General features: G+C 50.5%; 3 protein-coding genes across 9 annotated transcripts; all 3 read right to left on the minus strand.

Moving 5' to 3' along the window:
- Positions 1-14,543: 14,543 nt before the first annotated feature.
- On the minus strand, positions 14,544-19,153 carry MRPS23 (mitochondrial ribosomal protein S23). 2 transcript variants are annotated; one of them, XM_053657481.1, is made up of 5 exons: positions 19,010-19,153; positions 18,310-18,480; positions 16,217-16,294; positions 15,887-16,013; positions 14,544-15,463 (listed from the first exon to the last, which is right to left on the minus strand). In XM_053657481.1, the coding sequence occupies exons 1-5, from the start codon at positions 19,051-19,053 to the stop codon at positions 15,317-15,319; spliced, it is 567 nt and encodes a 188-aa protein (XP_053513456.1). In that variant the 5' UTR covers positions 19,054-19,153; the 3' UTR covers positions 14,544-15,316. The 2 variants fall into 2 exon arrangements, with proteins under 2 accessions (XP_053513456.1, XP_037019639.2); XM_037163744.2 differs by having other exon boundaries at positions 14,544-15,469; positions 19,010-19,119.
- An 8,132-nt stretch (positions 19,154-27,285) lies between these two features.
- CUEDC1 (CUE domain containing 1) lies at positions 27,286-103,798 on the minus strand. Of its 2 annotated transcripts, none has more exons than XM_037163727.2 (11): positions 103,690-103,798; positions 46,986-47,604; positions 42,724-42,851; positions 37,342-37,468; positions 36,448-36,640; positions 35,441-35,524; positions 33,615-33,686; positions 32,707-32,800; positions 31,912-31,970; positions 31,108-31,178; positions 27,286-28,762 (listed from the first exon to the last, which is right to left on the minus strand). In XM_037163727.2, the coding sequence occupies exons 2-10, from the start codon at positions 47,322-47,324 to the stop codon at positions 31,111-31,113; spliced, it is 1,164 nt and encodes a 387-aa protein (XP_037019622.2). In that variant the 5' UTR covers positions 47,325-47,604; positions 103,690-103,798; the 3' UTR covers positions 27,286-28,762; positions 31,108-31,110. The 2 variants fall into 2 exon arrangements, with proteins under 2 accessions (XP_037019622.2, XP_037019623.2); XM_037163728.2 differs by lacking the exon at positions 27,286-28,762 and adding an exon at positions 29,643-30,055.
- Positions 103,799-117,043: 13,245 nt separating this feature from the next.
- On the minus strand, positions 117,044-132,876 carry VEZF1 (vascular endothelial zinc finger 1). 5 transcript variants are annotated; one of them, XM_037163655.2, is made up of 7 exons: positions 132,621-132,876; positions 129,813-130,033; positions 127,039-127,733; positions 126,210-126,273; positions 124,934-125,135; positions 123,568-123,708; positions 117,044-120,369 (listed from the first exon to the last, which is right to left on the minus strand). In XM_037163655.2, the coding sequence occupies exons 2-7, from the start codon at positions 129,816-129,818 to the stop codon at positions 119,942-119,944; spliced, it is 1,536 nt and encodes a 511-aa protein (XP_037019550.1). In that variant the 5' UTR covers positions 129,819-130,033; positions 132,621-132,876; the 3' UTR covers positions 117,044-119,941. The 5 variants fall into 5 exon arrangements, with proteins under 5 accessions (XP_037019550.1, XP_037019546.1, XP_037019548.1 ...); XM_037163651.2 differs by lacking the exon at positions 129,813-130,033 and having other exon boundaries at positions 132,621-132,875; XM_037163653.2 differs by lacking the exon at positions 129,813-130,033 and having other exon boundaries at positions 124,934-125,117; positions 132,621-132,863.
- Between the last annotated feature and the right edge of the window lie 8,814 nt (positions 132,877-141,690).

Consider the following 141,690-nt stretch of genomic DNA (forward strand, 5'->3'; position numbering starts at 1 on the left):
ATTTATAGCCTGCTTCATTCAAAAGAAACAGGAGGGTGAATGGACAAAAGAATGTTAACAGAAGTATACGATGAGGTCTGTCCGGGAAAAGGCCAGCCATTGTTAATGTAATGAGAACAGTTTATGGGACATGGATGTAACCTGGCAGCCAAGAAGAGTGGACTGGAATGCGCATGTGTGAACAGTGATGACTTCACTGTACTAGTCAGTGGGGACAGTAGACACTGTTGAGTGAGCATGTGGATTGTGTGGTCATCATATTCAAAGTGACTGAGCAAGTAGAGCAACAAATTTGCATCAGATTTTGAGTTACACTTGAACATTCTTCTGCAAAACTATACAGATGCACCCTGGCTGGTATGGCTCAGTGGACTGAGTGAACCAAAGGGACACAAGTTTGATTCCTGGTTGGGGCACATGCCTGGCTTGTAGGGGGCACGTGAGAGGTAATCACACATTAATGTTTCTCTCCCTCTCTATCTCCCTTGCTTCCCCTCTCTGGAAGTAAATAAATAAAATCTTAAAAAAAATATTCAGGTGACTCAGAAGGCCACAGCTATGGGCAACTGGTGATTGGCAGCTTCATCACAACAACGCACCTGCTCACATATCACATCTTGTGCAGAGTTTTTTGGTGAAACATCAAATCACCCAGTTGTCTCAGCCACTCTACAGCCCAGAGTTTGACACCCTGTAACTTCTGGCCCTTCCCAAAATTAAAATCACCTTGGAAAAGGAAGCGATTTCAGACCATTGATGGGATTCAGGAAAATATGAATTCAGGGCAGCTGACAGCGACTGGGAAAACTGTGTGAGGTCCCAAGGTGCCTATTTGAAGGGGACTGAGGTATCACTGTCCAATGTACAATGTTTCTCATATCTTGTATCTTCTTCAATAAATATCTCTATTTTTCATATTACATGGCTGGATACCTTCTCAACAGACCTCCTATATTGGGATAAAAAAAATAAGTAGCAGGGGCCCTGGTTGGTGTGGCTCAGTGGATTGAGTGCCAGCCTGTGAACCAAAGGGTCATCAGTTCAATTCCCAGTTAGGACACATGCCTGGGTTGCAGGCCAGGTCCCCAGTAGGGGGCGCATGAAAGGCAACCACACAGTGATGTTTCCCTCCCTCTCTCCCTCTCTTTCTCTCTCTCTAAATGAATAGATAAAATATTTTTAAAAAATAAGTAGCAGGAGACATTGGGGCAAAAGGAGAGAAAGATTAAACAAAGTGGTGTCCAAAAACAACACCAAGAGCCCTCTCCAGGTAGCTCAGCTGGTGAGAGAGTCGCCCCAACACACCCAACACCGCGGGTTCAATCCCCAGTCAGGGCACCCACAAGAATCAACCAATGAATGCATAAACAAGTGGAACAACAAACTGATGTTTCTCTCTCTCTTGCTCTCTCTCTCCCTCTTTCTTCCTCTCTCTCTCTAAAACCAATCAATACAATTTCTTTAAAAAGCATACCAAAAACAGACCCGGGTGGGAACAATGGGCACACTCATGCACAACCATTCTACAGAGCATCTTGGCATCGCCCAGAAACCCAAGGGTGGGCACCCAAACAGCCCTGCAATTCCACTCCGCGGTGTGTGCCCTGACTCAGGAGCTCTGTCTTACACACCTGCATAGAGAAACAGGTAGAACAGTGTTCCCTGTGCACAACATCCTGGAGACAGCGGAAAAAAAAAAAAAAACGGGAACAGATGCTCACCAACAGGGGAAATACACAGCCACGATAGCCAGCTCTTCAATAGCATACATAACGCACCAGACATATTTTAAATGCCTTATGGCTATTAAACTATTTAATCTTCCCATCAGCTCTGTGAGGTAGGTGCTATCATTAGCCCTGTTTGGGAGATGAGGAAACTGAGGCAGAGAGAGGTTAAGTCATTTGCCCAGCATCACAGAACTAGTAGTAAGTGGCAGAGCTAGAGTTTGAACCCTAGCAGTCTTCACCCAGGGCCACGCTCTTAAATGCTACCTAGTTTTTTAATCTAGTCTTACAGTAGAATACTATACAGCAGTGAAAACGGATTGGCTAGAGCTACATGTATCAACACAGGTTCATTTCAAAGTAAAATTCTTGAGTAAAGAGAACAAATTACAGAGGGATACATATAGAATGAAACCATTTACATAATGTTTTGAAATATGCAAGAAAATACTGTGTGTCTGTTATAGATGCATACATTTGGAGAAAACTTACTGTTTTTTTTTTAAATGGGAAGTAGAAACACCAAGTCCAGGCAGCCATTTACCACGGCGGTGGGGGAGGGAGAATGGGTACACAGAGGACTTCATTAATATTAAATTTTGCCTCTGAAGCTGGGTGGTGAGCAGGTAGATGTTGATTATATACTGTCTATAATTCTTGTGAGCCTGAAGTAGTTCATAATAATCAAAGCCAGTGCCACCATAATCTCCTCTAACAGCACTGAACGTGACTGTAAATTTAACTGTGAGCTTCCTCACAGCCAAAGCTGAAAGGGAAATTAAGACACCAAATTTGCCTCACACATCTCTTCCATCTGGATGTTCATGTAGATCTTTGTAACATCCTTTCATAAACTGGTAAGTGCAAGCGTTTCCCTGAATTCTGTGAGCCACTCTAGCAAATTAACGGAACCCATACAGGAAGTCGCTGGAGCCTCTGATCTGTAGGCAGTCGGTCAGAGGTGCCAGTGATACCCTGGGCTTGCAACTGGCATCCAAAGCGTGTCTGTGTGTATCTGGAGGGAGGTCATCTAGTGGGGCTGAGCCCTTGACCTGCAGGATCTCTGGGTAGATGGTGCCAGAATTGAAGTCAATTATAGGACACCCAGTGGGTGCCACAGAGAACTGCTCGTTGTGGGGCAGAGAAGATCCCACCTACTTGGTGATTGAAAGGAAAGTGTTTTATGTGAGTTATGAAGGAGACTCGCAGGAAAGAAACACACGGGAGGGAGAACTGAATTTTTCCTACATTAAGAAGGCAGAAAACCGAGTGTTTCCATTGTAGCAATGCTGTAAAGGCAGAGGAACCGTGTGAGCATCTGGGGGCTGCCATGACCAATTGCCACAAACTGAGTGGCTTAGAACAACAGTGATTTGCTCTTTCACAGCGCCAGAGGCCAGAAGTCTGGAGTCCCCATGATCAGACTCCCTGCCGGGATCGCAGTGCGTGTGTTCAGGTCACCCTCATTTCCCTTCATAACACCGCACTCACACAACTGTTATTATACTATCGTTGTTCTCTTTCATCATGAGTAGCTGTTGTTAATCTCTTAATGTGCCTAAATCATGAGTTAAACTTTGCCAGAGGCCTGTATATGTAAGAAAACACACGGCATATATAGGGTCGAATGCTAACCGTGGTTTCAGGCATCCACCGGGGATCTTGGACCATGTCCCGGGGATAAGGAGGGACTGCTGTGGTCAGATGGCTACGGTGTCACCTCTGGCTTCACATGGCTGTCTTCTGTCACTGTGTGTGTCTGTTCCCAATCTCTTTCTTTTTTAAAAAAAAATATATTTTATTGATTATGCTACTACTGTTGTCCCATTTCCCCCCTTCATTCCCCTCCACCCTGCACACCCCCTCCCACCCATTCCCCCCCTTTAGTTCATATCCATGTGTCATAAGTTCTTTAGCTTCTACATTTCCTATACTATGCTTGCCCTCCCCCTATTTTCTACCTACCGTCTATGCTACTTAGTCTGTACCTTTTCCCCCTCTCTCCTCCTCCCACTCCCCTGTTGCTAACCCAGTGTGATCTCCAGTTCTGTGGTCCTGTTCCTGTTCTAGTTGTTTGCTTTTGTTTTAGGTGTGGTTGTTAATAGCTGTGAGTTTGCTGTCTTTTTACTCTTCATATTTTTTATCTTCATTTTCTTAGATAAGTCCCCTTAACATTTCATATAATAAGGGCTTGGTGATGATGAACTCCTTTAACTTGACCTTTGAGAAGCACTTTATCTGTTCTTCCATTCTAAATGAAAGCTTTGCTGGATAGAGCAATCTTGGATGTAGGTCCTTGCCTTTCATGACTTGGAATACTTCTTTTCATCCCCTTCTTGCCTTTAAGGTCTCTTTTGAGGAGTCAGCTAACAGTCTGATGGGAACTCCTTTGTAGGTGACTGTCCCCTTATCTCTTGCTACTTCTAGGATTCTCTCATTCATTTTAATCTTGATTAATATAATTATGATGTGCCTTGGTGTGTTCCTCCTTGGGTCCAACTTCTTTGGGACTCTCTGAGCTTCCTGGACTTCCTGGAAGTCTATTTCCTTCGCCAGATTGGGAAAGTTCTCCTTTACTATTTGTTCACATAAGTTCTCCACTTGTTGTTCTTCCTCTTCCCCTTTTGGTACCCCTATAATTTGAATGTTGGAATGTTTAAAGATGTCCTGGAGGTTCCCACCCCTCTCCTCATTTTTTTGAATTCTTGTTTCTTCATTCTTTTCTGTTTGGTTGTTTCTTTCTTCTTTCTGGTCCACTCCACTGATTTGAGTCCCAGTTTTCTGCCCATCACTATTGGTTCCCTGTGCATTTTGCTTCATTTCACTTAGCCTAGCCTTTATTTTTTCATCTGATTTGCAACTGAAGTCAACTAATGCTTTTAGCATCCTGATCACCAGTGCTCTGAACTGTGCATCTGATAGGTTGGCTATCTCTTGGTCACTTAGATATATTGGCTTCTGGGGCTTTGACCTGTTCTCCCATTTGAGTCTCTCTCTCTTTTTTTTTTTTGGTCTGGTCACGCCTGTTATGTATGAGGGGTGGATGGAGCCTTAGATGTTCACCAGGGCGGGGCAACCCAGTCACTAGATTGTGACTCTATATGCGGGGGCGGGGTCAGAGAGGGAATAGTGGCACTTGTTCCACTCTCAGATTTCAGTCCCCTCTGCTGCTTCCCACAAGCAAATTGGGCCCTTCTGGTGCTGGTTCCTGTGTGGGTGGGCTTGTGTACTCTCCAGGACCCCTTGGGTCTCTCCAACAAACTCTCCTGTGAGGCCGAGAGTCTCTCCTAGCACCTCACCCCCCACAAGTGTTTTCAATCGGTGCATTTAGGCTTTATTTCCCAGTGCTGGGGGCCCTGGATTTCGTGGTCTGTCTCGCTACCCATTTTTGTCTGGTTTATCTGCACACAAATATGTGACCACCTGCTCAGCCAGCCGCCTTGTGCACCTCACTAGGTCTGCTTATTGCCTCCCGGAACCTGGGGTCTGCCAGCTGCTGCTTGTGCACCCGGATCTGCCAGCCACCGCTTTTTCCTGCCACAACCCCTCTCCACCAGCTGCCAACTCTGCCCCTCTTATCCAGGTCTGGATGAATGGTTGTTGGACTTCCATACAGTTCAATTTTCTGTCAGTTCTGGTTGGGTTTTTTTGTTTCTAAATTTTTGTTGTTCTTAATTTTGGTTGTGCGAGGAGGTACAGTGTGTCTACCTATGCTTCCATCTTGGCCGGAAATCTCTCTCTCTTTCTAAGGCCTCCAGTCATTGAATTCTGGGCCCAGGCTAATCCAGTATGACCTCATTTTAACTTGATTATATCAGCAAAGACCCTGTTGCCTCGTAAGGTCACAGTCACAGGCACCAGCAATTAGAACTTCAGCACTGTCTTTTGAGGAGGACACAACTGAACCCAAAACAGAACCTTAGTGTGTATTACGTTGCAGAGGAACTAAAGCAGAAGGAAGGCAGAATCTATATTCACTAAATCCTCATCTACCAGAGCAGAAAGCCAGGAGACCAGGACTGCAGCTGGGAAACAAGTAGTGGTGACCTGTGTGCAGGTCACCACCAGAAGCATGAAAAACACAAACAGTGAACAGTGCTTGGCCCCAGGGACAGGCCTGTGGGAGGAGGAGGTGGAGAGCCTCGTTAGGGCACTCTGGGGAAATTGGATATGGGCTGGTTACTAGGTGATATTAAATAACCACAGTTAATTACCCCTTTGTTAGGCTAATGGTATCGTGTTGAAGAAAGGAAAGCAAGATGAAGCCTTGGGTGAGAAGTCACATCTGGATTTGCTTTGAAACCCTTCAGAAAAAAATATAGAGGAGTAAATATGGCAAAATCATAAGTGTGGTTAAATCTACATGATGGACATCTGGAGGAGCATTCTATTCTACTTTCAGGAGTGTTTCCACAATCAAAATTCAAAAAGCAAAAAGATTTTAAATAAGTATAAAATAAGTCTTGAAATGTGCATGCTCTCTACAGCTTTTCACTGTTCTTGAACCCACAGACTTAAAGAATAGGACTTCTGAGGAGTTCTAAGACAGAGGCTTCGCTTCCTCACACAACCAAAAGAAGGATAACAACCAATTTAAAAACAATAAACAACCAGCACTGCAAAAATAGCAAACTGCATGGAACTCTGACAACCAAGGAGTTAAAGAATCATTCATTCACTCAGACTGGTGTGCCAAGACAAAGAAATATGGCCCAAATGAAAGAACAGATCAAAACTCCAGAAAAAGAGCTAAGCAACAAGGAGCTAGACAACCTATCTGATGCAGAGTTCAAAACACTGGTAATCAGGATGCTCACAGAACTCACTGAGCTCAGTCACAAAAATGAAGGAAGAAATGAAGGCCATATATAGTGAAATAAAGGAAAATATACAGGGAACCAACAGTTAAGAGAAGGAAACCAAGACTCAAATCAACAATTGGGAACAAAAGGAAGAAATAAACATCCAACTGGAACAGAATGAAGAAACAAGAATTCAAAAAAAATGAAGAGAGGCTTAGGACTCTCTGGGACAACTTTAAGTGTGCCAACATCCAAATCATAGGGCTGCCAGAAGGAGAAGAGGAACTTATTTGAACAAATAATGAAGGAAAATTTCCCAATCTGGCAAAGGAAATAGACTTCCAGGAAGTCCAGGAAGCCCAGAGTATCCAAAAAAAAAAAAAAAAAAAATGGACCCAAAGAGGAACACATCAAGACATATCATAATTAAATTACCCAAGATTAAAGATAAGGAATCTTAAAAGCAACAAGAGGAAAAGAGACAGTCACCTACAAAGGAGTGCCCATAAGACTATCTGTTGATTTCTCAAAAGAAACCTTATTGGCAAAAAGGGGCTGGAAAGTATTTGAAGTCATGAAAGGCAAGGACCTACACTTCAAGATTACTCTATCTAGCCAAGCTATCATTTAGAATGGAAGGTCAGATAAAGTGCTTCTCAGATAAGATCAAATTCAAGGAGTTCATCATCACCAAGCCCTTATTATATGAAATGTCAAAGGGACTTATCTAAGAAATAGAAGATCAAAAACTATGAACAATAAAATGACAACAAGCTCTTACCTATCAACAACTGAACCTAAAAAACAAAAACTAAGCAAACAACTAGAGTAGGAACAGAATCACAGAAATGGAGATCACATAGAGAGGGTTATCAGTGTGGAGGAGGAGGGGGAGAATGGGCAGAGGAGGTACAGGGAATAAGTAGCATAATTGTTAGGCATAAAATAGATAGGGGTAGGTTAAGAATAGTATAGGAAATAGAGAAGCTAAAGAACTTATATGTACAATCCATGGACATGAACTAAGGGGGGTGGGGAATGACGGAGGGTTGGAGTAGGGGGGGGTAAAGGGGAGAAAAAAACTGGGGCAACTGTAATAGCATAATCAATAAAATACACTTTTTAAAAGAAGAATAGTGCTTCTGAGGTCTTGTAGTTTAACTATCTTATGTAACAAATGGCTAGAAAGGTCTAATGACATCCCCAGTCACAGCCAATCAGCAGATAAGCTGGGGCCAGCCAACATCTGCAGGAACCTCATCTAGTTCTCCATCTGCTGCCCATGCCAACGTCTGCCTCAGTTGGGGACTAAAAGAACTATTTTTAGCCTCACCTGAGGACATGTTTTTTCATTGCTTGTAAAGAGAGAGGAAGGGAGAGAGGATTTGGAGAGAAGGGAAGGAAGAAAGAGAGGGAAAGAAACATCATTGGTTGCCTTTCACACACACCTCTACCCTTGACCGAGACAGAGCCCGCAACCCAGGCATGTTGTCCTGACCGAGAACTGAACTGGTGACCTTTTGTTTGTGGGATGATACCCAACCAACGAAGCCACACTGGCCAGGGCCTAAAGGAGCTATTTTTAAATGTCAGTAAGCAATGGTGGTACACTCAGTTCTTTTTTCTTTAAATGCAGACATTCCCTATGGGTCATTGAGTTCTCATGTACAAAATATCTTGATTATACCCTGAAAGTTTCATTCTCTTCAACGTGAGCGTAAAGTACATCTGAGTCCTTTAGATCTTAAATTAACCACTTTGGGGCTTAGCAATGTATGTGCCAGCTGAGCAATAAGCATCTGTCATCTATGTTTCATTAATATTCATCATGAGTGGCCAACAGCTCAGGGGAACTAAATCCTGCAGATGAGATTTTCCCTAAATTTGAACTTCTTGACTTTACAGGTATTCATAGGGGTTCTTTTGGGAAGCCTGTTTAGGCACTTCGATCATCAAAGGGGAAGGAATACACAGTTGCAATCTTGAGAACGATCATCAGAAGGGAAGGAATACACAGTTGCAATCTTGAGAACACGCTGCGTTGCAGGTTAACTGGTTGCCCAGAAAGCCTGAGACACGGCTAGAACACTGCAGGACTGTGGAACATTCTGGGGCCCTTTACTGGCCTGTAGCTCAGGTTAACAGGCCACTCCCCCCATCTGGACTGTCTCCCCTCTCTTCTCTCACCTCCCAAAGTAGGAAGGTTAGGGTTTCAACAGGGCTGCCAAAGATAAGCTCTGCGTTAGGATTTAAATAGGAATTTCCTGGGACTACACCGGCTGCTCCCGGTTCTAACGAGAGGCAGGATATGAGGGCTGGGCAGGGAAACTGGGAGACAGGGCTCGGGCACACTCCTTGAGCTGAGCCAGACACTGGGCACCGAGCCCTCCCTTTCCCTGTTCTGAAAAGGGGAACCTACCAGTGCTGTAAGGACCCTGCAGCAGTGGTAACAATGCCATTATCCCTGGAATTATAGCCTTAGGGGACTAGAAGCCTTGAAGAACCACAGTGACTTCCACGCCAGGGCAGGGCAGGTGAAGAGCTCCAGAAGGGTGGGGAGGCCTTGAGCCCTGGCTGAGATGGAGCAGGGACATTTCACCTCACAGGGCAGGAGTGGGGTGGGGGGTGGGGAAGCTAGTGATCAAGTTCAGGATCATCCTCTCTCCGTGTTTAATATTCAAAAGATAATCCTGAGCACACTTAGGGTTTAAATTTAGCACCCCAGGAAGTGGTTTGAAGAACAAGCCAGCATTTCCCGCAGAATTCTGTAGCAGGCAGAGACCAGACCAGTCATCCTCGCGGGCCACTCTCCCGAAGCCCTAATTCCAGGCTCCGCTCTCCCTCCAGGGGAAGCTCGGCACCAGCAGCTCCGTGCATTTTCTTCACCGTTGCATCTTTATTTCGCGGAGCTGTAGAAGGGTCGATGGAGACCTCACAAAGTGTTTTTTTAAGTGTTTTCTTTCTGTTTTTAATTTATTGATTTATTTGAGAGAGAGGAGAGACAGACAGAAACATCAACTGATTTGTTGTTCCACTTATTTACGAATTCGTTGGTTGCTTCTTGCATCTACTCTGGCCGGAGTTGGAACTCACAACCTTAGCAGATCAGGACGACACTCTAACCAACTGAGCTACCCAACCAGGGCCTAAGGAGCTATTTAAACACTTCTTGTGACTTCAAAATGAGTTTTACAACTTTCCCCCCACGTTTTGCATATAAAAGTGCTGCTTTTTCTTGTGCTGTCACTGTGAGAGCTGTCCAAAATGTATTTATTTTTGTCATCGCAATAAGTGGGAGACTGCTTGGAGGGAGGGGTTGAGAGAAGTGGCTACACAAGGGACTGGTGAAAGGTACACAACGCCGTTTTTTTTTGTTTCTTCTTCATTATAATCTAATGCACTTTCGTCTCCACCCCTTGGGAATCAACAGTTTCTGAGCGTCTTCCAAGCACTGAGAGCAAAGACTGATTCCGTGCCAAGAATTTTTTTGTTCTTGTTCTCATTAAATCCATATAACAACTCGACGAGGGAAACGTTCGTGTTCCGGTTTTACAGATAAGGAAATTAAGGCTCAAGTTATTCACTAAGTCACCTAATGTCACAAGACAAAGCAATCGATGAGGGTTTCAAACCCAGGTCTGATTCTCCAGAGCCTGGGATTTTCCCACTCCTCGGCGCTGCGTCCCAGCCCCCCGCCTGCCCTCTCCCTCTGTCCAGCACAGCAAACTCACAGATGTGTCAGTGACTGGAGAAGGTAAGAAAACACAGCTCAGGGCAGAGCCTCCAGGGGCTCAGCACAGTTAGCTCCTTCCTCTCCCGTTCCTATTATGGTGCAAACGGCGCAGCTTCCTGCCCTCCTCCACCCCCAGGCCTTAGTCATTTGTCCTACAGCCGAACCTCTCCCATCTCTACCCTATCCCACACACTCCAGGACCTCAGCTTCCTAAATCTCAGCCAGAACGTTATTTTACAAGGACACTCACCAACCTTGAAAGGCAAGGTACCCTGAGGCAAAGAAATAAAATTAGCGTAGTTGAGCAGCATGAGAGTGTGGCGCCACCTAGTGGCGCTGGGGAGCAAAAGTCCAGGCCCTGACATTTTCGAACAATCAATAACTCATTATTAACCATAATCACAACCTGGTGTTTACTTTTGGAGAAATGTTCAGTAGCAAGGTATGCACACGGACTTTTCTGCATGTTTCAGACGCCTGCGATCCTAAATGCCACCGTGACTATTAAATAGTGTCCTGCCCACGAGCAAACAAACAGGAGGGAGCAGGGATTGACTGTGTATCTTTTTCATCGGAGCTGCTCACCAAAAAAACAAAGCACCCGTTGAAGCCCCTGACCTTTCACTAACAGCTGGAAGGAAAATGCTTGATAAATAATAAAGCGACCACTACTGGATGTTGCTTAGAACCGTCTTTTAATTAAAAGAACTGAGCCACTGGAAGGTCAGGTGACTGACATTTAAGTTCCAGTCCAGGAAATGCATCCATCGAGGGTAAAACCAGACCCAAAAGGTAATGTCAGCTGACACTGTCAGCTAGCAATCTGCAAAAATCCCCTCTCTGTAATCCACACAGACAGAGGGGCCAGTGGCAGCTACATTTTTGTAGGGGACACAATAACTTCCCGCCTCCTTTGCCTTCCCCTAGCAACCTCTTCATCTCCGAGCTGCAATAACCACTTGTCTGGCTCAGCATCGCCAGTGCTGGGCTCATCCAATCAGACACCCGCCTGCCACAGTGAGCGCTACCCTAGGAGTGACAGGCAAGCCATTTCCTGTCATTTCCACGGGAGAGCAGGCGCCCTCCCTCCACCAGCCAAGGTGACCTAGACCAAGTTGCTCACTGCACCTGCTCGAGTGTCCCCTTGCTGAGCACCCTTGAACTAGCCAGTCACTCCTCCACCTTTTGGCTGTTCGGAAATGGAGCTCAGGAGCCCAGGGACTAGGAACAACGTACAGTGGTAATAACCTCACCTCCCACCCCCACACACGATTCGCCTTTCCTTGTTCCTAGCTCTACAGCTAGCTCTACCTTAACTATCAGAGCCATGATATGCCGCATACCCCTAACTCCTCTTAGTGGGAAAACTACCGGCCCAATTCTGAGTCAGGCTTGGCCAGAGCTGCCAGCCGAGAAGGGGAGACGAGGCCCCACACTCTCAGGAGCCTCAGCCGGATGCCCAGGAGCAGAGGAAGGCACCAGTGCTAGCTAGCCTCAGAGAAAATCTTATCATCACACTGGAATGGCTTCCTATTAAAAAAAAAAAAAAATCCACCGAACGTTTTTAAGTGGCGAGTCATTATTTATTTAGAGAAAGGTATCATTTTAACAAAATTAGGAAGCCCCTGGCAGCACAGACTTTTCTGTAATAACATTTTCATTATCTGAGAACATGACACTAAGTCTTATACAAAATTACAAAAAGAACTGGGCTTGCCTTTTTAAGGGCACACAAATCAAGGATCAGCAAAAGAAAGAAAGGACTCTATAAAACCTGGTGAATCCGGGACCACTTCAACAGGCTTTGCTATTTAGGTGATGGAAGATGTGGAACCCAATTTTTAAAAATATTTTATTTATTTTTAGAGAGAGGGGAAGGAAGAGAGGGAAACATCCATGTGAGAGACATCAATCAGCTGCCTCTAGTATGTGTCCCAACGGGGGGGACCGACCTGCGACCTAGGCACGTGCCCTGACCAGGAATCCAACCCAGCCACACTGGTGGTGAGGGGTGAGGGGCGGGGGAGGCAGGCACTGGTTTCTTCGCTGGCTTTCTCCTTCCTCCTCCAGTCCTTCAACTGAGAGCATTCACCTGGCTTGGCCCCCAACATCCGCCCCTCCCCACTCCCCTTGGACAGCTCATTTTTTCCCCCTGGCTCCAGTGCTTCCTTCCCTTCTCCGACACCAGACTGGCACCTGTCTGCCACTTGAGCATGGCACCATCGCCTCTTCCCACCTGTTTGTCAGTGATGCTATTGCTCTAGTCACTCAGGCTTGTAACCTTAGACGTGGTCTCCATTTGGAACGGCTACTCTGAGAACGAAGTCTCTCTGTCACGTCTCCCACTCCCGCCCTCACTGCCCACTCCCCCAACCACATCCTTTATTTCACACCTGGGCAAATCTTCCTGTGACCTGACACTGCTTTTCACAACATCCCTGATACCCAGCCGAGCTCTTCTGTGTGGTTATGGAGGCACCGTGAGCAAGCCCCGCCTCACCTGTTCAAATCTGCAGCTCTCCCGCAAGGCTGTGTTCAATGCTTCAGTGGGTACCAACAAGAATTCCCACCCTTGTTCACACTGGGAAGTGATGGAGAACAGTCGCCTCTCTGGAACAGGAGACCAGGGAAGGGCAGGCAGGAGCACAAACAGTGGGCCTGTGCGCCCAGTGCAGCGAAGGGCGGGCAGCCCGGAAGGAGCTCGATTAAGGTTTCTGAAGACAGTGGTGGGAGGGGCCGGGGGTTCTCCTGGCAGAAGCAGCAGCATGCACTTCGGACCAAGTGCCACCCCCCCTTTGAGATTCCCCACGGGGCGTTTCCGCACCAGTCCGCAGCCGATCTTGCTCCCTGACTCTGCTCATCTTTTTTTTTCTTTTGATATCTACTTACTTTTAGAGAGAGGGGAAGGGAGGGAGAGGGAGAGAAACATCAGTGTGTGGTTGCCTCTTGCGCACCCCCTACTGGTGACCTGGCCCACAACCCAGGCATGTGTTCTGACTGGGGATCAAACCGGCGACCCTCTGGTTCGTGGGCCAGCGCGCAATCCACTGAGCTACACCAGCCAGGGCTCATCTCATTACTCTGAAAGTCGCTCTGGTCTTCCCCATTAGATTTTAAGCTCCCCTGGCAAGGATGAGGTTCCACCTCCATTCTCTCCAAACAGGGTCCAAGACCTGGTGGCTTCTGCCCACCCCACCGGTGGGAAGAGTTTCAAACCTTTCACTAGGCTCCGATCACTGACATTCGACCCATGAGTTTGCTATATATACTGGAGTCTCCCTGCTTCTACCAGGCTTGGGCCTTCCTCATGAGAGCCCCAGTCTGGTTCCACAAGGCGGGGATGTACTGGGGAGGGTGTGGGCACTCTCACACACTGCTGGTGGGCAGGTAAGTGAGCAGTTTCCACGGAGGACAGTAACTGGCGACGAGCTGGTCCTCGACCCAGCACCACCACTGCTGAGAACGCGCCCCACGGCTATGCTGGCCTCCGTGCCACACAAGACACAGAAACGACGCTTTCGTCAACGGGGCACTGATTAAGTCCCTACACACCCCCACTAAGGATCTGTGAGACGCAGCAGGCGGAGAAACAAGGTACAGAACAGTATGCAGTGTCCCCGTGGGCAGGCCCAAAATAGTTCTGGAAGGAAATGGTGATGGCAATGGCCTTAGGGGAAGAAACATGGGGGATGGGGTGGAAGGGAGGCTTCTCATTTTTAAATTCTGAACCATGTGCGCGTATAATTTTCTTAATAATTATGCAACAAATAGCTTTTTAAAAAAATCTCTTCATCACTATGGGAAAGAAACTGCCCTTTAAACCCCAGAAATACAAAGTTTAGAGAAGTCATGAGGGACCGCAACTGTCCTTCTGAGGACAGAACTGTCCCTCCACTTGGCCTCCTCCAAGGCCTGGCCTGCACTCGGAATCCAGTGGTTGCCGGATGCTGCTGAATGGGTGAAATGTACTCCCCCTGAAAGTACAGCACCCCCAAACAAGAGGAAATGCAAAGAGCAATAAAGGTGTGTGCGGGAGGGGGGCGTGGAGCAGCACCACAGCTGAGAACTGCTTTTGCCTCACGTGCTCCTTCGCCTTCATCACCTGGGGACCCACGCGCAAGGACGCACACTGGCTGTGAGGTGGGCGCCCCACCCAGTCCACCAGAGACTGAAACTGTGGGCGAAGAACACAGGGTAGAAACGCTCTGCGGGTGTTAAGCTAAGGAATTTCTGAAGCAGCTGAAAACCACCGGCTTGATCACAAACACAAAGGTGACGATCTCAGAGGGGTATTTCATTTATTTAATAAAAGCAAGACAGTTGGTGAGGACTTGTGAGCACATCTCGCACCAGCGGGGCAGGTGGGTGCTGATGGAGAACATCCTCTAAACTGGCTGCCCCTACTGGCAACCTGAGAGCTGTCTTCCGGATTCAGTGTTCAGCTGGATGCAACCATTCATTCGCTCAGCAAAGCCGGGGCTCGCAGGCCCACGCAAACTGTCTCCAGCACGGCCAATGCATGAATGAGGTTAAAGGGATAATTCTGGCCTCTGGCTGTGTTCAATGACAGGTCCTCACTCTTACCGCCAAGCACAATGCAGCCGGGCCTCTAAAGTCGGAGGTCAGTATTTCCATAGCAAAAAGGATGTAGATTATCTGCACGTATCAGATCATCCGATGTGTGTAAGTGAAAGTCTCATGGGCCAGCCCACACTCGCACACCAAAATCCAAGCACACCTACTCAAGATGAGTCCCAGTCAATCGATACTTATAAAGGTTTCCTTGTGCTATTTACAATGTAAAAGAGAATTTACTTTACAAGCACTAGGGAATTCTTTATTTAACACTGCTCTAACGTGAAAGTTCACATAACTGCTTCCTTCAAACCGTGACACCGAGCCGTGCAACAACCTGGAAACCAGAATTAGAAGATGAGGAACACAATGCCTGCGAGATCCGGAAATGTTCATGGAGCCCAACTGTTACACATTGTTTAACATGCATCCAGTGAGCACCGTCTGGATGTCACACACACACACGGCACGTGTATTCTTCAGGGAGGTGAGGGACCTTTCGATGGCTCTTCAGGTGCCTCCGAATGCTGGTCCCGTCGAACTTCTTCCAGGAGCTGTTTTTTTTCCAACTCAGTTTGGGGTTTGACACCCATGGGTTCAGATTTCCAGGAGCTGTGGCTCCCGTCCTGTTGCTTAGGAGACCAGACATAACTGCGTCACACAGATGTTGTCACTTGCACTCGAGTAGCCGGCTGAAGCTATACGACTTAGGCACCTTCTATCACTGAGTCAAAAATGTAATGTTAATATTTTCTATCAAATTCCATTGTTAACAACCCACGTGATAAAAATCTCTATAGAGGCACAATTTCAAAAACCCCAGTAACAGCTCACTCATTCCAAGCCTCGGTCACAAGCACAAAAGCCCAGCATGTCCCATCTAAAAGTACTTGACTTGGGGTTCTCCTAAGGAACATGAGCCAAGGCCGGGGAAAGAAAACCAAGTCTTCTCACAAGTACCACTTCCCAGCCTCTGAAAAACATCACGCAAAACCTCCGACAAATAGACGACTAATCCCAACAATAATTTTGCGAATAAAAATACTCACGGCCCTTGCTCCTCCTACTCGTCTTAAAATGACTCCTTCTGCCAATAAAGCCTTCCCTGTTTCCACAAATAATTTCTCTTCGTCTGCCTCTCCAAGTCTCTGCAGCTCAATGTACTTCTCCACGAACCTGGAATTCCAACCAGCAGTCACGCCTTAGGTTGGTGCATTGAGTTATCAAGACCCGCAGTTACTCGGCATGACGCACCCCCCGAGGACCTTCCCACCGCAACACGGTTTCCTCTAGCGCAACGCAACATGGCTCCTGGAACTGATAGCTAAATTCTTCAAAATAAAAATAGAAAGTCACCCCGAGTTTACAAAATAACTTACTGTTGACAGGTGGACTTGAAGTTTGGATTGAACAGATCAAAGGCTTTTTGACCAGATCCGTAGGCTGAATAAAATTTCCTGGGGAATACAAACAACATGAAATAAATCTCCAGTTATAGATCACGGCCAAGAATAGACCGAGAGGTAACTGCTAGGCCCTGAGGAGTTAGGTGTCACATGAGCTACACAGCCTGAGCTTGGCAGTTTTAGGGGGTTTTGTCTTTAAACGAGTGATGCATGCTCATGGCAGATCCGCCAAATGTTACCCAAAGGTATCCAGTGAAAAGTAACACTCCTCCTCACCTGTACACCCCAATTCCCCAGCTGCCTTCCCAGAAGGCACACTAACCAGTTTCTTGTACATCCACCCAGGACTGGCCTCCTCACATGCAAGCACATAGGCATCTACACCTCAAGGACAGTAAGCACGATTCTACATCTTGCCTTTTTGTACCTGGTTATTTCTTAGAAATCATTTCCAATCAGCGCCTGCAGACTGTTTGCAGTCCTTTGCTACTCTAAGCAGTACTGCAGTGATTACCTTTATCTCTATTTCTTAGGGCACTGTGCACATAAGTCTGTGGAATAAATTCATAAAAATGGTATTACTGGGTCAAGGAATGTGAACTTGTAACTTGGCCTGCCCAGTCGCCAAAATGCTTTCCAAACAGTTGTGCCAATTTACACTCACGAGCAACACATGACAGTGCCTATCTCCCCATATCCTGACCAAATTACATCTTCTAAACTTCATGGTCTTTGTCAATTTGGCAGGTGAAAAATGGTAACTCATGGTAGTCTTGGCTTTTCTCACAAGGCAAACTGAGCATCTTGTCATGTTTAAAAGCAAACTGAATTTCCTTTTCTGTGACCTGTCCATCTGATTTTTCCATTTGGTGGTCTTCTTACTGACTTATGAGCAAACTTGATAGCAGTGAAAAAAGGAAATTGGCCCTTTGTCATGCATGCTGCAAATTTTTTTCCCAGCATGTTGGCTGAGTTTTGATTTTGCTTATGGTACTTTTTTGTGCAGAATATTTTTCCTTTCTAGTTCTGGGTTTTATGTCACTCTTAAAAAGGCCTCTATCACTCAGGCTATACTTAAAGCTCTCCCATGTTATTTCCTAGTACTTTTGTGATTTCACTTTTTTACACTTAGTTTTGATACACCTAAAATGTATTTTGTTATAAGGTCTTAAAAATATAAAACACAACCCCCCAAAAGAAACCACAAAGATAAATGTTCAAAAAACTACTTAGTAAAAGGTGTTATTATTTTGGTATTGCCAGCAATAAAAGAGAGAGCTATAAAATATTCCACACTGTCCAATGCACTGTAACCCAGTTCCAACAGCCATCCACAGCAGAAGTACAAATGATTTTAATGTATAAATGAACCTGGAAAGCATGCTGACTACGTGCATCCAATGGACCTGAGCAATAAAGTCTTAAAAAGGCACTTAATGCCCCAAAGAACCTGTGTCCTACCTGAAAATGTCCAAGTAGAGCAGAAATCTATGTTTTCCTACCTCAAAGGAGTGTTAAGGGGTGGGTGGTATTCTCGAGTGAAAGGTGCCTGGACCTCAACAGAAAATAAACTAACTTTATAGATTCTGTTTTCTTACACCCAGGAATGGGGTAAGGATAATGGATATGTGTTAACTTCAATGAGGCACAGTCTCTGATCTTAACATTAAAGAGAAAAGAAACCATACAAATTCCAAATACTAAAACTAACTGACAAGTATTTGGGGAAAAGGGCTCTGCCAGTGAACTTTCAGTCTGCTGACCTCCTTCAGCCTTAGAGGCCACATGGCTAACATGGAGAGAAGGATAGTTAAATGAGATAATGTTGCTTAAGTGCTTAGCATCGTGCCTGCTGCAAAACACATGTGCAGAAACACGTAGCTGTAATTGCTGGGCTCCATGTTCTACTTCTCAGAACTTCTCTTTCTCTCACATGGGGGTGGGCACTGATTCCCTAATTCTGCTCAATTTACATACCTTTCTCCATCGGGCTAGCCCTGACTGGATTCCTATTCAAGTATCAGACTGCTAGCTAAACCCTCCCTTCTGCGTCCCATCGCACTCACGCCCGAATCAGATCCTCGTGGTAGAAGATGTCCTGGATGGGAGCTTTGGCTTTGCCATATCGCAAGCGGGGCCTTCGGAAGACCGGCTCCCTCAGCGGCGGAAAGGCCTTATATATGTCGAACCAGAGGGGCTTCTCCTTCAATACCCCAGCCCGCATGAGGTCCCGAGTCCTTAAGGAAGGAAAAGAACGAAGGTCAGTAGGTCACAACTGCCTGTCTAAACCCTGAGTCGGTCTAACCACAGTCAGAGACATCAGCGGGATCACCGAGGCCGCAGCACAGAACCGGAAGGAGGGGTGCTCCCCGCCTACAGGTGAGAGATTTCCATATTCCAAACCAAGCTAGCCAAGCTCGGGGAGTGAGGTCCTTCTATCTCCGTGCCTGCGTCCCACCCCCTCGCCCCATTCCCTTCACGTCAAATGCAAAGGCCCAGCCAGGCCCATCAGCCTCCTCCTCCCTTCCTCTCTCTAGACCTTCAAGCGGGGCAGGAAGAGGTGCAATCTTGAGCGTGAAAGACAAGAAATTCCAGGAGCGACGTCGTCCAGCACAACTCGGGAGCAGGAGAGAGATCAGATGAGCCTCCCCGCGCTCAGACACCGCACCCCGGAAAAGGCCTCGCGCTGCTCGCACCCGCCCACCCAAGCTGAGAGCCCCCGCCCGGGGGAGGCACCCGCGGCCCGCCACAGTTCGGAGCACGCACCGCGAGAAAATGCTGCCCACGGTTTCCAGCCGGCTCCCCGCCATGGCCGGGCCTCTCACAGTGTGGATAGTGGCTACCGGAAGCGGAAGTGCCAGCGGCAGGCGAAGGAGGCGGAAGCGGCAAGCCGAGCGGAGGATCTTCGGGTTTGCACCACGGCTCCGGAGGGAGACCGGAGCCAGGCAGAAGCAAAGGATGTGCCGAACTAGCGCGCTTCTCGGCTACTGGCCAGCTTCAGACGGGAGCACTCGATGGCCGAGCCGAAAGGGAAGGAGCGAACCAGCCAAAGCTGGGCAGATGCAAGAAACGACCGATCGCGGGGAGGGGTTAATTCTGGTGGTTGCTTTACCCTTTCTGGCCTCACTGAGCTAACTCGCAGGTGAAGCCGCGCGGTAGGAAGATGGCGAGGAGGCAGGTGAAGGTGCAGCCCATGTCATAGGAGAGCCAACTAGAATGTCACCGGCACTAGGCCCCAACTGCGCTTTACCTTGGTTGGAGTCACGGAAAACGCAGACGGAAGCCGAGGTCCGGGCAGGGGCAGTCACCTGCCCGCGGTAACACTGGAGCCCTAGCTGCGGTCCTCCGTCTCCTGACCTGCTCTTTAGCCTCTCCCACCTCCCACTAAACCCTCTGGCCTTGGAGCGCCACCTGCATCGTTCTAATGGGGATGTCTCGGCCAACTCGTGTTTTTTCTCCCCGTGATGCGTCGCTGCCTAACTCCTTCTTGGAGCTTGGAAAGTTAAGAGTATCTGGAACAAACAAATTCCGAGGGGGGAAAAAAAACTAAAAAATCTGGGGGAAGTAACCTCTCAGGGTTACCTTTTGGCCTAATAATTATACTTCGGGCAAAGTACCTCCACAGCAATTACAGCACAATTTCAAGGGAATATTTGTGCGGGGGTCATCATTGCAGCATTGTTTGTGGTGGCAAAACAATAATATGGCTAATGGGAAATGGCTGGGAAATTACGGTACATATATTCTATGGAATCCTGCGCAGCTATTTAAGTAAACGAGCTAGCTCCCTGTGTATTTACCTAGATGAATACCCATGACATAGTTAAATGAAAAAGGGAGTTTCGGAGAAACGCCTTTAGCGGGACCCTAACATGTTAAAGGAAAAAAGGGGACACTTTAGAGTGTGTGTGTTTGTGTGAGGATGAAAACTCGTGGAAGGATACAGGCTGTGAACATTCTGTCCAGTAAAACTGCTGAAGGGGAAGGGGGAATTTTTTTTTCTTTATCCCTCAGAGTTTGACTTATAAAGAGTTTGTATATATATTTGAACTTTTAATCCAGTGAAACCTTTGGAATCATGTACACACACAACGTCTCCCAGAAGCCCATTCATTATCTTTGTCAGCAAGAAAGAGCCTCTAGTCACCCCAGACCCCTCCTGCTCCGGGGGATGCTGGAGAGGAGGAGGAAAGGAATGTGTGATGAGCAATTACCGCGTGCTTGTGTTATCTCACTAGCCACACACCTACGCACAGGTGGCTATTATTATCTTCTTTATAGATTAGAAAGTGAGGCCTCAGGGAGTTAAGTAACTTGTCTGTTGGGTAACTGACACAGCCAGGCTTCCCGCCCAGCCTGGACCCTTTCCAGATCTCCACAGTGACTCCTTAGCTATGCTTCAAGGTGGAGACTGGGTAACGGAGGAGGTCAGACGACACTGGCCCTGGGAGCAGAGGACAGGGTGATTTGAGGCCAGGGCTAAGCTTGGAGGTGGGTGTCACTGCTGCCTCAGCGCCCTTTGGAGCAGAAAAGAAAGAACAGAGCTCTGGCTGCGGGGCTAACCTAAGTGTGGAGGCTCTCCCAGCCCTAGGAAGGTCGGGAAGACTTTGCTGGAGGGAGAACAATCACACTCCCAGCTAAATATAGTCTCCCCAGGCCTCATAACAAGTTTCTAATTCTGTCCAAGTCAGAGCTAGTTGTCAGCCCAGACCACAAACACACTTCCTTTCTCCCACTCAGGCCTGCCCCCATAGGCCACTGCAGTTACCACTGCTGAGGACTTAGAAGGGTTTATTCCAAGTTCAGGGAGGGAACACAAAGACCCAACCCCTTAACAGGGGAGGAATGGCAAGGCAAGAATTTTCTCCAGATCTTCTTGGAGAAGTCCCTTCCTCTTCTGAGCCTTTCGATTTTCCCCTCCAGCATCATATCTAATCTTTTGGTGACCAAGGAGCAGAATGTTGGCAGGTAGAGTAAGGGGGCCGTGGAGATACGGTGGCAGGCTAGATTGGGAACCCTCTGAATGTACAACAGGAAGTGTGCACCCCAGGGTGCATTCATTCATAATATAGGAGGAAGCTGTCAGGCTTGCTTTCTTCTCACCACAGCCTCTCAAGGCTTCCAGGGGCTGATGTGCTCCTGCCATGCACCACACCAGGAATCAGGAGTATCACATTCCGTCGTTCAACCACCCATTGCCATAGGCAATGTTCTGGCAATCTTACGGATGAGGAAAGAGAGCCAATGAACTCTCCAAAAGGTCCTATTCCTTTCCCTATTCGCTCAGCCCCAATTTAGTCCCACCAAATCACACTGTGGATGTGCCCACTAGTGGGGTCACTGTGGGTAACTTCCATGACTTTTCAAGCCTGTTTCCCAATATGTTAAAATGTGGATGGTGGCATCAACTATCTTACCTGCATGGCTTGTGCAAGAGTAAAAGCGGTCATTCTCACAAAACGCTCATCACAGCCACACGTGGCGAGTGATCATGATTAACAAGTCCGATTGCTGTCAGCATCGCCACGGCTGTGGTGTCCTGTGAACCACGGACTGCCACCTGGGGCTGCATCACTATGATGATATGTTATAGGTTGCCTTATTGTTTTATTTTCTTGTCAAGTGTCCCACTCTTCCCGAAAACATTTAAGCATCTCCCTGACCTTGTGCTGAGTCCTAGAGACACTGACTCCAGTGGGTGAAATAGAGGCAAATTCACAACTGATAACTCGCGCGCTGCGGAGCTCGTTGGTTGTAAAAGCTTGCTAGGACTGCCATAACAAAACACTACAGGCTGGGTGGCTTACACAAGAGAAGTTTATTTTCTCACAATGCTGGAGGCTGGAAGCCTCTAGATCAAGGCTTTGGCAGGTCGGTTTTTTTCTGTGGCCTCTCTCTAAAGACTGTCCCCAAATACATTCACATCCTGAGGTACTAGGGGCTGGGACTTCAACATACAAATTTTGGAGGGACACCATTCAGCCCATAACATTGGTAAGTACTTGTGCTGAATAGTGTTTATTGGCCCATCTAGAGCAGCAGGCACTCTGTGCCCCAGGAGGCGGACTTGCGTGGACTGCACTACCCGCCCCCTACCCAGCCCCTCACCCTCTGCTTCCAGTTGTGTTCCAGTTGGTACTCTGATGGGAGGCGCTGGCAGGGCACTGGGAGGAAGGAGGAGAGTGAAGTGAGTCTCCGCTCCCCTGGCTGCCTCCCTGCACAGCCGGAGCGTTGGGTCCCAGCTCCCACCAGGAGGCCTCCTCCCACAGCTCTCCCCAGGTTCCAGTCACTGTTCTCCCCTCGTCCCTTCAGACTCAGACACAGCAAACCGTACCCCTCCAGTACTAGCCGTGGGGTGTAGGCCATCCCTGTGGCTTCCCTCCCCTCTGCCCACATCTTTGTAAATAGCTCCCCGGAGTTTATCAGACAAAAAGTGGAAGGGCATCCCCAACAGCAAAACAGCTTTGCAAGTGGAAATCCCAGCATATTGACGAAGTCATTAATAGTGCTACTCACCTTTGGCAGAAAGCCAGGGGCAGGGGAAATCACAGCTGCTTTCAAAGGGAGAAAAGCAACAGTACAAGGAGAGGGGGACAGAGACCTAGAAGAGCAGGGGCTGGGGAGGAGGTGCTGTACCTCACCTCCAGGCTGTTTCTGTGGGCACACTCCAGACAGGGTGAGCGGGTCCCCGCGAGACCTGCTCCCCCTCCCTCAGCTTATCGCTCTCGCAGTTCCGTGTTGTAACTCTGTTTCTGTGTCTGAGTCTGTCTAACCGGGACTCTCCGAGGGCAGGAACTAGGGCTCTTATCTCCCTGTCACACCCATCCTGCTGCGTGGCCGGAGCTGGCTGTTAGAAAGGGTTTTCTAGTGAACAGCACGGATGAATAAAGCAAAGTTAGGACAAGCGAGGGTGCAACCGGCTCAGCTCCCCCTTGCCGTGTGCCTTCCCCTGATACATCCGTAGGGAGAAAGCTGTGGCTGAATGGCAATAACCCTCCACCCCACCGTGGACCTGGTCATTTCCAGTTCCAGCTGTCCTTGGTGCCTCACTGATGCATAGATCCCTTTACAAACCTCTAGGCCTCAGTGTTATCATCTGTAAAATGGGCATAACCATAGCACCCACCACACAGCCTTGTTGTGAGGCGTCAGTGGGTGAATAACCTGCTGAGTGTTTAGAATAGTGCCTGCTGGGCAGTAACTGCTCAGTTAATAGGAGTGATAATAACATTTCTGACCATTCCATGCTTAAGAGCTATAAAGCACACTTTTTTGAATTACACCTACAATTAAATCACACCTAGCAATTCGCAAGGCGTTTTCACACGGCTGCCCGTTCATTTCTTCAGCAAACAGCAGCTCTGCCCCCAAGGAGAATGGGAGTTCAGGCACAGGAGAGAGAAGCACTGGATGCTTACACCCACCCTGGGAGGTCTGAATTGTTGTGGCTCCTTTCGTAGCCAAGGAAACAGGAGCCAGCTGGGCCTGGAGCAACACTCTCTGGCCTGTTATTATTGGAATCAGTCTATTGAAGTTTTCCCAGCAGGGATGAGACCCTTGAAGGCAGACATTTCTGGGCTCGTACGGGCTCTTCTTTTCCTGTGGAAGGCACAGCAGCTCAATCTTCAATGGGCACCTGAACCTCCTGGGATTCTTGGGAAATGCAGATTCTGACCCAGGAGGGCTGGAGTCAGGCCTGAAACTCTGCCTTTCTGACCAGCTTCCAGGTTGGTGTCAGTGGCAACCCCATCTGCAGACCACACTATAAACAGCAAGGGCACCACGAGGCAGGCCTGTGCTGAGCCTGTACTGGGTTCCACAGCTCCTTACATCAGAGTCCCTGGAATAATCCTTTTGACCTGATAAGAACTAGTGGCTTTCTACTCTCTAGAATGACCAGCAGGGAAAATGCTGGTTGAGTGAGGCCGGAAGCTTGTATAATCGTAGTGGCTCTTTTACGGGGAAAAAAAACTACAAACGTTTTTGTTTTGAAAGTTTCACAAACTACAAGACATGTGACCAGAGTAAAGTCCCTTTGTTTGGCCTCCGGCCAAACAGGTAGTCAGCTCTTCCTTCTGGGAAAATGGTATTTGGCCTCTCAGTGGCCAGCGACTGCCACTCCTGAGATGACCACCAGGTGGCAGCAGATTTGCACAGTACCGGTCAACGGCCTCTCCCCGTCCCATTCATCAGAAATTTCCAAATCTTCCTCAAGCTGGCCAACAAAATTAATCTATGCTGTGGTATGGGCAAAAGGAGTTCATATGCTTCTCTCTCAGGAGCATATATGTCACTTAATGTAAATACTAAGATTGTTTTTTAACCAGTTAAAGAGTACTATAGAAGAGTTCCAGGCATACTGTTGGATCACGGACCACTATGGAGATGCCTTTAAGCAGGTGGGCCTTTCTGTGCTCCACAAACTACATCTATGCAGGAGTTCTAGGTCTTACCATCTATTCCTCCACCCCAATATATAGCTTAGTATTTAAGCGCCAATTCTAGAGTTCAGCTGCCAGGGTTCAAATCCAGGTACCACCACTTACTAAGGGTGATGTTCGGTAAGGAAGGGCCTTAACATTTCTGTGGCTCAGTTTTTGGATCTGTGAAGTGGGAGTAATAATACTGATTTTATGTCGTTGTGGGGATTCAGTGAAATAAGATGTAAAGCACCTCCGAAAAGAGGTTAGCATACAGTAAGCACTCATAACCATCTATAATCCTCCTTGTCCCACATCTTGCCTGCCCTCTGCCTTCTGCAAGCCAAGTTCTTCTCCTCTCTTTCCTCCAACCTCACCCGCCATCTGGTGCCTCTAAAAACAGGGAGGTTTGAGACCCCAGCCTGGTAACAAACAGGCCAGTTCTTCTGGGCACACTGTTCTCCTGACTCCATGACTTCCTCTCAGGTTGGGGTTGAGCCCTGGGGACAGCAAAGCATCCAAGTGAGGAGGGAGACTCAGCATTTTTGCCGGAGACAGATCTGTATCACCTCGTGCATACCAGGAGCCTGGGATTTGCAGATGAGCACGGTGCGTGAGGGCAGATGGCTGGGGGGGTCATCTGTCCCGGCCCAGCTCCTCCCCGGGATCTACAGAAACTGCCCATCTACACTCTTCTGCACTCCTGCTGGACACATAAGCTTTAAAGAAAGCTTCTTTCCCCATGCCCTCCTCTCTGGTTCCAATCACCCTCCATCCCATCTACACTAATAGGCAACATAGTGCATGGTTCTCAAACTATGATACATATTCGAATCACAGGAGCTTTTTACAATCTGATTCCCAGGCTAACTCCCAAACCAAATTGAACTAGAATCTCTGAGGATGGGATCCAAGCATCAGAGAATCAGTGTTCTAGAACAGTGTTTCTCAAGTCTTAAAGTACATACAAGTCACGTAATGAATTTTTTGTTGAAACGCACATTTTGGTTCAGTAGGGCTCAGGTAGAGTTCGAGCCCCGGATGATTGATACCGCTGGTCTGAAGACCAAACCTGGAGCAGCAAGGCTGTAGAATCACGGTCCTCAGGCGGGAGCTTGTATCAGCCCCCTCTGGAGGGCCTGTGAAAACACAGCTCAGGTTCAGGTTCAGGTTCAGGACCTCCTCTGGAGGAGGACCCAAGCACATGCATTCTAACAGGCTCCCAGGTGGTATCAGGGCGCCGGTCCACAGACCACACTCTGAGCAGCAGCGAAGCAGAGGAAGGAACGCAGGTTTAGGACCCGAGCAGCCCGGCCCTGTTTCCTGGCTTCGCACCTCGCTAGCTCTGTGATGTGAATAAGTTATTTAATCTTTCTGAACCATCATGACCTTGTCTGTAAAGGGTCCATTTATTGGGCAAGATTAATAGGGCTAGCATGAAACACCTGACAGCTTGGTGCACTGGTTCTCAAATTTCACTGCAAACTTGAATTACCAGAGGAGTTTTAAAAGAAAACAACCCATGGATGTTAATTTAATTGGTCTGGGGTACTGAGCAACAGGATTTTTTTTTTTTAAAGCTACTCACGTAACTCTACTGTGAAGCCAGAACTAGGTCCTGGCCTGACAGCATGGCCCCCAAATGTGAGTGAACATCTGAATCACAGGTTTGCTGGGCTGCACTCCCAGAGTTGCTGACCCAGTAGGGCCCGGGTGAGGCCGAGAAGCGTCATTTCCAGCAAGGTCCCAGGCTTCTGGGATGACCCTGGTCCACAGCCACCAGTAAAGAGTGCACAGAGCTGGGCTGAGAGGATCATCTTGGCTGGCCCAGGTCCAAACAGCAAGTCCGGCGCATCAGCAGTTGTCCCGGGTTTGCCTGTGCACACGCACGCCCACCTCGGTCTAACAGGGGTGGGAAGAGAACGACTTTGTAGGGAGGGCAGGAGCCTGCATGGTCTGTCCTCAAGGAGAGGGTAGGACCACTGAGCTCAAACATGGCATCAGGGGAACAGTGGTGGCTTTGGCCTGGGTGACCTGGGACCCAGAAAGGAGATGGGTAGGTGGAAGTCACGAGGCGGCCTTTGGGCTCTCAACACAGGAAGAACTTTTTAACCTTGCGAACTGCCCCGTCTGGAAAGGGCGCCAGCGTCCTCTTCCGGCAGTGAGTTTCCTGGAGCGGGAGGTAGCCCAGCCGAGCTGGAAAGCTAGATATTTGAACTGGAAGATGTCTGTGGGCCCTTTGAAGTCTGGGATCGAACACCCTTCCAGCCTCCAGTCTGCCTTTTCTCCAGAGCTTTCTGTTTATTTAGGAAGGTGTCAAGCTGGAGCTTTTGCCAGAAGCTGGCTTTCCTATCAGTAAGTGATTTGCTTTCCCAGGGTAAACAGGAAGGCGACCTCGCACAGCACAGCCAGCAGCAGGTCGGGAAAGAGGCGGCAGGTGCCACCTCGTAAGTGCATTGCCCAGAAGTCTGAGCCCTCTGGACCTGACAGACGCTCAGGCTCAATGGGGGGCGGGGATGGGAAGCAACGCAGGTGGCCCACGCGGTGACGCCGGGCTCCCGGGGTCAAACCGTGCTGGGGCGGGAGAGAGACGAGAGGGTTCAGCCCACGCTGCTGGCCACATCAGAGCACCAAGAGAACACCAAGTCTTTATTACAGGAATTCCTGTGAAACAGCCCCAAGAGAAAACCCACACAGAGAAGGGGTGGGGGGGGGGGGGAGAAAAAAACCACTTACAGCAACACACACACACTTGGGGCTGGGGCTTCCCCGAGGTGCGCCGGATTCTAGAGCAGAGGAGCCCCGGCCACAATCAGAGGCATCCCTCAGCCCCTCGGGGTCAGGCCGGGCTGTAGCGCGGGCTGAGGGCCACATCCCCGCCGCCAGATGCGGTGGAGGGCGGGCAGGCGGCCCCTCCTGGGCAGGGCCGGCCCCGCGCACTTCCAAACTTGGTCAAGCGGCGCGGGCGGAATGAGGTGCGCTGGCGGTGTCGCCTCCGCCTGCGGTCCTGAGCGCCCGCCATGCCCTCATTTTCTCCGGGTGACTGGGGGCCACCCGGGGCCCTGCAAAGGCTTGGCTCCCACTGCCAGCCCTGCGGGGCTGGGCTGCTTGCACACTCGGTGGGTGGGGTGGCTGAAACCTCGGGCTGCCCAGGACTCCCGGGTCTCCCAAGAGGTCAGCGCGTTCCCACCCCGATGGTGGCGCCAGGGAGCCGGGCGGTCTCCCTCCCATTGGCAGTGGTTGATGCCAGGTAAGGTTGATAGAACCGGAGTTTTCATCCTCAGATCATTCACCTTCTCGCTCTTGGCAAGGGGCACCCAGCAAGCCTTCCTACCCCAGGTGCACCTACCCAGACTGACAACCTCTTCACTGCTCTTGACTACTCCTGCCTAACCAGAGTCCTCCAGCTCCAGGGTGGCCACCCTCCCCATCCCTGCTGGGGGCCGTGCCAGCCCCTAAGAGAGGTGCCGGGGCCCAGGCAGGGCAGTCAGCAGATACCCTCTTCCATGGCCCATCACTCCTCCAGGAAGCCAAGTGGCTGCCCAGGGCTCTCCCACCTGGAGCTCTGTGCAGGGGCTGTGCCCAGTGTGAGCAGCCCCCCTGGAAAGGCTGAGATGCAGAAGACAGTGGCAATAAAGGGCTCAAAGTGCCCAGGAGGGAGCAGGGGATGGGACAGGGGATCAGGCATTGTCCCTGGTCCAGAAGGTCGGGAAGCATGAGAGGTACGGGCTCCACCTTCAGGCCAAAGAGCCTCCAACCTTTGCCTGTTTCTGGATATTTTTTTTTTCTTTAAAGAAGGGGTTTGGATCCTGCTTTTCCATCATTGCTCATAGAACAGCCAGGCTACAAAGGAGCCCTGGTTGGCCTGCACACCCCCCTCCCCCAGATCCTTTCTCCAATCACGGCATGCAACTCCAAAGTTCTAAGTCCCATGGAAAGTGGCAGTGTCTGGGCTGGACGGCGGCCAGAGAATCGCCGGGCCTCGGCAGTCAGCACCATCTGTCCAGCTGCAGCCAGGCTCTTCGACGGGGCGCTGGTGCTGCTCTCTGGCCGCCTCCACCGTGTCAGGTCGTCTCCAGCGAGGAGGAACCACTGTCATCTAGTGAGGGAAAGGGAGGTGAGAGTGCTTGTCAATGAAGCGTCACTGGTTCTTGGAGAGATGGTTTTGGGCAGCAGCTCCCAAGGACAAGAACCCTCTCCTTCCCCCAGGGACTCTATGTCAGCCTTGGAACTCTTCCTGGGATCTCTCTCTCTCATACACACACACACACACACACACACACACACACACACACTCCAAGCTCCTAGAAATGGTCCAACTTGCAGAACACCGGAGCCTCCGGCAGCTAGAGATGGAGAGGGCACTGGAGTTCTGGTGGAAACCGCTGCATGGGAAGGGCTGAGAGGGGGAAGTGCCCAGCCCATTGTCCTCCAGCAGTAGCTCCCATGAGCCAGACTAAGGGCACCTGCGGTGGTGGCAAAGTAAATTGGGGTCAGAATTTAGTGGGCCCCACGCCCCAGCCGGAGGAGTTCATAAGCCTTCAGTACTCAGGAGACCCCCTCAGAGATCAAGGATGAATGGAACTCGAGTGTTCTGGCGACGCGGCGAACAGAGTAGGGGCAGTGAAGAGACCCATGGCTGCTGACTGGGTGACGAGAAGGAAAGAAGGAAGGAAGAGAAGCGAAATGGGGAAGTCAGGGGGAGAGAGTGGCCTTCGGGGAGTTATCTGGAGCTAGAAAGACGATTGTGGGCACAGCTGGGGTTACGAAGCAGGTTGGGCACAGACAGAGCCAGTACTGCTGATCCCGTAAACGAGGGCGGTGACCGGGCCGCGCTGTGGGAGCAAGGTGATTTCGAGGGCCGAGCTACCAGGAGACCTGGGGTTGAGCAAGTGGGAGGAGTAATGGGGGACCGAAAGGACCCTGAGAATAGAGTTCGGAGGAAGCGGGCGCAGGATCTGGGGCCCCGGGAGCCAAGGGAGAGCAGTTCCAAGAAAGACAATGGGCACGAGTGAGTAAGAGAACACGAGGACTCGGCACAGACAAGGGGCTGAAATGGGCAGGGGTCCGCCTGGGGCTGGTGGGAGGGGCTGCTGGGCTGCCAGCCAGCAAGGAGTGAAGGGCAATGCCACTTGTTTTGCAAGTTGGGTGATTTATTTTCAGACGGAGGGGAAGGGAGAAAGAGTGGGAGGGAAACATCCATGTGTGGTTGGCTCTCACACATCCCCTGCCAGGGACCTGGCCTGCAACCCAGCCAAGTGCCCTGATGGGAAATTGAACCGGCAGCCTTTGTTTGCAGCCTGGCACTCAATCCACTCAGCCACATCAGTCAGGGCGCAAGTTGGGTGATTGTTATGATGGGGAAGAGGAGGATGTAGACTTGAAGAAGGAGCTGGAAAGGGAAAAGATGGAAGACTCAGGAGAGAAAGAAATGGTGGGCAAGGTCCTGATGCAGGGGTGGCTTTGAATTAGACAGGTTTTTCCCGGGACCCATGGGAAGGAGACAGCAGCGACACCAAGTGCTCGGCCTTTCCTGTGGCTTTACGTGTACCTTCTGGAGAAGTGAGAAGTGTGGGTGCGGCTCCACGAGTGAGAAAAACCTAACAGAACAAGCAGGTCTGAAAATGCGCAGCAGAGGACGGGGTGGGGAGGTGACAGGAAGGCCGGCGCCACCCAGGCTGCAGGCAGAGGGCACTGGCTGGTGTTCCTGGCTGTGTCCTCTGCGTGCTGACAACCTCAGCCTCACGACAGCTATCCTGAGGGCAGCAATACTTCTGCACAATCTGAACCCGGGCCATAACTGCCACACCTTCAGCGCAAGAAAGTCTTGCAGCTGCTAGCCCCTGGGACCAAGACAGCAGCAGGGGGAAGGGCTGGAAGAGTGACAGATGCTACTGAGTCCTGGAGGAGATGTTGCCACTGGGTTTTCTCCCAGAGGGGTGCACAGGAAGAGAGGGGGAAAGGAGCCTGGGGGCGGGGCTCCAGCCAGAAACAGGGCTGCGCCGGAGAGGGGCTGTCTGCTCGCTTGGCTGTGTCAGATGCCAGGCACCCAGCCCGGACAGCCAGGGGGAGAGTTCTGTGTGAGGCCCCCGTTTTTCTTGCATGGTCCTCCCGGGGTGCCATGTGTCAGGAACTGCTCTCTCAACTAGGCTATAAACTAGTTGAGATCAACTAGTTTCGAGATCAAAACTATTTTTTCCTGTTCTCAGCATCTGTCGCCGGAGGAATGATTATCTTTCATCCAATGAATAAATAAATAGAAGAAATGCAAAAGACTAGCTTCCAGGCAGAAGCCCACTGCAATGATGAGCAAAGAAGTGCAGAGCCGCACTACCTGCTTTCCTGAGTCTGGTGCCTCTGGACTCCTGGGGAGACACTTAAGACGTGGGCTGTGGCGGCCCTGGCCTTGGGCAGTCCCTGGGCAGCTGTGGCTCCAGGCCTTACCTCTTACTGTCCTTCCCTTAGGGCTTCCTCCACCTTGGGCACCTCCTGTCGCCTTCCCCGGAAGTCTTCATCTGAAAAGCAGGGGGAGGCCGCCTTATCCCCAGCCGGCCGGTGCTTGCTCGGGCACGCTCCCGGGCTGAGCACAGGCTGAGTCCTGGGGGAGCCTGTGGGTCTGGTGAGAAGGCAGCGGGGCACAAAGCAGATCTGGACCTCTCTCTGCTCGCCTGGCTCCCTCACTGAGCTCCAGGACCTTGGACAAGATCGTCCCTCAGTTTCCCGTTTATGAAGTGAGACAGGGAAGTAGGACTTTCCAGATGACCTCCGAGACCCTTCACTCCCTTGTTTCTGGATGTTTCCTGGCCACCAACGGTCCCTCTCGCTGAAGCACAGGGATCAGGGCTTGGCTGTGGGCCTGGTAGGATCTGAGGCAGCATCTTCTGTCCCTGGGGCCTTTGGGAGGGGCTGTTTGAAAGCTGAACGGCCTCTGGGCCCAGAGACTGAGCCTGCCCAGAGCTTGGTTCTCAAGTCGAAGCCTGTCTGTCCCTCACACCCCAGAGAATATTCCTGAGAAACAGCACCTGGTGCTTTGTGCTCCAGGTAGAGGTTTGACTGGAGGTGTGGCTGGGGCTCCCGTGCAGGGGTGGAAGGAAGGAAGGAAGAGGAACTACAGTCCAAGTGGGAGGACCCGTTTCTTCGGGGCACCTGCCCGCCCGTCCTTGATATGTCACCCAGGTTGGGTCCTGGGCACAGATCACAGGCAAATGAGAAATCAAGCTCCCGCCCCCCCCCCCGCCCGTGCCTCACCGTATGTGTGGCCTTCCACATCGTCCAGGAGATTGGCTGTTGACGCAGCAGCCCCCAGCCTGCCCGGCCATTCAGGAAAACAGTCCCAGCGATGAGTGGGCACTGCCACAGTACTCCAGCTCTCTGCCCTGAGTCCTCCACCACCCACTGCCCACTCAGGAGGCTTCCACCACACCAGCCCTGTCCCCCCAATCTCCCCAGTGCCTCCCCCAGGCTCCTTGGAGTCAGCTGAGCAGCCAAGCCCTGCGCCTCACCCAGCTCCCATCCCGGGAGCGGAGAAGCGGCTTTCTCTCTCTGTTCCCTTTGAGCTGTTGGGCTACTCATATCCTGGGCCTTGTTTGACAAGCATGGATAGGAGCCTCAGTTAAAATGTGGAAAATCTTATCTTCACTTGAGGAACTGAAAGTGAGAGGGCAGGGCCGACATGCTTGAAATGAGGCAGAGAAAGCTGAGGACCAGTCAACTGGAGAAATCAGGAAAGGGCTGCCGATCTCAGGGGAAGAACCAAGTTCTCTCCCAAGATGGAGTTCGCTCCAGACAAAAGGTAAAAAAGCTGCAGGACAACTTCTGAGCCTCCAGAAGGAAGGTGGGGGGTGGGAGGGGCTGGCCCTCTCCCCAAGCCTGGTCATGGAAGCTGAGATTGGCTCAGAGAAACAGGGCAGCAGGCTGGCCCAAGGGGGTGGGGGGCTGCTTACGGAGAGGGGGGGGCCGTGCGCAGCCTTGGGAGCCCAGCCTGAAATCAGGGTCTTGGTGCCCTTGGAACTCACCCACCCCACCCAGTGCCAGAAAGGATACGACTGATGCTTCAACAAGTGTTTCCTCTTTGACTTCCTCATCTTGGTCTTCTCTGAGAAGGCCCTGGCCAGTTCAAACAGCTTCCTCTGAGTGGCTGGGAGCAGAGAGACCCGTGAGCCAGCAGCCAGATGACCAAGTAACTGCCCTCCAGGGCTGGAGGCCCAGGAGCCCAGGGAGCTGGGGAAGTGATGCCCCAGGGGTGTGAGGCTGCCATCCTGGGGCGGCCTGCAGGGGCAGCAGAGGCTACCAGTAGCTGGACCAGGGGCCGCTGGCAGCCCGAGATCTAGTATTCCTCCTCAGCTTGAATAACAGCAATCAATGCATCTTGGCTTTCTCTCCCGCCGCCTACCCCCACCCCTCACCACCTCCAGAGTTGGACTGGGATTTCCGTAACTAATCCCAGATTTTCCCTGAAATGAAGCCTGAAAGGATGGCAGCCTCATTCACACATGGTTGTGTGTCTGTGGGGCGGGGAGGGGCGGAGAGGGGCAGGGGAAGGCGAGTCCTGGCTGGCAGGGCTTTGTGGGAAGAGGTCACGAACCCCGAAAGCCTCCCACCCGCAGAAAGTGGGTTTAGCGAAGACCTCTCCCCACTCAGGCCCAGCTAAGCCCCCTCAAGCCACAGGGAAGGTGAACACGAAAACTTTCTGGGGGAGGGGGGAACGCAGCACATTATTTTTCTGCAGACAGCTGGCTCAAGAGGATTTAAAACTTAATTTGTATCCAGACTCAACGGCAAAGGGAAATGAGGCAAGAAGGCTGAGGGAGCCAGCCTGCGATTAAAATGTCACTTCGGTTCACTACAGGTCAGCTGCATTAAAGATTCCGGGTGGCTCCCTCCCTCCCATGAGGCCACAGGGCCTGTCTGGAAGGGAGAGGACCTGGGAGCGGGACATGGGCTGGACTCACATTTGCCCATGTGTTTCAACTTGTCCCTGAATAAGGCATCTTCAGACACAGCAGGGTTGGCGTCACTGGTTCCTGGAAGGGGGAGACACCTCTGAAGGCCAGCTGGAGAGGGACAGTGGCTGCCCCAGGCCCCAGGGACATGGGTCGGGGCTTCCCCGAAGGACAGGGGTTCAGCCCAACTCTGCTATTTGAGGAAGGAAGCAAAGAGCAGGACGGACACATGGGCTTTGAGGAGCACCTCCTTCCCCACCCGAGCGTTGCTTTCCCCTTCTGTAAGAGGGACGGTGCCATGGTCTGCTGTGCGTGCGGAGAAATGGCTCCCTTGGACTCCCAACCGCCTGCCTCTCTGACCAACCCCGTGTCCCTGAAGTCACGCTGGCAGCCTGAAATCAGCCACGGTAGGAGTTTTTTACACCATGCAGGTCACCATACACTGCCCACTCGGCCTTCCCCTGCACCCCAACTGGCAATTAAACATTCACCGGCACGTGACAGGCCTGCCTGCACCCCACAGAGTGTGAGAGCTAATGAGGCAACAGAGGAAAGTACCCCGGTCTCCTCCCCTCCAGGGTCAGCCCACTCCGTCACCCCTGCACCCAGACACGGAGTCTCTGACGGGGAGACGATGATGAGTGGCAACGAGAACGGGGCTGGTCCCAATGTCAGAGCCCAGGTGGCCAACCAGGGTCCCTCCCTCGCTCCGCACCCACTTGCGTCTTACTGCCCTTTTAAAGCCCGTGCTCTCTACCCTGCAACTCGGCTAATCCAAGTCACCTTGTTTGCTAAGTCCCCCGTCAGCCACTGTGATCCATCTCAGCAGCCCTGGTGTCTGTAGTTAATTCAGGATCAAGGACAGAAGCGGCCGTTAAAACCCTCGGATGCACATCTGGTGGGGCCTGAGCTCCCAGCCTGTTGCTTATGAATCGGTTCCACAGGATTTTCTTTTTGGAGCCAGGATCGGCTGAGCCTCGGTGCCTCGGCTCCCTGCCCCCACCCCACTGCACCTTGTAAGGTCTGCGGACTCTGTCTGTGAGGAGGGCTATGGCTGGCGAGGGTTCACCATGCACATATATAGGCAAAGTCCAGGTGCTGAGTGTGGAACGGGGTTCTCTGGGCCTCTTTGCCCCAGGTTCCCATCTTGACCTTCATCTGTGCATCCCCACAGGCTGCTGCCCACCCCTGGCCCTCCCTCCTCCAGCCGCTTAAGGTTCCTGGGGAGAGCGGGTCCTCTCGGGGCAATTCTTGCTTCTCACCACCTTCTGTTGTACGTGAAGCTCAAGGTTCTCTCCCTGCAGTATGAGAGCTGGGCCCAGCCCACAGCAGATCGTCCCCAACTACTGCACAAACGAATGCGTGACCCCTTCCCAGACTGAGCCTAGCTGTCGCCTCCCAATGCATTTGCTATAATCAGCAGCGTGTCCTCAGCTTTGCTGGTTTGTTCTACCCATTTCTTGGCTGTATCTCTGTAAGCTCCCCTCCCCCAGAGCAAAGACCAAGGCTTGTAAGTCTCTGAGTCCTTCTTGTCCTTCCTCCCCACCTGGGGTATTCTGTGGTGTGGCATGTCCGGTTCTTGCCCATGTTCCAGACACCTCTGGGGGGTTTGGCCAGCCTGCTCGCCAGCCCCAGCGGTGGACTCCAGCAGCCCTTGGCCTGTGAAAACTCAGGCTGCTAAGTGGAGGGGACATCTCACTGCACAGTGAGTGCGGGAGGGGGACAGAACCCTCCCCGCCAGCCCACGTCCTCCCCTGAACTCCAAATATGCAAAGCGCGGCTGGGGTGTGAGTCCCTGTGTCCTCTATGCCTCTCTCCCAGGAAGGCGAGGTTACCTGGGGCAGGAGAGGGAAAGCCGAAGTCATTCCCCACAGCGGTGCTGCTGGACTTGGATTTCTGGGACTCGTATTTCAGCCGATCTGGAAAAGGACCACATTCCAATCAGGGAAGTTAGTACCTGGGCGGAGACCTAGGCGGTGGTTGGAGGCCAAACCCCCAGACTCACTCACAAGCACACACAAAATATGGGCACACACAACGTCTGCCGGCTGTCAAAGACCGGCGGCATCCTGGAAACCGCTGCCCTGCCCAGTACTGGGACAGCGAAACCTGAGAACCAGGAGGACCCTGAGAGATCGTGCAGTCCAACCCCTTCACCTAAAATGCTCATAGACCCCCCCCCCCCAGCTCCTGTTGCTACAGAGCTGGGGCCGGCCTTGGGGCTCTGCCTCAGCCCACCCTTCTCCCCAGACACCTCATCCTTCCCCTGTGACATGCCGTTAGTCACACAGGCTCTGCCACTATGACCCCCACAGGACAGACCTCTCATACCCCTCTCTCTGCACTGCCCCTGCAAACACTCTCACCCTGAAGGGGAAAGGCAGCCAGGCTGGAGAGCAAGGTCCCCGAGCCAAAGAGAACGCACATACCCCCCAAACTTGAGAAGCCCTGCTCTCACATCCTCCCCTGGGGAGGCTCCTGCTGCGGTGCCCGTGGTCTGGTCGCTCTGTTCCCGGGGCTCCAAACACATCACGCCAAGGCCAGCCAAGGCCAGTGCCTGGCACAGCCCAGATGTGTGGGCGGGAGGAGAGGGCCTACGAGGGCACACCTCTCCTCTGTTGACTACGGAGGAGGGAAAGGGGGTAGCATGTGACAGCTCCCCATTTGGCAAGGATTCCGGGGCTCCCACAAGGGTCATGTGGTGGGGGCCATGCCTCAACCTTTCAGATGCTACCCTTGGCCTCCAGCCCCCTGCCTCCCCTGAGCCCCAAGGCGGCCATCAACATCGCCACAGAGAAGCGGCTGCAGAGAAGCGGCCGCAGGACCCCCACCCGGGCACCACCTCTCTCCAGCGCCAGGAGGAAGTCTCTGTTGCGCTGCAGCTCCTTCATGAATTCCTCGTTCTGCAGGAAGAGCGCGATCCTCTCGTCCTCCAGGTACTGCTTCCAGAGGCTCTCCTGGTCTCGCGTCCCAGGCCCAGCCGTAGGGGGCAGACCTCCCTCTCTGCTCACGGGCTTGGAGCCCCCGGGGTTGCCCTGAGGAGGGGAGAGAGCACGTTGAATGCCTATTCACAAGGGCACATGTTGCACAGACACCCGTGCACATCTGGGTGCACACACATGTCCTTTCCCAGGATCTTCCGGCCACACCCTTAGGGCCTGTACGTCCTTTCAGGGTCTAGTCACACGCCTGACTCCACTGCAGGGGCCAGAGTCCTCTCTGCTGAGGAAGCAGCAAGGGCCAAAAAAGGTCTTTTCCTCCCCCTTAGACCACCCCATCTCTACCCATAACCTGAACGGTCCCGAAAAGCGATCTGCGAACTGCTCAGTAGCCTACGCATGATTCCAACTCTCTCTGCACCAGCTGTGTTGAGATGACACCCACTCTACCGGAGCCCCTTGGACATGCCAACCTCTAGGGAGAGGCGGCTTCTGGCCCTTTCCCAAGACAGGGAAAGCGGGTGCTCTGGTCCCCTGCCATTGGCTGTCCCATTGCCCACCTCCCTCATCCCTGGAGTGGTGGCTATAGTCAGAGTCTGCTCGGGGCTGTCACCTTCCCTGGGTGGAACAGGAAACCTCCAGGCCCAGACAGGAAATGAGGCTTTCATTCTCTCCCTGTAAACCCAGGGCAACAGAAATAGCTCAGCCGGGGCTCAAACATCAGAAAGTGAAACTGGCGGGCCCAACTGTGTGGGCGAGCAGAGACACCACACAGCCGGCAGGGGCACCCCCTGTACCTGTACGCTGTCCAGCTGCTGGGGCAGGATGCGGAGAAAGTCATCCGGGAGGTTGCCCAACAGTGGTGGATTCCAGTTCCAGTAGTGCCTCTGGCTGGAGAGGGGCGCGGAGCCCAGCACATCGATGCTGGAGGGCGAGAGGGGACAATGAGAAAGGAAGGGTCAGGCCCAGACACGGGTGTCCTGGCCCATCACACCAGGACCCTGTGCAAAATGGCACACCCGCTCCCCACGGCCTCTGCAGCTTCCTTCACAAAGGCCCAGCGCTCTAGCTCCTCTTCTCAACCAGGCCTTGGCTGACCCCTGACCTCTGGCCCAGGCCTGGGTTCCTGCTGCTCCGAAGGTTCACTGCTCTCCAACCACAGTGCCTTCAAGGCCTCAGCCTGTGGAGCTCCTGTTCCTGTGCTTGTGCTGGCCCCCGAGGGTTTAGACGGAGGTGTCTGTGAACATCCTCCAATGACAGCAGGACATGGCCTTTTATGCTTCTACCACTGGCACCTGACACAGTGCAAGTTTATGGCTCCTGAGCAACAGGTGTGCTCCACATGAACAGACAGATAAGCCACCAAGAGCCCAGCGGCCTGAATGTCAGTATGCAGGGGTGGGGGGATGTGGGGACCCCAGGGTTGCTAGGGAGTAGAGCAAACCCCAGATCCAATTCTGGCACAGCCACGAGCCAGCAGCATGGTGGAGGGGGGAGACCTGCTCCCCTCTGGGACTCGCTTCCCTCCTCTAGAAACTGCCTCCCTGCCAGAGCAGGCGGGAGCCCCTCACCAGACTGTTTGGAACAAGATCTGAAAAGGCACATTGAGACGGGGGAGCAGAAGGGTTCTTGCTCCAGGGTCCGCTCGGGGGCGCTCCTCACGGGCAAGGGCCTGGCAGGAGGTCTGCGCCACGGCAGAGGCCAGCTGCCAGGTGGGAAGGAGAGAAAGAAAGGCAGTAGCCTGTGCCCTCCCTGCTCCCCAGGCTCCCGCCCCGCCGCCCTGGGCCCCGAGGGCGGCCTGGGGCCCCGCCAGGCGCTCCCCACAGCTCTTCGGTGGCCAGCAGCGTGGCAACCGCAGGACACGTGTTCTGCTGGATCAGGGAAGTGACACACACAGAAGGCAGCTTGGGCTGGGGCGGAGGGGGCCCCTCTGGCTCTGGGGCCTGGCTTTGATTTGGTCTCCAGCTCCAGGAATCCCTCGGCCCCCTCCCTGGAGGGGAGCTTTTCCGGCTGGGCTGCCGCTGCCTGTGGAAATCACTTCCTTTCCTTTTCTATTCTGGGCGGGTGGCCGGGTGGGGGCCTGAGGGAGGGGCGGGGGCGGCAGCAGACGGGATAACAAGCTGCTAAGTGCGGGGTGGGAGCAGCACAGGCAGACTGGAGCCAAGGGGGAACCCCAGCGGGCCTGGTCCACCCCCTCACTGCACAGATGCGGGGCTGGTCTGCAGACGAGTCTGCTTCACAACCCTGGACCGATTCCTAGGCAGCTTCCTCTCTGCATCACTCTGCTGCCTTCTGTTGCTGTTGGAAGCTTCAATTTTCCCGAGGGCCTGAGAGGCAGCGGAGGGGATGTCCCATCGCCCAGGGATTTGAAGACCACCTTTGATCATTCCCAGCCCATTCCCACCTTCTTCTGCAGGCTTACCACATTTCCTTGAGCTTCACTGTCTGTAGCTGGGACGTGGGTGCCCATCCTAACTTGGCCACACCTAGAGTCACCCAGGAAAACTGCAGAAGGGGAGCCCTGGGGTCACATTTGGCTCCTCTAGACATTTTACCGAGAACCCGATTGGAGGGGCATGAGGAGCAGTAGCCCTGTCCTCAGCTGAGTCTCCTTGCTGCTGGGCCCGAGGTCCTGGAGGAAAGGCAGACCCAGCCCCCACAGGGCCCCTTGCCCTGGCACCGGTGGAGATGAGGTCAGCCTTAGCTGTGAGAGACAGGGGGGCCCTGAGCCCAGGCAGCCCAGGCAACTCCATTGTGGTCAGAAAGGAATGTCAGAAATGAGCCGAGAGGCAAATAAAAAACTTCCAAGGCTGTCGTTTCTAGGGGAAAACAGCAGGTGGCCTGTGTGGAGGGGTGCCTCCGGGTTTCAGAGCCCGTCTTTTATTCGCAAGCTGGAGGAAAGGACCAGCTGGGGGAGGGGAAGGAGAGAGAAGGCTGGGGAGGCTCCCCTGGCCCTGAGCCTGCCCTTGGACCCCAAAGTTAGAACTGCACCGGCAGTCAGACCTCCGGGTTTCCCCATGGAACAGCAGACCCCAGAAGGATGCAGAGTCGAACCTCTGGGCAGGGTTTTTGATGAAGCCTGGACTCTGAGGCCCAGATGGGTCAGCACCCACCCCCCCAACCCCAGGGGACCCAGACCGCTCAGGCAGAGCTGGGCCCAGGGTCCTGGTATTCCAGGCACACACCTCTGGGCGCCAGGCCGCCCCCCCACCTCCCTGTCCGGGCAGGATAAACTCCCAAGCCCCGCCCCACCCTCAGTCTCTCAGTAACTCAGTGACTGTAGGTGACAGACACGTGTGGGGGCCATTCCTCCCCCAACCTCCTACTCAAGTCTGACCTCCATCAGCAGCCAGAGGGAGAGTCTAACACACTCACCTGGGCACGGCAACCTGAGCTTACATGCACTGGCTGCAGGACAAGGCACAGCCCCTCCGAGGACCCACCAGCACCTCAAGACCCGCTTGCTGCCTCTCAAGCCTCAACCAGCCACCCCATACTCCCCAGAGTTCCCCCGAGGGTTCCTTCCTTCCGGCCTCCAGGCCTCTGCACATGCTGTTTCCTTTGCCTGGAATGCCCTCCTCTTCTCTGCTCCGCCAGGTCGCAGCTTGGACATCAGCTCCTCTGGGCAACCTTTGCTGCACCCCTGCCCCCAGGTCTGTTCCTCTCCTTTAGTCTGATCTGCTTGGGGGTGGGGGGGGCAGAGGGGAGGGAGTCGAGACAGTGCCGTATTCTTTGCTGCATCACACACCTGGTTCGGCACCTACATTCTGCAGGTGACTCAATAAATGCTGGAAATGGCCCCGGCTGGTGTGGCTCAGTGGACTGAGTGTCAGCCTGAGAACTAAAGGGTTGCCTGTGGGATTCCCAGTCAGGGCACATGCCTGGGTTGTGGGCCAGGTCCCCAGTAGGGGGCGTGTGAGAGGCAACCAAATGTTGATGTTTCTCTCCCTCTCTCTTTTTTTTTTTTTTAAAGATTTTCTTTATTTATCTTTAGAGGGGAAGGGAAGGAGAGAGGGAGAGAAACATCGATGTGTGGTTGCCTTTTGTGCGTCCCCTGCTGGGAACTGGCCTGCAGGGAACCGGACTGCAACCCCGGTATGTGCCCTGACTTCTCCCTCTCTTTTCCCTTCCTTCCCCTCTCTCTAAAGAGAAATCAATAAATAAATAAGTTTTAAAAAATAAAAACGAATGTCCGGGATGGAGAGACTGGAAATGGCCTCGGCACGGGTCTGGGCCCAGCCGCGCCATCCTGGTGTCCTGGCGCACAAGCGCACAGGCTCAGAGGCCGGCGCTGCCTTTCCTGAGCACCGGCCTCTGAAGGAAGCCTCGCCGCTCTTCCCGGTGTCCCTGCCGAGGCAGAATTACCACTCCCGTTTCACAGACGAGGCGCACAAAGCTCTTACCCGTTAGGTAGTGAGCCAAAGGCCACACAGCGAAGGCACCTGAAGAATCAGAGGCTAGGCAGCTGCAGGGAGCGGGTAGAGAGAGCACTCTGCTGCTGGCTGATGCCACAGCTCAAGTTCTTGTCCCTGTATCCATGCCCAGCCCAGTAAAGCCTCGACTTCTGGGTCAGAGACTTGTCCAAAGTCACAGGGTTGGAACGAGAACTCCTGAGTCTTGGTCTAGTGCTCAGGTCCACATGCCCCCAATTGGAGCTCCCGTCACTGGGCAGCCCCACCCCTGCCCCGCCTGCCACAACTGAACACCCAGCCAGCATAGGGGTGGGAGAGGACACGGGCAAGATACCCACACCAGGTTTACACTGGGACCCAGTCTCTCATGGCCTCAATTTTCCCTTCTGAAAAATGGGCAGAACCACTCTGCTTGACAGCAGCTGAACCATTTGCAAAAATATGTTACTTTAAAACTTTCTCAAAAGAGAAATCATGTATCCCCATTCCAGGCTGAAAGTCCTGCCAAGGTCATACCCTGCCCCCCACCTCAGTACAGCCTCCAGGGACCTCTGTGATGAATGGAGCCCAGTTTGCTGTTGTCCACGCCTCAAAAACTGCTACCACCGCCGCCACCTCCCCCCTCCACACACACATCCACTTCTAGGCCTCTGTCCGCTCCCCGAGCGTCAACCACAGAGAATTTCCTCATCTGGGAGGCGACAAGACACAGCGCTACAGAGCGGTGGTTTTGGAGTTAAAATGACCTGGGTTCAAATCCCAGCTCTGTAGTCTGGGGGCAGTTATGAAACCTCTCTTAGGCTCAGTCCCCTCATCTGTAAAACAGGGGTGACAACAGTGCCTACCTCAGAAGTTGCTAGAAAATCTGACTGGTTTCCAGTGCTTTGTGAATGGTAGCTGTTTGTCTGTACCTGTAGGGTACCAGAGTCCTCCACCATCTCTGAGGCTCCCAAGATCCAGTAGAACAAGTCCCCCGCCCCATGGCTTCCCCCACCCTTCATTCAACCCCTCCAGGCCTCAGTCATTCCAAGGAACAGCAGCTTTGGGACAAAGAGACACCTGGGCTCCAGCAAGCCCTACCACAAACATGAGGCCCAGGAAAACAAGCACTTCAGAGACCCAGGGGACCCAGCTGGCAGCACCCTTTAGTGTTAAATCCCCAAATTACAGAGTCCCTGACCTGGGAGAAGTCTCCAAGGACCTAGCGGTCTATTCCCCTGCCTCCAGTTATTAAACCACCCCAGGAAAAGAGACTTACTTGCTCCCATTACTTTACAAATCCCCCACACATTCTTAGACCGGGCAGGGCAAATACATATCCCTCCCATCAATTACTGATGACCATCTGGGAGTGCGGTGCTGAGGAAGATCCTCACGTTCTGTCTCAACGGAGCAGGACAGAGCACCGATCAATCAGTAACGTTTGCCACAGGCGCGGGAGGGGAGATGTCAGTTCCCAGTCCACATGTTTGTCATTCCTGCTCTGCGTGTCCCCCTTAACTATCGGCTCCCAGAGAGCAGAGGCTGAGCTTGACTCCGTGTCCCATGTCCTGTATGGTGTTCAGCATGGCACCTGGTCTCGAGTAGGGATTTAGTGAATGTTTGCTCTTGGACGTTCTCCTTGGTATCTAACTGAAATGTTCTTGCTACAGTAGAAGCCTGTTCCTGCTGAGGGGTTCAGCCAAGATCCCCTCCGGGTCGGTACTCAGCCCCCACCTCCGGCCCCTCCCCCACTGCCCGGAGCTCTGGGAGCAGCTGGCGTCTCACCGGGGAGGTGGAGTGGGCGGGGCCAGCGGGTAAGGCCTGTCGAACACGTGCATGTGGTAGGCTGGCGGGGAGTACACAGGCGGGGGCTCTTCATCGGAGCTATCAGGTTCCAAAGTCCTTTCCAAGATCTATAGCGGGGAGAATAAAGAAACAAATGTTAACGACCCTTCCTCTTCCTTGAATTTGAATAACATTTCTGCAAAGTCCAGCGTGGGGGAGGATGTGTGCAGGCAGGGAACTCTGTTGCCGTTGCTGGTAGGAACGTAAAATGTTACAACCAACATGTTGCAAAAAGAAGTACGGCTTTATATACTGAAGCTAAATGCATGGCTACCCCTGACCCTACAATTCCAATAGGCTCAACAGACAGGAAAGCGCACGTGTCCACAAGACAAGGTTCGCAGCAGCATTATTCACCCCGGTAAGGTTCAAAAGCAAGCCAAACACATCCCCGGGAGAGAAGTCAGAGCGGTGTGAACACTGTGAGGGTGGGAGGCCAAGGCGGGGCACAAGGGGGCTTCCAGGTCCCATTTATGTTTCTTATCTGGGTGCTTGAGAACATCGCTGAGCAGCTCACTTGCGATTCGTGGGCTCTTCCGGACTCGCGTTATTGTTGATAACTAACCTCAACATCATTCACTGCCTCTCTCCAAGTACTTCCACATGGATTATCTCACTTTAACCTCATACAACGTAGCAAGGTCGGATATGGATTGCTACCCCATTTTACAGATGAGAAAACTGAGGCCCAGGCTGACTAAGTGCCATGGCAAAAGCCACACAGTGTTTGTAGAACTGAATCTCAACTTGGACTTGCTCTCCATAGCAAGGGTCCCTCCTTCAGCCACGATGCCTGCACTCTGGGTGTGGATTCTCTGGGCGGACAGGGGCAAGGGGATACTCGGGTGCCTTTTCCTCTCAGGCTCCTTACTTTGTCCAGGAGCCAGAAAGAGGGACAGGGAGAGGGCAAGGGCTGGACAAAGGCCGGGGTTCCTGCTACATGGACTAACCTGGACCATTCCCTGAGGTCCTCACTGAGTCTGAGGCAGAAGGCTGCACATCCCAGTTCACACAACCCCAACCAGCCTGTACCTTAGCCTCCCACTCTCCTCTCCTCCCCAGCTCTGTTCTCATCTCTTTAGAGTCCGAAGAACATGGGAAGGGCTCTGATGCCATCCATCAGTCCCAGAGTCCCCCGGGCCGCACATTTTAAACTCAAGTAAATTTGCAGAAGTCACTGCTAAACCGACTCCGCTCTGCCTCGGTAAGCCTGGGCTGGGCTGCACTACACCGGCCCATCCCTGCCTGAGCCCAGCTGTGCCCAGGCACCGGGAGTCTCTCGGGGACACCTGGCAGGTAGACGGGCAGGTGGTGAGTGAGTACTGAGTACACACGCACATGCACGGCCAGGCTCTGTGCATGCACAACCGGCCTGACCCAAGGAGGCCCCCACCCTGGAATGCACTGACGTTCTTTCCTTTGAGGCGGAAAGTATTTAAACAGATGCTTTTGCAGAAAAAGAAGAACATTACTGCTCTGCAGGCCACTGCTCTGCCTGTCTCAAATTTCCACAAGAAGTAAAACAGAGAAAGAGAGAGACCACTGAGCTCCATTCCTGTCACGGGCGGACGTCTGGCGGCTGGCACAGGACAGCCGCTCGGCAACCACCTGGCACGCCCAGAGCCCGCGCCGCCGCTGTCCCCCAGCCCACATTCCTCGTGCCCAGACCCCGCTGCTCTGAAGGACGGGGGGCCAAGAGGGGCCTGGAGGCCAACTTTTGGAGGCTGAGCCTCTCCTCCCTCAGGGGCTGGCCTGGTCTGTCCCCATCGAGGTTGGTCCCCATGAGACGGGTGAGGCAGGGAGAAATCAGTGGGAACTGTTCCGGAAGGAAGCTGCTTGGGGTTTCCCATGGCTGGCCTGGCAGCTGGCCCCTCGGACCGAGGGAGTTCAGGCCTCCACAACTGCACCAGGAGGATCCCCTTGTTGCCCAGCCACTCCTGCGCCTCAGGGCAGCCCCCTGGGGCTGCGAGAACCAGACCTTTATCGGAGAAGCTCCTGGAGCAGAATGAGGGACCCCCAGAGAGGTGGGCACCCAGCCAGGCACGCCCCGGGAAAGCAGACCCCCAGTCTCCAGGGAGAGTCACCCCAGCCACGTTTCTGGCCTACCCGGGCCTCTCTCCCCACAACCCCGCCAGCCACAATGAGCCTGATCTTCTGGCTCTAGAAGGTGTTGAAGTTTTCGGCTCTATGGCCTCCTGGCTTAATTCAGTGTGGGTGATGGATGCCTACCAGGTGCTCCGAGGGTCAGGGTCTGGCCATTTATCTGACAGAAGATGTTTCTCTGTGGCAAGGGTACCCCTCGGGCCAGCTCACCATCCATCACCCCCCAGAGAGGGGCTTTTTCCAGTCAGCAGTTATTGTCATTCCAGCTGCTGCTCATAAATTTCCGAAGCACTTTCCGCTGGCTCAGGCAGGGCTCCAAACGTGGGGGGCTGGGGAAACAGCCCAGGAGGGGTGCTGAGGAGGGACGCAATCTGGAAAGCAAGGTTCTTAGGAAAACAGAAGCACACGCAGTGCGGGACTGTCCAGGGGACGCCGAAGCCTCGCGGAGGCTCACTGTGGGCGCAGTGCACACGGGAGGACACGGCATCTTCCCTGCCGGACTGTCAGCACAAATGGAACTGCAGAAGGGTCAGAGCGTGCAGAGAACCTTCCTTCTGGCTCACACCTGAAGGGTGTAACTGCAGACACACACTCCCACATACCCTCACCCATTCCCCTCTTTTTCACAAAGAAAACCTTGGTTTTCCAACACTCCCTCCGCTTGCTAATCCAGGCAGGTCAGAGGAATGGTCTCCAGGAGAAAGAGACTGTACAAAGGCGGTAGCAACATTTCGCCCTCTAACGATAGTCCCTGAGTGCCTGCTATGTGCCAGGACCATCCCAGGTGCTGCAGGTGACATGGGGATGAGCCAGATGTCACCGCCCACAGAGCTCCCCTCCTACCTGGAGAGAGAAACCCCAAGCAGCACTCGGGAAGGGCGGAGAGCAAGAGGGCGCTGCCCTGCAGTGCGACTCTGACTGATGGGCAGTGGGCTGTGCTGAATAGGACCCTGAGGCCATATCTGGGTCTAGGTTTTCTCATTGTAAACGAGGGTGATAATAATGCCTCCTCACAAATTTGGGAAAGACTAGGAGAGACGATACATCTAAAGCAGGAGGGGGGCACCAGGGATTAAGGAAGAGCAGGGTTAAATCCCACCTGCTGAGTCCTTCTGTCCATGACTGCCATGTCCCACATGCCCTGCACACAGTGACCTTCTCGCTGAAAGACCATGTGCCCATCTGCCCCCAGCGCTGCAGGTCCTATAGAGACTTGGGGGCCAAACGTACACTGAGCTCTTGGATGGGGCCAAAGAGGATTAGCCACACCCAGCAGGGGGGCCCTGGTGCAGTGGGGTGGTCGCATCTCCCCCCATCCCCTTCCCTGGAGGAGGAGAGAAGGGCTCGGGCATCACTCACTGCCACCTCCATCACGCCTCGTCAGAGGAAGTCTGATGTCACTCCTCTGGCTCCCTGTGCTCCTGGGACACAGCCCCACTCTCCTCCTCAACCTCCCGGTCTCCGCTCATTCTGGGATCCTGACAGATGGTCCTGCCCTCAGTTCCCCGGCAACGCATGCTCCATTTCGCCTCTGAGCTGTTCCCTCTGCCTGCACACCTTTGCCCTCGCTCTTCTTTTGGGTCTCGGCTCAGCCATCCCACCTCTGGGAAGCCACGCCCTCCTCTCTTGCTTCCGGTTCTCGGGACAGAGCACTTACCACTCCCCGCGGTCACTGCCTGACTCTGGTCCCTATTCTCCGCTGCACCGGGAACTCTGTGAGGGCAGAAACTTTCTCTGACTTGAGCAACATGGATACTCAGAGGTCCAAGAGTACCATTTCTTGAAAAATGCAGACCAGAGGGCTCCAGCCTGGACTGACATTCACTGGGCTGGATGGGTCCAGGTGTCTGCATTTTCACCCAGCTCCCCGATTCTGAGCACCCCTGACCCAGAGTCTAGTACCATGCCTGGCATACCACTGAGTAGGTGCTCAGTGCTTATTGAACGACTGCATGATTTCTGCCCTTAAAACAAGGTGCAATTTCCCTAGGAGAAATGAGGCTGCTTGCTAGTTAGAACCCAGGCAGGGGTATAACCCAAATCCTCTAAGGTTCAAACGGTGCTGGAGCTCCCCTGCATTACCAGGGCCACGTCCCTACCTCCGGGGGGATGCTGTCCTCCGAGTCGGAGCTGTCTTCATAGACGCTGCCACCAGCCCCGTCCAGGTTCATCTGCAGCAGCTGGTCGATGGTGGCGTCCACAGCCCCGCTGTTGGCGCGCAGCACGCACTCGATGATATCATAATCCATGTTGGGGAACATGGTCTTGAAGTCGTCCATGGCCTGGTTGAACTCGAGGCGGCGCACCTGCCGCGCAGGCCGGCTGTTGTTGAGCTCCTGCGAGGAGGCCGTCGCACTGCCCCCCGCCCCGCGCGCCCCCGCGGAGCCGCCCCCGCCGCCACCTCCGCCACTGCTGCTCCTGCGGAACAGGCTGGTCATTTTGCCGAGCCGTTGAGCGAAGGTGCTGCCCTCCGGGGCCAAGTCCCTTCCTCCCGGGCCCTGCGCCGTGGCGCACGTGCTTGGCGGGGAAACTACTCCTGCGCCTTCCCTGGCCCCTGAGCAGCCAGGTGGGGACCGAATGGGCAGGGTCCCTGTGTCAAGAAACTAGGGCGCGGGGCCACCAGCGGCTCTCAGGCAGCGACATCGGCCCAGGACCCTGGAACCAGCCGTCATCCACACCCCCAGGGCATCCTGGGGCAGGCTCCAAAGATGGTCGCACCTGAAACGGAGGGGCACAGAGTCAAGAGCAGAATGCAACAAACTGTAGCTCAGGGTGATGGCCAAGGGCATTAGGGAGACCCCTGCCACGCCTACGGGAGACTGCTTCCTTCCCCTTTCTCCAGCTGCAATAATGACACAGCCCCAGGTGCTCAGTAACATAGGAGGGCTATGCCAGTTGGCAAGAAAGGGCTTACTCTGTGCCAGGCGGTCCTCAGTGCTGTGTCGGCTAACTCAAGTCACCACTCTGAGGCAGGCATTCGTGTCCCCATTTTCGAGATGGGAAAACTGAGGCATGGACACTAAGAAAGCAGAGGAGCTGGGATTTGAACCCAGGACTATGACCTCTTAGCCCCTGGTCTCAACCACAACACACACTGCCAGACACCCATGAGGATCTGACTGGGGCAGGAGGGGCTCTGCACAGGCAATGTCCCGCCTCCCCCCTCTCTACCCCCATCCAGCCCTGCTTTCTCTGTCTTCCCACACCAGGGCCCCACTGTCCTGGCCTACATCACAGCGTCCCATCTGTGCAGACAGCTCCTCTAAACCTGTGGCCAAGAACCACGACCCCACCCAGACCCTGGCAGGTAAACCACCGCCCAGGTCCGTGTCTGCCAGTGCAGTCCGTCGAGAGTCGAACGTGCCTAAAATCATCAAGTTCTGACCTCCCCACACTTATCCCAAGTTTTTACAGTAATTTTGCTAATTGGAGAAATGTGGCAGCTTTATTTTAAGGGACTGTTCTATCGAAGGATATTCTTAAGTTTGATGAAACAGGTGTAAACCCGCTCTCCCTTTTTTAGGACTCAGGTCCATCTCTGAACAGCTGATACCGAAATGTCTGTGTGAGCAAACCAGTGTGACGCTCTCCCTTATCACGGTCTCGAGAGTCAACGACGCAAGGAAGACGAGACCAGAGGGCCGAGGAAGTTTCCGCGTCCCTCCCTCACCCTGGGGTCAGCACGCCCATCACGACCACTGATGTTCTTTGTCCCAACAGGTTGGTCACCTCACAGGTAAGACAGGACTTCATGCCTCCCAGAGCCACCATGCTGAGAGTCTAACCCCCACCTCCTTGGAAGGACATGGGAATTGTCCAGAGCGCCTGTTCCGGGGCTTGCTGGGTGGGCGCCTGCCTAGTTGCAGGGAGGTGGGCTGGATTCAGGAACGGAAAGCTAGAAGCACAGAGTCCCCGTACGGCTGCCCCTCCCCAGGTTACAGTTCTGTGACACCACAGTTTTCTCCCACTTCTGGAGAAAACCAGTTAACATTCTTTCTTTTTTTAAATGATACCTCTTCTATGCATTTACTACCAAATGTATAAATTTACTTTACTGAAATGTGATCAAACCATAAATTCTACTTTGCAACTTGTATTTTCCACTTAACAATTTATTATAGTCAGCTGCCCATGCCAGAGCACGCCGATCTACTTCATCACTTTTCGTGCCTGCATAGTATTCTGTTCACTGGGTGAGGGGTGATTTATCTATTATTCAACCTCCTCCTCCCCATCCCTTCCCAGATGAGCAAGTCACAGCTCAGAGACACCCAGCCATTTCCTAAGGAGACACAGAGGGAGGACCTCCGATGATCAGTCCCAGAGTTCTGTTATGAGAATGAACAAGGAAGGTAGCGGAGGATGAGCTGGCCTCCCCCCGCTGGCCCTAGACACCACGCCACCCCACCCTGACACCTCGCTCCACCCCTGGCACACGGGATGTTGGAGGATGCACTCTGACTGCCGAATGAGTGCCCTCCACGACGGGGCTCCACCCTGGTGGCCACCTCAGTCCTGGGCTCTGAAGCCTTCCCTGGGGCCTCTAACAAGGACATCAGGGCCAGGAGGCCCCAGAAACCAGTGCCCTGGGTTGCCACCTGCTGTCCCGACGTCATCACACACAGGGGTCAGTGCCAAGTGCTAAAGCCCTCTGGCACCACCATCTCCCCAATTCAGTAAGAGAGCAACCACAAAGTTTGATATGGCCCCCAGTGAAAATGAGTTTGACACCCCTGCCTTAGAGAAAGAAGCCAGGACCTCACCCACCCCTGGTGGAATGAACAGGAAAATGGTGGGGCCCCCACTTGCCCCATTAGGAGTCCTCTGGACCCGCCCTCCTGGGCCTCGCTGAGTGTCAGGCAGCCCCGGAGAGACATTCTCGCAGGGCCACCCCTGGCAGTCAGTGCACTGGTTCAGACCCAGGCTGCAATTCCTGTTGTCACTCACTCCCTGGCTGCGGGACCTCGCACAAGCCTCCTCTCCTCTCTGTGCCCCGTGCCCTCCCCCATGTGTCCGAGGCTTCAATGGGAGCTGAACAAGATAATCCTCAGCCCCGTGCCTGGAACGTGGTTAGCTCTGTGATCACTGTTGCCGCTGCCTCAGAAGGCTCTCGGAGAGCCAGGAGCAGCCGGTACGCTGGCCACACTGCCACCCACAGTAAATGAGGTGGGGCATTTTAAGGGCTGCTCCCCCCTCCATCAGGATGTCAACCTCTGGAATTCCCTCCAGAAGGAGAAGCCGGTCCTCAGAGCCCCAGGGGAGCCTGGCTGGCGTGGACAACTGCAACAGGACAGGTTAAGATGCCTCACACGTTTACCGCAGGTGCACAGCCTTGCAAAGGTATTTGGTGTGTGCCATGACAAGTAAGCGGCTGACAACTCTAAGCCAGCCCCACCCCCTGCTCCACAATACGGATGAAGAGACGAGACGCAAGACCAGGAGGGAGTTGCCCAGGGACGCAGAGCCAGTTGTGGCAAAGCCCAGACTTTTCCATCAAAGGGCGGCTCTGTGCGTGAGGAGAAAGTGGCTCAGACTCAGTAATGGGAAATGCAAGGGGAAAGGATCTGACATGCAGAAATGCCATTTCCAAAGGGCTCTGCAAGGCCTCTGAGACGCCTAGCCAGACTGCCTAAAATTAGCACCAGGTGGGGCTGGAAGCCCCCCTCCCATCCCCCCGATTCTCAGAAGGCCATCCCCCTGCCCCTCTCAAGAAACTCAAGTGCAATCTGAGGCCAGGGCTGAGGTGTGGTATTGAGACTGGGACAGACAGAAGGACTGTACTCAGGGTCAAGGTCATCTCTGTCCAGGCTGCCCTTTGCAGCCAGCACTGCTCAAATGAAAAGCCATTTAAACTCGGGGAAGAACTAAGGCAGGAGATTTAGGCTGATGAGCTGTGCTGCTGGGTGCTTTCACATTTAATCCTTTTTACAACTCCAGAGATAGACCTCTTCATTTCACAGCTGTGGGGCCCAGTTCAGAGAAGTTAGGTAACTGGGGCAAAGTCACACAGCCAGTGCATAGAGAGGCCAGAGTTAGGAACCTACTACCAAAAGTGCCTAGTCAGGCTTGCAGGGCCAAGAGCCAAGGAGCCTCAGAAAGCCAGCCATGTGTGCCCCAGGCTCAAGAGCCGGGGCCCAGCCCGGCTGACATTCTAGCAGAGGAAATGTGACCCAGACAGCACTGAGGGAGGGAGGGGCGATGGGTGTCTCTTGGCTGTGCCCCAAAGCTGGCTCTGTGACCTTGGGGAAACCACTTCACCTCTCTGAACCTCAGGTGCTGGGCACTGGCAGGGAAGCAGATAACCCCGACTGGCTCCCGAAAAAGGAAGTGAACCGAAACCACTGAGCCCATTAGACATCTTGAAGGCTGACTCAAAGGTTCTCCTGAACTCACAGCTGTCGGTGACTCGGGGGCTGGAAAGCAGAAACCCCACACCTGTCCTCCCCCAGGCCCCAGGGAGCCAGGCCTTTCACTTCCCAGTACAGGAATCCAGGCAAAGGGCCAAGCTTCACTCCAAGCCTGAGGAGGCAGCCAAGGCCTGAGTCACTCCCTCCTGGCCAGGAGTGGAGGGCAAGCTGCTCCAGAGCTGTGCTTTTGACCTTGTCCAAAGTCGTCCCGGCCGGTCTCCTGCAGGGCCAGTAGGGTCCACCAAGGGGGATGTGAGAGCCCTGGGGCCAGAGTTGCAGGTTGTACTCTGACTGAGCCTAATAAGATTATGTGACTTGGAGAAATCATTTCCCTTCTCTGAACCTCAGCTGCTTCGTTTGCAAAAATAGAGATAATACCTACCTGGCAGGGGTGTTGTGATGAAACGTGTAGGGTACAAGATCATAGTAAGCACCCAGTGAGATAGGCTGGCCTGAGGTCACCCCAGCCTCAGGCATTAGCTTTTGCCCTGGCCCACACGCACACCCAGAGCCACGTTATCCCGTCTCCACCCTGAATGCAGGCCCTCAAATGCTCAGGCCTTGAGGTCTCTTGGAGCACACCATTCAACTCTGCACTTCGCCACCCCCTGCTGCCTCCCCTTGGGTGTTCAGTTGCAGCTCCAGCAGAGCAGGCCGCCCACCAGTGGTGGTATCTCCCACCCCAGCCGGCTCCTCCTGGCCTTCCCCATCTCTGTTCACGGCAACTGCAGGTGGTGCAGGCCAAACACTTGGGAGTCCTTCCCGAGTGCTCACATTCTCTGACACCCGCCCCGCCCCCAATGGCCAGCACTTCCCCGCCCCACCCCCACTCGGGCATCTGAAAGTGGGTGGGACTGCCGGAGGCCATCTGCGTCCCTACACCCCCTGGGCTTCCTTCTCTGAAAATCCCCCAAGGGACAGGAACGAGGGGCAGATATTCACCTGACATCGCTTTCATCACAGCCTGCAGAGGGACTCACTGTCTCTTCTCTCAGACCTGGGCCCAGGCCAGTGCCACCACGCCAGGCCACCAGGTGGTGTCCCAGGGCGCAGGCCATGGCTGCTGCTAAGGAAAGGACCAGCAGAGCCTCTTCTCCCTTGGAACCCAAGAACCTGTCCCACCCTGCCCTTGGCCTGACTAAAAGGGAAAGGAGCCACCCAGCCTCCCCAGGGGTCTTAGAAACCAAGATTCGAGAGTTTCAAAATAATCTATTCCCGAAGTAGGACATACAAGGCATGCATGCCGTCGATTCCCATCCCGTGTCCTTGGCAGACATCACTAATCCATCCAGGTATTAATGCCCTCAGAGCTGGTTTTTAGCAAAGGGCTCTGGGTAAGCCACTACCAAGTGGTTAGAACTGGCAAGAGAGGCTCGTCCTGCTCGCCAGCCCTTTCATTTCCCGTACGAGAAGAGCAGGCCCCGGCTAACTCTGTCTCATCAGAAATCCAGGCTGCAAACGCCAGCAGGGCCAGAATGAGGTCATATGACCCCCGGGACGCTTGTGTAACCATGGTTAAGTTCTGGGGAAACCTCAAGTGGGGAATGGCGTCATTAACGGAGAGGCTGCTGGGCCCTTGCCCGAGTGCCACCTCAGACGCCACGGGAGTGGGGTGCAGGGATGTCTGCTGAGCTCCTTGGCTTCTGCGCTGGAGAGGCCCCAAAACGGGGAGAAATGAAGGGACAGTGGGGCAGAGACAGAGAGAGGCTCTCAGGGTCTGTGTGTGTGTGCGTGCATGTGTGTGAGCGTCCAGCGGGGAGGAGGAGGGGACAGCCCTGACACAGGCATCTTGTCCGCCTGCCTCTGCACAGGCTTGTTTTCTTCCCAAGCTATTAATGTCACTGCAGCTTCAAAAGCTGGGTGACCTTTCAATGCAGAGCCTCCTCCTCCTGCCCAAGGCGCGGAAATGGCCTAATGGGAACTCCACCGGCCACAGCTGCCGAGGCCGCCACAAAGCCACCCTCTTTCCCTAGGTGCCTGGAGCGTCTGGGCAGCCACACCTGTGCCCACCCCCAGGGTGGGGCTGTGAGTCAGGAAGGGCAGAGGACCCTTGGGCACAGCAGTTGGGGAAAGGAGGCCTGGTTGGACCTGAGAGGAGGGGGCGAGGGACAGACAGACTCAGCTTTGCCAGGCCCTGCTGTGTGATGTTGGATTAGCCATTGACCTCTCTGAGCCACCCCCCATCATTTAGTTTAAAGTAAGGGGCGGGGGCGGGGGGATCTTCCTCCCCTGAAAAAAAATCCTTTAAAATTCTATAGAAAGAAAAAAGGGGGAACGCCCTGGCCAGCTGGCTCAGTTGGTTGGAGCATCATCCCACGAAGCAAAAGAATGCAGGTTCAATCCCAGGTCAGCGCATATACGGGAAACAACCAATCAGTGTTTCTCTCTCTCTTTTTATTTTTAAAGATTTTTAAAGACTTTAGAATAAAACCTTTTTATTCTAAAGATTTTATTTTAAAGATTATTTTATTTATTTATTTTTAGAGAGAGGGGAAAGGAAGGAGAAAGAGAGGGAGAGAAACATCAGTGTGTGGTTGCCTCTCACATGCCCCCTACCAGGGACCTGGCCCGCAACTCAGGGATGTGCCCTGACTGGGAATCAAACTGGTGACCCTTTGGTTTGCAGCCTGTGCTCAATCCACTGAGCCACACCAGCCAGGGAGTCTCATATCAATTTATATCAATGTTTCTCTCTCTCTCTCCCCCACATTCTCTTTCTCTAAAATCAGTAAACATATCCTCGGGCAAGGGTTAAAAAAAAACAGAAAAAAGGAAAAAAAGACATTTTCTCTCCTAATTTTTTTTCTTCCTCGCCCCGACTTCTGTGGCCAGGTCTGTAGCCCATGGGGGTGGTCTAAAGCAAGAGGTGGCAAAGGAAGGTAATAAAATCATTCAAATGTGAAAGGACTGGCCCCCAAGCCTCAGTCTTGGGGACACCATCGCTCACATCTGCTCCCGGGGCCCACACATCAGGCTCGGCTGCGTAAAAGGCACAATCAAGAATCCCAACTCTGCCTTCCAGTTGAAAAGATCCCAGATCCAGATGAAGCTCCTCAGGCCTGAGGACCATGTAATTTGTTTGGCTCATCCTGGTAGCTAATGATGGTAATAATGATGATAATAATAATAACAATAACAACATAACCTAATTCCTGCTTCTTGATGTGCCAACAGGTATTCCAAGTGCATTCTGCATGTTCCCTCTTTGCATCTTCCCTACAGCCCTGCAAGGTACTTATTACCACTGCTATTTCCTCTTTATAGGTAGAAAAATGAGGCACAGAAGAGTCCAGTAACTTAAGGTCACATAGTTAAGTGCCAAGCTGACAATTGAGCCCAGAAGTCTGACTCCAGCATCAGCACTCTTAATCTACGGGTTTGACCATCCCTCCGAGGTCCCCGGAGTGGAGCGGAGAACTAGGCACACGGCAAACACTCAGTAACTGTGAACTGAAGTGAGTCCCTAACTGGGCACAGTGGCCCCTGGAGAGGGTAGGGGAGTCTTCACACAAAGCCTCAGGAAGTAAGAACCCTGGTCATTTCCTTACAAATCTGTTTCCCACCCCACCAAGGTTATCAAGTTGCCGGGACTGTTTTCCACCTCTGCCTGAGACCTTGGGACTATTTCCACAACAATCCCTCTCTCCATTCACAAACACCACCAGCTCGGCCAAGACGCTCAACCCAGATGCCTGGGTGGAGATCAAACCTCACTGCCTCACCTGGAAGCCCCAGGTCTGAGCAGGCCCTCTGGGCTGGCCCGGATTGGGTCTAAACTGGAGAAGGGGACCACTGGCAACTCAGGTGCACGGCAGTGGGACTGGACTGGATCCGGGCAGGAGCTCATGCTGGCCCAGGTCCAGCCCCCTCGGAAAGAGGAGCCAGCTGCCCCTCCCCCGGCCTCTCCTTTAGGTAATTAGGGTGCATGCCCCCACACAGGGGAGGCCTGCATGGTCTGGGGCTGAGCCCTGACTCTGGACAGTGCCAGGAGATGTCTCTGGGCCCCGGGGACAGGTGGTCAGTTGACGATCCCACGTTTAGTCTTTATGGTAATTTAGCATCTGAGCATGCCCAGAGAACCCAGGCCAAGGAACTGAGATTAGGGATAGGCGCTCAGGGTGAGCAGGGGAGTGTCCTGGGAACAGAAGTCCCCACTCCTGCTCCCTCCACACCACCGCCCGCACTAACACACACTTTTTTGCTCCTGCCCACCAGTCCTAATTCCATTTCCATGGAATTCAGATAATGTACGTAACAGAACACTGTACAACGGTAAACAAAAACGAGGCACCTCAGTATGTCTCTATGCCCAAAACTCATTTGCCAAGGGGAACGATGCAAGACGCAAACCCAAGTATAGTCCCCGCAGGCACACCTCAGAGCTACTGCGGGTTCGGTTCCAGACCGCTGTGATACAGTGACTGTCGTGATTAAGTGAGTGGTGATCTTTTCCCTGGTGGAGGGTCTTGCCTTCCCTTTGTAAACAATGCAACATCCGTGAAGGGCAATAAAGTGACACGCAATGAAACAAGCTCTGCCCGTGCTCTGTGGTGCAGGCGGTCTGTGTGTGTCTGTAGGTGTGCGGGGGGCCGGAGCGGGGGGCGAGCACTCTGAAAAGGGCCAGAAGAAGCCAGTAACGCAGGCTGCTGCTGGGGAGCATTAGGTCACGAGGGAAACTTTTCTCTGTAAACCCTTGTATCTCTTTTAAATTTGCTTCATGTTTATTTATTAATTTTAAAACAAAACCAGCAAATAACCTGTAAAGAATATCAAAGTGACAGCTTTGCCAGTGGGCTTTTTTTTTTAATGCTCTTTTTGCATGATCTGCAATGGACGTGAATTACTTTTTAACAGTAATTGTAGCAAATGTCTATGGGCACGTGCTGCGTGGCATGTGCTTTGCAAGCACTCGGCAGGTACAATCTCATGAAGGCCCCACAAGAATGAACTGTTATACCCACTTTGCAGAATGGAAAACAGGCTTGGAGAATTGAAGTAACTCATGTAGGGTCACGTAGTCAGGAACAGACAAAATCTGAATCCCAACAGTCTCCCCCCAAAACCCATAGTCCGTGCTCTTCCTAACCTCCACCTTATACTGTCTCTTTAATTAAAAAATAAAATAAAACCCAAACAAAAACTGAATGACTATAAAAAAATATCTTTAGAAAAAAGTGAACCATACAGCCTCCAGGGCTTTAAAACTTTTATAATCCCAAGAACCTCAACGCCGTCCTTCCTGCCTGCCTATCACAGGAGGCCTCCTCCAGTCCTGGCTCAGTGGGAACCAGCCCTGGCTCCTGCCCTGGCGCACCGCATCCCTCATCCCGCATCTCTCCTGGTCAGACACCCGTCCACTTCCGGCGGGGGCTGCCAGGGAGAATATGGCCCAGTGGGCAAAATGACGGCCAGGGCCACAGCTCTTTCAGAGGTCGGACCACAGCATGGAGGGCCCATGGGGCAGAGCAGGGTTGGGTCTGGCCAGGAAGCACCTCGTGGAGGAGGAACCACGAGTTGGTTTTTACTGGGGCTGAGTCTGGAGTAAGAGGCCACAGAGCATAGTGGTTAAAGTAGGGCCAAGCTCCTCAGGGGGTGCGGGGTGTGGGTTGGTGAGAGACCTTCTGCAAGTGAGTTGTCATCTGTAGAATGGGATCTGCACTCCTCAGAGGGCTCCTGCGGGGAGCTCAAGTGATGGGCACACCCAGGCTCCACACCTGGATACGGGGCCTAAGGCCACATGGGCCTTCGGGGCTGAGTCTACAGGGCCCAGGAGTCAGGCCTGGGGTCACATCCTGACTCCAGCCCTGAAGGGGGGAGTGTGCAGCACAAAGGCCTCCCCTCAGGGGCCTCCAGGACCACAGGCTGCGGAGCTCTGTGGCTCCGGAGTGTAGCAGGGAGCTGGGCCGACAGCCCCATTCTTGCCTCTACTCTGCCCCTAGAGAAGCTTCCCAGGGAAAGAGAAGTGAAGTGAAGTGACTGGAATATTCCACAGGCCCTGGGTTGCCCAGGCCTCCCACTCCTGCTGAGGCTGGAGGATAGGGGGTGGCCTGACCCCTTAGAGACAGGCTCCCGTGCCCTGGGCAGCAGGGGTACGTGTACAAGGCATACAGGCAGAGTGACCGCAGAAGTGCTTGCTGCCTGGGGCAACTGAGGAATGCAAGCCCAGGGCTGGGAGCAGGGGCTGGGGGAGGGGGTGGTCGGCCCTGAGCTTGAAAAGAGTCCTGGTCATAGGAAAGGAAACCAACTGACATTTCCCTCCCTCCCTTCCCCTCTCTCTAAAAATAAATAAATAAAGTCTTTATATAAACTTAAAAATTTTTAAAAAGAAAAAAGAACAAGAGGCAGCTGCGGTTGGGAGGGCCATCACCCCCGACGCAGGTGGCCAGGACACCATCAGAAATTCCACCCCAGAGAGAAGGTCCCAAAGGGCCCAGCCCAGACAGCCAATGAGGTTGTTACAGAGCCGCTTACCAGGCCAGCTTCTTCCTCCAACCACAGACCACAGACTGCTGCCTCCTCCTCGCCGCTGCCCCTTCTGCCCCTGCTCCACCTGTGCAGCAGCAAAGCTCCCCCTCCACAGCTGCCGGCCTCCTCCACCCACCTGAAGGCCTCCCTCATCCACGTGGCCTCGCCTCTGCATACCCACGCGCCCACACATGCCCTCTGGAGAGGCCGTGGTCAGGAAGGCAGGAAGGAGCCGCATGTTCTCACTTCCAGGTGGCGCATGTTGCCAGAGGTCACAGAACTCAAATAGACACAGAACCGGGCTTTGAACCCCGCTCCCGAGACTCCCGGGCCAGTGCTCTCTCCCTGTGCGGGCGCACACACCTGCACGCTCCAAACCAGCGCGGGGGGCCTGTGGGTGTCTCGCACACCAGCTCACTCAAACCCATTTACACATGCACAGTGCCACAGGCTGGACTCAGGCCCTCAGCCACGGGACACAGGCACCCGCGTGAGATTTCTCCTGAACTCTCCCATCCAGTCCAGGCACTCAATCCGCTTCCCTCTCCACCCAACTCTGAAGCTGTGTTTTTAAAACTACAGCCAGTCTCCTAAACCCACATTACTGTGCACTAACAGCACCCTCACCCTGCCACAGCCCACCCTGCAAGCCGCTCCCTTCTCTCTGCTGACGGCAGGGCCAGATGTGGCCGAGGACCCCTGTCTCTTCCCCCTCTTTGCCCAGAATGATTTTCACAGCATCTGGTACAGCAACAGTGAGGTTGGGCTGACCGGACCTGCAGCAAAACCAGCCAGAACTGGGAAGTGGTGCACCCTGGCCAAGGCATCGGCTTCCTGGTTGCCTGCAGGACCGGCTCCTGGAAGGGAAAGGAGGGAAGGGCCTCCAGCCAGCGGGACTGGGGCTGGTGGGCCTAGCCCTCCAGTCTGACAGTCACAGGGAGGAGGTAGGAGCTCCTAGGGGGTCCCATAACCTGCCTTCTTTGCCTCCAGGGGGCCTCAGTCTCCACCTCTAGAAAATGGAGAGATACAGTCCCTACCCAGGCTGACCTTTCCCATCACTGAGACCTCCCTCCCAGGGATGCAGGGACATGGGTAGGGGTGGGAAGACAGATCAGGGTCAGAGAAAGGCACCGCTGCACTAGGTACAAACCCTGGTGACGCCTCTGCCACAGGAGGGGGCTGCGTCCCAGTCCCCCACGGCTGGAAGGCCCTGTGCCCTTTGTTTAGCTCCAGAACCAGAGCCCTTTTCTGAAACGAAACCCTCAGCAGAGGCCTGCCCTCACCCCTTCCTGCAGCAATTATGTGTAATCAGAGAACCTGCCGTTTCCTAAGCGCCAGTCCGTGTTCCCGGTGCATGACGTCAGGTAATGCTCAGGATAACCCAGGGCTGTAGACTACCGTCTTCTATCTTTATCCAAGCCATTTCACAGGTAGGGACACTGAGTTTTGTGTGACCTGGAGGCTGTCCAAGATTGTGCCACATCCAAAGTGCCTGGCTGCGCAGGGCAGAGACCAGGACACCTGACACAGCAGGTACTTGTAAAGCGTGGTAAGGCCTGGGTTTAGCCCCTGTGCTCTCATCTCCACACTGCTGCCACGCTGCTCTTCTGGAGGTGAAAGTGGACTTCTCTAGCAGTCTCAGAAGCAAATGCTTTTTGCGCTGCAGCCTTGGTAACATGGGAACCTGCATGTTACCAGGCTCCCAGAGTTTGTCTGACGCCCAGGAAAGTGTGAGGACCGTTACCTTACATGGCGATGGAGTTCAGAGCCCTGGGTTCTGGTTTTAGCTCTACCACAAACCAGCCAACTGACCTTAGGCAAGTCATTTTTCCTCCTGGAGGCAACTTCAGGTGCCCATCTGAAAAACGGGCAGGGAGCACAGTACAATCTCCAAGACCCCATTCACCCCTGACATCCTCTGGGTCTGACCTGATCCCCAGATGGCCCGTAGCTGAATGAACTGAGCTGTATGAATCTCAACTCATGGACTATTCAGTCCCTGCCGCAGCCAATGAGCACCATAGGCACACACTGAAAACGAGTTCCTAGCTGTTTGATTTAGGAAGATCTGCAAAAATACCTTGCCCCTGGCTGCAAGCCCTAAACAAATGCCTTTTGGATTACCCATGACACCTCCCTGCTCCCATGAATATCTATTTTCTCCATTCCAGACTGAGCCAGCCCAATTCTGTAAACATTGGGTCCCACACCTGAGCTTAGTCAACAGCCATCAAACAAAGGCACTGCCAAGTCACCCTACATGCCCAAACTCATCCAGCTCTGTCATGGGGAAGCAGCAGCCTGGGACGAGGGGACCCTGTCCCTTCTGCCCACCACAGAATGGGAGTGAGGGGCAGGTCAGAGAGAGGGTGTGGCCCAAACAGCTCCAGCCTAGACACAGATTACTAGGTTATCCATACTTAAGGAGTATGAGGTATGGCCTGGGAAGTACCCAGCAGTAAACACAACCTTCCAAAAGCAACTAAACATCCTTCATTTCCTTGGCTCCTTTATAGTACCATTAAAACATGCATTCAGCCCTGGCTGGTGTAGCTCAGTAGATTGAGTGCAGACCTGTGAACCAAAAGGTTGCCAGTTCAATTCCCAGTCAGGGCACATGCCTGGGTTGCGGGCCAGTTCCCAGTTAGGGGCACATGAGAGGCAAACAATTGACATATCTCTCACACATTGATGTTTTCTCCCTCCCTTTCTCCTTCCCTTCCCTTGTCTCTAATAAATAAATAAGTTTCAAAACACGTGTTTAGCTAGCACTCAAGCATTGCCTGGTAGTGGCAAATATATGGCCCCCTCATCTTTTAAGCTCTATGAATCCTTCAGTCTGATAATCCAGAGCCCATGGACACGAGGTAAATACTCGTTGGTGCTATCTTTGTGTGTGGCCAACCTGTGCGTGCTCGTGCCCATGCACAAAACAACCAAAGGGGAGGGCGGACAGTGGCAAACAGCTGTGAATTGTACCCAGCGCCTGCTGATCCTGGTTATTTAAGAATCCTGCAATAGATCATCCTCTCACCATGAGCATGCCGGCTGCCCCGGGTGACTGTGTTTTATGTGTGCACAGCACTTCACAGTTTACTGTCCACGAGCCCTTTCCATTCATTCAGCCGGGCTCCAGCATGGGCACACACCCCATTCAGCAGGGCACTCACCCTGGCACCGTGTGAAGATCATCACTATGTGGAACCCTCACAACAGAACTGCAAGGAAGGAAGTGCTCTTTTGCAATGAGGAAATTGAGGCACAGAGGAATTTAAATAACTTGCCCAAAGTCTCAGCCAGGAAGTGGTAGAGCCGGGATTCCACCCCAAAGCCCACACTCCCAACCGCTCACCGCACTGTCACCCCATTTACAGCGGTGAGCCTCTACAGCTTTGCATGGGGCCAAGAGAGAAACCGAGGCTCCAAAAGGGCGGGGAACACTGGGGCAGCCTGGCAATGGTCCCACCTCCAGGCAGCCTGGAGCAGGAGAGAAGCCGCTGTGTGGAGCAGGCCCAGCAGCAGGGAGATGGAAAAAATGTGGGTGCACCCAGCTGAGAGCTGGGCAGGCCAGCCCCACCACTTGCCTCCTGAGCACAGCTGCCCCAGGCCGGGAGGGGACCGCTCTGGGCTCCCCCCCTCTCACCCCAGCAGGGCCTCCCTGTCCCAGTCTGGGCTCTGGTCAAGTTGTGTTTCCATCCCAACCACACCGGCAACAGCCTGAGTGAGTCAAGGCCTGGCAGGAGGAAGTGGCCACACTTGAAAATCATTAACATGCTGGCCGAGTTTGGGGCCTTTGTTCCTGAGCATGGACTGCAGCGTTTCACTTTCAGGAAGGAGCTGGGAGGGTGGGGCGGGCCCAGAATTGCACAACCAAAGGCACCGGCTCAGACACACGCAGGTCCCACTTGGAAACCATGGAAATCGGTTGAAAGGGCCCCTGAGGGAAAACACCCGCAGACCCGTGGCCCTCACACCCAGGGGTCCACACAGAGAGAAGCCCGGCCAAGCTCACCCCACTGCTTCTCAAGTCAGAGAGGCCTTCCGGCCAGGTCAGGGAAGCCAAGTGAGGGAAGGAAGCAGAAAGGCACCAGAGGAAGAGTGGGGGGAGCTCAGCCCCCATACCACAAGCATGGTGGGAGGTCCAGGTCCCAGAGATGAATGACGCCCCCACATCTGGCTGGGAGGGGCAACCCCAGCTCTGGGAAGACTGCCTTCCTGCACAGACCCCCCTTCTCAAAACACGGGGTCCCTCTCCCAATTACATAGGTGTCACGTGTCCCCGGTGTCACCCAGGTGCAGACAAGAACAGCAAACAGCACTCACGGGCACCCCCTGTGGCCCAGAAACACTGTCCAGGGCAACGTATTTGAAGGAGACAAGTCAGTCATCAAGGAAAAAGTCTGTTTTTAAAAACGTAATACAAATAACAAGAATCGAACAGGCTTTGAGCACGCCACACAAGCCCTGGGAAGCATCTGGGGAATGGGCCTTGCTCCCCTCCCTGCCTCGCAGGGGTCAGTCCGAGGCTAAGGTTTCACTCTGCTCCCTCATGCTCCTCATTAGAGCTTAACCTCCAGGCCCTTGAGGAAATTGGGAGAAATAGGACTCTTGTCGTTTGTCAATTACAAAGTAAACAGCTCTCCGGGGGACTGCCCTCTTTGTGGGGGGGTCTTCCCATAGTCTCAGACCCCTCCTTCCCCCCCTCCCCTAGGCTCCGCTGTACGAGGCAGCCTGCTTAGGGAAGCTGCTGCCCTTTCCGTCCGTATTGTGGGACCTCTGCCTGGCAGGGGCAGGCCACCCACCAGGTCCCACGCACCCCCCTCAAAGCCTCTCTGTCTGTAAAGGGCTTTCAGGGACAGGAAGCAATAAACAGAGTCAGGTGGCCAAGATGCAGTGGCTGATTATGTAGTTTGTGGATTTTCAAGGCCTCTGTGTACTCTCGCAGCAGCTGCCTGGGGCTCTGGGGAGAAAGGTGCTGGCGGAAGACAGGCTGGTCTTTGGCGTGAAAGGTGGTCTTTTGACAGGCCCAAGCTGGGTCTTTCCCAGCATATTTGAGGGGCCTGCAGGCCTCGATGGCTCCACATGTACCTTCTCAGAGGCTCAAAGAGGAACCCCCGTAACCGGCCCACAACTTTCTCTCTCCGGCCCCTGCTCGCCTCTCTACTCAGCTCTGAATTACTTCCCTACTTCCCCGAGGAGACTCCCAGAGGGGAGGGTGTGCCTGGCCAAGCCGCCAGCTTGCTCAGGCAGGTGGGGGGCCCACCTGGGCCAAGAAGCCCACAGCTCGGCTTAGTTTAGCTGCCCTGGGAGTGGAGAGCAACCTGGGAAACGTTGAGACTGGTAGGGAAGGTGCTGCTGGGTGGCCCAGCCTCCCCAGTGCGCAGCTCACATTCCCCAAAGGGGCTGCGAGCTGGGGAAATGGTGGGCCACAGATGCAAAGCCGTGAATGTACACTGCTTTGTGGCAGCAAAAAAATAGGAACATTCCTTCTTGTCCCTCAATAGCCAGTAACCAGTAAATAACTCAGGGCACATCCACAAAATGGAAAGAAAGGCATGCAGCTAAGACCTTGGCACGTAGCGCCCACTTAGAATGACACGCAAAACCAAGCTGCAGAGCCACGTGTACACGGCAATTTTGTTCAAGTGTCCTTGTGGATTTGGACACGCACAGGAAGCGAGGATGTTGGAGTGGAAGCACCCCAAATACGAAGTGGCAGTTATCTAAGGAGTAGGGTTGCATGCTGTTTACTTCCTGCACCCCCTGCATCCTTTGAAGTTTCTACAACAAACATGCATTATATTTCTGTAGCTTAAAATTAAGAATTAAAAAAAGAAGTTTCGCTGCTGGTGGGGATGTGAGATGATACAGCTGCTGTGGAAAAGCTGGGTGGTTCCTCAAAACATTAAGCCTAGAATTAACCCCTGATCCAGCACTTCCACTCGCAGATCCGTACTCAGAAGAACTGAACGCCGGGCTTCAAACAGACGCTTGTGCACTCACGTTCATAGCAGCATTACTCAACACAGCCCAAGCGTCGGTCAACAGGTGGGTGGATAAGCAAAGTGTGGTATGTATCTGTGATGGAATATTATGCAGCCATAAAAAGGGACTGCAATTCTGGTATATGCTACAACATGGAAGAACCGTGAAAACGTGCTAAATGATGTAAGTTGGCCACAAAAGGACAGATGCTGCGCGACTCCACTTTTATGAAGCACCCACAGTAGGCAAATTCACGGAGGCGGAAACCGAAAGAGAGGTGGGCAGGGGCTGAGGGGACGAGGGCACGGAGAGTTTTGTTTAACGGGCACAGGCTTTCGGTTTGGGATGATGGACAAGTTCGAGAAATGAACAGCGGTGACGACTGTACAACATTGTAAGTACAACGACGCCACTGGCCTGCCACTTAAAAATGGTTCACACGGTCAGTTTTGCATTATAGCTATTTTATCACAATAAAAATAAAGGTAGAGTATGGGAAATATAGAATCTAAAGAACTTGAGACACATGGTCATAAACTAAAGGGGGGGAATGGTGGGGGAGGGGGGAACAGGGTGAAGGGGAATGAAGGGGGGGAATAGAAAAACTATAATGGCATAATCAATAAAAACTAAAGAAAAAAAAATAAAGGTAGAGGTGTCAGGCAGGACGAGGCTCTGGGCTGCAGGAGGGACTGTGAATCCCTGGGCAGAAGGGGGCACACAGGAAATCCTGCCGGCACAGAGCAGCTCTGTCCCCATCTGCATGGAGTGGGCCAGGGGACAATGGCATCCCTGTTGATGAGGACTGTTCACATGGTCTGCAGAGTCACACGGGCCACAGGGCTGGGGGCAGATGGCGGTGCAGGGATTCTTTCCGAGACATTCAGAATTGCTGGGCTATGATGCATTAGGAAAGGTTAGTGCTAGAACCTGAGGTCTGCCCTGGAGAGCCTTGGGCAGGAGGGGATAGACGCTCTGCTTGTACTTCCGGGGGATAGGAAGGGAAGGTCAGGAGAGAGCGAGGGAGAATAAGCGGAGGTCTGTCCTAGAGGGTGCCCCGGCAGGCGGAAATCTCACTCCTTCATCAACCACTCAATAAACATCGCAGGACACTCCCAGGTGCTAGGCAGTGGGAAAGCGGGGATGGGGGGGATAGGAGGACCCACTCATCTTGCAAATACCCAAGTGTACTTTCAGTCCCACCACCCACCTTGCTCAAAAAGAAATACACATACAAAGAGAAACCAAAAGCTGCACCCACCTCCACATTCTCGCAGAAAGTGAAAACCCCTCTTACTCAAGACCAAGCATTTCCACCCAGAAGAGGAAATACGATCAAAACTGCCAGCGTGGGCTGGCCTCCCTGGTAACTGGACCTTATCCGCACAGGCATAGCCTGTCCACCAGTCACCAGACATCGGCGGATACACCAGGTTCTTTCTTCCCAAAGGAGAAAAGCAAAGACAGGGGCGTGGGCACGGCGGGCTGGGACACCAGGTTTGGAGGCTGGGACCGCAGAACGCAGACTCCTCGGGTCCACGGTTTCCTGAGTTCTCACCCTGCTTATCTCCAGTTGCACAAGGACATAGGGGCTGTGGGGGGCGGGGGGCACATCTGTGGTTAATAGCAGCTCTGCCCCACTGGAGATAAAACTGTGTAAACAGAGGGCTTCGCTGTGAAAGGGCACCGCATCCAGGGCCTTCCTGGCACGTGTGATGTGTGTGTGCGCACTGGCAGAGGAGGCGGGCGGCTCGGAAATGTCTCCACTCAGCATCCACTTAGGGCCTTTCCCAGGGACCCACTCGGAAAACTGCATTGTCCACTAAGGCAGCTGCTAGTCACACGTGGCGATATACATTGAAATTGTAGCGGGTGAAAAGCAAATCAGTGTGCAACTTTGATCCGCAGTCGCATCGCCACATTTCGAGTGCTCACAGCCACCCAGGCTCACGGCCACCCCGCTGACAGTCCGTTTCCCACACCGCAGGAAACTCTATCGGCACTGTTCCAGAACCCAAAGGGGAGCCCCCCTCCTGAACAGTATGACGGTCGGAGGGCTTTATTACAATCATTTGGGCGACTCCAAGGGCTGTGGACTCCGACCCGCAAAAGAGGAGTCCTTTTACGTCCTTCTGGGAAGGGTGGGCACACACAGAGACCCCTTCTCCGGGGCAGGCAGAGCTCCGGTGAGCACTAGGTCCTCCTCATCCATGGCCCAGGCTTTGGCCCGGTTCCTGTGAAACCTGACACACAACCGAGGCAGAAGAAGCAGAAGTCCTGTTAGGAGCCCAAGTTCTGGCTGCAACGTGTGCAGGACTCGAGGTCCTCCCATGGGCTTTGCCAGGAGGAAGGGGCTGCTGAGCCATGTCAGGGCTCATCCACTGTCCTCACTCCGGGGCGTGCCCCACGGTGGCCCTGGCACTGCCTCCTTGGGCCTCTCTGGAACGATGGGAAGGAGTCAGAGGAAAAGGGCAGCCAAGGCAGGGGCGTGTGTAGGTGGCGGGGCAGGGTGTGGGGTCTCAGGTAGGCAGTGATTATTAAAGAAAAAAACATCATTTCAAGGAACCTGACGGGTCAGTCTAAGGAAATGAATGTAAAGGGGTTCTGAGAATGCAAATGATGGCTGGGTGTTTGTGCCGGAATCTCTGAACTGACTGGAGAGAGAAAAATTGGTCCAGCGCCCCTGTCACACCCACCAATATGATGACATGAAATGGCTGAGACACCTTCACTCTTATCAAATCTCCTAAAGAGTTTCCCCATTTGAGTCAAAGGGGCATCACCATTCCCCTCTTTTAGTTGTCTCAGCTTAGCCCTGAAGGTCAACCTAAACGAGCTATAAATCTGCAGTGTTTCCGGCAAACCCCAGACCCGGGGCTGGGCGGGGAGTGAGCCAACGGACTGCCTACCAGGCGTGGGAACCGTGGGAAATGAAAACGGAGAAATGGGGACCCTGGGCTCTGGTCCTGCTCTGCCACAGGGAGCCAGTTCCTTTTTCCTTTTAACCTTTTTAGAGATAATAATAAAAAAAGTAAAACAGATAACAGAAAACTGCACAAAACAAATGTCAACTTAATGAATGAATTTAATGAGTACGGCACACACCTTCGTAGCCACTCATGTCCGAAAACGAGATCCTGGCTGGCCCCTCCAAAGCCCTCTCCACATGCCACCAGCTGATTTTTGTAGTCGTCACTGCCTTGCATTTTTTTTTGTCACTCAAATGTATATCCCTGGACACGACAGTCAATTTTTATCTACAGATTCTCCCTTTATCCCCCTTTTTCCGTATAATTTATGAGTTGAACAACCCAGGCCATTTGACTACAGACTTCCCAGCTGCCTGAAGTTCATAGATTCCTCTTCTCTCTGACCCTTGGTGACTTCCTCTCGACCGGCGCTGTCCTGCCCAGGTTACGGGGCTCCCATGACAATAAAAGAGACAGCCCGGAAGCTCATCAGGAAACACGTAATTGTGTTAAGCAAAGAATGCAGGATGCAAATGCATATGTACGATGTGCTTTCAATGTCATGAAGCAAAAATGCAGAGGAAAGAGGACCAGAAGGAGACAGGCTAACGTACCAACAGCTGTACCGACGGTGGAATTCTGTGTGTGCCCCTTTTTCCTTTCTGAAAATTTCCCATAATTGGCATAGAACAGTGTGATAGGGGATAGGCCATTTTTAAACATTTTAAAGAAAACAGTGCTCTTAAAAGTGTGGCATGAGGTCAATGTGCCACCAAGCTTGTTCTCTCTCCCTTCACAGGACCACCTGGCTTGTCCCCACGGCCGCCACCCATCCAGCTGACCCCCTCAGCACCCCAGGCCTGCTTCCTCTGATGCTGCCTAGCTTGTCTTCCCGTCCTCCTCCTGTCCCCCATCCGAGGCGCCAATGGACACTTAAAACAAGCCAGGTCATTTGCAGCTTCCCCATCTCTCGCAGAAGGATCGGACCCCTTTCTTTTCCTGCATCAGTGGTCACCACACTCCAGGAGCATCGGGGTGTCCTGTGAGGGCTCATCAGACACACATTGTGGGGCTCTACCTCCAAAGCTCCTGGCTCCCTAGGTCTGGGGTGGGGCCCCAAATTTTGCACATCCAGCCGGTTTCTCGGGTGATGCCGATGCCTCTCGGTCAGGGGCCACACCAGAACACCGACTCGCACTGCTCCTCTGTCCCCCTGAGCCAGCCTCGTCCAGCTTTCAAGACCTGGCTAAGTCCCTCCTCTCCATGAGGGGGTCTCTGGAAACTTCAGCTGGTGTTGATCTCTCTCTGCTCGTCCAGACCACCTCTAGCACTGAAAGTGTTCTTCTGGTGGTCTGAAAGAGGGGACAGGGCACTCAGTGGCCTCCGTGAGGGCCAATGTGGCACTTCGTCACCTTCTGTCTCCCTCCATCACACCAGGCCTTAAAGGCAGAGGCACATTTCAGGGGCCCCGCGGTGCCCAGGAGGCATTCTGCGTGTCCCAGGTGAACCAAAGCTGCTTCTTTTGCAGGCATCCCAGTGACACCCACTCATTCATTCACGGTCAGTCAAAACCACTTAGTGAGCACATACTGTATACCAGAGTGTACATGATAAAAACCTCTTTTCTTCAGAGGCTAAGAGTGAATTACAACAGAAGCGTGCAGAAGGGGCTCTGGGAGGGACCCTTCGAACTGCAGCCAAACTCGGCCCCCTCTCCAGCCCCAGAGACTGCTGCCTTGCGTGTGTACACACACACAACTTGGCTGAGGCTCAGGGGCCAGTGCCCGCCAGCACGCACACTCAGTTGTGGTCACACCCTGGTGTAGCCATGGTGACAGCTTGGCTGCCAGTTGCAGACTTCATTGTTCCCAGGGAAGCCACCCTGTACTCGGGGACAGGATTTATGGGCAGATATTGTCAGAAGAACAGATGTCCAGGCAAGAAATCAGAGCAGCAGGAACAGTGGTTGCGACTGTGCAGGCCTGGACCCCCCCGGAGGGAGACAAAAGACGCTGCCTCCTCGTGACAAGGCGGTGAGTGTGAGGAGCAGACCCCCTGCCCCGTCCCTCAAACCTGTGGGGCTCCGAACACTCAGACCTCTGCACGACATTTGCAGCCAGCTTCTCGGGGACCTGGGGCAACTTTTACTTCTGTGTGTCCCAGTTCCACTGTCCAAGCCGAAGAACAAGGTGATAGAGATCCCTTTTGGCAGGACACAAGGTGAGAAGAAAGAACACTCATGCCAATAAAAAAAACTAAGAGCAATAATGCCACTCTGCAAAAGCAAAGGGAAGGAACTGAAAAGAGCTGGGTAAGGAAGACCCGTCTACTCCTGCTGCGGAAGTCCAGGAGGTGCACAGGCTCCCAGGAGCAGGGACCTCAGCTGGAGGGCACAGCAGGGTCTCTGGGGAGCTTTGGAAAGACAAAGGCCTGGGCCTCCCCTGAATCAGCATCCCCTGGGGCACACGATCCCCATCCTCCAAGCCCAAGCACGTTGGAAGAGGTTCGAGTATTCTGGGTCACTCCCACTTAAGAGACACTAGTGAATCACCATCTGAGAGGGGAGAAGGGCGAGGCAGTGGACACAGGGGCTGTAAAGCGCCACTGGTGCCCAGAGACTAGGTGGGGAGGGGAAGGACATCCACATGGACGGTTCCATCCCGGTGTGCTCCTCCCTGTGGCCACCAACCCACCCCAGCACATCTCCCTGGGCCTGCACCCTAATGCCTTGGCCCCAGCAGCTGCTCCCTGACCAATGGTGGCTCTTTCTTTCAGGATTTAGTCTTCAGACCTTCTCCTCCAGGAACTCTTGCCAGATTCACTCCTTGGCTCACCGGCATACGGCCTCAGCCTGTTAGATTCTTACTCCTCCTGCACAATCAACATGGCAGCCCTAAGCACATGATATTACAATCACTAGGGTGACAGTTGGTAGCCCCAACAAACAGAAACCACCTGGAGGGCAGGGCTTTTATTTTATTTTTCATCCATTGAGATCTCTGTCCCCAACACCTAGCTCAGAGCCCAGCACTATGTAGATTTATGCTGATCAGGAGAAAGGGAGAGGGGGAAATTTTAAGCCAAACAGCTCCACCAGGCCACTTCTTCAGAACGCTAAGAGAATTATAGCAAACACTTTTTAGAGCACTTCCTAAGTGCCACAGAGAAGCGTGAGACACAGGGAGGCGCGCATGCCCACAGTGGCAGGGCTGGGCAAGAGCTGGGCAGTTTGGCTGCACGGCCCCTGTGCTCAACCACTAGGCTCTGGTATCTGTGGTTCAAGGAGGGAAAGATTCTTTTAGTCTAGGGAAAAAAAGCTACCTCTGAAGTCCTTGCTTTCTGTGGCTTTGGAGTCACAGCGGCTCCATACGTCACCCTTGGGACAAAGCACCGACCCAGGTGGCTGTCCACAGGGGCAAGAGCAGGTTGTCTCCGCCACAGGTTCCTCTCGCGGAGGTATCAAGGACATTGCTGCACCCATCTGGGAGAGCCAGGGAGTCCCTGGTCCCCGGGCAAGAATTCTTGGAAGCCAATCCAGAAACAGGGACACGATAAATGCTTCTAGGGCCTTGGCTGAAAAGGCCGTTCACTTCCGTGCGCAAGTCTCTTGGTCCACTGGTTAGGGAGCAACAGAGGGGTGCTGCTGGCACCTCCCTCTGGCCCGGGGGGCTTTACTCAGCAGAAGCTGTGAAGAAAAATAGAAACCCAGAGTAGTGCAAAAGTAGGTGGGAAATAAAATGTATTCTGAGTCAGCTAGAGTAACTGAAAATGAACCATATGCCAGGCACTTGGCAAAGTACATCCCCACAGTCTTTATTTAATTTTCACACCGGCCAGTGAGGCAGCTACCCTTCTCCTTGTCTTACCAACAGGAAAGTTGGGCACTGTTCTGCTGGAAGCAGAGAAAGGGAGGAGGCAACCTCAAAGACTGGAGGTGTCTGGCCGAGGTTGAGAAGAGAGTTCAGGGTTTCTGAGTCAAGCCTTGAAGATAATTGCTCTTTGTCCTCTTTCTTAAAGACAGACCAAATAAAACGGGATTTAGGTTGGATTCCAGAACAAACCTCTTGACTGGGAAGAGGTGTCACAGAGCTCACTTCCTGGGATAGATTCCCCAGAAAGGGCAGCTCCATCTAACTGCCAGTTCTGCAGGTGGAAGACCGGACAACCTGACCTTTACCACCATGAGAGCATCACCTAACACGCGCTCAGGTTTCCTCGGGCAGCCCGGCTTCGGCTCTGGCTCCAGTCTCCAGGGAGGCTTTTAATGCAAAATCTGAGGCTAAACACATCCTTTGCTAAATTTAACAAGCAGATGTGCCCAGAGAGTTCAGATATCAAAATGAGGGGTTCGGATATTCAAATGAAGTGTGGAGTTCGTGGATTTAATCTATGAGGTTAACATGACTGAGTTAAAAGTTAGCAGGAGTGAGGTGTTGCTGAAAGTCTACTGTCTCCCTGCTGGATGACGCAGTTTTCGAGCCAGCAGCGGCAGAGACAGCTGCGGGAAGCGCGGCAGGCAAACAGCTCAGGCAGAAAACTGCGGTCTGGGCTCCGGAAACCCCGCCCTGCATGGGGCACCCTCGCCCACTTGCTGCTGAAACACTGGGGAGGCCGTGAGGATGCAGGGCAGATCCGGGCTGCCCCTGGCTGCTCCGGCCTGGAACAGAGGCTCCCCAAACGGGCTGTGGTTGGCGTGGAATGTAGAACACCCCAGGCAGAAGGTGGGGGGACCTGTGGGGGCCAGATTGTGAGCAAGATGCTCAGTCTAAAGAGAAGTTCCCCTTTCTGAATGTTTCACTTCAAACCAGGCTTCGCTGGTCTGAATCAGACACGGGACCGACTATGCGTCGTAAAACAATCGCACGCCCACAACTTCGAGGCGTTGACCCAGATGTGGGGTTTCCTTAAGGTAAAAGGAGTTGTGTTATCACTGAGGTTCAAGGCCTCTCAACCCCCCCAGGAGAAACCAAGGCCCAGAAAGGTTAAAGGCCTCACCCTCAAGGTCCCACTGAAAAATCAGAGCTGGAGCCCCGCTCTCCCACCCAGCATCCCACCGCAGGTGGCCAGCAGTCTCCTTAATGAGGAGAACCCAGGGGGACGAAGAGTATCTACCAACCACCTCGTGCTTCGCTCCATCTGATGGCCTCATGGGGCACACTAGGTGTGACCACACAGGGCAGGCCAGGCCAGGAGCCACACCACGGGGTCCCATCCCTGGCTGGAGCTGACCATAGCTCCCCACCCAGGGCACTGCGGGCCCCTCCACCACCTCCTGTCAATCCCTGCACGGCCCCCACCTCCTCCTTTGATCCCCAGAAGGGGCAGGGGGCTGGAGAGTAAAGAATAACCTTCACTGGGCATCGATTTGCCCAGAGCAAAGGCAACACAAAAGCTGCACCTGTTTCCATGGAGACGCGAGTGGCTAAGCAGAGGAACAGGGAGAAACACAAGCCTGTCACCACCTTCCGGGCCAGAGTGATGGATGTTGGCGAGCCAGAGGCCTGACAGGAAGACAGTGGGAAGATTAAAGGTAATCAGAAGATCTAGAAGCCTTACCAGGAGTCCTTTCAGTTAGTAGAGGGGGTGGCCCCCATTCTTGAGAAAGATCCTGCACGACAACAAAAAATCCCAAAGAGAAATCCAAAGTGAGTGATTTATTCACCTTACAAATGAATTCTTTGCTTGACAAAGGGATTCCTTGAAACAATGAAACTTCTCGGAGCCTTGGAATGCTTGTTTTGTTTCACTGTTTGCTCCTCGGAGACTGAGGAGAACAAGAAGCCAGTAACTTCCACTTGGAAGTTTGTAAGAGAAGACGACAAAATTCCTAAGGGGGAGGGAGGAGAGGTGGAGGCAAGACATCTGTTTACAAGACATCGGTTGAGAGCGGCCCACTCGAAACTGAGACAGGGTGGCTTCAGAACAGAAGGGGGCCCGAGCAGAGCACCTGGGTCTAGTCACACCAAGGGCACGGGGGCCTAGAGTGTGCCGAGGAGGCGGGGTAGCCCCAGGTTTCCAACAGGCCTCCCAGAGCACAGCACTCTCTAAGCCATCAGGTAAGAGCAAGCGTGGGGAGCAGCAGCAGGCAGCCTTCATCCCTCTGTGGCATCAGGAAGGCCAGAGGCTGGAAGCACTGCTGGATGAAGGCCTGAGGAAGCCGCCAGCAGCAGGCTCAGCAGGCGGCTGGGGCTCAAGGGCTGTAACAGGAGCCTCCTGGCTTGTTCTCGCCATTCAACAAGGGACACGTATTAAGCGCCTCTCCGCACATGTTGTCACCCTGGGAACAATGCCACACACCCGCATGGCCTTGCCCTCGGGGAGTCTACCCAGGCCTGCACTCCACTCGGTCTTTTTCTGACTATAATTCCTACAGAGGACAAAAAACAAGCGTGACAAGAACACTGTGTACTGCGCATGTCGTGTGGGTCAGACACTAAACAGTGATTGTCTCATGTATCCTCTCAATCACCCCATGAGAGAGAGAGAGGATTCTCATCGCCACTTACCGACAGGGGAGACAGGCACGGGGAGGTAAGTCATTCGCCCAAAGTCCAGCAGCTGGTACACAAACACAGCGGCCCAACCTCAAAGCCAGTGGACCCCAGGCTCCACGCCTGTCACATCAGCCCACTTCACAGAGAGAGACGCGGAGGGCGACAGAATGCAAACAACTTGCACTGAGAGGCTGGGGCCTGACTCTGAAGACCTGCTCTCCTGACCCACCCAAGGCGTTTTTGTGTTGCGATGCCTGCCCTGGGAAGGCCGGCCGGCTTTCTTGGTGGGAATGTGAACTACTCTGTGGCTCCTGTTCTGGACTCATTTTTCTGTAACAAGGAGGCATTATTACAGTGCGAGCCCCCACCATCCCACTGAAGAAGAGGAGCCGGGGAGACACATAAGACATGCGTCCAAGGTGTCACCAGGGAGGTCACGGGAGAAACAGGCTCAGTCCTAGTTCTAGACAAAGATCCCCAAAGCTCCACGAGTTCTGGAGCGAGCCACAGCAAAAGTGAGCATCATCTCCTGGGGGCATCGGGTTCAGTGGTCTTCCCACCCACCGGGGTACACGTGCGACCCCTGGGGGCTCCCTGGGGGCCGTCTGACACAGCTGGCTTTCAGGAACTGTTTCCAAAATCTCCACTTCCATGTAGAGCCCTTCTTCAAACCGAGGCGCTGGGAACTATCTGGCCTACCTGTTCTCCTCCCATAATGGGTCTCCCAAATCCCTCCCAAAGGAAAGGACCACCCCTCGCCACCCCAAATGTCCCCTCGTGATCTTCCCTGGGGCGTAAAGCCACCAAACAAAGAGATACCTGGAGAATGCAGCCCGTCTGGGAGGAGAGTGGAGCCTTATCTATCTTATCTCCCGATCTGTTTATTTTAGGATTAAATGAGGAAGTAAGGAAGCTGCCACGGGGACACCTGTTTAACTCATTTATTGGAATCAAAAAGAGGAGTTTGGACTTTTTCAGACCGAAAACATGATCTGGCTGACGGCTCTGACAATGAGGTCCAGCCTGGCCGATTGAGAGTGATGGCCGGCAACTCCCATAACCGCATGGGCTGAGTTTGCCATTCTAAGGCTATGACAAACATGTGCTAAGCAAGTATATGACATGCAATGAGCCTAGACGTGCACTCTACTTAAAGTTATGATAAAAAAATTTATATGTGAGTTTTTAAATGTGTTAGGGGATACATTTTTTTCAAAATCCTTTTAACAGGTATGGAAGCAAAAAAGTTTGAAGTCTGTTAAGTCACTTCCCTGGGGCCATGTTCAAAAACAGTAACTTCCGCGCCACTGACAGACCCTCCGGGCCAGACACGCAGGAGGTTCTCAGGAGGAGGCACCACAGTGTCCGTGACCAGCACTAGACCTGGAACTTGGGTGTGAGTGTGTTTCTGCTGCTTCTCAGCTGTGTGGGTCTGGTTAAGTCACCAAACTCTGTGAGCTTCAATTTCCCCCCAAGTAAATGGGAGTAATACCATAGAAGGCATATTAAAAATCTCAATGATGGCCCTGGCTGGTGTAGCTCAGTGGACTGAGCACAGACCTGTGAAGCAAAAGGTCACTGGTTCAATTCCCAGTCAGGGCACATGCCTGGGTTGCAGCCCAGGTCCTCAGTTGGGGACACATGAGAAGCAACCATACACAGATGTTTCTCTCCCTCTCTTTCTCCTTCCCTTCCCTTCTCTCTAAAAATAAATAAAACCTTTAAAAAATTCTGATGATGATATTAAATGAATAATAGAGAAATGCATCAGTATAAACAGCTCCAAAGAGTAGCTAACCAGCACGCATCTTCTGTTGGGCTTGAACACGGTATTTTTTTCTAGATGATCCTAATGCCTGATATTTATTGAGCATTCACTAGGTGCCAGGCACAGGTCTAAGTGCTTCACAGGCCCCCACTCATTTGTTCTCATAACAATCCTATGGGTGTGGTATCATTCTTATCCCCGATTTATAAGGACAGAAAACTTGTGTGCTTGCCCAGCTCAGTCGGCTGGCAACAAAAAGCCCAGGGGGTCTGTTTCATTCCAGAGCCTGTGCTCGAAACCCTTCCTACTCAAAGTGTGGCCTGCAACCAGCAGCATCTGCACCACCTGGGACCTTATTAGAAATGCAGGGTCATGGACCTGCCCGGGTAGCGCCATTGGTTAGAGCACTGTCCCCACACACCGAGGTCATGGGTTCAATCCTTGGTTAGGGCACATACAAGAATCAGCCAATGAATGCATAAATAAGTGGAACAACAAATTGTTGTCTCTGTCTTCCTCTCTAAAATCAGTTTTTAAAAAAGGAAATGCAGGGTCCTAGGGTCCATTCCAAACCTACTGACTCGGAATCTGCATTTTCATTTATGGGTGATTTCTATGCACCTCCAAGCTGGGAGAGTCACTACTCCGACCCACCAGTCTGGCGGGTTTACCGTCCTGGTGTCATTTTGCTGAAGGTAACATTAGAATGTTTGCTTTCTCCTCGCAAACACACAGCTGGCAATTAAAGCTAGCAAGATGGTTGGGGATTACAATAATCCATCACTAACACACACAGAAAAAGCATTTTGTTAAAAGGCTGGGAAGATTCACATCAAACTGTCATCAAAGGTTCCCTCTGAGGAGTGGGATGGGATTGGGAGAGAAGGTACTCAGAGGGGCTTCTATTTGTATTACTTGAAATGTTTAATAGAAATAAAGTAGTTGTCTGTTGGTTATGTAATTAAAAAGGAAAGCATGTTTTAAAGTACAAGTTCAGGTCACTGGAAATTGACTGCATGTTATGAGCTACAACTGTCCAAGGCTACTGACGATTCCCCGCTCCGGGCTCAGCAAGGTCAGGTGGGGAGAGGGAGTCAGCAGGGAAGCGCTGATGGAATGAAAAGAGCAAGGGCGCTGTGCCTGCAGTCAGAGGCCCAGGTTGAAGCTCTGCCCCTAATCCCCTGAGGGACCTCAAGGCTCTCCCTCAGCACGGGTGGCCTGTGTCTCCTCCGCTGTAAAATGGGGGTCACCATGCATTTCACTGCATGGAAGAGTGTGTGACCCCCTTCCAGCCCCCTAGATTTGGCACAGGGCCTAATCACACAGTGAAATGTAGTAAAGGCCCCTATGAAGTGCAAGGTGCTGTGCAACGCGAGGGCCAAGTGTTTTCTCAAACAGAAAAGCAATGAAAAAAAGCAGTGAAACATTCACTCACTCATTCCATTCCCTAAACACAGATGGTCCATGACTTTATAAGGAAGCTATACAGAGCAACCTGGATTTAGATTCTGTGAGCCTCAGTCTGACTTTCAAATCCTTATTCGAACTTAAAAGTTCAGTTTGGACGTGGTTCAAAACAGGAGAAGAAAGGGCTATTTTTCTGTCTGGCCCATTTTCTCTGGGCTTGTCACCGGCTTTCTCTGCAGGCTCCCAGCTCCCTGGAGGTACTTCTGCGCAGGGGCCTGTGGACTTCCTGTTTGGGCACAGCGGCTGCGCTCTCCTGAGCCGTCTATCACTCACGGGCAACCATCCCCAGTGTGGCTCCCAGCGGCTCTCAGCACAAAAGACTTGGGGTTCACCGTTTGGCTCACTTCTCGCCAATGCCTTAGGTTTCCCCTGATTGTATCTTCCAGCTCGGATTTGCAGAACTGGAAAGAGCAGCAAGAGTCACCCCTCGCTCCTCTGGGGAGTGTGGAATGTGGGTACAAAGAGATATAAAGTGACTTGCTCAAACTCACGTAGTTACTTCAAAATAAACAGGGCTGGGCCAGGTCTCTATGACCTTTGGAAATACGGCCTTTCCTTACGATTCCTCTGTCATTCGTTTGCAACTTGTCTGTCACTGACCTTGCCTTCTGTCTCTTCATTCTAGGACACAGAGGAACCCAAGGACTAAAAGCCACTGTGATTTTCATTACGCTGAATGATCCTAAAACCACACAATCTGAAAGTATCCTTGAAACTGAGCCAGAAAAGAATCCCTTAAAAAAAAAAAAAAAAAAAAAGAATCCCCTGCCAGATTTCCCAAAGAGACCCAGGTCGTTCTAAACATCATGAGCTTCAGTTACAGCAAAATAATGGTGAAAGTCATCCCAGGCCAGAGAGGTCCAGCCCCATTGCTTACGGGTAAAATAGGGAGAGCCCTACCACCTGTCAGGCTTGGAAAGAAAATTCCAGATAAGAACAGAGCTCTGCATGCAGAGCTGGAGCTCAAACAGCAACTGTTACCATCATGATCTTCCTCCCAAAGACAGGAGTCTAAATCTGCCCTACGTTAGAATCGCCTAGGAAAGTGTTTCCTCTGTCTGATGCTAATGCCGAGATTTATCCTCAGGGATTCCGATTCAGTAGTCTGGGGTGAGTCTTAGAAAATCAGCACCTTTTTTCTTTCTAAAATACTGTTTTACTGGGATGAAATTCACATACCATATAATTCAGTCATTTAAAGTATATAATTCAGCCCTGGCTGGTATAGCTCAGTGGATTGAGCGCGGGCCTGCCAACCAAAGGATCATTGGTTCAATTCCCAGTCAGGGCACATGCCTGGGTTGTGAGCCAGGTCCCCAGTAGGGGACACATGAGAGGCAACCACATATTGATGTTACTCTCCCTCTCTTTTGCCCTCTCTTCCCTTCTCTCTAATAAACAAATAAAATATTTTTTTAAAAAGTATATAATTCAATGTTTCTTAGTACATTAGTACATTCGCAGATATGTGCGACCATCACCACAACCAATTTTAGAATATTTTCATAAAAGGGAAGGAAGGAAGGAAGGAAGGAAGGAAGGAAGGAAGGAAGGAAGGAAGGAAGGAAGGAAGGAAGGGAGGGAGGGAGGGAGGGAGGGAGGGAGGGAGGAAGGGAAGGCCTATTAGCTATCACCCATCTTACTGTAGTTTATCTTTTAAAATCCTACCAATTCTTAGTTTGTGATATTTTTATCATGATATCACGGTTTTATCTTTCTAATATATTAACATGCTTATGGTGCTTTTAACCTATAGAGATGGGAAATGATGCTGACAAATTTTTATACTACTGGACAAACACGGTTTGGGTATGAAGTTCTATCGTATACACAAGTGGATTTGATTTTCTAAGCACTTTATTTTACATTGCCTCTACCTTCACAAGCCAACAGGTAAGGTGCCTACTGGGTGTCGGGCAGTGCTCAGGCACTCAGGACGGTCAGGGACGCAGCAAAGACCCTGCCCCTGCAGCCGTGTTCTGCTCTGCATTTTGCTTTCTGCACACTGTCACTGCCTGGCTGTGGTTTCAGGTCTATTGTTAATAGCTCTCTAGGTGATTCTAATGTGAGCCTCTGGCTGAGAACTGTGCTCTAAATCAATGCTTCCCTTCCTGATGGGGCGGGACACTTGGTTGGCTGGGCATCATCCCATAAAACAAAAGGTGGCCAGTTTAACTCCCAGTCAGGGCACATACCCAGGTGTGGGTTCAGTCCCCAGTTGGGACACAAGTAAGAGACAACCAATCAATGTTTCTCTCTCACATCAATGTTTCTTTCCCTCTCTTTCTCCCTCTTTCCCCTTCTCTCTAAAAATAAATAAATAAAATCTTTAAATCGATGCTTCTTGACCTTTAGCATGCATACAAGTCTCCTAAGGATCCTGCTAAAATCCAAGTTCTGACTCAGTAGGTTTGGTGTGAGGTCCGAGATTCTGCATTTCCAACTAGTTCCCAGGGGAGGAGGCCAATGTAGCTGATCCATGGCCTCGGGAGGAATGGCACCCAAAACTCAAGGTCTTGGGACAGATGTCTGGAAAGTTTATAAGATTCTTACAAAGGCAGTCTCAAAGGCCAGCTCTGTCTGGCCAAGCTAGAGTCCACTGCCTCCTGGAAGCAGACAGCCAAAGGTATGACCTCAGACCAGGGCACCAGGACCCAGAACCAAAGCCTGTCCTCGGATGACTCTCTCTTTGGCTTCCTGTTGGCTTTCTGCGTTCTAGCAAGAGCCTGCAGACAAGTGCGCCTGCAAAGACTCACTAGCAAATTAATCACGACACCACACCCTGCATTCACATGGAGCTGCCTTCTCAACACCATCCAAGGGAAAAGCCAGAAGGAAAGGGGCCTAGTTACTTTCACTTGGATGAGCGGGGTGCAGGAGAACATGGCCTGACTTGGCAGGAGGTCCCAGCCAGAAGGAGCTGCAAACAATAGCAACTCTCATCGGCCAGACTCCTGTGATCAGCCAAGCACGAAAGCTTCCTGCCTGGAGCTGGCTGGGTAAGTGCACGGTTGAAGGGACTCCAGGTAACACAAGCAGGGAAGAGGCTGGCGGGCAAGTCCCTTCTGGCTCCGAGATTGGTGCATTCTGGGACCCTGCACAACATCACAGAACAGCACTGACCGGGCGCCTACTGTGTACCAGGGAATTTTATGGAAATACTTTCAAGGGATCCTCACAGCAACTTTGTAACCCAGGCAGCGATGCTTTCATTGGATAGAGGAGAAAACTGAGGCTCAGCGCTTAAGTGACAACAGAACTTATGGAGAACAGGGGCAGGACTGGAACCCAAACCCCACCAATCCTTCCCGCTTCCTTACATGCTGCTCAAAACGCCCGCATCTCTCAGGCCTCCACTTCCCCTCTCACCAGGACAGGGAAGGAAGCAAAGAGGCTGAAAAAGGAACTGAACTGAAAAAGGCTTTGGGTCTCCAAGAAGAAAGGAAAATGCTGATTATCCTTATACTAATTATTAATCATTATTGTCATTGGAAGTGTAATTAAGAGACGCTGGGAGAAAAGCTTGGTGTCTCTGACATTTAGGGTGGCTCAGCAAGGCGCTGGCCCCGGGCAGTTTCTAGCAGTCCAGGTGGCTGCAGTCCCCAGTCCCTCTGAGAGAGGGCGAATGGCACCTGCTGACTCCAGGGTGACTACCCAGGAGCCTTTGGGGGAAGGCTCTGTCTATGGGAGACAGTGACTCCAAAATCCAACGCTCAAGGAAGGAGACCCAGTTGGGTCACAGCGGCGTGTGCCTGGCACCTGGGTCAGCACGCCGGGCCCAAGGCTGAAACTGAGATTCAACCAATGGGTCAGTGAGCCCTGAGGACGAACCTGAATCAGCTTCCCAGTGGCTCACCCCTGCAGGAGCCACAGGAAGTTTCTTGAAGCCACCAAAGGCCATTCCAAATGAGTGTTGCACTTTCAGGACTAGGGACTCGAGAAATGAAGACACCACACCAACAGCCCCAGACCTAAAGCCCAGCCAGGTAGGGTAAGCAATGCTGGAGCCAATACCTCACTGGACAAAAGAGCAGACAGCCATTTAAAGTGGTTTAAAACCAAACCATTTCATTAAAAATGCTCATTAGGTAGCATTACATGAAAACGCTATATACAAAAGGACATAATCAGTAAGAGCACAGCTACTTTTGTTAAATCTATGTACATAAAAAAGGACAGAAGAAAATACAACCCAATGTTACCCGTGGCAACTTTTAAATGATCAGAATAATCACTTCGCGTTGGAAGTTAAGCATCTTCCTTTTTCTGCAATGAACATGTAAACTACACAGGGGCAAGAGGAACACGGAGACGAGACTCCGTGTGGGGGGCAGGCGGGGTGAGGGCCTGCTCTGACGGTGCACACCCCGCCCCACGCCGGCAGCCCACAGCCGTGATATGGAACACACACAGCTATGATCCGGGAGCCTTAGGGCAAGTAAGCCAATGGGGCACCCTTTCCAAGGGGCTGAAATTCTCCAGGGAACATAACAAAAAGCCCATTAGCCCTTAAAATGCTCTTAAGGATTTGGGGGAAAGATGCCAAAGTGCAACTCTCTGCCTGGGGCAGGTGCTCTGCCCCAGGCAGAGAGGCAGAAGACAGCTGCCACTATGGGGGCCGATGTCCCTCCGAGACCCCGAGCAGATGAGGATTCCTGCTCACTATACCTCCCCCCACGCCTGCACAAGGGATATAAAATAGACAAACTTCACCATATGGGGCTCAGGGGCCTCTTGGGAATGTCAGTGGGAGGGAGAATGGCAGGTCCCTAAGCCGTGTGCAAATATGAGTAAGGACGGGGGTTTAAAGAGCAGGAACTGCACCAGCTGTCTCTAAAAGAAACTAATTGCAGGGGCTGCTCTGCCTGAACAAGACCTCGTGCTGAGGCAAAGATCCTCCCAGAGGCCCAGCAGCCACCCAGCCACCTGTGCGTGACGGCTGGCCCAGAGGCTGCCACAGGAATCCAGCTGGGGCTAAAGGCCTGCGGCCGCCCCTGGCTGGACAGGGGAGCCCAGGTCCACAAAGCAGCCTCCTGAGAAGCCTGCAGCATAAGGTCCCGAGGCCTGTGCCCTGTGCCGGACTGGGAGACTAGACTAGCAATTTCTTTCTCTGGAAATTCTAAAGGCCAGCCCTGGCTGGTGTAGCTCAGTGGATTGAGCACTGGCCTGTGAACCAGAGGATCGCAGTTCTATTCCCAGTCGGGGCACATGCCTGGGTTGCAGGCCAGTTCCCAGCAGGGGGATGCATGAGAGGCAACCATACATTGATATTTCTCTCCCTCTCTCCTTCCTTTCCCCTCTAAAGATAAATAAATAAATTTTATTTAAAAAAGCATCTAGAAACATTGAAATGTTGAACTGCTAGGTGCAGGGAGTAATGTCCTCATTTCTTAAACCTGGGGAGGGGGCCGAGTCAAATAAGAGACATTAAAAATGCAAGTTCTCAGGGGTCCCTCACTCAGGACTCAGGGCGAGGAGCTCAAGTTCACCATCACTGACAGGGCAGGGCCCTCTTAGATGTCCTCCTGCTGCTAGCATCCCTGCTGAGACCCTGTGGAGAAGTGAAAAGGCCCACACGCAGGAAGCCCAGGAGGCAGGGAGTCAGATGGGGTCTCATGCCTGTTTTGCAGTTTCCTAGCTGGGGGGGGGGGGGTTGGGGGCAAGTCCCTCACTCCCTGAATGAGGTGCAAGTGATATCCACCCTGGCTGCTGCATGAAAGACATTTGCAGAGAAAATGTATGGGACAGTCCCTCTAAAAACCATACAACTCTAAACAAATGGAAGGTGTCATTATGATAAGTGGGGTGTCATTATAAAGTGGGAGCACTTTGCTTCCCTTTCATGACAACATGCAAATGAGAAGCAAAATCGGACAAGCCCATTAATATTTTTCAGACCATTCACTGATCTGCTCTAAAACAGGATCGGAGAGGGCTGCCTCGGGAACACAGGAAACAGGGCTCAGGGGCTGCTGCGGGCCACACGGGGCCTCGGGAATCAGCGGGAGAGGAATGGCTCAGGGAGAAAGGGGGAAAAAAGGGGTACACCGATGAAACTGGGGAAGAAGTAAAAAGGTCAGCACTGAGATTCCTCCCTCCTGGGAATGAGCTTCATCCCTGAGAAAGAGGCCCAGATGAAAGGGAGGCGCAGCTGGGGGAAATAGGCTGTGAGAACAGAAGGGCGATTGTTCCCCAGGACAGACCGGGCCCTGCACCCGAGCAGCCAGCCTGCACTGCTGCTTTGTGCCCTAATGTAATTAAGGGCCCAGTGGGGGCCAATGTTTGGAATCCTTTAACTCCTCGTCATTCTCACACAACAGCTGAGCCAGAGTGTGCAGGGGTAACTGCGGGCGGGCGGCTCTGGGTTTCTGAGCAGCTCAGCTAAAAGGGGGCATCACGGGGCAGGCAGGCCAGGGCAGCAGGAGGCGAAGCCTTCATTCAGGGCTGGTGAGGCACTTCCTCCTCCTCAGCACTGTCCCCAGGAGTTCCCTGAAGCCCTGCCACTGCCCTGACCCCAGTTAACACGCCCACTAATTGCCAGGGTTGCGGAGAATCTGAAAGCTGGAGGAGCAAAAGAGTCAGAGTTAATTAAGGAGAGAAAAAAAAGCCTGCTTCTCAGTTTTTCATTTCCCTCCTCCCCACACGCTCTGGGTTGGGCATCCAGTTTCAGGGAAGCTCCAGAGGCAGGGATCTCCACGCTGGGAGCCAAAACCAACAACAGCACATTGAAATTACTGAGCAGGAGCAGCTGTGATTAGAGGGCTCCTAGGACCCTAGCTGCACAGCTCTCCAACCCTGCAAACTTCCCAGAGGTATGGTCAAGGGGTCCACTCCCCTCCCATCCAAAGGAAAGCCTCCCGTTCCCAAAGGGTAATGGGACACTCTGTAGGCTAAACCACAATAATGCAACGTAAGCATCTGACCAATGTTACCTTGTCTAATCTCACAGCTACCCTTTGAGGTAGTTTACTATTCTTATCCCCACTTTACAGACCGGGAGACTGAGGCTTACATGCGACAAGTGCTTACCCAAGGTCAGCAAGCTAGCAAGTAGCAGAGGACTGATTCCACTGTCGCCTGGCACCCTGGCTCCAAAGCCTGCGCATTTAACCCCTACCGTGCTGAGGGCCACTCAGATATGCTAGTACACCAGAAGGAAGCCTTAGGGAGCTTACTGCCTGAGAGAAGGTTCTTAGCCAAGGGCCCTTCGGGTTTTGATGAGACTCCTGGACCCCTCCCTCCCCTGAGATCAAACGCACAATCGAAGGTGTTTGTGTGTGCATGCACTTCTCAGGTTGGAAGAGGATGTCAAAGTTCTCTTTCGGTTGGTTATCCAAGGGGTCTGGGACCCAAAAAGAGGTTAAGAACTGTGGCCATCAGGTTTGCCAAGTTGACTCTAGAACACAGAACTTCTGATTTGAGTCCTCTACTATTTCACTTCACCTCTTTGCTTTGAAGAAGAGCCAAGAGGGCAGCCCATACGTCTCCAGAAAGGGAGGAAAGGCCGCTCAGAATTTGGCAACTTGGCACTAAAAACTCACCCAGCCTGCTTAAGAGAGGGAACCGGGAGACACACCATGGGGGAGGGGAGGGAAAGGGTGACGGCTGGGCCCTGCAGGATGAAAGGGGTTTCCCACAAGGTGTTTATTACTTCTTTCCATCAACTTACAAACAATTTCCATCATCGTCCTAATTCAGATCCTGGATTTTGCTTGGACCTACATAAAGGAAAATACATTACCGGAAGCTCCAAACCATCGAAAATTAGCAGGGGGGAAATTTTCTATTCCAAATTAATTTGTTATGGTTTTAAGACCACTGTCTGTCTTGAAACAAAAGCATCCCTTAACTGAGGCCACTGCCCTCCTTTTCAGATGCTCCGAGACAGCAAATGATAGCAATGCCGCCACTCACGACAGCCAGCATCAGTGAGGGCGCATTCCGTGCGGTGGCTCCATGCTTTCCCCATGTTTATCTCATTTAATCCTCACCTCAGCCCTCGGAGGCAGGGCCATTCTTATCTCTGACTTCCAGAGGACAAAATTAAGGCTCAGAGAAGTTAAACAGCTGCCCAAGAACACACAGCAAGTAAGCAACAGAGCCAGGATGCAAGCCCAGGTCGACGTGACCCGAAGAGATGGGGCTCTAGACCAGGGCCACTGAGAGTGAGACTACAGACCATCTGCACACTACTAGTTATAGGTCCTTTAAGTACAGGGAGGAAAAAGTAAGGATTTAGAGACATTTCTAAGTATTAGACATCGCCATAGCCTCGGAGCATGTGACCATGGACTTCCTCTTCAGACAGGTTACACACAGACAAGTCACTGTCACCCTTGTGCAGACTGCTCCTCCTCACTGGGACCCCATATGAGAATGCGTGCCCGAACGAATGAAAACAACCACCTGTCTTCCACTTCGGGTAGTATGAAAAGCGCAGTTCCAAAGAACGCTGCAAAGGCAGGGGTGTGTAGGGCACTCACACAAGGTCCCAGCATGTAAAGGTTTCCGGCACAGCGCTTCTCAGACCTGAATGTGCACACAACCCCCCCCCCACACACACACACACACCGGATCTTGTTAGAATACAGACTGCCTTTGGCCTGACACCCTCTATTTCTAACCTGGTGAGGCTGGTATGGCAGGTCTGGGACCAGACTTTGAGCAGCAAAGCTCTGATTGGACAGATGCACTGGGGCCAATGAGGCTGGTGCACGAAACTCCACTGGGTTCAGTTCATAGACAGCCCTTCCCACACACCTTTTCCCACTGCGGCCTGAGACCAGGATGCCCAAGGGCCCTTTCTGCCTGAGCTGCAGAAACTGGAAGCCCTGTCTGTCCTGAGGGCTCCACAGAAGGCAGAGAAAAGCAGCTCAGAAGCATCTGCAAACATTCAGAGGAATCCACCTGTAACCGTACCCGAGGTGCTCCGAGAAAACTGTTCCAGCTTGACCCTGCTCGTGACGGACCACAGTGGGGTGTCAGACAGCGATGCCCCGGGAGGATAACTACCCACACGTGTTGGGACAGCACTCTTCACTTCTTAAAAAAGAAGTGAGCCCTGGCTGGTGTAGCTCAGTGGATTGAGTGCTGGCCTGTGAACCAAAGGATTGAGGTTCGATTCCCAGTCAGGGCGCATGCTGGGGTTGCAGGCCAGTTCCCAGCAGGGTATGCATGAGAGGCAACCATACATTGATATTTCTCTCCCTCTCTCCTTTCCTTCCCCTCTAAAGATAAATAAATAAAATCTTTAAAAAAAAAAAGTGAGTGCCAAGAAACCTAACTAAGAGCTAGAAACCTTAGCTCTTAGTAAGCCCCTTGAGGAAGGGGCGCAATGTGGGTCACTCCAGGAGGGCAGAAATGGCCCCTTGGTGGCCCCTCCTGCAGCCGGAAAGGGCCATAAGCAAACTACCTTGAAAAGGAGACAGTCCCTACTTCCCGCAGGTAACCTTCAGGTTACCTGTCCTGTTTCCTGGGAATTTGAGCGGTAGAGGAGATCTTCCTCCTTAGTAGCAATCTCAGTTTCTCCTAATTCAACTTCTCTGCACAAGGACTAAAGGACGATGGACTCATTAAAGAGGCAAATACCAGTAAAAGCCCCAGATCTCCTTTTCATTCAGGGGGTTCACTCATCCATTCCCGTATGGAGCAACTGCCACGTGCCAGGCACCTTCAGGAAGTGGGCCTACAGTGTGGATTCAGAAGCCCGGGGCCCTCTCCCCCGCTTCCCTAAGAACCGGGGAATCCACGACAGAAGAGGCCACAGTGTGTTAACTAAGGCAAAGGGCACCGCCCGCTCCTGGAGCTAAATGGAAAGTGAGCTCAGAAACCCACTGCCTCAGGGAAACCTGGCCTGCGGGAGGGACTGGGCATTTGAAGTTGGTGGCACTAGAGGGGGCTCCTGCACTTGACTCACACAAGGTGAAGCAAGGCCTGAGGGTCACTGATATACACAGCAACCAGTCAGAGGGGCTTGATGTCCCAGCCAAAAATGTCTGCACGAGATGCCAGCCCAACTCCAGAGAGCACTGGGCTGAAAACCTCCTCTGGATCTCAGGTGGCTCCCGTGAAACCACAAAGCTCTTCCTCCTTTGCAAACACCAGATCGCACTCTCCTAGTTCCCAACTCTGCCAGGGGCTAGTTTTCTACCTGAGGACTCCATCCTGCTCCTCTCCACCCAAACATGCCCTTTCATTCCCTCCCTCAGAATTAAAACTAACCTCCAGGCACTAAAGCAGGGTTTCTCAACCTAGGGCACCACTGATACTTGGCGCCAGGTAATTCTCTGTTTGGGGGATAGTCCTGTCTATTGGAAAATGTTTAGCACCATCATCCCTGGCCTGTACCCACAAATGCCAGGAGCACCACCACCCCCAGCTATGACAACCAGAAAGATCTCCAGACACTACCAGTGTCTCCAGGGGGACGAAATCATATCCCAGCTGCACCTGAGAAACACCTGGGAAGCTTATGAAACTCACCCAGTGCCTGCGCCTCACCCACACACATTTTGGTTCTGGTCTCAACTCCACAAGTAAACAAGAATGTCTGTCACTTGAGAAGTCCTTAACATTCTCTTAAGGTGCTGGCTGGGTCATCCACAATCTCTCCAGAAGCACGAACTAGATCTTCTTTCTTTCCTCTCTCCACAAAGTTCTAGGCAGTGCTCCTCGAGGCTCCTCCTATTTTATGCTAATCAGAAAACTTGAGAAGTTATTGAGCCTCCTTCACCCCTGCTTCAGATGAAGAAGCCACTTTAAGTAGCCCAAGTTCAACAGCATATGACAAGGGAGAGTTTACAAACGTCCAAATTTCAAAGGGCAGGGGGGAGGTGACAGAGGAGACAGGGGGCCAGGAGAACCTAGCCATCTGATATGGTTCTGGTGCCAACCCCTGAACGAGGAGGCCCCTTCAGGTTCCCTCTCGGGTGCAACTGCTGCATGGCCGGGGTGCCCGCTGCCTATTCTTAAGTTCATTGAGCCCCACACCTCCTGACCAGAATGGAAGGCATGAGGCTGGGGGTCCGCAACCGTGGATGAAACTCCAGTCTACCAGGCAGGAGGACACTGCTGGTTTCCCGGGGCTGACAGCGATGGGAGAATACATGCACGCAGACCCGGAATCCGCTCCCTCCTGCCCCCGAAGTCCAGGTCCTTTTCCCACACCTCCCTTAAGCATCCCCAGGAGGATCTGGAGAGTTGACCGAGAGGGGCCTGGCCAGCGTGAACAGATGAAGTCAGGTCTGTGTCCTGCCTCCCCTCTTCCCCACACCTGAGGCTGCCCCCACTTGCCACCTCTTCAGACAAAAAACAAAGGAATGCAGTGTTAGTAACCCCTCTCTTCCCTAAGAACTGGAAATGCATTCATCACGCACTCATTCGGTAACAAATACGGAGAGAGTACCTTGTAAGTGACCTAAGCGCTTAGAGAGCAGACATGCATCCTTCCTGACCTTTCTACTTGAGTCAGAGCGAAGACAAACCAATGGGAGGGGACTCCAGGGACCCAGCTCCCTCCCTTGAAGACAGCAAAGGTTGTCAAGCTCTCACGTCAACTTTCTTGCCACAATTCGCTGGCTAATACATGAGAATACACACTGACAATGAGGTTACACTACATTTAATGAATGATTTAGAGTTTTTTTCTGAGATTATACTTGTTTGATCTTCATTGCCAACAGGATGAGCCAGCCTTCATGATCTGCTCCAGGTGGCCCTGGCTGGCCAGCTTGTTGAATCAGTCTAGGTGCCCAGTGGGATGGCAACTTTTTTCAAGCTTCCTTCCCTCCCTCGGTTACCCCCCCACACACACCGTTGCCTAGAGACGGAACACATTCCTGACGCTTATGCTTCTTTTCATTCTCCACAAGCTGGAGCTTTGGAAACCAGGCCTCCAGGAAACATGCCCGAAGCAGAAGCAGGGGTGAAGAGGAGAACCCGGAGTGACATTTCCTCACAACAGGCCCGCCCCTCCCACCGCAGCCCTCCCTTTTCTCCCCAGGGTTGAAAGCCCCAGCAGGCTGGCACTGAAGGGCTCCCACAAGGAACAAGGCCCCTTTTGAGAGCTGTGTTTACCCCAGTCCGGGGCTAGGGTTGCCATGGCCACCAGCCACCTTGGAAGCCCAGAGCCAGCCTCAGGCCAGGAACTAGCCCTGACCTCCTTCTAGGGGACACTACGGCCCCCCAACACTCCTCTCCCGAGCCCCTGCAACTGCTGGAAATGCTGGTTTTCTTTTTTTCTTTCCTATTTCATTTCCTTTATTTTATTTTTAAAATTTATTTATTGAATGTACTGGGCTGACATAAAACGATAAAGGTTTCAGGTGACCATTCTATGATACATCATCTCATCTGTACACTGTCTTGTTGGAAACACTGATGTTCATCAAGTACTCTCGCTGAAAACATAATCCTGGAGGGAATCAAAGAGGATTAAAGCTCCTCCCAGAGCCGTCCTCACAGGCTCCCCAGAGAAAGGCCAGCGACTTGACCTGCCTGCTGCCTGCTAAGGGCAGAGACCTGGGGGCCGAGCTGAGAGAGGTGACTGGCCAGCGACACCAGCCTCCCCCTCAGCCCTGCCTCCTTGCCCAAGCCCGTGCGGCTGCTAATGGCGATGACTTATTTAGGTAATTCATTATCGCCATGCCCAGGAGCCACACAGGGCCCAGTGAGACCTGAGCAGCAGAGGGAGGGCAAGGTGGAGGGCCAGGCCTGTGTCTCTCAGCCCAGGAATTCAGCCCTCGCTGGCCCCACACTCCTCCCTTGTCCTTTTCCCCAGGAGGAGCCAGAGGGAGCCGAGCCTCTAAATAATTCAGCCCTCAAATTGCTCTGTGGTCAGGAGGGTTCCTTCATTTATTTTTTAACTCTCCGGGCTCTGCAGTTTCACAGCAGGAAGCACTTGAATCCCAAACCTGGACCTGGCTTTCGAGCCAGGACTGAGGTGAAGGAGCCACTCAACTTCTAAGTTTCTCCAGTCATCTGGAATTCAGCAAATTGCTGGGCCCCAGCCACAGTGGCTGGGAAGCAGATGGGGCGGCGGGAGGAGGGGCCACGGGCACTCGGGGCTGTGTCTGCACTGCACTACGAGGTGCAGCGCCGGCAGCCTGCTAGGCTGGCCTCCCTGTCAGCAGTCTCCCCGACCTCCAGCCTCTCTCAGGCGTCTCCCTGCACCCCCTCCCAACAACCGCTATCCAGCTCTCACGGCCGCTCCAAGTCCCACAGGGCAGGGGCACGGCATTACCACACAGCTGCAGGGCCCTAGAACTGGCCATCTTGGCCTTTTATTAATAATCTGATTGTTAATTAGCTGCTATTAATTGAACACACATGTCATGTAATCCCCACAGTCACCATATGAGACAGGACTACAAATATCCTCATTTCACAAGTGCGTAAACCGAGACGGAAGGAAGTGAAGAAATACCCTCAGGTCATTCCGCTAGCAGATGAAGAGCAAGAATTCAGGCCCAGCTGTCGAATTCCAGACCCCATGCCTCCATCCCCACATTACACAGACACTGCAGATGTACACATGCAGAATCTGCAAAGAGCAGAACTGAGCCCAGAGAGGCGAAGTAACTTGCCTGTAGTCACACAGCCAGCAGGGGCGGCTGGTTGGACAAGTGCCATAATCAGGGCAAACATCCTTCCACATCACGGTTTCAGCCTCAGAAGCCTCCATATTTATCCAAGTGACAGCGGACTCCGGTGCTTCTCTCTTTTACCATGTAATGGTCTAGCGGCCTGTAAACCTAGCTGGACCACTGGCCGTGCCCTGGGCTAGTGCTGCCCACTCCCTCAGGCCCTTGCTCCCCCACCCTCCAAACAGCTGCCCTGCCTCCGCCAAGAGTTTTCAATTCTCTCACAGAGCATTACAATCTTTCCCACCTCCCTGTAGGAAAGTGCAACAACTTCCAAGATTCCTAAGAAGAAACCCCACACCACCATGCCAGCGTGCAGTTATGCAGTTTTCTTACAGATATTATCTAATCAGTGTGAGGTGAGCTTGGGTACCTTTTTGAGGACTGCTCCTGGCCCCACTCACGGGGGAAGGCTCCCAAAGCCCTGGTGGTGCTATAGGCGATAGCCTCCAGGCTACAGTTGATTGGACCAATGGGAGACAGCTGACACAAATGGGCCAATCAGATTCTTTCCCTGGGAATTTGAATCAAGGTTCTGAGAGTCTGTTCTGTCCAGGATGCGGTGGCTGTCGTTGGGAGCTGACCGCCATGCCGTCTGGCGCATGGAGCAGCGGTGGCGCCCTGCGGCTCCAGGCCCTTCTGAGGTCAGTCACAGTTCCTGCCTTGGTTCTTCCATTCCCCTGTGGCTTCCCATAGCTCAGGCTGGTTTCTGTTACTTGCAGTCAGTAGAATCAGAACTAAAAGATGGGCTGGATTTATTATCCGCCTTTTATTGTTGAGGAAAGAGGCTCACGGGGGCGAAGGGACTAAATGAGGGTCACATGACCAACATGTCATACAGGAGAGCTTCAGTCCCTGCCTGCTATGTGACTCCTTCAGTGCCGTCCCATGCCTGCTTCCCTGACTAAAGGAAGTGACAGGTGTTCCCTTCTGGTAAGTGTGAAAACAGGCCAACTGAGGATGAGTGATTAGCCAGAGGCACTCCACGGATGAAAGCCAGGGACCAGAAATACAAAATCCTCTCCTTGAAACCGTCAAGACAGCCCTCTGCCCCTCTACATTTCCATGTCCCTGGCAGCTAGGTTGGAGTGGAGTGACTAGTTCTGGCCGATGAAACAGAGATGGAAGAGGTATCAGTTCCTTGCCGAGGCCGCCCAAAGCCAGGGGCTGCCTCCATCTCCCTCGTCCTCTCCTGTGGTGTCACCTTGAAGGCCCCATATTTCGCCAGGCGCAGCTCTAGGGGGAGGAAGACGGCCCTGGCCCGCATCGGACTTCCCGTGAGCACAGAGTTAATCTAGACTGTGCCAAGCCACTGGGATGTCCAGACCTGATTATTAACACAGCACAGTCTAGCCTCTCCTGGCTGAAGCGGACCAATTACTCACCCTGGGCCCTTCAGCACACTGCTCTGGTCTGCAGGATGCTACAGTTGTTTGTTTAACACCACTCATTGAACAATATTTCTAGAGCACCAATGCCAGATGGTGTAATGGGTACCGCTTCCCCGTAAGATCCCCTTCTGACGACACCCAGGCCCGACTTTGGGACTAAAAGAAACAGTTGTATAGGTGTGAAAGCAGGACCTCCCACCCTGCCCCTGGCTAAACTGAGCCTGCGGAAAAGGTAAGCTGCCAGGAGACAAAGACAGCTTGTCCCAGCGACTCTGGGCGGGGGGGTGGCAGCCAAGAGTGAATTCATACCAGGCTTTCACACCCTGGGCTCTACCCGCTCACCTCCTGCCAGCCTCATGGCCACACACAGTGCTTCCCTCACCCAGGGCACAGAACAGAGGAGAGAGGGCATCAAGCAGGAGTCATCAAGAGAGCAGGTGGCGGGTAGAAAACAGAAGTAGTGAAAGGCACAGCTCGGCTGACCTCACCCTTCTCTACAACACAAGTCTCTCCTCTGGAACTCATCGCCCCCCTGCTTAATTTATTTTAGCCCCCAATCCCCCAAGAACTGAGCTTTTCTCCCCTTACCCCACACAGTTAAGGACCAAACAGAGAAATCATCAGTCCGTCAGGAACTGCCATCCCACGCCACTCCGTTTTACGCCAAATGCTAGATGCAAGTTAAGCTGGCAGGGTTGCCATGTACAGTTGTGTGGGCGGTGCCCGTGCAAAGGGGGCAGCGGGGCTGGAATCCGGCCTGCGTTCTGCTTACCCAGCTATGTACCAGGGAAAGAAGTCCCTTCTCGTTCACAAAAGCTGTCTGCTATAAGCTGTAGCCATACAAGCACTGGAGCTGGGGGTCTTCCCAGGAGTGAAGAGGGGCTCTTCCATAAGGAGTGAAGTTTGGGGGTGGGTGAGTGGAAATTCACTACACTAGTCTCTCTACTTTTGTGTATATTTGAAAATTTCACAACAAAAGGTTAAAACAGAAAACAAACAAACAAAAAAATCTCACCCAGGAAGGTGGCTGTTATTCAGACAAGTTATAGGCGGTCCTCCAATAACATGGTCGTTTTGTTCAAGGTCATTTCGTAACAAGGTTGACGAGATGCTGGAAAAACTCACCTCTTGTTTATATCCATTGGTCTAGTTATCTGTTATTTTGCCACAATTCCAAGAACCTGCGGATGATGTTAAGTGAAGACTGACTGCACTTTACCCCTTAGCCCTCGGGCTCACCTCCCATATCTCAATGACCATAATTCCAGGCTCACAGTGTTGGTACAAAGACTCAATTAAATTAAGTGAAGAGTCCGTCCTCTTACAAATGGGAGCTGTTGACAGTAGCTGCTGCAGATGACTCAGGGCAGGAAGGAAACTGAGGCAGAAGCGGGGCACAAGGGCATTGCCGAGAAAAGCAAACGCCCTGAGACATGTGTGCCAAGAAGCTGTCGAGAGTCTGGAAGCACAACCACCCTATTAACACGCCTATGTCGGGCTGCCAGGGGGCTGGTGAGATGCAGGGAGTTTTCTCGCCACCCCTTCCTCTGCGGGAATCTTTACATTCCTGAGGGGACCCCAGCCTCAGCTCTGGATCCAAATTAAGGTCCACAGAAAGGTCAGAAAGAGGAGCTCAGAAACGATGTGCTGCCCAGCTTCCAGGCAAACTCGGAGCACAGAGCAGCTGGTGGGTGGGGCTCGGTGGGCAGGAAGCCCCTGCTCCTGGAAGACTCCTTTCCTGAGTCCCAGAAGAGAACCAGAGGTCCCCCAAACGTCCCAGGGGTCGAGCACCAGCCACAGGGAGGGCCCCTGCCAGTTTTACTGGTCGGAGCATGAGTAGCCAGCCATTCACATCTCTGAAGGTCAAAGGCTACTTTTGAATTGTCTACTTTTATGTAATACATTTTCGCATTAGTGTCTTCTGAATTATCACTGCTGTGTGTGACTTTCCCCAGGGGTTTGTTAGTAGAAAATGACACACTGCTATCCATTTTCCCTGAAGGTCCATGCCCCAAACCTCACAGGGATGGAGAGGGCTGAGGGTGGCAGTGACAGGAAGCTGGGACTCCTTCCCAAAGGCCCTGGAGGGGCCTCACCCTTGGCTCCAATCGCCAAGGGCCTGTGTGTCGGCCTGGACTCTACCCCGGGAGGCCGACACCGGAGGCTTCTGGTTTCAGTCAAATGCCACCTCGCTAGCTCACTGTCTCATTTCTTTTTTTCTTTCCCAGCATGAAAGCTAATAGGATGATTCATTCTCTTATTAAGTCGAACTCATGAGAAAAAGGGAAGTTACCCAAGTTCCCGGTCCTCTCTCTGTTGAACACAGGCCTCTGCCTGGCTCATCCCCATGTGCCCTTCATAGAAATGCAACGACAGAAATTCCACTAATAAAGCCCACCCTTCCCCTCTCCTTTCATGTCCCAAGAATTCCCTGCACTTGGTGGTTTTCTAAGTTTCCAAAGCTGTCACAGCTGAGGGCTGCGTGGGGATTTAAAGACGGGCTTCCAAATAAAATGGACGGGAGAGGAAAGAGACGCACGGCCCTCGCGATGACTGATGTGCACACATGCAGGTGTGCACAATGCTGGGAAACAGACAGCGCAGGCCCTCAGGGCAGACAGCGAACCCCCTCCCAGGAAGACGTCCCTCTCTGTCCCCGCTGGCTCTCCGAGGTCAGTCCCAAACTTAGAAACAGCTGCTTCCCTAGAACTCCAAAAAAAGCTCTCGTATGCGCCATCTCCTCACTCTTTCCAACACTGCGATCTGTACACTTAATCTACCTCCAGGCTCGGCTTCCCCTCCCTCGGCCGGAGTAAGAGGAGGAGCACTCACAGAAGCAGCAGCGCAGGCTGGAACTGGGAAACGCCTCCTGTAAACACACCGTCCGGGCTCAGCAGCCTGGCTGTCTGAGTGCTTCGGTCGCAGCTCCATCACTCACCGTGTGGCCTCAGTGTCCTCATATGTAAAGTGTTGATACTGCCTTTGTAGGTTTGAGTAAGTTAATACTCTTAAAATCCTTAGAAAGGTTCCTAGCATGCAGTACGCATGTAATGAGTGCTAGTTATTATCATTAGACGTCCACCACCGTCCTGTGCGCAGGGGGTGATTATTACCAGCTCTGTTTAACTGATATGTTCAATAGCCACTTCTTATTGTGCATATAATAATAGATGAAGCGCAAGAAAAGTACAAATTAAGAAGTTACCCTGGCTGGTGGAGCTCAGTGGATTGAGCTTGGGCTGTGAACCAGAAGGTCACTGGTTTGATTCTCAGTCAGGGCACATGCCTGGGTTGCAGGCTGGGTCCCCAGTGGGGGCCACATGACAGTCAACCACACACTGATGTTTCTCTCCCTCTCTTTCTCCCTCCTTTCCCCTCTCTCTGAAAATAAATAAATAAATAAATAAAAAGAAAGGAGTTAAGTAATCTGTTCAGAATAACAGTGCCATACATTTCTGAGCTGAGACAGGATCCCTGGTCTTTTATTTTAAATGTTTTTCAATTTATTGATTGGTTTTTTGGAGAGAGGAAGGGCGACAGAGAGAAACATAAATTCGCTGTTCCACTTATTTATGCATTCATTGATTCTTGTATGTGCTCTGACCTGGGATCGAACCCACAGTTTTGGGGTATTGGGATGATGTGCTAACCACCCGAGCCACCCAGCCAGGGCTTGGATCTCTGCCCTTGAACTCCACACTGCACACACACACACACACACACACACACACACATTTCACCCTTTCAAACTCCCCCTTCCTCAGGCAGGGGAAATTTGAGAAGTCTGGTGAATCCGTATCAAAAACAGATTTCAGTGCTGTAACGCCCAAAGAGTGGCAATCTCTCAAGAGAATACTACAGGATTTGCCAAACAAAATTAATTTCCATTTGTTTTCAGAGCCCTCCTACAGGAGTGGGTGCCACCCACCCAAGGTGTCAAAAGCCCCCACAAGGCTGAGCATCACAGTGGCCTCCACAATGTTTCAGCTAAAAGGGCTCCCTGGGGAGGCTCCTACTCCCTGGGCTGTCAACGATTTGCAAAAAAGGTCAGTGCAAACCGTTTGGGAATGCATCACACAAGCACGGCCTAAGACATGTGGACTTCTGCCAAGCCCACATTTTTTTTAAAAACATGCACTGTCTTCACCCTTGATAAATAGCAGCCAGGCTACAGAAATATTTCCATTATGTCCAAAAGCCTGCGTGCCCCAACAGCTCACTGAGGGGGCCGTTTCCAATTCAAACGTTTCCTCAATAAAAACATCTCAGATCACCCCAACCTTTCCCGCAGAGGTAACACGTTGAACGTTCTAAACACTCGTAAATGATATTTGTGGAAATAAATGATGTAAACACACGCGACCTCGTGCCCAAAGTTTAATTGCCTCTGATAGATGGAACTGATAAATGGAATTAAGCTCACTGTCTAGTTCCATTATGAACATTCATTAGATTTCTACACAAGCACCTTTCGTAAATGTTCTTCATGTATTTCAAGGCTGTGATGAAACCACCTCGTGGCCATGCTGGAGAGAACTAGGAATAAAAAGAGTCTAGCATTGCAGCCCTGGCTGTCCCAATAACTAGCCCTGTGATTACCTGAAATGACAAGAACGACAACAGTAATAATAACAGCAGCAGCACTTAACATTTATTGAGGACTTACCATACGCCAAAACTTGTGCTCAGGGCTTTACAAGTATTGAATCCTCAGTAGCAACCACTAGGGACTATTATTCCCCCCATTGCGTGGGTCAGGGAAGTCAGACTCAGAGAGACTGAGTAACTTGCCCCAAGAGCACAGCAGTGACTAGCGGATGCTGGATTTAGAGAAGGGTAGTCTGACTTGGTGTTCTTAACCACATATCATCCGTCTTTTCAAGGTGCTTAACGACCCAGGACCACAAATTCCTCTAGGGGCCATCTGGATGATCTTCGAAATCCTTTCCAGCTTTAAGATTCAACGATTCTCTCTTTTAGAAATCAAATGAATTTACGACTATGAGAAATAAAACCCGGGGATGCTCTAGCACTGCTGAAGTGGAATGAAAGGTCTGTGTGTGCCCCACCCAGACCCAGTCGGCTGCTTTTCTAGGATAATGATGCCCTGTGAAACGAGGGACTGGCCCCAGACCGCTCCTGGAAAACGACAGTGCAAGGCTTATAGGATGCACCAAGTGCAAAGGTCTGCAAGTTCTCAACTATCATCAGCTCTCAAACCTTAATTGGACCTTTTTTTTTTCCCCTTTAAGGAAAGTCCAATGCAAGAAAATACCGCACAGTAGGGGTGAGTGTAGTTCTTGCGGCATACTTAATTAACCCCTTGCTTGCCTCTCAGGTCTACACCCACCCATGGAGAACCTACCTCATCCAGGTAATTTGTGCTCTATGGTTTCCCCCATGTCCTCCTAGGCCTGTAACTGCACAGGGCTTTGTCCCGTGCACACCTGCTGATATCCTGATACGCTCCCTCCCTCTCCACCCAGCCCAGTCTGCGGACACACGCTCAGTGGGCAGCCTTCCCGAGTCCACCTCTGATTGATCTTCTTCCTCTCCCTGCCCAGTACTGGAGTTCCCTGCCCCCCCGCCCCACCAAGCCAGGAGTTGACACAGCCAATGGTGAAACATTCTCCCAGCTCACCCCCCTCTTGCTCTCCGCAGCTTACTCTCTCAGCTCCTGGTACAGCCTGAAACCAAACTGAATCTCAAATCTGAACGAAATGAAATCATCTCCTATGCTGGATCATCGGACGTGACCACAGAGAATCTTCTCCTCAAAAGAGCTCCAAACCCAGCTTGCTGGTCACCCAAAGAAGCTGACCCCTAGAAGCACCCAAAGAAGCTGTAACCCCCTAGAACCTAATGCTCCTCTCCTAGAACCTAATGCTTCCTTAACAGGGGTTGGCAGGGGTAGGGGAGAAAGCACGAGTCCGTGCCGTGGTGTTTTCTGCTGCCGCTTCCACTTGCACACGTTGATGTAAATTCTCCCTAGGAACTGCAGTTCACCTCCCAGTTTGTTAAGCTCATTGTCCAGCATCAGTTCATACTTGGCGCACTCTTAGTAAGATTCTCTTCTGAGAGCAAGTCTCGTTCTTTGCTGAGTGGCGCTCTATGGCCACTTCGCTGAGTGCAGCTTAGATTGCTATCTCACCTTTTCCTCAATTTGAAAACTGCCACCTTTACTTCTGTGCAAGGAACAATAACAACAAAAAAAACCAAAACAAATCAAGTGAGTCAGCGTAAATGAACATTAACGTCAGCCCGTGATGATCCTTCAAAGACCTCTACCTTTGGGGAGAGACCCCAAACTAGGTTTTGTCGGCTACCCCTGCCTGCAGGCAACGTCGGGCGCCTTTCTCTGTTGCTGGGAGCATGGTACATGACGACAATACTTTAGGCTGAAGCAAAACAGATTTGGAAGGCTAAACGTACTGGCCCTACCAGTGGCGGGTAAAAGAGTAATAGCTTTTGGATTGTCTGCTATGTTATTCTTCGTTCAACAGAGGTTCCAGAAAGCCCCGTACAGGTGCCCGAAGCTCTTCTACGGTGCTGGGCCAGGAGGGTGAATGAGGTGGCCTGCCAGCCCCAACTGGGCACGCCATTCTCAGGAGCATCTGAGTAGGAGCTGATGCTGTCTCTGGTTTCAACGGCCAGACCAGTGGTCAGCAGAGGTTTTCTACAGCCGTCCTCACAAGGCCTCGCTGGGCTCCACCCCCTAGGGTGCCAGGCACTCCCAGGAAGCACCATCCCCTCTGGCTGGGTCAGTGCATGCTGACCCTCTGCCCCTTCTTGGGCAGATAAGGTTTGGGTCTTGGCTCACTAATGAATGGGTGAGCCTCTCAATGGGACTGGGCAATCTCCAGTCACTTCAATGGTAAAATGAGGGGTTAGGCCAGATATCAGCAACCTTCTAACTCGAAAATTCCAGCTCCTTTCACCCTCGTATCACTGAGATGACACAGACCTGTCTGGGCCTTTATTCCATCTTCCTGTCTCCAGATGAAACCTTTAAACCACAAAGACAAGTTGAACTGGTTCCCATTTCTAAAGACCTCTGGGGGAGGGCCATTCCCCTCCACCCCTATGAGTCACTTGCTCTCACGTCCTCTCTGGAACCTTGTCCTCACACCTTACTGGAGTCCCTCCTCCACAGCTGGCATTCATTTGCCTCTGGTTATCCTTCTAAGTACGTAGACAAGAGTGAATCACTGTTCTGAGCGGTAACTCGAACGAGATTTTTATTTCTTCAGCATATTCACAGGCATTACAGGCAGTGACTATTAAAAACCACCAAGACTTCAAGGAAGCCGACCACACTTCCCAGTTCCTGCCTTCTCCAGAAAATGTGACCTTAGGTTACACTCTGAGTTCACAAAGTAGGAGGATAAGGTCACTGTCCCCTGAGCAGATCAAAAGCCCTGGAAACAGCAGCCACTTTGACCCTCACTCAGCCCAAGTACCCCCTCTTCCAGGAAGCCTTCCCTGCTCCAACTCCTCTTCTGGATGGCAAAGCCCCCTCTCCCCAGTGCTTGCCTCACTGCAGCACCTGCCATGGCAACTACTAGACCGTAAGCATCGTGCAGGCAGGGATGGCCCCGTGACCTCTGCTCTCAGGGACAGGTTCCGGTAGAGTGTCTGGCGCTCGGCCAGGGATTCCCAGCACTGTGCCAGCCTGATCCCTCCAGACAAGTGCCCATGACGCCTGAACACTGACAGCCCTTCGAGCGGAGCACCACGCTCCCCCACACCCTCCACCCCCCAGTTCAGCAGGGGTCTCTCTGAGGATGTACACTCTGCAGCCTGGGCCTCTTAGGTTCAAACCCTGGCTCTGCTGCTTTCTAGCCATGCGATCTCGGGCAGGTTATTTCCCCTCTTTATGTCTCTGTTTCTTCACTGAAAAACAGAGGTAATATCTCTTAGGGTCTCGCGAGGATGAAATGAGCTGACCCACGAGGAGCAGTTGGAACTGGGTCTGACCCATAGCATGTGCTCAGTGAGAGCTGGAGTTATTGTTTCCCAGGGCTATTACTTCACGGAGCCCCCCACCCACCACCCGCAGCTCCCACTCTTGTCTACCCAGTGCCACGCCCCTGCCCCACCGCCAGGACCCCCTGCCCTGTTCCTCCAGCACACGGATGGCAGCAGCAACATACAAAGCCGTTCACCCCTCCTCACTGATTATGATCTTCTCCCCATCCCACCTCTCCAGCTTATAAGGCGCATTCTCCAGAGAGAAGGGAGAAGAGCTGGTTCCACAGCAGGGCTATAAGTGCTGAGTCATTCTGCCCCCACTATGCCTCTCTATCCATCACCCTTGACGTTTCAGGCTCCCCAGCTTCCCACTGCGCGGTTCCGTCTGCTCATAACTTAAGAGCGAACCTCGCTCCAGCCCAACCCACCCTATCCGCCTCTCCGAAAGCCAGGCTCAGCCTTTACAGTTTCTACCAAAGATTTTCCTTAACAACAAGGAGCTTCAGAACCTTCGCACCACGTGCAGAAAGAAAATAACGGCGTCTGCTCCAAAAGTGTTTCCTGGTGGTTGCCAGACAAGAGGGGGTTTGGAGGGGCTGGGTGGAAAAGGTGAAAGGATTATTAAAAAGTACAGATGGGCAGTTATAAACTAGTCGCAGGGATGTACAATGCAGCAAAGGGAACACAGTCAGTAATATTCCGATAACTGTGTGTGGTGCCAGGTGGGTGCAGGATTTATCAGGGTGGTCGCTCCGTGAGTAACACAGATGTCTAACACTATGTTGTAGCTAAAATTAATGTAATATTGTATGTCAACTGCAACTGAAAAATAAATACAATTTAAAAAAAGAAATGCTTGCTCTTTGTGTGGCATACATGCTAGATCCCCTTTAACTCTTTTTAGAGCTGAGAAAACGAGGCACGAAGTCAGAGTAAGGGGGCGACGGGGTTCTAACCGGGGCCATGCAACCTCACAGCCCCGACTCCGCGCAGAGAAGCTTTGTCACTACGGGTGCAGAGCGGCTGCTTTGCCTCCAGGGGTGGAGGTTCAACCAGCGGAACTGGAACTTTTGTCTCCCACCGATCATTCCTCAAAGACACGTGGTGCCACCATAATGAAAATGAAAGGGTCCCATTTTACAAAGAGGGAGTTTACCTTTACAGGCATTGCTGCCATATTCATTACGACAACCTGTGTTAAAGATAAGAGCAATGGCCCCATTCAGAGGAGTCCACCTATTGCTCTCACACACTGGGGGCACTAACTGGGAGGCTAGAAGCAGAGGGGGGTCAGAGAAGCACTGAGAAAGCAGACACAAACCGGCGTCCTAACCTCCCCAACCTGTGGCAGCCAGGGCAGCAGCAGACAGACAAGTCCTGGCCACTGAGGAAATGTGAATCTTGAGTCACTGCCACAGTACCCTGACACCCCACTCAGACAACTTCCAGGTCACGAGGCAGTGATCACTGGATCACAGCCTCTCCAAGGCCCTTTTTGGCTCATCCTTCCCATAAGTGTTAAGAGCCAACAAAACAGAGGCAATGCCCTCCTCCGGGCCACCCGAATAGTCAGAGGCGATCCCTATCTGACTCCCAGCTTCCTGCCTCCACGGCTCCAGAATACTCCTAACTGTGCTGCTTACTGCCGGGGTGGGAATCATCCACCAGGCAGAGTAAAGGGAGGAAGCTCCGAAGGAAGAAAAAACGTGAGTGCTCCTAGATGCCAAACACTGCTTGCTATTTAAACAAGGAAAATCTCCATGAGCTACCTTGGTCTGGAGGCCCTTAGAGCCTCAGAAGGCCTTCTCATCACCAAGGCAAAGAAGTTGCAGATGGCAGACTCCACCAAAGGCTCTTCCAGATCCCCAGCGAGGGTAGATGTCACAAACACCTGAGCAGCGGCCAGGGCACAGGGAGCTCTGGCTGAGAACCAGAAGGCAGGCCAGGCCTCCCCGGATGTCCTGGGGATGGTGACGGCCATCTTCTCTGGCCCCCACTTGCCTTTTAAATTTAAAGTCCAGAGGGATCTAAGGAACCTACAGCACGTAGACCCTGGTCTTGAACAGCTCTACCCCAAGACCTCCTCAAGAGGAGGTGCGTCTTTCATGTTGAAACTTTCCAACAGAGTACCTTCTCCCTTCTTCCCCACCCAACAATGAACTGGAGCTCTTCAAGCACCTGGATCCCATACTCAGCTGAAATACCAGAATACCCACACCTGACCTTATCCCCATATTTACCTCTAATTCAGTAGCCCTATGGCCCCAGCCCGGTGCTGGGCCTGAGTCTTCCCACCACAAAGATAGCAGAACAGCCCCCGGAGAAGTGTTCCCCACCTGTCCCATCCTCTGGCTAACTGCAGAAGCCAGGAATCTAGTCCCGGGTTTACAGGTCTCTATGGCCACAAGCCCAAAGCGGCGTCAGAAGGCCATGAGAAAAGACCACCTGAGATGTCTAGTCCTCACACTCTGGGGTTACTCACTGACCAGCCACAAAGGAGGGAACTGTTCTGAATGGCTTAGGCTGGACCACAGACTCCAGATCAGGGGTCTGTCTAGGGTCCCAGTTCCAAACAGTGCAGTAACCCTCTGCCATTGCATATAGAACGTGTCCCTGCATTGTGTGCATGTTTGGGGGGGGAGGAGTTAGAGTTTTCATCTGATTCTCAAAGGGGTGCATGATCCCAACCCCTGGCCCCAAGATCCCCCCGACTCACCTTCTCATCTCTAGGCCCTCCCCAGCTCTCCCGAGTCTCTCTCCTATCCAAGGATGCGCCGGGGCCTGAAGCACCACGACCGTTCCCTTGCCCCCTGCTCCTTCCAGCGGCAGAAGGTGGACAGGGGCTTTCAAACCCAACCCTCCTCCACACAGCCTCCAGCTTCCCGGTGACCTGAACCAGGTTTCTCTCTCTCTTCTAGAGAAGGCACCCTCCATTCAAAATGAGGTCTCAACAGCATCCACCGCCACCAGTGGGGAGGGCAGGATGTCACACTTAAAATCCCACAGGGGCCAAATCTTCCGGCGGGACGACTTCCACCAGGAGACAACTCCTGGTGTCCCTGACCTCCTTCCACCACACGGAGCTACAGCTGACTCCACCCAGGCTGTAAAGATGAGAGTGCCTGGCAAAGAAGAGTGATGAAGGCCAGAAAATCTTCCTGCGTCCTTTCTCTCGGGCGAGGTGGTTCGGAGTGTGGCGGGATAACCGACAGGGAGGCCTGTTCCCCAGGTCCCATCCCCCAGAACCTTTGGTGATGCTCCTGCCTGAGGGTCAAGTGAGGAGTGACGTGGTCTGTCTGTGGTTTGCGTCACCACTAGTGCAACTTAGTTCGAAACTCCTAGTCATTCCCCTCACCCTGCACCCCAGAGGAGTGGGGGAGAAGAAAGAAGGAAAAGGAGAAAAGAAAAATCAAAAACCTCTCTCCCCCTAAAATAAACTCCTCTCCAGGAATTTAATTTTAGTATAAATGTCTTGGAGCTAGAACTTCTTATAAGGGGGAAAGAAATGGGCAAGCCAGTCCTAGGTGTAAGGCAACAATGCAAGGAGAAAATGAAGAGGAAAGAAGGAACTAAGGCGAACGTCCCCCCACCCCCTGGAGCTCCGAGCCCGGGGCCCAGACGGCGGGAGGGGCGGGGGAGCAGGGGCGGGGACAGCGGTGTCTGAACTTTCCTCGGCCCGACACCGGGAGGTGCAGCTCCCAGGGGACCGGGTGGGACCCGGGCAGGCTGAGGAGACCTGGGACTTCGGCGGGGGCGGGAAGCGAACCTCCCATCCTCCCAAAAGGAGCTCTGCCCAGCAAGCGCCCCGGCCGGCCGTCGCCAACCAGCTAGAGCCCCCGGGCCGGGCCAAGCGGGAGGGGCGCCGGCACAAAAGGGGGAGCGGCTGCAGGAGGGGCTCCGGGCGGCGCCCACGGGGGAGGCCGCGCTACCGGGCCCGGCGCCGCCCGCCCGCGCCCACCCTTCAATCCCGCGCCCGCTCCCAGTCCCCAGAAGCCCGCACGCCCCGCGCGCCCACGGCCGGGAACGAGGTGGGGTCTCGGGAGGGGAGCGGGCCCGGGACCCGCCGCACGCGGCTGGGCTCCCGGGAAGCCGCGGCGGCAGCGCCGGGAATCAAACTCGTGCCGGCCCGGCCCTCCCGGCGGAGCCTCCGCGATCGGTACCGAGAAGGTGGGGCCGCGGGGCCGGGGCCGGGATGGCGCGCCGGGCGGCGACTGGGGCCGCAGCCGGGGGCAAAGGGAGGTCTTACCGAGTAGCCGCCACGCGCGTCCGCGCCCCGCGGGCCGGTGGGGCCGGCGCTGGGGGAGGGGCGGCGATCCCGCGGCGGCGGCGCGGCCGGGGCGCGGGAGGCGGAGAAAGCGAGGCGCGGCCGGCGTCCTAGCGGCGGGCGCGGGAAGTGCAGCCGTCGTCGCGCGCCGGCGGCGGGGCCGCCAGTGGGGCCGCGCGGGGAGGAGCGGGGCCGCGGGCGGGGCGGGAGGGCCCCTTCGAGCACCGCGGTGGCGGGGCTGGGGGGTCGCGGGGGAGACAGGAAAGTCTGTCTTCCCCCGGCGTGAGCGAGGAGCCCCGGTGTCCCGGGCAGAGCCGGGTGCCCGGCGTCCTGCCCCACAGGCGCTGGGACGGCGCACCCCGGAGAGAGCGGGGCGGGAAGACCTCGACTCCGCGGGGAACCGAAAAGCAAGGCTGCCCCGAGAAGGTCGGGAATGTGGACCCACGCATGGGGCCTGGGACAGCCGAGGGGTGGGGGAGAGGCGGCCCCCAGGGAGTTAGGACTCGGGAAAGGCAACAAAATAAAATGCCGGGGCCAGAGGAGATGGTAGGCAGGAGGTCAGGACGTCCAAGGTTATTACCCGTTCCCACCACCTGCCATCTCCCCGTCGCCTCCCCAGCACCCCTGTCCGTTTCAGCGGCTTCTGAGACCTGAGGAGATTTTCCACAAAACTTATTCAATAAATGGAAAATCAACTTTGACGATTCTTTTTCCACGTGCTTTGGTTTAAAACGCCACTTTGGGGGAGGGTAGGATGGGGCAGGGGGCGATCACCAAGCACCTGCCTGGAAGAGGAGCTACACAGGGAATGTGAGGAGGATGAAGGCCAGAACGCAGTTCCAGCTCTGCCCCCAGACCGCTTGCAAAGGGGTCTCCTGGATAATAAGCCCGCCTCAGGGACTCGCTTGCTCACCTGGGCCCAGACCTCAAGGAGGTGCCCCTCTCCTCTCTGCTTCGGAGGACTTGCAGTCCCCTAGCTCTGCTGAGACAAATCGATGTGCTCAGCCACAAAGACATCTGATGGTGAAAACCACAAACCAAAGCACCCAGACACCATGTGTTTCCATCATTGACATGTCAAGAGTAAGTTCCTTCAGCAAACTGGGAACCTGGGATGGGGAGGAGCCTCAGAACCACACCCCCTTGGGGAGGCCCCGCATTAGGTTAGCACCGTGCAGTGGGTCCCAGACCCCTCAGGACATCGCCCCTCTCCCATCCCCTCTCTCCTGCTCCTTCACTTGGTACATTCGACTGGGGGAAGCAGGGATGGAACCCACCCCCCAGGAGGTGATCCCATCAACCCCACAGTAAATATATTTTAATCTGGAGACTGACCCATGCCTCCATGCTGACTCCTGGCTCCCATCCCGAAATTGCAGCTGAGGGCTCGGGCTTCATCTTCCTTGCTGGTCGTCTAGATCACGTTTTCATGCCTGTTCCCTCGCACTTGCCCAGAGGGCAGTTCATCCGCCTCTTCTCTGCTGACTTGCAAGACCTCCCCTGTCACCTTGGGATTTGGGGGGCCAGGAGGAAGCATCTGGGAACATGGAGCTGTCCCTGTTTGTACTTCACTCTGAGTGCTCATTAAAGCATTTAATATATTATTAATTCAGTTATCAAGTGAAATTAGGCACTGTAATGGATGCTCTTCCTTGAAGAATTCCTTTCGCAGCTGTCTTCCCGGAAGCTTTCTTCAGAGCCCTTTCCGGCCTTTCCAACCCCCAGGGAACCTCCCTGACGCCCACCACTCACTGCCTCTGAGCTGAGAGTTCTCCAGGGTCCCAGGCCAGACCTCCCTCCTGCGCTCCAGCCTGTCATGCACAGCTGCCCACAGAGGCTCTCCACCTGCAGGCCCCTCAGACACCTCACCACACAGAGGCTAAAAGCAAACTTGAGCCCTGGCTGGTGTGGCTCAGTGGACTGAGCACCCGCCTGCAAACCAAAGGGTCACCGGTTCGATTCCCAGTCAGGACACATGCCTGGGTTGAAGGCCAGGTCCTCAGTGGGAGCCATGTGAGAGGCAACTGCACATTGATGTTTCTCTCCATCTCTTTCTCTCTCTCTCCCTTCTCCTCTTTCTAAATAAACAAATAAAATCTTAAAAAAAAAAAAAAGCAAACTTGAACTCAGAGTTCTTTTTTTCCCCCAAGCCTCCTTTTCATCCTCTGATTTAGCAGCTGGAAATCAGTCTTCATGTGCCTTCCCCTGAATTCTGTTGGTTGTCAGGTTCTGTTCGTTCCTCCTTGCCTTCACTCCCTTATTCCTCCAGCTTCTGCTCTGGTTCGGCACCCACCCCCACCCCCAAGTGTCTCTGCCCGTCTCGGAGAATGAAATGTCCCCTGTGCATTCAAGCCCAACCCTCCCGACTGCTTCAGGAGACTCCTCAGTCCCCCCCCCCCTCGCCCTTCTCTGCTTGCAGCCTACAAACACCACAGGATGCCCCCTTCTAAGAAACTCTACCCAGCTCTGCCCCGCCCTCAGGCCCCGCCTAGTTCTCTCTTGCCCCTTCCTCTACTTCCTCTAAGAAATCACACACACTCTCTCTGCTTCTTCAGTTCCCACCTAATCCTCTTCTACAATCTGACTTTCCTCCCTGCCATGCCAGTGGCACCCAGTCTTTCGACCTGTGGGCCCCCTCCCTCTACTCCTTGGCCCCCTCGCAGCCCTGGATGAAGGTAACACCTCCTTGAAATGACTCCCACCCCACGGCTTGGCTTCTGACCCTCTTGGTTCCCACCTCCACCGCTTCAGCTCTGCCCGCCCGATGGGCTTCTCCAGGGTGCAGTCCTCTTCACTTTTCCATAAATCTCGCAGTTCTCAGGATGTTCTCACTGAGGGACTAGAGGGGAGCGGGTCCCAACCCCTGCGTGCTCCACTTGCCTGAAGCGTAACTTTGGGCCAGTTACCTAACTCTCTCTGTGCCTCACTTTCCTCTCCTGTATTTGGGGCTCACGACAGTGCCTACCCCAAAAGCCTGTGGTGAGAACTAAACAAACCCACACACGCGAAGTGCCCAGAGCAGTGCCTGGCACAGGAAACTGTGCTAGTAAGCGCTAGTGTCGCTACTGATAACATGATGGCTTCTGCTGTCAGGGGGAGTGTTCTGAGGACTGATTCCTGCACGTGTTCCCTGCCCCTGGCTCCAGACTGGAATGCGTGGCTGCCCCTGGACAGGCTGTCCTACCTTCACCTCCCCGTCAGCGTGACAAGCCTGGAATCCGTCATGTCCACATCCTCCTTCGAGAGAAATCTCTGTCAGGGAGAAGCGCACCTCCCGCTCACCGGAGCTACCCACTTTCGCATGCCACCTTCTCTCCCACATTCAAACCCCTGCGTAAACTCAGGGCTGTCTACTGCCTGAATTTCTCTGGACTCTGTTCCGTCTCCATTCATTCCTGGTTCGGGCCACCAGGGCCCTGCCTTTCAATCCGTCCTCTTCAATGCCAGCAGTTTTTCCTAAAGCGTAGACTGGAGATGCACGCTACCCTCCTGTTGAAAAGATGGTTGACTCCCCACTGCTTGGAGAATGAAATTTTAAACAGTTTGGAGAGGCCCTTCCCAGCCCGCCCTTAACCTATGACCCAGCCCTTCTCCTTCCCTGTGCTCTCCCCACCTGCCCACCCCAAGGCTAGAACAGCTAAGGCCACTTGTCGTTCCCACTCAGCGCAGGGGAAGCGGAGGAAAGCCTCTTGCTAAGTCTCTGGGCACATTAAGCACAAATAGCTGGAGGCGCATCTGCCATGTCCCCCCACACACACCGTGAGGAGGAGGCTGATAGGGAGCTGTGGGGCTCAGGCTTGGAAAGAGCGGGTTCCAGCCAGATCACAGGGAAAAGAGAGCATTTCCCTTCTGGAATTAACCCAGCCCAGGACGAAAGCAGGGGTTCACACGGTGCGCAACAGCACAGCACAGTAACCAACCGCATTGTCCCAGCCCCCAGGGGACCCTCTCCCCTTCTCCAACCACAACAGACGGCCACAAGACCCACGGCGGAAAAGAAAGTGGTGGAAACATCCAGATAATTTGGGTAATCCATCCTCCATCTTCACCGATTAGACTAAGAAACTCAGAGGAAACTTTAAAAGAATTGGTGCTAGCCCGCGGGGGTTTTCAATGAAATCATAGGTGGAAGGTGGAAGCAGCGATGCCCCCAGAAGTAAGTAAATGACCCCCTTCTGGGAGAACAAGTAGAGGGCTGCCTGTGGGACTGCCAGTGTCAATCCCAGTTTAGAGAGGGCTTTCCGGGGGCCCTCTGTCTCCCCCAGTGCGCCAGCACCAATGTCATGCCAGTGGCACTCTCTCTGGCCCTTTCTTCTCTTGCATAACAAACTGCTCCCTCCCAGTCCCTTTGTCTATTCTGCCAGCCTAACAACAGCACGTGGTATTGTAGCTGTGTGCCTTCCAGGGGGCTAGGGGCTGCCTTCTGTCTCAGTAGCTGAACGTCCCAGCCAGAGGTCTGGCAGGCCCAGGAGTGAGTAAATATTTGCCTAAGGGCTGACTTCTGACAGGTGGGCGAGATCTGCCTGGTTTGCGCTCCCCCAAACCACGTGTCTTTCCTTCCCTGGTGTTAGTTAGTGAGGCTCCAGAAGTCCTGCCAGAGGTACAGAGGCTGCCGGCTCGTCCTGTACAAGGTGGTGAGGTGGAAAGGAAGCATAAATAAATGGAATTCCATGTAACCATAAAAATTGCTTTTAAAGAACATTTAATGCCCATAAAACTGTTACGATATGTTACAGGAAAGGGAGACTACAAACCAGTATATGCAGTATGAGCCAATTTATTTTTATTTAGTCATAAACATAGAAGAAAATATGCCAACATGTTAACAATTATTAGATGAGAGTTTTATAGGTAACTTTTACTTTGTTATTAATATTTTCTCCAGATTTTCCAAATTTCTTTGATTGAACACGCATTTCTTTAAATATATATATGTGTATATATATGCACACCTATATTTAGCCTTCAAGATCAGTGTTATTGGAAAGAAGAAAGTTAAACACAACTAACTTTCCTCCATAATGATGCATAACTTAGGCTATTTTAATCCAGTTCCACGACCATCCCCCAAGGTGAGCAATATGTACCCCAAGTCTAAGGGGAAGGGAGATGCAGAGCAGCCAGCAAGGAACACAAGGCAGAGTGTGATACTCACTAAAATGAAGGTGTGAGCAGAGGGCTCCGGAGCTGCCCGAGGAAGGAGTGGTTCATTCTCGTGGGGAAGGGGTCAGAGAGGGCATCTTTGAACAGCTGGCTTTTGAGCTGGGCGTTGAGAGTTGAGCCCTTTTAACTGGGGTTAAGAGCATTCACCTGGGCCATGGCATCAGCTAAGGCACAGTGGGATGTGGGTGAAGGCCCACGGTGGCCAGGGTGCAGGGGGGATGGCAACAGGGAGGGTGAGAGGAGTCAGATAGGGAGACGAGGCTGGAAAGCTGAAGGGGCTGTGACAGCGAATGAATGGCCTGCAACACCAAACTAAGGAATCTTTAGAGAAGGAGCGTGTTACAGGCTCCGGCCTGAATTTCCAAACAGAATATTAACATTGACTTTGACTTTCCTGACAACACCAAGAGTTGAGGCAGTAAGGTCTTCCACTCCTGCACCTGACCAGCTCCTGGGAAAAGCCAGGCTGGATGGCATTAAGCATTTGCTACAAATAATTCACAGAGGCTTAGAAATTCAAATCCCAGCTTGGATCAGCAGAGTTCCTCCTAAACACCCTCGCAGCCTGATAAGTATAGTGCAGTGGCTAAGTGCTGGTCAGACCAGGGGACAACTAAATCCCTGCTGTACCCACTTTCAAGCTGGGTAACTTTGGGTGAGTTACTGAACCTCTCAAGTTTCCATTTCCTCATCTCTAAAATGATGATAAGAATATCACCTTTCTCCTAATTAGATAAAAAATCATAATAGTAAGTGATAAAGTTTCTTGAACACTTACAATGTATCTCTCCCTGTTTTAAGTACTTTTGCCCATGTTATTTCATGTCATTTTCAGAAAAGCCTTAAGAGGCAAGCACTATTACCATTTCTCTTTTGCAGATGTGGAGACAGAGACACAGAGAGGTCAGGAACCTTGCCCGTGTTCCGACAATAAGTGGTGGAAACAAGATGCAAACCCAGCCCGTGATGCTACAACCCACCACTTCACTGCACCCCTGGAGATCACAATTACAGTAGTTACAAAAGCACACACACAGTGCTTACGATATGCCAGTTAACGTTTACACTGTAAACTCCTTTACTCCTCAGTGGCCCTGTAGTAGGTATCGCCACAGGCCCTGTCTACAGATTAGGAAACCTAGGCACAGGGAGACTAAGTAACTTGCTGAAGTTTCCTGGCAGAGCCAGGATAGGAACTCAGGGGTTTTGGCTGCATTGCAGCTCCTCCTCATTCTAATACACTCAATAAGTGATGCCTCTTTTTTGTTGTTGTTGTTGTTAAGATTTTATTTATTTATTTTTAGACAGAGGGGAAGGGAGGGACAAAGACAGAGAGAGAAACATCAATGTGTGGTTGCCTCTTGCGCTCCTCACATGGGGGACCCTGGCCTGCAACCCAGGCATGTGCCCTGACTGGGAATTGAACCAGCAACCCTCTGCTTCGCAGTCCAGCGCTCAATCCATTGAGCCACACCAACCAGGGCCAATGCCTCTTTTACTTATTGTCATTTTTATATTCCAAGGAGGCCTACCTGCAGTTAATATAGTCCAGATGTTCAGATCTGTTTCTTTTCAGGGATGAAGATCCACGGAGGGGTGTGGGGGTTGGGCAGGGTGGATATTCCTGAGTGGGACTTGGGGAGCAAGGGTACAGGTGGAGAAACCCGTGGGTTTAGGGGTACTGGGTGGGTTCCTTCCTGCTTGGAGGGAAGGAAGGAGAGGAAGCTGGCATGACCTCATCGGTCTAGCCCCTGAGCAGGGCTCAGGGCACTATTGGAAATGGCAAAAATGTCTTATTCTTTGGCAGAGGAATATCCCCGGGATTGCACCATAGCCAGTTCCGGGGTGGGGGCGGTGGGCAGAGGACCCTAGAGGATAGAGTGATGTCTCTGAGGGAGATTCCACATTCTGGGTGTGTCTTTCATAGAGAAAACAGAAACCTGTCCCTGAGGCAGGACCAGGAGACAAGAGGGACAAGAGGATGCTGAGGCTATGACAAGACTAGGTTCCCAGGGTCCAGACCCTCATGTCCAGGTCTCACACTGGAGCCTGTGTTTGGGGCTGGGTGGAGGTATGGTCAAGGCTCAGTTCAGCCTGACCCCTAGTCAGGGAAGTGTCACGTGACAGTGGCTGGTCAGAGTTGCCGCACAGCCAGTATCATAACACAGAGGGGCCAGCTACCACTGCCGACTGTTTCACCGGAAGGCTGACCTAAGATTTAAAGGGGCAGGAAAACACAATAATTCATTTATTTATGTGTTCATGGATTATTACCTTCCTTCAATAGCTTATACTTTCTCATTACCACGATTTCTTTGGATGCTTAGATTGTTCCAGATTTGGCCACTTGCTAGCTCCTGTGTTCTTCTGATACACTCCCATCTTCTTTGATACATTCCCACCCTTAATTTCTTGTACAAAGAGACCTTTTCACTGTCATGGTAAAGATTGCATCAGACCACTGATGGATGCTCAATCTATGGGGAAATTTTGATGAGGAGTAGGATATCTGAACAGTCTTAAAGTGTTTCCCCACAGACTTCTTATGAGTTGCAAGGGGAATGGGGGTGGAATAATTATACACTAGGGAAACTGGGCGACACCTAGACTGGGTGATCTAAATTAGCATCGTTTAGGAGGGATAAGGAGAGACCCTGTGCTTCCAGATGCGATATCCTGCAAACACGTGCCTCTGCAGTTTGCCAGCTGAGAATGCATAATCTCAATTTAATCCTGGAGAAACATCAAACCCCAAATGAGGAATATTCTATTTTTTTTAAAGATGGGGGTCTGTGCTTTTAATTTTTAAAAAGCCAGCTATGTGAATGTTTCAGGAGACTAAAGAGACTCGTCAACTCAATGCAATACGAGACCATGTAGCAGAGGAGAGAAAATGCTGTCAAGGACATAGTTAGATCAATTACAAAATTAGGGTATGCATGGTAGATTAAGTAAAAGTATTACTATCATACAACTGTAAATGTATAAAGTTAAAAACAGGCCTGTGCTTTAAGAATACAATAGGTGGATTTGGGTAGAGAGTATATTCGTGTTTCTTGTATGATTTTCACTTTTGCAACTTTTTGTGAGCTTGCAACTATTTCCAAATAAAAAGTCTTCCAAAAATATTCCAGGCTCACTTTGTGTTTTTTGCTGCTCAAAGTTTGCAATCAGCTTTTTCTCCAGAGGATCCTCTAGAGCAGGAGTATTTAACCACATTGAAAAAATAAAATGAAATAAAGCATTCCTAGCATGTGGGAGAACATGACCAAAGGCAGGGAAATGTGAAATGTCAGTGTAGGTGATAGAAAGGACAGGTTCTAGCAAAAGTGGGTCTTCTGAAAGGCAACCGAGGATAAACTGTGGCCTCCCCCAGGGACGCAAACCTCGACCCCCAACAGCTTTCCACAAGCCTCTCCCCATTCACTAGCACATCTATGATTTGTGTATAGGACACAAGAAGCGGACAGATTCGCCTGCTTCCTTTAGAGAGCCAACACTGTATTCGGGGGCACGTCAACTGTGGAAACCAGAACTGAATTTTCTCTATGTACATAGAATGCGTACAAATATTCTTCTCAGAGTCTAGAGAGGGTACCCGCATTGGAGGTGGAAACTTAAGCAGAAAGCACCCGACCAATCAGAACTCAGGAGATATCAACCAATCACGGCTCGGCAATGCTCTAGGGGCGGGACCGACACGCCCAGAGTTAACTGGTAAGCCTCTGCTCTCTGCCAGCCCAGCTCTGTCTGTAGACTACCTTGGGGAAAATTGCAGAAAGGAGGCCCGCGAAGTATAATAGATTAGGTTAAAGCGCCGAGGGCCTCGGATGCTAGGGCTGGTAGTAGTGATGCTACGGTACCACAAGATGTTGACTGATCCAGCCCTGGCACAACCCACGTTTGCCACGCGCTCTGCGGAGCCCCTCTCTCAGGTGCTGGAGTCCAGGGTGCTGTCGGGAGAGCAAGTGGAGCTGATGAGAGCTGACTGCAGAGCAAGCAGGTCTGAGAAAGATGTCAGGCTTCTCTTCCCCTTTCGGCCTGGGTAGGTGGTGGCGCTCCCTGTCCTCTTGGGAAGGCAGGAGGTGAGGTGAGGTCTGTGCCATTCTTGCAGCTAGCTCTAAAAACAAACCTTCTGACAGGATGGTGTGATTCCACAGCGAAGCAGTGCAGGTGCCTTCTCTGGATATGGCGCATGGTGGGGGAAAGAAGCTGGATGGAACGACTTGTCTGAAGCTGGGTGCATTATTCCCAGACAGACTCATATCAGGACACTTTTTGCAGGTCTCCCAGTCTGGCCATTCTTCCCTGGGTCTAATCCGAACCCTTCCCACCACATCTCTGGCCAGCTGCTTTTGAGATGTCTTCCATCTACCTTCCATTCCTGGGCACAGCTCTGGTTTCCATGCTGGACACCCATCTTCAAAATCTCAGTCTGAGGTGGAAAAGCCATGCAGGAAGGCATTCGGTTCCTTTGCAGCTTTTTCAGGGAATGGGGTTGGTGCCTGTGGGCCAAATGACTCTGTCCTTACCGAGACAGGAAATAGGAGGACCAGGTGGAGGTAGGGTACGTTGCATCTGTGGCTCCTTTCTCTGTACTAAGCTCTGTGCTAAGCACTTTATATGAATTAGATCCTCAAAAACTTTACTAGGTTGGAACTATCATCCTTATTTTACGGCCAAGGAAATAGGCCAGAGAGGTTATTTATCTTGCTCCAAGTGACCCAGCCTGGATTTACACCCAGGCCTGGTGGATTCCAAGCCTCTGCTCTTGATTACAACCCTGTCTCACAGCACCTACTGGTTGGCTGGCCTTTCTCCCAGGTCCTGCTCTGCTCTGGGTCCTCTGGGGGCCTGGCTGACCTGTTGTTGCTATTTCTGGCCTTGGTGCTTGGTTCCTCCTTGTATTTCAGGGTTCTGGAAGGAAAGTCAGTAAAAACCACAGGCTGCCATGGCCCCATTCATCTAGAACCAGAGATTTAGGGGATGTGGCAAAACATTTGGAAATAGTATAGTCAAACTTAGGAACCAGCCTTCCTTCTGGGGGTGGCACTGGATTACCTCTACTGTATTTGTACACCGAGGAGGTATCAACTAACTGCCTAAGGTTACAGGGAAAGTTTCAGAGGGATCAACCTTTATTTATTTATTTTTAAAGATTTTATTTCTTTATTTTTAGAGAAAGGGGAAGGGAAGGAGAAAGAGAGGGAGAGAAACGTCAAGGTGAGAGAGGAACATGGATCAGTTGCCTCTCACACACGCCATGGCTGAGGACTGAATCTGCACCCAGGCATGTGCCCTGACCAGGAATTGAACTGGTGACCTTTTGCTTTGCGGGATGGCACTCCAACCAACTGAGCCACACTAGTCAGGGCATAAAGGATCAACATTTAAGTTGGGCTTTGCAGGACATCTAGGGGTTCACAATGGAGAAAACACTGGAGGGTCTCTTGTAGGGAGGCCATTCTAGGCACAGGAAACAGCATGTACAGAGGTCCTGTCGTCTCCTTTCCCTTTTCCCACTTGCACCTTGACCCATTTGTCTCCCTTAGAGATCCTTGCCAGCCACACAGCTTCTGGGGTTCACAACATGCCAGGACCGCCCTTGTGTTAGACAGGCCACCCTGGAGTCAGGGCCTCCAGGCCCTGAGAATCTAAGAGAGGGGAGCCCTACTTCTTCAGCTGCAAGGGGTTCACGGGTCCCCACTGCAGGGGCGATTCTCTAATAATCACTTGAATCTTACCTGTTTCTTCAGCCACTGATTTTGTTCTTTTCCTGGCTAAGAAGGACACATCTTTTCTTCTGCCCATTGACTGAAGCTGAAATAATCACAGCTGGATTGGACCAGCCGCCTAGAGTCCTCAGAGCAATCATGCCCAGCACAGGGTGGATGCGTGGAGAGCGAAGGGCTTCTGCATGGGGTTACACCACAGGGAGCACAAGGACATTGTCTCCAAAACCTCTTCCTTTCCAGGGCCTCCTCCCCACTTCCAAGTTCCCCCTTTCCCTCCTCCCCCTCCCCCCATAAACAAAGTCGATTTCTCTCTGACTCTTTACCCACCATTTACAAAGCTAGGAGTTTCTTGGCTCATGAGCAGGGACCTTGGGGATCCGGGCTTCTTCAAGTCAGATCTGAGTGGATTTAGGCTGACTGTGGTTTTGCCACTGTAGGGGACTGTGGTTTTGGTGGCCCCCAGTTGCCCCTAAGACTGACAAAAGACTTGGCTTCCAGTCCCATCTCTCAGGCTGCCTCCTCTCTCTATGAGCAGCCTCTAGAAAGGACACATCTGCACCCAGTGTTGGACCTGGGTGTTCACTGCCAGACACAGCTACTGGACCACTCACTGGAAGGGCGTGTCCCTTCCATTCCCTTGGTCTCCTCATCTATGACAAAGGAATAGCTACAGAAGAAAACATGGTCCTCAAATGCCTATCTTTACCTAATAGTTCTTTCAGACTCTTTACAGATGCCCTTAGGAAAAAGTGACATCCAGGTAATGGCTGATGCAGGTGGACCTCGCCTTGAGAAAACTCCATGATCAGTGTGAATTTACCAAAACACCCCAGAGAATTCTTCCTGCGTGGTTGGCAGTTACATATGTCAGAAAGAACTTACTCCAATAAGAATAGTGATTTTCTCATTTATGCACTCTTCAAAGAGATATTTAGGTGTTGGGAGGGGACTGGAATGCCAACATAAAGATAATCAGGGATGAAGAAATTTCTGAAAGTATGATGCAAGTCAGTGGTGATAGAGAATCTGAAGTGAACATCCATTCCTTTACCATGATAAGGCAGTTTTTGTAAAGTGAAGTATACTTGACCCTCATGATCCAAGGCCAATATCCAGGTCAAGTGCCTGTCTTGGGAAGAGGAAAGCTAACTCGCCAGCCCCTGAAGGGTTGGCCCAAGGAGAGGGTTAGATTACAGAGATCCAAAGCAAAGCCCTTGACCTTCCCTCCATTCCTTTCTTGGGAATTACGTGGGCCTTAGATTGCTCTGAAGTGGGCAGCCAAGAAAAGCTGGAGTCCAGATCCATGCAAAACCTGTTACTATTGAGCACTGAACCTGCCTGCCCCGTACTTTTAGAGGACTCAGGGAGATTATCCAGTAATCTGCCAGGGTCAGAGCAGCTGTGGGGAAGATTTATAGATCCAAATGGGGTCAAATAGTCTTCTTTCAGGCTACCAGTTCTTCAAGGAGGAAATGGAGAAAGTGCAGGACTGAGGGCCAGATTCATTATGGCAGGGAGGGGAAAGTGATTACCATCCCATGAACACAATGGACTTTTAGCCCAATGATCTTTGAGGCTAAATGATCCAAATGATCTTTTTACAGAAAAAAACAAAACAAAACAAAACATCTACTATCCCATCCATATCCCAAACCCCATTCTCTCCAGAGAGGACCAAACTACAGGGTCCTTTGAGAAGGGCAAGGGACACCTGGACAGCCAGGACTGGAAAGATTAATTAGCAACTCAGTGAAGTAACACATCTGTTCCCAGACAAAAACACCAAGAACTCTTTTTCTCCAGCTGTTTTCACCAAGTCAATAAAGAGACCAAAGCAATTACCAGAAGTTTGGGAAGCCTCAGTTCTGTGTAAAACAGATGTAGGTATCCACAGCTTTGTCATGAAATGAAGTGTCAGATTCATCTTGATTTGCTGTGTAGTGATACCCTCACTTGGGGACTTGTCATCTCTCTTACGAGCCTTTGTCTTCATGACCTTTATATGTCTGTCAGTACTTAATGGTGCCTGATACAGTTGGTAATCAAATGATGCATCTAGTTGAATGAAAGTGGGTTTGGAATCTGGCCTAAAGCTCCTTTCAAGCAAAGAAACTGAGTTCTGGAGCATGAGAAGTTTTAAGCCCACATCTCTTGAGTAGAACTGGCTAAGTTCTTGGGTAGAGCGGTTAAGCTTGTGGCCGCTCCCAAGGTCTGGCTTCCTGGGCTTTTATTCCAGCTGATTGGCAAGGGTAGGTCTGCAGTCAGTCTGGTACATCTCCACCCTCCCATAGTATCTCAATACCAACCGGCCTGACAGTTCCTCCCTTGCTCTCCAGCCCAGCACTGACACGTGTGCACCTGGAGAAGCAGTGCTTCAACAATTTCTCTATCATAGTGAGTTGGTGAAGCTTCTGAGGTATTAAGCAATCAATCATAACATTTGTGACGGGTTAACTTTAATTTGTCAAAATAAATCTGCAATATTTTGCATGTTAGTAATACAGTGCTGGTATTGACAGGAAAAATCATCATCTGCTTACAAAGAAACCTTCATTTAGGAGCACACCTTGGGAGGGAAATGAATACACAATGAAAGGCAAATGCAGGCCAAGCAGCAAGCCCTAGAGCATAACAGGCTGATGTCAGATTTGAGGGTTATCTAATACAACTGTTTAGCTGCTAATCTGATAAAGGGGTCGCTCTCAACCAGGTTACAACCAGGAGAAAACAAAATCTCTGCTTTTTTGTAGAGCGGTGGCCGTTGTGCCTTCAACACTTGGTTGAATCAGTTCATCAGCATCAAAACTCAATTCCAGTTCCAAGACACAGGAGAATTTCACCACACAACCTACTAGGTGGTCCCCTGCCACCCCCATCCTGCCAACTCTCTTCCTCCCAAAAGAAGACACAACGTGGCTTTACTATTGCAGACAAGCTTCTGAAGTGAATAAAGAATGCATACAAAATAGTATTTTAACTGAAGTCATACAATGAAGTCTCACTCCTGTTTATTATACAATGAGTTGATAAAACAATCATTTCTAGTATATATCTTTTTTTTTTTTAAAGAACTAATAGTTTCAGGGTTCTTACAACCACACTCTAGCCTAGGGCTATGGTCCACACCTGCCCCCACTGAGTGCTGTTCCTTGGGCCACTGCGGAGGAGGTCGGGGCTGTTTGAATCATGGAGGATTGTGATTACCAGCCTGGTCAGAGGTGACAGGTCCCAGCAGGCAGAGCCAGAACCCAGTCCTGGGGCTGCATGCCAGGAAATGTGGGCTTCCTCCAACCGTGGCCACCACCTGCCCAATCCAAGCCTCAGTAGGGCCACGCGTCGGCCTTCCCTACATGAGTCCTTCCAGTAGTCCACACATAATGCTCTACATATTAAAAACAAACCATCTTTGTACTGTGGATAGGAACAGTTGTAACAAAGTCATAGCTACATATTTTTCTCTACATTTTGTTTATTGAGACAAACTAATTAAAAGGCACAAACATAGGGTATGTTTACATGGACATTATAACAAACATATACATTAAAAGTGTAGGAATGTGGTGCCTTCCTGCTAAACAGAAAGTTCCTAAGCTTTTATATATACAAAAGTTGTACAATTTAATGTCCTAAAGTACAAAAGATCATTTATAAAATTATTTTACACTAAGTACTATTTATTTCATTTTTTACTATGTAGTTCAACCCCCTCGAACTGTTTGTATAATGACACACAGATACCTGTCCCTGATGTAGGAAGTCTGACTCAGATACAAGGTATTTTGATGCTTGAACTGACACAGCGGGGTATAAAAGGAAGTCATCCAGTTTGATAGTCAGTCCTGCAAACATTCTGCAAGATTACCACAACTCATTTCCATTTCTCTTAACTGTAAGATTAAAAAGAGAAAAAAAACCCAAAACATATTGTAACTTAAAAAAAAAATCACAGCGTCTTGGTTTTAGTAACTATTTTTTAAAACACAATGCTTTAAAAACATTAATGTGTGGCATAATGGTGTAAAGGGTATCTGCTTCCCTAGCTTTTGGTTTCTACTTTATGTACAGAGATAAGATATCCTGCTAATAAAAAGCACATGTCTTAACGTGCACAATCATTGCTGGTTTCTGCAGGGAGAGCAGACAGATCGCTGTCTCCCTGAAAACACCACAAAGCCGATACAAGTGTTTTCTCAAAGAAAAAAAAGTGATATCCATATTTACAAAGTTGAACAAATCTGCACAATACTTGATTATGAAAGGAGAAATGAAAAAAATACACTCTGCTTGTTCTGAAGGGGCATACTACCTAGTTAGTGGTTAGAATAAAAACTGTATACAATTTAATATAAGACATAAACTCTAGTGAGCAACTAACTTATCTTTCCCTGTTGTAACATCAACAGGCTCTGATTGGGAGAGAGGGGCATATCACATCCCAGTGCCTCCAGCGTCTTCCAATTTAAAGCAATGATTTTAAATGTTCCAAAGCATTCCTTGGCTCCTGAGCAGGAGTCCCATTAGCCTCCATTTGTTAGGAGTCTGCCTGTCCGCACACTTGACTTCTCCTGTCAGTTGCAGCCTTTTCTTACCAAAACACAATTGATATATTTTGTTTTTTTTTTTTAATTTTTTAAAAAAGTCAACTACAGTGCTATATTCCATCAGGATTAATATGCTGAGCAATATTTACATCTCCAAATATCAGGTCACAATCCCTATTATATGTTGAAGTTAGAATGATAAATTATCATATGCTTTGCATATCAGAGCTGGTATCACCTTTCCCATAGGGAATGCTGCCTGAAATTAACATATTCCCAAAGGTAAAATGCATATTCTCTGAAATGCATTTTATTATGACAATGCATGTATTTCATAAAAACAATAAACACAGGTAATTCTACACTAGCTCTCAATTTGTGGATTTAGAACTTCAGGTTAAAATCAGCCATCCACTTATATTGAGAGAAGAGTTCTGCTAGTGTTTAGAATAAAATGATTTCTTGGGATTAGAAACTAACGCTGCTTTTTAAAATTTTGAAATGGGTTTGCTTTTTATGATTGGTTTTAATTCTGGCATTTCATCTTACCAACTACTATTCTGTTTAAGCAATGGTGTAAGCTAAAAGGAATTTCTCATTAAACTAAAGTGGTCCAGTGATAAGTTACACACACACCCTACTTTGAACAATCCCAGCCAAATTGGAAAAAAAATGCTACTACACTATTATTAACTAATATAATAAAACCTCCCAATTTCATGGTTTACTTTTTGCTTCACTAAAAATTGCTGGTAAATATTTACTTTAACCCATAGTTTGATTTTATAATACTGTTTACCAAGGTGGTGATGTAGGCAAAGCTTGGGGTAGGAAAGGCATGCTCTCTACAGGCCTCATTGCTATATTGAGAGGGGCGGCTAAAGTCATAGGTGTGGGCAGGTTCATTGGAGATGTGATCGTGACAGGGTGTGCTATATTCACTGGAGCAGTGACAGGCGTGGGCAGATTGACTGGGGTAGTGAGTGTTAAAGGAGAAGTCATGGATAGTGGGCTGGTTATAGTTACAGGGTGCCCTATGTTCATTGGGCTGGTTATATTAACTGCACTTGAAACATTTACTGGGCTTCTCATGCTCATTGCAGCTGCCACTGTGACTGGGTTTGACATAGTCCCAGACGACACAGAGGATGTTATATTGAATGGAGTAGTGAGAGTCACAGGCGTCGTAGCAGCCGTGGAGGTTTGGCACAGGTTAGCAGCTTCTAAAATAAGAACACAGAAGGGCCTTTAGATTCTCAAAACAGTGAACAAAATTCACGAACAGCTTCTGCCTCGATCTCTTTTCATTAAAAAGAACAAACATTTCATGAATTAAATAGTTTTCTATCAAACAGTCAGCAGGAAGGGAGGATTCTTCTGAGCATAAGACTGGAGACCAGGAATCCCAACATGCGCAAATCTCTCTTCTGAAGCTCTATCTCCCTCAAGGACTTAGGCAACTTACTTAGCTCTGGCACATTTGGTTTCAAGTTCAGATTTACTCATTTACCTCACAGTGACACTGGGAAGATGAGTTAATTTCTGCAAGACACTTTGGGGGTAGGGGGAGAGATCAAGAAGGGCTCAAGTATTCTCATTACCACTTCATGCAGTTTCTCTGAGTTCTAAAGAATTTCCTGGGAAGAGCCAACCATGGCAGGCCAGGCAACAAGAGCTTGTTTACAAAGAGCTGGGCTGATGGTTACACAGTAATAGATAATTTTTTAAATCTTCTCATAAGGTACCTTGTATCTAGCAGAAGGAGGTGAGGTATGTATCTTCAATGCTGTATTTACTTTTTTAAATTTTATTTATTTATTCATTTATTTTTAGAGAGGGGAAGGGAGGGAGAAAAGAGAGGGAGAGAAATATCAATGTGTGGTTGCCTCTCATGAACCCCTCACTGGGGATCTGGCCTGCAGCCCAGGCATGTGCCCTGACTGGTAATCGAACCAGTGACCTCTTGGTTCACAGGCTGGCACTCAATCCACTGAGCCACACCAGCCAGGGCTGTATTTATTTTTAAGCCTTCTCATTCTGCTAAAGTTTTTAAAATACTAAAGTAGAGGTAGATAAACTATTTTAATATTATCTATTTATTTCAGTTTTAGATAAATAATTTTTGTTAAATAATCCCATGTTTCTGGTTATGTGTCCCTAACTATTTTAAGAAAGAAAAATTATCCCTCAGCAGGTTTATGCTCTGGTCCTACTACCATTTCCTCTCTTTCTGATGCTACCACAGTCACCTACTTTATGCCTAGAGTCACTTAACTACACACACTATACACACCACACGACCAACCATACCAAGGAGGACTAACCAGACCAGAAGACCTTGCAGTGAGTCGAGGGGACCCTGGTCCTTATTATCCAGCAAAAACTTCTTAAAAGAAAACTTCCTTTGGAGGCGAGACCCCACCCCTCAACAAAATTCAGCACCACCTGCTGGTGCGTCACCAAACACTAGTAAGAAGACCTATGGGTGGGCTGGCTGGGAGCTGATTGTCAAAATAAAAAAATGTACTTGAGACTAAAGATGGAGGTCTGCACACTTTCCTTACGTGGGTCATATCACCCCAGGTAGACCCCTGAGTCAATAAGGAGCCCTTCCTTGATCATTCTGATGTAACTTTGGCATACTCCGTATTCCACATCAAAGATTCCCAAATCTGGCTAATGATCAAAACCATTTAGTGAGCTTTTTAAAAAATAGCTTCCCAGGAAATCCCACACTGAGAGTTAGATGGAATCTGGAAAATGTACGTTTTTTTAAAAAGCTACAAAGATGATGACTTGATTGTCTTCCAAGTTTGGGAACTTATATTACATTATTTAAGCCCAATAATATTCAAAAGGAATATGCTGATTCAAATTTAGGCTTTCAGGTCAGGAGTCTCTTCTCCCCCAAAATATGAGATTTACTAATATGAATACAGAAGTTTCTAACATCAACTGGTCATTTCCAGAAAGATTCACAGTACAAATGGGAATACAATAACATTTTGTTTCATGGAGGTCAGAAGATGAACCAAACAATTGAGTCTTATTGTGCAAACAAACTAAAATACAATACCAAATAGAAGAGTGCAGAAAAAAACAAAGAATGACAGAAGCCAACTCACTTTTGAGATGATGGTGTCCACTTTTCACCAAAGAAGTTTTCGCTCTGCCATTTACCACCTCCCCGCATCCTCCTCATTTTCAAAAAATCTGACAGAGTCCTTTTCTGTGTCTTAAACACTTTCACTCTCACTCCTTCTCTAAGTCAAACATTCTTAATGGCATGTTTCCAACTTACTATGCAATTATCACAGCACACACATACATACACACACTTTTCTGCCCTTTCTCCCACCATTCTCCACCCACTCTCCTACCACAGTACATTTTATCAAAGTAATGACAGATCTTCACTTGGAAAACAGGAACAAGCAGCACCTGAGGAAGGGCAAAAAGCCTATCTGGACTGCTGCATTCTTTTCCTCCAATGCCAGTAGACGTATGAAAAAGGATACTATTCCCTTTATGTTTATTGAAGTACAGAGTGTTTACAAGGGATCTGAAGAAAGGAACAGCCACACCATGTAAAAGCAAAGGATGGAAGAAACTACACAGCAAAGGAATTACGGAGAAGCCTACATCCAGAAGCTTCCACATGAGTTTAAAATGAAACAATAAGACATGGTAGGAGTAGGGGGAGAAAATAAGAAATTTAGGAATCTGTCCTGTGGTTGATGGTATATTGACAAAGTGATTTACTTGAAATGGCTGCACAATAGTCCAGAAGCCAAACCTATAACTACTAAGTTAAAAAACTGTGGAAAACTGATGCTCACTGATTCTTAGATACATGAGAGAAAAGACCATTTTCAATTATAACAATATCTCTAAAAATTGAAGTAGATACATGTTAAGCTAATACCAGCCCCAGTGACAGACTGAATGACATTAAGAGACCAAGAGAAAAGACATAGTATAATAAATATGTAATAAATAAAACAATATAGAAAGAACACTAAACAGCAGAAAATAACACAACTGTAAGAAAATGAATTTATATACGCAAAAGGTTATTTCGGCCACCTCTAAAAATGCTAATATTTTAAGACGGAAAAAAGGAGCCCCTAATGCACAGAGGTTCACATAAAAATGAATTCTGAGCTTATATAGCAAAGGACCAAATTTGATTCTAAATTTGTAAGAAAAAGTAAATCAAAAGAAAGAACTTAAGAAATACTAGTTTAAAAATATTCTATCTGGAAAAACAACAACTGTATCTGGAAGCTGGAAAGCGTTGTTGCCAATAACTTCTATTTCCCAGTGTGTAGTATTTCCATGTTTCCATAAAGCTGGATCCCCTAAACTGCAAATACTTCTCTAGCCATACTTGGAGCACCAGCACGCCTCCTCCTTCTTACCTTTCTTTCTTGCTTTGACAGCTTCTTCCCACAGTCTCAGTGTCTCTACCTGCTTCCCTGGCCAGCTTGTCACATGTTGCTGTTGCTGCTGCTGCTGCTGCTGCTGCTTCTGGTTGCTGGTCTCATCATTCATGCATGCTGCTCCAAAGACAAACCAGAAACACTACATTTACCTGGAAAAAGTATGGCTATTTTTTCAAAATCTAAAACTTTGATACTTTGACTCTTTGTGCCTCTATGGTCTTTATCATTTGACTTAAGAGTTTTTACTACAGTGCATCTTTTTTTGCTGTTCATGTCTATATTGGTCAAAATGGATAAATTAATAAAAATACTAGAGAGCTAGAGAAAACCAATATAAAAGAGAAAAGAATTCTTTGCTATATTAAAAAGCAAGGTTTAGAATGGACCTTGGGTAATATTAGCATGAACTAATTAATGCTCATCAAAATATCTAAAAATACTTGATTACTTGACCACAATGATGTATACTAAAAGTAAATTTTTATAAAGTTACAAAGAACTACATACTAGGTACTTACATGTATTTACAAATAAGCAAAAATGGATGAGATTAAAACACATTAAACATTCTTTACTTTTGCCCACCTATTTTGAAAATTTTATGTTTCTGCTGCATAATATACATACATAATAGAATATATAAAGTAGTAGAATATGTAATAGAATAGAATTAGGAATACACTTTATTCTGGTGGTTAGGGAGATCTTAAAGAAAAAGCCTGGGTAAATGAAAATATTAAATTTTATTTGTAAGTCCCTGGAATATTCTATCTTCAACTCTGAATTTAAGGTGAGCAAAGAATTTCAACCCTAAAATAGATTTGATATCTTGTTTCTCTATGGATAGATTGGGCTTTGAAAAGCAAATTAATTAACACTGCTTTCATCTTTAAGGTTATTAAGGACATATTAATAAAAACCAGGAGTTAGGAGACATTGATGCTTAAGAATCTTCCTAACATTAAATAAAAACAATTAAAATTGCCTGGATATGATGCAACTTCCTAATGTGGCTTTTGCTGCCATAATTCTAACATAACATACTAGATCTTTCTATTCAAACCTCAAAGAAAGGACACACTGAAAAATAGCTATGGGGAAATTCCGCTCTATTAACATGGCTGTTATTAGACAAGCACAGGACTGAAAGCAAAATCAGTGCTGTTTGTACACATGCATATGAAGTACATTTCTAATAATAACACATACTCTCCCTTACTGCATGTTTGCAGACTTTAGTAATAGCAGGAAACATATAAGATGAACAATAATACACAGCAAAAATACCTTTGATACGTTATAAAAACAATGCAAAAGAAATACAATTCGAAGCTTCACTTACTTTTACTGATGCCTTGTTTACATGTATTACAGTTGATACTTTGGCTCTGCCCGTGTGTCTTTAGGTGGCTGGTGATGTAGGCCGCGCTCAGGAGCTTCCCGCAGATGTTGCACGACACCTTGCCTTCGTGGCGCACCATGTGTGTCCGCAGTCTGTCTTTGGTGGCAAAGGCAGCAGTGCACGTCTGCATGAGGGAGGAAAACTTTTTTTAAATATAGACTATCCTGTTCTACTCATTTTAAAGTACGTTATATTCTAGGCATTACCCTACCCATTAACAGCAAGCCGATTGAGTTACCTGAATTTTAATTGTATGTGTTACCCAGAATCATAATCATAATAAAACACTTGGTAAATTTTAGACCCTTACATTTTAAGGGAAGAAAAAATATCAACACAGAGTAGTAAGAAGATGTGAGCTTTAGAATTAAACCTAGATTTAAATCCAGCTCCCCAGTTCACCAAACAGTGGAACACTGAGCAAGTTAGTTAACCTATCTGAATTTGTCTCCTTATCTGTAAAATAATAATACCTACCTCACAAAACTCCTGCTGGATTTAGAACCTGACCCAAAACCTTACACATAGAAGGCACTCACTCAAAATGACACTATCTTTCTTTGTCCAATTGGGGTTTTCTTAGAATTCAAATCATTTACTCAATAAAATCAGTCATTAACAAATTTAACAAAAGGGAACACAAAAAGACAACCAGCACAAATGAAAATTACTGATACCTAAAAAACAGTAATTTGATTTAGCAAGATTCTTATATCTTTTCATTATCACATTTCATGCTAAATAAAACTATTAACATGAAAACATTTGTTAACAACTACAAAATGCTCCAATTTGGCTATAGCTGACAAAAATCCAGTAAGTGGTAACTTTTGGAAGAAAATCTGTATTTTCTTCTATTACAATGAATACAACTTCAACCATCAACCCAGAAATTAATTTAAAGCACTTCATTCATTTATTTCAATATACAACCTTTGCAAGACTATAATTATTTTCTCACAACAATAAATTGCTGTTGCCCAAGGAAAGGGAATTGCAGTTCAACAAAAACAACACATTTACATTTTAAATGATCTTGCCCCACAGAAACAGAAGCTGTCATTTATATTTTATAAAACTAGAATTCAAATGGATCACATTTACTCAAGTCAGTGATTTTTAACACTATTCAAGAACGGTGAGACTTGGTTGGCTCAGCCCTTCGGGACAATGTGCATCAAGCGCTACACTAAGGATAAGTCATTTTAACTCTTACTTGGCATTTGAAGGGTCTTTCTGTTGAATGGACATGTTTTACGTGACAGCTTAAATGGTCAGGCCTGTGAAAGAGAGAGTTTCAACAGAAGATATAATGGAACACACACAGAGAAATGCTACTTACTGTGATGTACACATGCTGGGCAGATTTGGGTCGGGGACATTTCAAAGAAAGCTAGCAGAACTACCAAATCCCCCTCCACCCCCGTGCAGGCCTCCTTACCTCTCTCATCATAAACAAACATTTTACCTGTTTTCTCTCCTAGTCAACATCAAATCATATTAGGTCTTGATTCTTTACCATTACAAAATACCCAAAGTTTTAGTTAATACTTGCCAGAAACAGCTAGTACTATATATATTTTATATTTTAAAAACCTTTAAAAATGAAAATTAGTGAAATGTTAGTAACCGCACAAAAAAGGAAAAACATTCTCCTAAAATTTTTTATTAAGAGTATCCAAGGTCATCCCAACTTCCAAAAAATAAGTTTCTTGGATTTATGCAGTGAACTTCATGTCTAGTCACCCAACTGAATTGGCATCTGGTAGTTATGCAGTGATAAGTATCCATGTGCCAAATGAAGGCCTGAGTCCACCAAGGTACTTCTTAAATGAAATAGTAAGTTAATCGCTATGTCACCACTTGTCAACCACATCAAACTGAAATTAGACCTGGAGGTGAAATACTTTATCTATCACCAATCTCTAATAACACAGGCCTGCCCGCATCTACTCTCACTCACATAAACCTTCTAGAGCATACAGAAACAAAACTGAAGTTCACTGAATACCATAATGAAAAAAGAGCAAAGCAAAATGCAGTACCTCGAGAAGCCTTTCCCACAAACACTGCAAGTATAGGGTTTGGTGATGCCTCCTTCATGAGACCTCACATGGTAAGTCATCCGGTCCTTCCTCTTGAAGCGCTGGTTACAAATAGGACACTCAAAGGGCTTCTCGTCCGAGTGGGAGAGCTTGTGCCGATTGAGGTGGTACACATCTCGGAAGGCCTTCCCACACATCTCGCAAGCATGGTTCTTCTTGACAGGCTTACTGGGTTTCTTGACAGACTGGGTCACAGGCATAGCTGTGGTGCTGGCACTGCTGCTGGGGTTGGTGCCCGAGGAAGATGTAGTGACTGTTGACAAGATGCCTGCAATGGTTGAGACCAGCGAAGTTCGGCTGCTGTCCCCAGCGATGGTGGAGATAAGAGGAACCACTGTAGTGGGGGTTTTCTTTGCCCGGGACACCAACTTGATCCCTGTATGGCAGGACTCGTGGCGCCTCAGGTGATAGCTGTCCCTGAAAGCTTTACTGCAGTAAGTGCACACAAATGAAGTTTTGGGTTTTTCTTTTTTAATCCCAATGGCATCCTTTAATGTTTCTGGTGCAGCCTGAGGTTTCTGAGTTATCGGTATTGGAAGTAATGGTTTCTGATCAGGGGGCTCCACAGCAGAGCTCAGGAGGGGCAGCAGGCTGTTTTGTGCTGCCTGCTGTTGGTGATGAGAGCCTTCGTGGGTCTAAAACCAAACATTTACACTTCAGAAACTCAGCCTCTCACAATGACCTTCAAAATCCAACATGCTCCAAACAATAGAGACCAGAGACCAGAAGAAACAATCGAAGAGCCTGTAAGCAACTCTCTACAGCAAAGACCCAGCAATCACCTAGCTCCTCTGAAGAGCTCCCAATATAAAGCATTAAAATCACTGTGTGGAGCCAAACCTTACTCAACCAAGTTGCTGACAGTGATCCTGCTTTCAAACAGCTGACTAAACTACACTCCACCCTGGTTCATAAGGGACGTAGCAGCTGATGAAATCAGTTTGCATTAGTCTGTCAGTGTTGAAACCAAGTTTAAATAACTTGTCAAAAAAAATTACACTGCAGACTTATTTAACAGTAACTTACTACAGTAATGCACGAAACGCACAATCATCTACTTGTCTATTACCTAGGAAAAGAAAGGTATTATGTCTCTCCCTTTCCACGAAGAAACTTAGTGATTGAGGAGGGAGTCTGTTGCTAAGTGATAAAAGAAACCTAATTCTCTGAGCACATAGGCTATTTAAGTTTACTTTTAAACTTGTTCAGTTAACTCTACTAAAAGATCTGATTGAAGTGAAACCTGCTATTAGTCAACCTGGAAGGCATCTGTGAAGGTAGCCCACAGCAAAACACCTGCCAGTTGTCTCTCAGTTCATAGAAGTCTGCATCCTTTAGCAACACTAGTTGTTCAAACCCTATATTCTCAAAGTTAGACCAAGAGAAAACAAACTATAAATAATTAAAGTTCCTTTTATTTTCTTCTCCATCCAAGAGTTGTAGGTTCTGTTAAAGTATTAGGACATTTAGCCCTGACCGGTGTGGCCCAGTTGGTTGGGCGTCACCCTACAAGTGTAAGGTCACTGGTTTGATTCTGGGTCAGGGCACATGCCTGGGTTGTAGGTGCATGCAAGAGGCAACCAACTGATGTTTCTCTCACACATCAAATGTTTCTCTCCTCTTTCTTCCTCCCTCCACCCTCCCTAAAAATAAATAAATAAAATCTTTTTAAAAACGTTTTAAAAAAGTATTAGACATTTGCTGTTATAATGTGCTTCTACATTTCAAAACTGGGGGCCGAACATTGGAAATTTACTTAATTGCACTGAAAAATTTCATCATGGGTTAAGTTCGTGTTATTTATGAGTATTCTCTTGGTTTTGATTCTTTCAAAATCTCCATACCTCCATAGGATACACATTTAGGAAATGATAGGAAAAAACTTCTGAAAGAGTTCTTCCTAATATGTTGCACTTTACCAACGTTATCTTTGAAACTCTTTAACAGTGAGCCCAAACCCCTATGCTTGAGTTTTGTAATCCTAAAAGGATACATGCACTCAGAGGTTAAGAGTTTCAAATACTTTAAGAATACATTGTTCTAAGAAGAGCCCATCCTACCATCTTAGACACTCTAGATACTTATTTACCCTTCTCACTCTATAACCAACAGCCCAACAGTTAACTTAAGGAGAAAAAAATGAGGAGAAAGACACACACACTCACACAGAGCTCCTCCCCTGATGGGTAAGAATATCTATCATTGCTCCATGTTTACTTTCCTGATGGCAGTACAACAGCTAAACCTGGAACCAGGCTCCCCCAAAGCAGGAGGAGATACAGTATCCAGAGTTACCAGTTTCAATTTAATAATATTGATCGAATCTCCCTTGAGTCCTGGAAGTACTCATAGAAATTTTGTGTTTACTTATGAGTATCTTTTTGTACTTAGCAATCATACTGAATTACAGTCCACTTTTAATTTATGGAGCTCTTGTAAATGTCAGTGTCTACCCAGATGACATTAGTAGAAGAAACTACAGAATCTGGACTCTAATCTTACCCCCTTTCCAACCTGGCTGTAGGATACGCAAGTTTCCATACAGTACATAAACGGTTAATAGCTGAAGATAGCTCAAGATATACAATTTCAAAGGCAACAGATCAGATAATAGGAAATGCAAATCTTCTGGACAAAGTTCAGACTTACAGTGTTTAGAGGTATTTTTCAATTCTAAACAACCATTAGTTTGATGTAGTACTAAAAGCACTTACTGCCATTTTACCAATTCAGATGTCTGTGGCAACATAAAGTATTTTTACAGCATTGCTGAAGCTCACTCTCACACGAGGGTCACACCAGGTCCCTGCTTCTTGGGTGAAATGCTGCAGAATGCCTTGACCACTATGGAAATCTCTCTCTGAGGATTCCTAGGATCCCCACACTGCTACATGAAGCCTTCTAAGAGGGGAAGTGGGTTTCCCCAACTTGTTCTCTGGGGGAGAGACAGAGTAAAACAACAACCACAGCCTGCCTTCAGTCAGGTGATTTAAAATATATACATAACTTATGGGTAGACTTTTATTTGACTAGCATCATCAAACGAAAGTTTTAATTTTATCTCCCATCTCTTTCAAGGCTTTTTAAACCCTCCCAAGCTTTCCTTTTTGTGGGGCTGGCAAACAAAACAAAACAAAACAGAAATGTTATTTCATCACCCAGGGTGGTAGGATATGGCACCATGAAATCTCCAGTGCCAGAGGGTAAAAGATTTTGCACTGAAACAAATTAGCATCAGTGAGTCATATCTTGAATGTCCTGTTAGGAGAATCATCCATCAAACATTTTACCAACTATGGCTTTCACTTTCTGCCAGGTTATCTGGAAAGCAAGCATGTCTTAAATTGTTTTAAAATATAAATTCAGTAGGATGCTCCACGAAACAAAATGAGAGAGTTTAAGCCTCCATTTCCCCAGAGAAAATTATTTAAAGCTGGAACTAAGTCTACTCATACCTTTCCAGAGAGAAGACTGAAATATTCTCTTTACCCATTCAACTGTCCTCAGCTCTAAATTCTAAGTTTCCAACAATTTTCACCGCACACATTGCCAAGCCCAGAGTCAACTATGACCTTTCACACTCCTCCATCAGGTGGGGAAAAAAGATTTTAATAGCTGAAAAAAATTAAATAATATAAAATCTAATTAAATAGTTGATCAATACATGCTTGGCATTTGCTTCGTCTAGGAAAAGAATAATAAGAATATTTCAAAAGACTTTTCAACTAGCTTTCCAAAAATTAGTTGTGGATTTTTTCTTTACATAAAGAACTCCTGGTATTTTCAACTTCCATTAAGTACAGTGCCAGCACGTTTATTATGGTCAATCTAATTCTTGTTCATGTGAAAATCACTTCAATGGCCTAATAATCCCATATTTTAAAGGGACCATTAGAAAGCTTTTTCTGGAGATGGTATTTACCACCTTTACACCAATGTGGATGCCAGCTAGTTATATATCAATTCCTTTCCGATGCATCTTTAAGTTCACTTATCACAATTAGTAAGCTCATCGAAGCCGGATAAAACAATACTAGCTAAGAATGAGAAAGTGGGAACGTTTTTTGAGTTCCATAAATTTTTAGTACCTTCAATTTTAAGAAGCCTGAATAAAATTCAACACTACTTAAAAATTAAATTACTCACATTTAAAATATATTTCTTCTTAAAGTAATCAACCAACTCTACACAATAGGTAAGTAATATTTGAATAATTCAATTCCCTGTATTAACTCCGCTGGGATGGCTCCAGTGGCTCGGAGAAGTTTCTGAAAATTTTGCATCCGCTTCTGGTTAGTTCCAAAAGGTCTCAAAAGCCCAAGATACGAGTTTGGGATTGCACTAAGTTATTCAAAGTAGGAAAATAACTCCGACAGGCGGGAAGAACGCACTTAAAGTGACGAGCTTCCCAACCTCCGGTTTCGAAGTTTCTTCGTGAGCTCATCACTGCTGCCCACTAAGTGCGTCGTTTGCAAATAGAAACCAAGCAGGAAAAATATACGTTCCAGCCCAGGTCTTCCAAACAGGGGTTCCCCACCCAAAGGGCTGGCCAGAGGACTGCCAACGTATTGGCTACAGTCACTTTGAAGTTTCCTGCAAAAAGTGAAGACCAACACCCCGAAGAATGACTCATCTGGGGGCTTTGCAAGCGGACTGTTTGCTCTCTCCACTTTCTGTCTCCCCCACTAGGTTGGAGGGAACGTCGAGGTGGGAAGGAGAGAGAAAAGCGCTCCGGGAGGAGGTCGGGCCTCCCAGCCCCGGCCCGGCGGGGGGAACCCCCGGCTGAATGGGCCGGCGGGAGAGCTGGACAGAGGGAGAGGGTGTCAACTGCCAAGACTCGGGCAGGGGCTTGGGAAAGAAGAAACGTGAATCTAGTGAAAAAGTTTGCGGGAGGAAACACAACACCCCCAACTGGATAAACACGAGGTGGGGCGGCGGGAAGGGGGAGTGGCGGGGACACCTACCCGCTATTCACGGGGACGGGGGGGGGTCAGAAAGTCACCACACGCAAAAACGGAGGGAGATGAAAAAGGAGAGCGAGCGAAAGTGAGTGTGTGGGCGCTCGTGTGCGTGTGCGTTCGGGGGTCCGAGAGCAGGACCTGGGGGCCGCCCTCGCCCCACGGTGCGGGCCGGGCCCGGCGCGCCGCGACCCAGCGGCCCGCGCTACCCGGCGGCCCGGCGCCCTCCTTTCTCTGGGCCGCGGGCGGTGACAGCGACCGGCCTCCTCCCTTCCCTCTCGGGCGGGAGGGAAGGGTGTGTGCGTGTGCGTGAGTGTGCAGGGGGGGCCGGGGTTCACCCCGAGGCCTGCTCTCTCCCCCGCACCCCGCGAGGCCGCCTTCTTTCACCTCAGCAGCCCCGCTCCGCCGGGGCGGGCGGGCGGAAAAACAAAGGGGGATTAAGGCCGGGCCGAGAGCGGAGCCGGAGGGAGGGAGGAGCGCCCGCCCGCCCGCCCGCCAGCCCGGGGCCCGGCCCCCCTGGCCCCCCTGTCCCCCCCCGGACCCCCCCGGGGGGGCCCCCACTACCTGGAACAGGAACGTGGTCCAGTTGGCCTCCATGGCTGCGGCGGCCGACCCCCCTCCTCCCCACTCCCCCCGCTCGGGGAGCCTCCTCAGCCGGAGGAGGCGACAACAAAGCGGCGGCGGCGGCGGCGGCAGCGGCAGCGGCGGCTCCTCAACATGGCAGCGCCGAGCGCGGCCACTTCCGGTAACCTCCGGGACGCACCACCGCCGCGGCGAGCGCGGGCGGGGGGGGAGCCCCGACCCGGCCGCCGCCGCCCCCAGTCGCCCGGACCCCTCCTGGGCGTCCCCGCTGTCGGCTCGCCGCCTGGGAGCTCAGCCAGTGCCTGCGGGCGGTGGGGTCAGGGCCCCAGAGGGGGGGCTGGGGTGGGGCCGGGGGCGGGGATGGGGCGCGGCGTCCCCCCCCGCGGGGGTGTGTGGTGCTGCGGTCCGTGGCTCAGGCAGCTGGAGCAGGGGGAGCTCAGGAGGGAAGATGGAGGACGCCAGGGTCTGGCGCTGACTCGCTGGGCACCGCTCAGCCATCGCCGGTGCCTCGGACACGACCCAGCAGCATCGCATCCCTATCGTACACTCAGCGGAAAGCACAGGCCACCACGGTCACCCCGCTCTCCAGTCCCTTAGGTGCAGCACCCCATCTCCAAGCTGGGGAAGCCCTTTCCACACCGAGTCTCTGCCCTCTGGTATTTCATTCTCAGCTAGCTAAATCCTCCGCACTCTCGCTCTGATATGCATCGAGCTCTGAGTGGCCTTCCAACTCAAGCAGGGAATCCCACTGGGGTGCAGCCTCAGATCCTCCCAGTGCCTAGGGAAACACTTCCCACGCGAAGAGATGTCATAACTGGGTTATTCTTGGGTGAAGGGCTGAGCTTCCCCAACCTCCCCTTAACTCCAGATAGGATGTGAAATTCTACCCCATTACCACCTCTCCCGCCAAAAAAAAAATAAAAACAAGTGAGAAACTATAGTCAAGAAAGTATTTTAGTCCTTTAATACAGTCAGCTTCCTCACTCCCCCAAACAAAAATCGAACTTCTGGTTGGACAGCGTCAGATGTCACTGAGGTGACCCCAGCCTCTTTGCAGTTCCAAGTCTTCCGTGTAGGCGTCACTGCTACTGGTACTTTACATGATGATGTCTGAATGTTTTCTCTCCTTTACTCACATAGAGGTAGCTACTGGGAATATCAGAGACAAGCTATTATTAAACGAGTGTCTCCAGTATAAGAAGTCTCCTGTCGCAGGGCTTGAGGGGGCAGGCTGTATCAGTGATACTTTTATAAATTGTGGTTTAAAAATTTCTCCCAGATGGTCACATTATTTCAAGACTTCAACATCTTTCATGACTGTTTCTTATCTCAGCTCCTCCATTTATTCCTCTCCAGACACATTCTAATCAAGGTCATCATCTCCAACTTTTCCTGTACACACAGTATTGGATACTGCCTGGAGGCCTTGGGGAGGGAGACAGAAGTTCCCCCCGTTTGGATCAGCAGCAGAGGCAGGTAGCACAGCAAGGAACCAGTCAGCCCGACAGGAGGGGACAGAAAATGCAGTTTCTGAGATATCCCCTCAGCGAAAGGGCTACCATGGCCTGTCTCCTATAAATGTCCATTACTCTTGTTTGGAAAATAAAAACGGTTCAGGAAGCCTACGTTTATGTATACATGCAAGATAGGGAGGGAACTAAGATGTAAACCTAAGGAAAACCTAACTAAAACCTTTTTGCTCTGATCTTGGGACATTGCATGTTCATTTTCCTTCTGTGATTTCATTTAAAGTTCTCTTTCATCTCAGTTTTCCTCCTCCCCTGTATAGCCTCACCTACTTTGTGGCCTTTCAGGGTGAGAAACTGAAGCTTCGGGATTATGGAAATCAGTACTTAATGAAGATTATAATTCTAATGACAATACTGCTGGACTCTCAAACTTCTTACTCCTGAATCTAGGAACCTTTCTTCAGCAATGTGTTTCACAGTGCCTCTGGAGAAGGGTTTTCCCACAGGAAGTAGAGGTCAAGTGAAAACAGCCCAGTTCTCATTATTGAAGAGCTGGGATTCAGAAGCATCACTTTTCTTAAGGAAAATGGCTAATTTTATCTCTATCAATGAGATGAAGCCAGAATTCCTGATTGTTCCCCAAACCCCCTCTTAAAAAGGAATCTAATAACTTTTTAATTTTAGATGAGGTGTTCTGTTTTGTTTTTTTAAAGATTTACTTTTAGAAACGAGGGGAAAGGAGGGAAACGTTGATCGTTGCTTTTCCTATGCATCTGACTGGGACCAAGCCTGAAACTAGGCCATGTGCCTGACTGGGTATTGAACCTGTGACCTTTTGCTTTGCAGGACAATACCCAACCAACTGAGCCAGCCACACTGGTCTGGGCTCAGAATAAGTTTTAAACCTAAGAACAATTACTCAAAAACCATCACCTCCAAACTGTTTTTTGAGGAATGTAATGAAATCAGTAAGATCAAAGACTCTTTTTTTTTTTTTGAGGTGAGATGGGAAGGGAGAGAGAGGAAAACATCCATGTGAGAAACGTGGACTGGTTGCCTCTCCTATGCTCCCCCAGCAGGGACTGAGCCCGCAACCCAGGCAGGTGCCCTGAACAGGAATCAAATTTACAACCTAAGACTCCATTTTTAGAGAGGGCATTTCTACCTACCCTTTGGTAGAAATAAATACTCTTAACCACAAACATGAGCCCCCTCCACAGACCATATAGGGGTTCAGTCAAAAGACTAGTGATATCTAAAGACAGTCATTTCATCTCAATTATTGTAAACAACTTTCAGTAAGTTGAGTAAATGGTATTAGCCTCAGGTATGATGAATAAGTGAAATGCTTGACATCTAAGCAAAAAATACACTGTGCCTACATTCACCCAAATAAACTCAGATTCCCTCCCTTTCTTCTTTCTCACCCACCCTGCCCCAGCTTGTATAACCTGTTAACCTTTCAGGGCCCAAGTTTCCTCACCTGGAAAATGGGGAGGACAAAGTAAATACCTATTTCATAGGGGTGAGTTGTGAATTAAAAAAGAAATGTATCTAAAATGCTTAGAGTATTTCCTAAAATATAACAGGGGCTAAATAAATATTTTTACTGGTGTTATTGAGTGGTTCTCCTTTAACTTTAGGACTGGAAACTCTGTATCACAGCCGTGTAAGAGCCAATTAATTATTCCTATTCCTTTTATTTTCAAGAGACAAGTTTTTCCTCATGCCCTATCCCTCTCTCCTTGAAAGAGTCCTAAGGTAAGTGGCCAAAAGTTTAATGACACATGACAAAGGAAGATGCCTATTAAGATTAGCTTTTCTAAAGACAATTTTTAGCAAACATTGAAAAGCAACACGATATTTCCTTCCTATTTTGGAGAGGATTTTAAAATCCTGTGAGTACATTAAAACTTAGGATTAGATTTAGAATCCTAGGGATAGAAAGAATCCCTGCTTCATTATCTGTCCTCATGTAAGACCACTCAACGAACCAAAAACAAATTAAATCCAAAACTTTCTGTAGAGTCTATCTAGTTAGAAGTTTTAAATTGGCAGGTTAATGAACTAACATTTAACGCAAAAGAGCTAGGACTAACGATTCACAAATCTAGTAAAAACCAAGCCTGCGATATTTAGAAATACCAAAAAAACAGCGGTCAGAGAGAAATGGAAGCACACTCTACACCAGACCAAAGGGAGCACCCCCCATCCCCTCAAACAAAAACAAGCAAAGCTCCCCAGAAGAAAGCAGAAGTAATCTCCCTACCCTCCTCCACTCCAACCTAAGCTCCATAAACACTGAGGGTTTATGGCTTAAGCCAACTGCCTGTGGCCCACGTGGTCAGAAATTGGGTTGTTTCAACTCTACTACCTTAAGTGTAATCACTAGTCACTTTTAACTGGGAAGGAGAGGAGGGGGAATCAATAAAGAATTGTTTTTCTGAATACCTATATATGTTCCTTGACAGCTGGGAAACAGTCACAGGGAACAAACAGGGAACAAATCTACCCACTCTCCTAAATAGACATTCAGTTCAACTAGTAGTTCAGGGTTCTTAAATACCCTATTGTTTCTAAGAAGGGTCACACACCCAATGTGCCAAAACAAATCCAAAGCCATGGAAACACATTTATCACCTCAACACTTCTTGAAAGAGGCTGCCAGAAATCAATGCTAAACCTATCAGTTTCACCCACAAAGCATTTGAACAGAACTACTAACTTCCATATTACAGCTGAACAACTAAGTGAGAGAGGGCATCCAATAAATAGCCAGCAAAACAACATAGTACACATGAAGGAAAGAAACTAAGGTCAAAAATACACCAAGTAAGAAATTCAATACAACTGAAAAACACACTCCCAGGCACCAACATTTCTCCCTTGGACACCTGTTCCTCCCTGCCCTCAGATGCCCCAAGCCCAGGGAAAAGGCTGAACTTGGAAGGAAAAAAAAGTGGTACTTAAAAGGTCATGCGAACTCAGTGGGTCTGAACCAAACTACAAAGCTTACCCCAGTTAAGATATTATGCTAATTGTGAGAAATTAAATCCTTACACAGAGTCATCCTGGCGCAGAAGTAAAGCTCTTTACAGTGGCTACAGCCCAAATACATCCACTGGTTAGCACGGGTGTGACGGCAGCAATCATCAATCATCGTGCTACCATCTGCACTACCAGAAAAACGCTACTTGTCCGCACACACAAAAAAACTTACAACTCGAAAATGTTGTAAAACCCCAGATACATCAACTGAATACCCTTTATCCCAATTCCAGTAGAAACATCTATTCAATGTCTTCTTCATAGTAAACTTGGGGGAAGTTCAGAGTTTGGGAAGGATTTTGTTTCTCAGAAGTCTCCAAAAATATTAGCATACCAATACATGCAGATTTTATAGCTCCCTCAGAGTGCTCCTTCCTCTCCTTTTCATTGTCCTAGAATCTGATCTTTGACTGAGGACCCCTCTATTCCTGGTAGTGAAGCGAACGAGAACTGATGAAACGGGTGGAGGAACCTATGCAGTATGTTCCCTGCGTGAGAGAAGCAAGCTGTGGTGACCTAAGACACTGACGTGATATCACAAGACTAGCCAGACTAAGCATTAGGAAGGCTGCTCCATTCTAGAAAGCAATGCCAAGGGACGGTGACACATGACCAAGATAGTGTAACATCTGGCTAAGGCTCCAGGAGACAGAATTAACTCCTTTAAAGATGTTTCAAGACCCTGAGAAGCCTCTGAACTAAAAGCTGTCTAAGTTCTACAGCCGTTGGTTGGGTCCTGGCACAGAAGCAGGTACTGGGGCCTGGTAAGCTGGTTGTTAAAGCTCTCCACAGGGACAACAGCTGTATTTAGCATTTCCTCCTCAGGCTGTGAATAAAAAACACCAAGTTTAGCCACAAATACTGCTTGAAGCATTTCACCCTTGATTGCCGGAGCAGTGGCAGCATGTTCTTTGCTAGACCTGAAGAGGACCAGAATAGAGGGCGGGATAGATTTTGACTTAATAAAAAACCCACAGGGGTACACAGGGAAGACAGATTCACAGCATCTGGATTTTTCCTTTGAAGTAACTTTAGTCTCAAGTAACAAAGCTCACAAGGATCTAGTTAGTCGATAGTTACCCCTCTACCTGTCCCTCTGCTAACTTTGTTTTACTGAATTTACATAAGCACCCTGCCGCCCAACCATGCCCCCCACTCCCTGCAGTTCCCCAGCTGTTTCCTTTCATTTCTTAGTTTCCCCCCCTCACATCTCCCTTTACTTTCTCTCATCTTTGATTCGACAGTGAATGCTTAAAAAGCAGATGGCAAGTAGCCATTCCAAGACAGTGAAAATGCTTCCTGAATATCAGGTATAAAGCAATCCCAGAAACAAACATTCTGGAAGTCGGGACACATTTTATTCCTGCCTTTTGCCTGAGGAGCTCCCCATATATATTCCACACACTAGGTTACTGCACTAAGGCAGCTACTCTGATCACCTAAGCAACGCACATGGAAGGATCCAAGTTGGTACTATCAATCTGCAATCAGCCCCCTCACCACAGACGAGCTGAGAAAATTTAAAGAGAAGCTTGACTACTAAAGGTAGGTTTGAGATTTACTCCACAGTAGTCTTAAAACCAAAATTCTGGGATGGAGACTCACCTGAGAAAAAACAGGGTGGGAAAAGGGAAAAGGGCTAAGAAGTCCAACATCTCCAGTCAATGTTTACTCCAATTTACCTAGTTTCTCCTGGTGGCTCTTGAGCGTCACCTGGTGAACACCTGGTTGTAGAGATACAGCATGGGTGACATCTAAAGAGAATCCAGCCCAGACAAAGCCCCAAATTCAGGCTGTGCTAACTGCAGCCTAGAATGACAAGACTTTCAAAGACCAGCCAGGACACCCCAAAGACCAACTTCCCAGTTCACAATGGATTATAATCAACTTGAAGACAAAACAAAGACCTGCTCAGTGTGGACTCTCTCCTTAGAAAAATAGCTCATGTGTAGAACCATTCTGTAACTATTATGGAGGTTTTACTATTTCAGAAAAGGAGTGTTTGTCAAGCACCTATTAAATGACAGAAACTGTACCAGTCACTGGAACTACTTTTAAGGATCTCCTTCAGTAATTAAAATTTGAAAACTCATATACACCAGTTGGACATTTGCACAAAGTGCTTAAAGGGCACTAGGAAGGCAGCACATTTTTAAAGGGGTTGTCTTTCTAATGCTAAATCTGAGACTTCATTGGTTCTCATATTAAGTATTAGCTCTGACACTGAAAATTGCCATCTAGGGTTACAGAATATCAAAACTGATGCCCAAAAGGCTATATAGTCAGGACTAAGTATGATGCAAACTTTCACTGTAAATTAGAATGTGGGAAGTTACCACACACAGGCTTTTAAAAACCCATCCAACCTAGAGTGGTAAAGCAATTCAATCTGGTTTTGTATTGTGGATCTATTTTACTAATACAAAGTTTTATAAGTGCATACTCAGGTTACCAAAACAAATGCAAATGTTGGTTGACATTTACCCATTCCTTTTATATGCTACATTTCTTTGTGGGGCTGTTGCCTAGATAAGGGTGGCTAGCCAGGCCCTGGCCACTGTAAGCCCTGCTATCCTTTTATGGTCCCACATTGATGTTCTTCCACAGGGGTCAAAAAGAAGGTAAGTGCTTCTTTGATGCTAGCTGGGCACTGCGCACTGGAAAGCCAGGAACCTAAACACCTCACTTTCTTGCTGCTGGGTTCTGGGCCATGGCCACTATGACTAGATGAACTCCTGCTTTGGCACTGCCCCCAGCAATCAGGGTATGAATATGAATCAAAGATGGCACCATGGGACACCCTAGTGGCACCAGATGGATATTACAAGCTGCATTAAAAGACAGCCTCTTCCTAACCCCAATGGAAAGGGCAGGCTGGATTAGAGAACAATGTAAAACAAAACTTGTCACCAGGACATGGGAGTCAAGTTCCAGGCCAGTCACTTTAACATCTCTGAGCCTATTTCTCCAAACTACAAAATGAGGCTACTACTATTTGAGGACTAAAATGAATTGAGGTACTTAATAAAATGATCAGCTACTTTCAGTAAAAGTGTGTTTTGTCCTATGTCCTTGCATTTTCCTCTGGAAATTTCCCATTAAAAAAAAAAAGGTAGCAAACTCACTACTTTGGGAATAAACCCAATGTGATTGGAGGACCACACTACATATCAGATCCAAGATGTATCTGCCTAGAACTTTGTGAACCTATTTACTTATTCATAAAAACCTATTAAAGCATGTACTAGCATACTGGGCACCTTGAAAGTGTAATTTACAGTACTTGCTCTAAATTTACCACATAGCTGAGGGAAATAAAACATGTATGTGAAACTAAACAGCTTAAGGCAACATTAAGTGCATGAACGTCATTACGTACACATGCTGAAAATTAAACCAATACAGTGCAACTAGTCCAATAATGCTTAATTCCTTAGCTGATCATTAAGGGGCGGAATTTTTAACGGCCAGATGGGGATGTGTGTAGGATCTGGGTGTGTTAAGCGTGCTGAGTCTCTTGGCTCTGAGAATTGCTTAGGCTAGTTCATTCTCTATAAACATGAAGACCAGGGTCAGGAGCCTGGAATAATGTTAAGACTTTCCCAAACTAAGGAAATAATATACCATGTTTTCTTCACTCTATCTCAATCTTTCTATACCTGAATCCCCTTATGGAATAAAAAAGAAGAACCAAAATGATGAAATCCCACTGAAAAATCTGCAGAAATCCTCAATGAGACAGGACCACTAAATTTAGAAATGATTTAAGACATTTTCTGTAATCATCAAGCTTAAGAATGAATTATGGAAAAAAGGAGACCCAAGAGGAAGCATCATGAGAGGTAACTGTTCTTTTAGTAGACACTGACATCAATTCTTGATCTATACTGAGAAGTGTACACAGCCTGCAACCAAACAACTTTGACTTTCTTTGCAAGACTGACTTTTGGAGAAGCATTTAACTCTTCTAATTATAGGCGGCTTAGGCTAGCTAGCATTTCAACTAATTTGCATTTCTTTGTTAAGAATTTAATGCAGTGTTAGGAAAATTACTTTCCCCAATAATCCATCCAGTTAACCAATAGTCTGTGAAGTAGGCTTCTGTACATTGCTTTGCTTTTTTAAGAAGTACTAGGCTCTTTCCATCTCATTCAATCAACATTTATTAAACTGTCAGCATTGCATTTGGCTCATTGGCAAATACAAGTATTACAAAAATTCCATAGGGTATGAAAAATTAACAGAACATTCTATAATAAATTTTGAGGCTAAATGCATCACAAAGACAGCTATTACTTGGGTTTAGCAGCTTTTTTATAGTTGCAGAAATGAGGTTTAACTTGATGGTCAAGATTTAAAGCTGCAGGGTGACTGCTAAGGTGGGGGAAGGAGTCTGAAAACAAATATACATAAGCAAAAACAGGCAGAGTAAATAAAGTATTACCAGATCAACCAGAGCACAAGATGTGATTGATAATTGGTTCATATTAGGTGACGTTTTAAGAAGTTCAAGCCTGATGGCCAGGATGGAGACT

Source organism: Artibeus jamaicensis, unplaced genomic scaffold (assembly GCF_021234435.1).
Source record: "Artibeus jamaicensis isolate MK-2021 breed Jamaican fruit bat unplaced genomic scaffold, CSHL_Jam_final contig_1998, whole genome shotgun sequence".
In the NCBI taxonomy this organism is placed as follows: Eukaryota; Metazoa; Chordata; class Mammalia; order Chiroptera; family Phyllostomidae; genus Artibeus; species Artibeus jamaicensis.

What these genes read in the sequence shown, in the direction of transcription:
- MRPS23 (XM_037163744.2), bottom strand. Translation starts at nt 19,053, where the DNA reads ATGGCGGGGAGCCGGCTGGAAACCGTGGGCAGCATTTTCTCGCG. An exon ending in CACGAGGATCTGATTCGGGC is followed by an intron (nt 16,295 to 18,309) that starts GTGAGTGCGATG and finishes TGTATTCCCCAG; the next exon opens with GAAATTTTATTCAGCCTACG. An exon ending in TTCAAGTCCACCTGTCAACA is followed by an intron (nt 16,014 to 16,216) that starts GTAAGTTATTTT and finishes TTGGAATTCCAG; the next exon opens with GTTCGTGGAGAAGTACATTG.
- CUEDC1 (XM_037163727.2), bottom strand. Translation starts at nt 47,324, where the DNA reads ATGACCAGCCTGTTCCGCAGGAGCAGCAGTGGCGGAGGTGGCGGCGGG. An exon ending in CCTCCTGGCGCTGGAGAGAG is followed by an intron (nt 35,525 to 36,447) that starts GTGGTGCCCGGG and finishes GTCCTTTTCCAG; the next exon opens with ATCGGCTGAAATACGAGTCC. An exon ending in CTTTCCCTCTCCTGCCCCAG is followed by an intron (nt 33,687 to 35,440) that starts GTAACCTCGCCT and finishes TCCCCCTTCCAG; the next exon opens with GAACCAGTGACGCCAACCCT.
- VEZF1 (XM_037163651.2), bottom strand. Translation starts at nt 132,653, where the DNA reads ATGGAGGCCAACTGGACCACGTTCCTGTTCCAG. An exon ending in GGACCACGTTCCTGTTCCAG is followed by an intron (nt 127,734 to 132,620) that starts GTAGTGGGGGCC and finishes GTTTGGTTTTAG; the next exon opens with ACCCACGAAGGCTCTCATCA. An exon ending in TGTGGGAAAGGCTTCTCGAG is followed by an intron (nt 126,274 to 127,038) that starts GTACTGCATTTT and finishes TCTCTTTCACAG; the next exon opens with GCCTGACCATTTAAGCTGTC.